Below are 144,179 nucleotides of genomic sequence, written 5' to 3'. Positions count from 1 at the left end.
TGTCCATTCAGTTTGGATGGATAAAGAAAAAGGAGAAAATTCACTTTTGAATATATCAGGACATGGAGGCTAACGTTAGAAAACAACAGGGGTACATGAGACAAAATATTGCTTATGTTGTCTGTAAATAGGTAGTTCCCAAATTACAGTTATGCATTTAATTGTATCTTGCTGCTGGTATTTGTCATTCATTTCTGTTAGAAGGAATTCCAGTACAAACCTGCCTGAGGACATAACAATTTCAGTGGGCCTGATTCTCTGCTCAGGATACCTTGGTGGGAGGAAGAGAGGAGACAGAGGTGGCCATGAGGGAATGACAAACAGTAGCAAGCAAAAACAAAAATAAAAAAAACTATAGCGATAGTGGATGTTTTCCTCAATGTATTTTTAATGTCTGATACAACAAATTATGGTCTGAAGTAAATATTTCTATGTTTTACAATATTTTTCTAGTATTTATATTCACCTGACTACAATACTGAAAAAAAGAATGAAAGAAAACAGGCTAAGATAAGATGTGGAAGAGGGAAAGGCTCATACAGTAAGAAACATATATTAAATGTTGTCAATCTCCAGTGCTTCTGTTTTGCTCAGGTCCCTTCAGTATGATGAATGAGGTAATATGACAACTGCTCTGGAGATGAAGAACAATATTTTTTTAAGTGTGCTGTTGTGATATTGGTAAATATGAAACTTCTTATAAAACCTTATATCTTTGATTTATTAACTAATATTGAAATTACTTAAATGAAGAAATGAGGTTAATTAGGCAATTGATTCTGTTAGATTCTAACTTTATAAGTCTGTTTTTGGAGGACTGTTTCCATCATGTATTTCTGATAACAAGCGTCTTCATCACCCCTTACTCACTCTGAGAAGTCCCACTGAAATCAATTAACAAAGGCTCTGTGGGGAAGGGAAAGCATCCTGAGGGATGGCCTTCTGTTCTGCATGCTTCTTAGCACCCCCTTCTCATGGCAGTGTAAATTCCTAAGGAACCCCACTATCCCTGACTTACTGTGCATCCCAGTGACTGTGTAGTATCCCTTTCATCCACCCCAGCTTGCCATCACCTGAGTAGCAGAGGCCTGCATTCTTAGATTTGACATGGAAGGGATTCTGCAGGTACAGGAGACATGTAACAGAGCTTTTCTATTTCCTTTTGTGTTATTTGCCTTGTGTCCATGCCAGTTTGCTTCACCCACTTTAAGGAAAAGGAGAATTAGACTTATGATTTTTATCTTTGTAACATAGTGAAAAACATAGATTTCTTCATAACTGCTTCATTGAAAGTATTAGGGAACATGGACGCAGAAGCAATCACAGAAGCACTTTCCTTATGTTTAGTGTGGGGCACGGCAATGCATAATCATGCCATTAATATTGGATGTCTCCAATGATGTTAGCACTAATGGTGACAACCTTGTGGGTACTAACCTTGTGCAGTTCCCAAGTTTCACAGTATCTGAGGGTCCTACCACATCCCATCATTCTGGCCTTGAGTTCTACTTCTGATCCACAGACATACTCATGCTCACTCAGGCGCCTATGGAGGCTATGGAATCTCCATCATTGGAGCTTTTCAAGAACAGGTTAGACATACACCTGTCAGGAATGGTCTAGTTATAGCTTTGAGTGTAGAAGAATGGACTAGATGACCCATTGATGTCCCTTCGAGTTCTACACTTCTATGATTTAAAATCATGTTCCGCCTCTTGAAGTCTGATTTATTAAGTCATAACAAATCATAAGCAAGTACTTTGTCTATCTCTGAAACAACCAGTTATTCCCTAGACAGTAGGATTTCACAATTCCTTTCACTCCTCTGTGCTTAGTCCTTTTTGGCCTACACAATGTGATACGGCTGTGAAAGAAGGCAAATGTTATCCATGTGAGGCATTTCCAGTAGCGACAGAGAAGTATTAATCTCATCGTACAAGTAACTGGAAGACCTCATTTTAAATACTGTGTATAATTGTGGTCACTCATGTTTGAAAAAAGATTAATTCAAACTAGAAATGGTGCAGAGAAGAGCTGCTAGGATGCTCAGGGGAACAGAGGTCCTATTTTATGAGAGGAGACTGAAAGAGTTTGACTTAGCAAAAAGAAGCCTGGAAGGGGATATGATTGCTCTCTATTAATCCTAGGGTGGGTGAAATGCTATTTAAGCTAAAGCACTGTGTTGGCACAAGAATAAATGGGTATAAACTGGCCATGAACAAATTTAGACTGGATCTTAGAGAGAGGTTTCTAACCATCAGAGGCTTTGCAACAGCCTCCCAATAGGAGTTGTGGGCGCAAACAACTTAATTACTTTTAAGAGAGAGCTGGACAAATTTATGAGTGTGAATGTAGAGTGGGGTTGCTTGTGATGGTAGGTGGCAGGGCTCAGCAACATCCGAGCTCACTTCTGGTTTATATCTTATGTTCCTAAAAAGTTCATGCCTCAGGGTTTCAAACAGCCTAAAACCTAGGGTTTTCTTCCCCCAATGTATTCTGCATATTTTTAATCTCCTTCCTCTGAAGCATCAAGGATGGCTATAGCTGGAGATAGGACATTGTGGGGTCATGGGCCTGGGTTGTGAAGTGGCATCGAGTATTCTCTTTCTCTTTCTCTTGATGCATGGCTGGCTAGTTCTTGCTCACATGCTCAGGGTCTAACTGGTTGGCATATGTGGCATCCCTGCCACTGCAGTGCTTCAGGTACTGGTGCACCTTGGTTCTTCCTATTTGCTACTGTAAGAGTCCGGTGCTGGGGCTTGTCCTTCTCAGGCGTGGCGGGGAGCCAGGGCGCCTCTCTACAGGCAGCAATCCATCCAGGGCCTAGACCCCTCAGCACGGGCTGAGCACACAAAGAGTCTCTAAACAAGGCAGAGTCCCAGCCCTTCAGCAGGGGCCGGGTAAACACGGAGTCTATAAGCCCGGCCATGAAGCAGGGCAGGGCAGTAAGCAGTCAGGCTCAGGTCTTTCAGCAGGGCTGAGCAAACACAGTATATAAGCCCAGGCCCTTGGGCTTGGGCGGGTCAGTAAGCAGTTCAGGCTCAGGTCTTTCAGCAGCGCTGAGCAAACACAGTATATAAGCCCAGGCCCTTGGGCTTGGGCAGGGCAGTAAGCAGTTCAGGCTCAGGCCTTTCAGCAGGGCTGAGCAAACATAGTACATAAGCCCAAGCCCAGGCCCCTGTCTCTTGCTGGCATTGTCTGGTGGGTCCCAGACCATGGGCTCCTCAGGATACCGGGCGTAGGGAAGCTCAGGCCGCTCCTCTGGATACTGGGCATAGGGAAGCTCAGGCTGCTCCTCTGGATACCAGGCATGGGGCAGGCTTAGCCAGTGCTCTTCAGGGTAGCGAGCACGGGGCAGGCTCGGCCCGGCAGGAGCTCGAGCACCAGCGTCTGTCCTCTCCGGCAGCCCACACCTAACTGAGCGCTGGGGCCGGGCCTTTATACTTCCTGTCCCGCCCCTGGACTTCTGGAGGGGGCGGGGCAGGGACAGGCTGCGGTGGCTCCGCCCACTTTGGCATCAGTTCTGGCCCGTCCTTCTCAGGCATGGCGGGGAGCCAGGGCGCCTCCTACACTACCCATAGCACATAATAGTCTAGTTTCCTGTGGGCTGTAATTCTTTGATCTAATTTTGGTTGTTGGGTTTATTGTGTGGATGCTGGGTGATGTTGGTGGCCTGTGATACACAGGAGGTCAGACTGGATGATATAGTGATCACTTCAGGCCTTAAACTCTATGACACAGCTATCATAACTTTTTACTCAGATCTGAACCTTAGCGTTCATAACCTGAGAAGTTAGCATGAATCCCTCTAAGCTTAATTACCAGCTTAGATTTGATCTTGCTGCCACGAGCCAAAAATTCCAGGGTTTTGGCTCCCTCTGGTCTCCCCAAACCCTTCCCTGGGGAACCCCAAGACTCAGAAGCCCTGAGTCTTACCACAAAGGGAAATAACCCACTTCCCTTCCCCCTCTCTCTCCCCACCAGAATTTCCTCTAGGCATACCTGAGAGTTACTGATGCAACCTCTTTACATCACAATACCGAAGCTGTCTTTTTCTCTTCCCAAAGAGACAACCAATACAGAAACAGAAATGATTTATTCTCTTCCCCTCCCACCATTCCCTGGTGCTGCAGAGCTCTTACCCTCCGTAGATCTACCACACAAGAACTCCCCTCCCTGCGTTCCTTAGCACTCAGAGAGAAACTCAAACAAGTCTAAAAGAAAGAAAAAACACATAACACTGACTCTGGCATGCAAGCTGACAATACACTAGGGCATTTACTTCAAGAAGAAAATATAATAAACGACCTTATTCAAAGCGATACAATTTAACACTTTCGCAACACACACACATGTAATATACAAAAAACCATAACACCTATGTTTTTCTACCTTGTACTTACAATAAATGAAGATTAAAGCTTTATCCAGATCAGAACAGATCCCCCCTCATAGCTGCGAAGCCAGCAAGACCCGACAAACAATTCCCTCCCTGAGCTTTGAAAAATCCAGTTTCCTGATTGGTCCTCTGGTCAGGTGTTTGGTTCCCTTTGTTAACCCTTTACAGGTAAAAGAAACATTAACCCTTAGCTATCTGTTTATGACAACAGCCCAGGGCTTTACCCCCTTAATGCAGGATTGTTCACGTGCCTCATCCAGGATGCACAACCAAAGGTATAAGGGTGCCCTCCTCTCCTTAGATCTCTGGTCATCCTCAGGCTGAATTCTTTGTGAGCTCCACAGGCCTTCTATTCTCCCTAAGCCCAATACAGTCCTTTCCAGGTTACTACACCTGAACAGCCTCTCATCACTACCTGCTCCTTACTTCCTTCACTGTGCCCATGTAAGCCAATGGAAAGCTCCCTCTCATTTAAATGGTGCAGGATCAGGGCCTGTGTGAGCTTTCAGACTCTCTTGGTGCTATCTGTGGGCTGCCAACATGTGACCCTTAGTCTCTTCACTGAGCTGCAGGTCAGATCCGAAACCTTATCCCCTAATGGGCCCAGCTTACCCTGTGACACACAGGATAGGCAGAATGTGTATCTGTAGCTGAGTTCGGAAAAGGTAATGGCAGCGAAGAAAAGGAAGCCTAGATGTGAAGCAGGGATAGGATTAACATGTTATAAGGAATTTGATACTTGTGATGTGGGTTTCATATTTTTCTGTGCAAGATTCTGGCTAGGCTATCACTCTCAATCATCAGCTAAGACCAGTGGCATAAGGAAACTGGAGGAGACGGAGACAATAGGCAATAACAATTTTCAAATGTCTGATATCTGGAGCATCTGAAATTTCATTTGGACACCTCAGGGTACACTTAGGGAGAATAATTTGAGGTGTGACATGGACTTATGTAACCTCTTAATGTAATGTAATGTATCAAATGAGAAGTCAACTATGGCTTTCAAAAGCAAACTAGTTGATAACATTTTGACAGAAACCAAATGTGAAAAGAAAAGATTTCAGTTAGTTTCTTGGCTGGTTATTTGAGAGGAAGATTACTTGCAAAAAGCATTTACCACAGGGTAGATTAGTTTCCAGCAGTGTAGTGCTGTCATCTCTCTAACTTCATTAATGCTTCACTGAACTGCTCTAGAGCCATTAGACTGGCCCATGTCACATGTGTTCTGGCTATGAATGCTTTCTTTGTCTCCACTGTTAGAGTGAAAAATGAAAGACGCTGGAGTGGAACTGATTTTGCAGGCTGCGAATCTGTGTGAATGTGAATAGAAAGACCCTCCCTCAATCTAACATCTATTGATTTTTTTTTCCTGTTTAGAAACAGCTGAAAATATAAGGAATAATCAGGTGTGTGTTTAAACTGCTTTGAGAACCAATAGGAAGCAAAGCTAGTAGAGGCCCTGGGGAATACTCCAACAAGTGTTGCATATTTTTTAAGAGTAAAAATATGAAGATATTTACGATATCTACACACTGATTTCTGAGAATTATTTATAAGAGAGACATTTTGATGGAAGATAAAATAACTTGATGAATAATAAGAAAGAACATTTATAAAATACATGCATATTTTTCCATATATCTCTATACTGTCTACAAAAAACCTACACTGATAGAATGTTATTAAGGTTGCAAAATCAACACTCAGCAGTTAGAAAATACCAGAGTTAAAGTTTCCTGTGCTATGCAGTGTTGTCACAGTATGCAGACAGCTTGAAACAATAGCTCTAAAAGGCACTAATCTCCATTCATTTCGATGGAATGTTAACTCTGGAAGCTAATAATGACATCAACAATGTCCACAAGTTAACTATTTCATTGCTGATTAATTTAGTAGCAATATCCAGCTACTCAGAGAGTGGTGGGCATGGGCTAGTGCTACCATCAACCCTCGGAAAAGGCATTTCAGTTGTGAGGAGTGGTTTGGGAAAAGGCACTGACATCAAAGCCATCAAATTCAACTTTTTTTTATTTTTGAACAGTGAAAAAAACCTGAAACCTGTTTTAACATCATTTACAGCCAGGCTGTGCCCTGCTTTTATGAGTCTATGCAGGGGAGAAAGTAAAGCCCTTCCTCTACTCCATATGTGGCTGTGTGGGAGCTACCAGATCTCAGGTCTGACCCCATGAGAAAGAGCAGGTCTGCTTGCCAAGCAGCAAGGTGATGGGAAGGGGCACACAGAGTGTTGGCTCCCGCTACTTCTCCCTGCATATGAGTGGGGCAGAGCATGCTATCCCTGGCAAAGAGCAGATACTTAATCTCATCAGTAGAAAAGTGCTTTTTTTAGTAGGAATTTGCCATTTCATGCAGTGCATCATTTAAAAAGTGATGCTACAGTGATTTTGTGAGCTTTTAAATAAGGTGCTTTTTTTAATGTTTGCAGTGTCTTGGGCTTAATACATTGCGCATTGTCTGACAGATTTCATTTCCCCCATTATGTTGAAAAAAAAGTAACAATATAGTTACACAACAAGCTGCTTCAGATACTCTATCAGCAACAATCTACATATAAAAGAATGTGCATTTTCATATAGATATACACACAGAGACACATTTATTTAGTAATCTGTAACTTAGTGAAGTTGCACGTCAGCTCTCATTGCCACAGGTTAATAGTCTCTAACAAAGCTCAGCATCAACACCAACCACAAATAAACAAAGGGAAACTCAGAGGAGAGAAAGCTGGTCTTAGCTACTGAGACGTGGTACTCTCAGAGGCTTTGCAGATTCTTACAGTTCACTAACCATGCCCAAATTAGAGATTAGTACGCCATTTTATTGTGAAATTTCCTCTACTTACTGCAATGTATTGCAGCACATTACATCAACCTAAGGCCTAAAGGATGGTTGCACACCTGAAAACATATAGATGCATTTTCCCCTCCCTCTGAACCTTCCAAGACCTGATCCTAAAAGGTACTGATCACCCTCATTTTGAAATCAAATGGAAGAGAGAAACTCAGCAATAATCTTCCCTTTTCCGTGATTTGAAACTGCTGTTTCCTGGTGGGTCATAAGATACTGATGCTGAAATGTGTCCTTGGCTGACTGCACTTCACTTAGGTCCAGTGGGGTTTGGGTGAAAAATTCTGCATTTGGTGTGTGGGTGGAATCTTTTATTTAATTTATTGATTTGTATATAAATGGCAGCTGTTTGCAGCTGCTCCTAGTTTTGAAATGCTAGTAGTAGTCTCTCTGCAATTCCAAAAGCACACAAGTATATATGGGTGGAAGATCTGAGTTTTTAAAGCTTTGATATCACAGGACAAAACTCTTCAGTGATTCTTTTTATGGCAGATTTGATTTTAAGATAGAGATTTACATCTTCTTGTTACATGGTATTGTGTTCCTGTTTGGTAAAAAAGCTGCCACAGTTGTCATAAGTTTTCTCATGCTTTAAAAACAGTTATGCTTAGTAGTATAAAGGGAGGCATTGTAGTCCATTGAAAAGGGCACTGGACCAGAACTTGATAGACTTGCATTCTATCTCTCTCTGCTTTGTTACATGTCACTTGTCTCAGTTTCCCCATCTGCAAAATGAAACATCTGTAAATTCATGCTGACTCAACATTACCATTCTCAGTTCTCTCTTGCCACCTGTCAATGAAAACCTCCTTAAGGGAATTCAGCAGCCAGTGGCTGGCAGTGCAGCCCCTTCTAGCCAGGTTTTGCAAGAAGAGTGGGCTTATTTATTAATTTATTTCTCTTAATGTATTTACATTACAACAAAAATGTTGAAGAAAAGTGCTAAGTGCTTTTTATATGGGCAAAAGCCCTGATCATACAGATCAGAATGAAACCAGCAGCTTCTCAAAATATGACCAACTACAAATAAAAACTAAGCCCTGTCAGGAGCCAATGTGCAGCTGAGCCAGTCTCTGGGCAACCTGATAGAGTGCAGCTGATCCTAAAAGAAGCTGTCTGACTGCACCACCAGATTGGTTGCAGGAGTCACCGGGCTGATACCTAAGCTCAGTAGCAGCAGCCACAACAGTCCAGTGGCCTACAAAGATGAGTTGTGTGAAACTTGCAAAGCTAAAGAAACAGTTTGGCATCTGCTATGGCAATGCAGGGATAATTAGAAAGGAAGAAAGAGTCTTTATGTAGAATGGAGATGCCTCAAGGTGAAAGAATATAGTCTGCCAGGATTGGGGAAAGTACTGGGGAAAACGTGGGTAGCACTAAAAAAAGCACTCCTGCGGTTTTCTTAAGAGTACAGAACAGAGTAAGAAGATGTCGATTTTTGAATATGTTAAAGCTGCGGTAAGGTGGTAGTCATAGCCTCACATGCTGAGGCTGCTGCACCATAAAACATCAGGAAAAGAAAGAACAAGAAAGTTAAGCGATTGCTCAACGAAGTCCTAGCTCGCAGCTGTGCTTTGTTCTGTGTCTAGCCCTGCTCCATTTCCAGCCTGTACCCAACTTCTTTCTGAGTCCTGGTTCAGACCCTTGGCTCTGCCTTCTGACTATGACTCCAGTTAACCCTTGAGCTTAGGCTTTGGCTTCTGACTCCTGGCTCTGACCTGTGGCTTTACTCCTGCCCTCCAGTCTGATCCTGCAGTAACTGGTAGGCCAGGTTTTTGCTCCAACCATTAGGCAAGACTGCCCATGACCTAGTTGCTGGTAGTTTGAACAGCCCAAGAAATTAAACGTGAATGGGTAGGGGGCCAGGCTGCCCTTCAGATGATTCCATAAGAGTGGCTATGCTCCTGCCAGACATTGTGGGAATCCTGCAGAGTCTACAGGCCCTGATTATGGCCGCGTGGACACAAACTACAGTTCTGCAGCCCTATCTTCCAGACTGTATCTGCCCCTCCAGCTTCTAGGGAGCCGGAGATTCCAGTGTCAGGTAAGTTTGACAGGAACCATAACAAGTTCTGCAGTTTCATGAACCAGTGCCAGCTACTGTTCATGCAATATCCCCATCCATTCTCCAGATGTTAACTGGAGAGGTCCTGGCCAAAGGAGGCTAGAGGACTGGGCCAAAAGAAATCTGATGAGGTTCAGCAATGACAAGTGCAGAGTCCTGCACTCAGGATGGAAGAATCCCATGCACTGCTACAGACTAGGGACCGAATGGCTTGGCAGCAGTTCTGCAGAAAAGGACCTAGGGGTTACAGTGGACAAGAAGCGGAATATGAGTCAACAGTGTCCCCTTGTTGCCAAGAAGGCTAACGGTATTTTGGGCTGTATAAATAGGGGCATTGCCAGCAGATCAAGAGACGTGATCATTCCCCTCTATTCAACAATGGTGAGGCCTCATCTGTAGTACTGTGTCCAGTTTTGTGCCTCACACTACAAGAAGGATGAGGAAAAATTGGAAGAGTCCAGCAGAGGGCAACAAAAATGATTAGGAGGTTGGAGCACATGACTTATGACGAGAGGCTGAGGGAACTGGGATTGTTCAGTCTGCAGAAGAGAAGAATGAGGGGGCTGCTTTCAGGTAGCTGCTTTCAATTACCTGAAAGGGGGTTCCAAAGAGGATGGATCTAGACTATTCTCAATGGTAACAGATGACAGAACAAGGAGTAATGGTCTCAAGTTGCAGTGGGGGAGGTTTAAGTTGGATATTAGGAAAAACTTTTTCACTAGAAGCATGGTGAAGCACTGGAATGGGTTATCTAGGGAGGTGGTGGAATCTCCTCCTTTAGAAGGTTATAAGGTCAGGCTTGACAATGCCCTTGCTGGGATGATTTAGTTGGGTATTGGTCCTACTTTGAGCAGGGGATTGGACTGGATGACCTCCTGACGTCCCTTCCAACCCTGATATTCTATGATTCTTGCCTTCCAGGAGACTTCTAGTCCCCACCACCTGCTGGAGAAGTTCAAAGTGTTTGTTCAAGCCATGGTGATTGTATTTGATTATCTGAATTGCACATGGTCCATTGTGAATGAGCTTTGTGAGGTATGTCAGGGAACAGCTCAGCCATCTAGTTTGCTGTGCTGTTCCAGTGCCTGGCAGCAGATACCCAATGGAATGAAGCAGCCCGGCACTACCACTTCTGACATGCCCTAAGTGAAGAAATCAAGGATGAGGTGACATGGGTGAAACCGCTGCCCAATCTGGACACCTTGATCAAGCTTTGTATCCATACTGACTAAGCACTGCCTGGAGAGAGAGTTAAATTCCCAATCCCCTTCCATGCTCTCCTCCCAGGGATTGGGGTAGATCAGCTGGCTTTGACCTCACCTTCTGACATGGAGAAGGGCTGGAATCATGTTTCAGGTTCATGCCTGTATTGTGGGGAATCTGGACACTATGCCATGGATTGCCCCACTAAGAACCGAGGCTTGTTTCAACCAGAAAGACTGCAGGTCTCAGCCCTGATGCAGGGGTTAATCTTCATTCCAGGGTCCTGAACCCTGCTTTATCTACCAGTATTCCACACATGATACAGACATTTTCAATGTTTTGTTGTGCCTTTTGGGTTGTGTAACACTCCAACTATGTTCCAGAATTTTGTCAGTGTTATCTTCTGGAACATATTGGACCAGTTTGTAATTATTTATTTGGATGTTATTCTTGTTTTTTCTGGAAACCAGACTGTGCATGACCAACATGTATGCCACGTTCTCAGCAGACTCTGCCAAAACCATCTTTATGCCCAACTGGAGAAATGTGAGTTTGACATAAGAATGACCATACTGAGTCAGACCAATGGTCCATCTAGCCCGGTATCCGATCTCTCACTGTGGCCAGTGCCAGATGTTTCTGGTAGTTGGAGGGTTAGAGACACCTGGAGCATGGCATTGCATGTCTGATCATCTTGGCTACTAGCCACTGATGGACTTGTTCTTTATGAACTTATCTAATTCTTTTCTGAACCCATTTATACTTTTGGCTTTCAGAACATCCCATGGGAATGAGTTCCACAGGCTGACTGTGCATGTGAAAAAGTACTTCCTTTTGTTTGTTTTATACCTGCTGCTTGTTACTTTTATCAGGTGACCTCTGTTTCTTGTGTTATATGAAGAGGTAAATAACACTTTCCTATTCACTTTTTTCCATTCCATTCATGATTTTATAGGTCTTTATCACATCCCTCCTTAGTCATCTTTTCTAAGATGAACCGTCCCAGTCTTTTTAATCTCCCCTCATATGGAAGCTGTTCCATATCCCTAATAAATTTCATTGCTCTTATCTGCACATTTTCCAATTCTAATGTATCTTTTTTGAGATGGGATGGCCAGCACTGCATGCAGTATTTAAGGTATTGGGGATACCATGGATTTACATAGTGGCATTATGACATTATCTGGGTAGTTTCTACCCCTTTCCTAATGGTTCCTAATATTCTGTTAGTTTTTTTGTCTGCTGCTGTACACTGAGAGCCCTGATAATTGTGTTTCTCTGAAAGAGATTTCACTTCATCTGGTCTCCAGGGGCACAGTTAACATTTGATCAGCTAAAGAAATCTTTTACCTTTTTGGGCACCCAGGTCCTCCCACACTCTTCACATTCGGGGCTTTGAACTTTGCCATCTGAGCCATTCTGTCACACATACTGGCCCTCATAATAACCCATTCCAGCCCTGTGCCTTCTATTTGCGCACGCTAACTCCCACTGAGAAGAATTATGATATCAGGGACAAATAATTCTTTTCAAGAAAAGTAGCATTTGAAGAATGGAGATACTTTCTGCAAAGAGCTTGGTCCCCAGTCCAGGTTCTTACCAACCACAAGAATCTGGAATATCTCTGAACAGCTCATAAAATTAACCAGCAACAGATCCGCTGGTTGCATTTCTTTGCCAGATTCAACTTCCTCATCACCTACTGCGCTGGATCACAGAATGGGAAGGCAGATGCCCTATCCCACAAGGATGAATACTCTGAGTCAGATGCGGCTGTCTTGACTACCATTTTATGCCATCAAACTTTATTCAAGGGACAACAAAGAAAGATCTGATATCTCTTCTCCAGTCCCTGCTTCCCCAAGATGTGCAAATTACTAAGATATGTCAAATCCTAAAATCTCCTCCTGTTCTGCCCAGTTGGGGGCTTCATTTGAAGGATAGTCTACTTCATTATGGAAGGCAACTTTATATCCCAGAAGGCCAGCTCAGACTTGAGGTGTTAAAGTTGTGTCATAATACACTGGCTGCCAGTCACTTCAGACACTCTAAGACCCAAGACCTAATATTATGGAATTTCTGGTGGCCAGTGTTGAGTACTGATGTTAAAAGGTACATTTATTTCCTGCTATCTGTGCTGTCAGAGCAAGTGCCCACATGCCAAACCACTCAGTCTTCTCCAGCCTTTGCCTGTCCCATCTTGCTCCTGGTCCTTGCTGTCCTTGGATTTCATTGTCAAGCTACTTCGCTCGCAGGGTTGCACTGTCGTCCTCATCTCTGTCACTATATTTATTTGAATTCGCTCCTTCCCACCCATGCAGGCAATGGTCCACCTTTTTCTAAATTATGTTTTTTCGCTCCATGTGCTGTCAAAAGGAATAGTCTCAGCTTGAGGTCAGCAAGTCAGTTTCCAAAATGGAACTGCTTACCTCCTTGACCTATCACCCACAGATGAGGCAGAAAGAATGGGAGAACCAGGTCCTCGAACAATACCACTGTTGCTTTGTCAGTTATCGTCAAGATGACTGGGACATCCTTCTGACATAAACAGAGACTTTAGGCTACAATTGCCAGAATCGTTGGAGGTCCACCCGGTCTTCCATATGTCCCTTCTGAAACCTTATGCAGAGAATCCTTTTCCTAGCCACTCCACTTCACCACCACTTCCCACGGATGTCCAGGGCCAAGAGGAGTACAAGGTCTGGGAAATCCTGCACTTCAAGGAAGTTTAAAGCAAACTCTGTTACCTGTGGAATTGAAAGGGTTATGGACTTCAAGAACAATCGTGGGATCATGTACAAAATATCCATGCTCCATGTATCTCATATGTGTCTTAAATCAAAACCACCCCTGGAAACCAGGTCCCATGGCCCCTACGAGGTATCCTTGAAGAGGGGGTATTGTCAGGGGACAGCTGCAGCACAGCTAATCTCAGGGCAACCTAATGAGCACAGTAGGTCCTGATGGAAGCTGTCTGCCTGCACCACCTCATTGCTTTCAGGACTCAGCAGGCTGACACTTCAGTTCAGTAGCAGCAGCTGTATGGCAGCCACTCAAAGCCTTTCTACTCACAGTTACACTTGGTCCTGTCCCTGCCTCTGCAGTCTCTAGCCTCACTACAGCTACAGCTTGTACTTGCTCCAGCCCCCACTTCTTCTGGACTTCTGACTCTTGGCTCAGAACCTTGGCCACATCTTGTGACTGTGATTCCAGTTACCTCTTGGGCTTAGGCTTTGGCTTCTGACTCTTGGCTCTGACTCTTGGCTTTGCTCCTAGCCCTTCATCTCTGGATTCAACTCTGATAGTTCAGATGCTTGCTACAACCATTAGGACAACCCCCCCACAACGATTACTGACATTGTCACTGACAATCCTAAATTGCTCACCATTCTGGCTTCAATAGAACTATGCTGATTTATACCAGCTGGAAGTCTGGCCTATTGATCTTAGCAGCAGCATCACATGGTGACCTCATAGTCTTTGCTATCCTTTTACCACCTGGACACTCTATGAATGCTTTCTCCCTCTAATTATTATCTACAATTGCTCCCTGGATATTTATAGATATTGGTCTGAAAATAAAAAAAACCTTATTACTGTATCTTACTTATTGCTATGTTTTTTCTTGTTTATAGTTGGTGCTTCAAAAGAACTCATTTCCCAGCGTTTAGGAAAATTATGAACACAATTGATTGGGAGGAAAAAATGTAGACAGGAAAATATGTATGAAAATTGGGAGTTTTTTAAAAAAGAATGTATTATATGGTTAACAAGTTGCAATTTGACAGTGAAGAAAGAGAATGAGTTTACTAAAGCCCATCCTGATTCACAGTGAAGTGCAGACAGCAATTAGAAATAAAAAAACAATAAATAAGAACAGAAAAAGAGGGGAATATATAGCAATCAATATAAATCAGAAGGCATGAAGTGTAGAAAATTGATAAGGGAAGTTAAAGACATCAGGGAAAATCTGTGTCTGGTGGGATTAAGACCAATAAGGAGGAATTTTTTTGAAGTATGTTAGGAATGACATAAATCCTAGCAATGATATAGACCCATTACTATATGAAATGGTAAAACAGTTAGCGATTAGGTTTGGAAGGATTAGATTTTTTTTATTGGTAAATATTGGTAAACATCAGTTTCACCATACACACACAAACCAACAAAAAATATTGACATCGATAATAACTGAAATTTTCAGATAGGCAAAGTAAGAAAAATACTGCTTGAGAACTTATTAGAGTTTGATTTAAGGATATTTACTTTGTATATTTTGGTATGTGATGTTGACAATTTGTGTTGTAATGGTTATAAAGCTTTAATTTTTAAAATCTTAACATCTGTTGTCATTAAATAATTATTGTCTAACCCCCCTCCCTCTGATTTGCTGACACCAGCCCAATGTCCCAGAACTGTGAAAATTTAAATAGATAAAAATTGAAAAAATGTTTAAAAATAAACATCAATATCCATCAAAATTATAAAAATAAAATTAAAAAAGGCAAATTCTGCCAACCCCAAAATGATGCAGAAAAGGCAGAAATGTACAATAAATCTGTATTTCTGCCTGCACCACTTTCTGCAGCCCCCATTGGCCTGGAGTGGCGAACTGCGGCCAGTGGGAGCCGCAATCAACTGAACCTGCAGATGCAGCAGGTAAACAAACCATCCCGACCCACCAGGGGCTTTCCCTAAACAAGCAGTGGCCCTAGTTTGAGAACTACTGGATTAGATGATCTAATAGTCCCTTCTAGCCTTAAATTCTATGAATACATGGTTTTATTGAAAAATATAAATATAAATAGGTCACATGGACACTTTAGTTATCCCCACATGTTTACACACTGAGAAGTAAAATGAATGAAATGAAGAACTGAGCATCTCTTTGCTATCGTTCTATATAATAGAAAATGTGGGTCCTGTACCCCTAACCCCACTTGCTTTTTGTGCACTGCTTTCCTCTCTACATGTGCTCTACAAATGGATTCCCTTAATACACCAATACAGTTCACCTTCCTCACACGAAAAATCCCACTGTTTTGAGTGGGATTGATCACCTCAATAAAATCAGGTAGGGTATCAGCCATTGTGTTTTCAAGAATTTTACCAGGGATAGAGGTCAGGTTAATTACTCAGAGCATTCTTCTTTTGCTTGTTAAACACTGGACCTATATTAATTCCTCCCCCGCCCCCGCCGTCCTTGGACGTTTCACCTGTTTTTGATGATCTGTCAAATGTAATCACTAGTGCTTTCTCTATTTCCTGTGCTAGGGCCTGGTCCCAAGCCCATTGGCTTCAGTGGAAAGACTCTGCTTGAAATCAATAGGTATTGGATGAGGCTTCCATAGTCCTTCAGGAATCTCATTTGGTCTTCAAGATTTGTACTGGTGAAGGTCAGGTGAATACTTTTTACAGCCGCCTTATTGCATTCTTTTTTCTGCATGGTCTATTTTATTCCTTTTAATTTGGCTTCCTGTGTATCTCTAGTCCTTGTCCTTCCTATTCAAAATGAAGACATATTTATGTAGGAGTTCTGCCATGTTAGAGCCCTTGGATATTGTTTTCTCTTCTGTGTTCCACAGAGATCCTATTTCATCTTCTGTCTGTCTTTTCCTCTGAATATATTAGGAAAACTCTTATCTCTCCATCACACCTACAATCAGCAGAATTTTGCTGTATTTTTTTATAGCTTCTCTTATTTTTCATACCCTTCCTGATGGATGTTATGCATTCTGCATTTGGTATCACTCACATAGAAATTCTACAAATATAGGGCCTGATCCACTATCAACTGATGTTAGTGGAAAGGCTCAAGTTAGTTTCAAAGGGCACCATTGGATTATTCCCTTAATTTCTTTTGTATACCTCATTTTAACCACATCAAGTATTTTGTTACTATTTACGGTTTTCCTTTTGATTAGGATTGTTCCTTTTTAGGCTTCTGGTTTAACATTAGGTTCCCCATACCGTTATTTTTCTTTTAAAGACGTATGAACAATCCTTGGATTTATTGTTTGCTAGATGAATGTGTGGATTCCAGTTGGCAGTACAGCGCTTCTGTTATACACATTTGAATCATAAGGAGAATACATGCCTATTGTGTCCATTAGTTCAACATTTCTCTTTTGCTGCCTGGACAGAGATGATTTTACATAAGATCACTTTATGCTCAGAACCTGCAAACACTTACTTATGCACAAGCTTTCATGCCTGTGAGCAAATCTATCAATTTAAAATTGGACTACGAGTGTATGTAAAGTGAAACGTGTAAGGGTTTTCAGGATCGGGGTCTTTGGTTCAATTGCTTGGTAAAAATAGGAAGCCAATTTCTCTGCCTACAGGATCCAAACAACACCTATTGATTTCCACAGGAGATACTCAGGTTCTACATAGGAGAATCAGGCTTAGAAACCAGTAATATTTCAATATATCATACACTGTAACAATTTTAAAGGGTTCTTTGTGTAGAACGTCATAACATTTCGTAGGAATGTTTCTCAATGGAACTTAAACTAACAGGTTTCATACAAAACCGTGAAACATAGGTGGGTGACGAGTTAGCTAAAATGGTTGGTTTAGTAAACAAACAAACTATCCCCCCCAGAAAACCCAAAACCCACAAACAGATGGCACAGTTTTGAAAATTCTCTGTATCGGGAACTCTTATACTGAAGGAAATGAAAATTCTGTGGGTAGTGGTCTTGCAGAGCTCTGGTCAACATATTAGGGCAGCATTTGCCAGCACAAGCGTGAAATATAAACACATATGGAACCTGTCACTGAGAAGCATTTCTCTTTACCTACCCATAATCAGACTGTCTCCCTTTCTCCACCATGGGCCAGGTTTTTATACCACCTGACCACAGCTTGTTTCTCCCATAATCCATTGCTCCAATCACAGAGAAAATTATGAGCAACTATCGTCATCCCAGAAGTGGTAGTGTTCTGTAGAACCTTCCCTAGAAATCAGCCATTTCTACTGAAGTCTTGCCCTTTAAAATGTGCAGCTAAATTTTCTATCTTATCATAATTAATCCCGCAGTCTAACAGACAAATCTAGCAACATTTCGAATTATTCTCTTCAATCTGAATAAAACAAAACAAAACGACCCTTAATCCCCCCACAAAGCTTAGCTGAGGAAGCAACTTGGCAAGAAATCAAGAAAGAAACAGGCAGCCAGTGTGAGAGGGAGGGATGGTGGCTAGCCAGCCTCAGACAGAGATAGTCAAAGCAAAGATAAAAAAAGCTATTCATTCAGAAAGCCAGGTGCTCCTCACTCTCTTAGACTCTAAATTAGCTCTTTCTTTAGGCTGACATTTCAGCACAGCTGGCCAACATTACATCTCTTACTACTCCTTGGGGCACTTCTCTTCTCCCCCAAGGCAGATATAAATCCCTAGTGTCCCCCTTCTACCCTTCACTAGAGGCCCCATTTCCAGGAACATCTTAAAAAAAGGAAAAGTAAAGCATGAAGGAATCCCATTCCTATCACAAACCAATCCTATTTTTTCCTGAGAGTCAGAGAAATGGCTGTGACTTCTGCAGCCACCACTAAGCATTAGCATGCTGGTTTCTGGGGAGCGGGGAAGCACCAGGAAGTGAATTTTTGGGAAGAGGAGCTATACTTGACATGCAAGGCATCCTCTTCCTCCTCTCCTCTTTCAGTGGCCTACAGAGGATGGGGTGGGGCTGGAGCAACAGAGAGGGCAAGGAGAGTTACAATTGTTTTCTTCTAATGCAGCACAAGGATAAGGAAAATATTTTTATCACTAAAGCTACTCTGTCTGCTTCACTGTCCCAGCCCCATCCTGTCTAGCTTTCTGAGTCAACTGAAAGAAACAGCACACTTAATATCATGTTTTCAACCCCTTTTTCTGCATCAGCAAAATTGTTAACAAAAAATACTGATCTAAACTGGGGCCCCTGCTTTAATCATGGACTGTGTACCAACACTGTAAGAAGAAAGTTTGAGGCCTCTTAAGGATTTGTTCTCTCTCAGTTTCACAACCTTTAAGGTCTGCAGAGTTGTTTTGGTCTGGTCAGCCCAGAGGCATCCTAGTTGGGCTTACGCCAGTGATTAACATGAGAATTACCCTACAGCTCAGCAGAACTAATATGGGGTCTTTTTGCTGTAGAGGATATCTTTTTTAAGCACTCTTTACTGTTCTCTCCATCAGCTCATCCTCCTATGGGTTGTGAGGGCTGGAACTAAAATGCTTTAAAAAGCTTGACATTCAGATCTAGAAAACTTGGGATCATTGTCAGTGGAAATGTATGGATCCAAACTTACGTACAGGTGTTTGGATCTAGAGGTTTGGTTCAGACTTGTCTAGCAATATTTAAATTGTAAGATCTTTGAAGCTGTGATAGCGTCTTCAGAAAGCCCCTGTCTGTAAAGTTTGAAGCCTAGCACACTGTTGATGCTATACAAATAAGAATCTGTAAATAAAATAATAAACAAGCAATAATAATTACAACCTAGATAATGGGTAACACAAGAATCACTGATTGCAATCTAATAACAATTGAAAATGTTCTAAAATACAACTCCTCAGCTTGCAACAGCAGATGTGAGACCACTGGCATCCAGGAGACTCAGCTGTCTTTGGGATAAATTGTCCTCTCATTTCCAAAAGACTGGTTATGTAACAGAAAAATGAACTAGTGTTAGGTCATGAAGTTCCTCATAGACCTTTTATTGCTGTTGTCCACAAATGGTTCTTTAAGGACTCTAACCTGAGGGAAAGTATCAGCATTAGATACCCAAGAGGCAGCATAGTCTAAGGGTAGAACATTGGCCTGAAATTCAGGAGACCTGTTGGCCTGAAATTCAGTTCTGCCAATGACCTGCTGAGTGGCTTTGTACAAGCCACTGTTCCTATGCTTCCTTTCTATCGTTCTTCTATATATAGACAATATATGCCTCTTGAGGGCAGGGATGATCTCTTACTATGTTTTAGGATACTATTAGTTAGTTAATACCATGGAATAGGTACATTTTTAGAATGTGTAGGCTGAGTATTATAGGAATGTGTAGCAATAAGCAGAATATATGCACATTCAGTATTTCACACCTATGTCACAGAACAGAAATGGGGCTAGAACAGTGGTTCCCAAACTTGTGCCACCGTTTGTGCAGGGAAAGCCCCTAGTGGGCCGGGCTGGTCTGTTTACCTGCCACGTCCACAGGTTCGGCTGATTGCAGCTCCCAGTGACCGCGGTTTGCTGATCCAGGTCAATGAGGGCTGCTGGAAGCGGCATGGGCCAAGGGACATACTGGCTGCTGCTTCCAGCAGCTCCCATTTGCCTGGAGCAGCGAACCATGGCCACTGGAAGCTGCGATTGAGCAAACCTGTGGACGCAACAGGTAAACAGACCAGCCTGGCCTGCCAGGGGCTTTCCCTCCACAAGTGGCCGAACAAGTTTGGGAACCACTGGGCTAGAGGGTAAAATTTTCAGAAGTGCCTAAGTGACTTAGAAGCTCAAGCCCCATTTTCAAAAGTGCCTAAGTCACTTCAGAGAGAGCTGTGCAAATAATAATGTTTTGGGTTTGCTGACCATTCCAGAAAAGAGGGGAAAATTGTTTTGGGTCAGCTTGCAAATAATTTTAAACACCAAAACAGACATGGCAAATTGAAAAGTAAAAGAAAAAAAATCATTTTGGGTAGAAGAAAACTTTTTGTTTGCCCGGAATCAAAATGTTTCATGAGTCTTTTTCATGAGTCTTGATGTTGCTGAATCTGCATATTTCACAGACAAAAAGTTTTGGCTGAACATTTTCACCTAGTTCTAATTTAGGACCCTAAAGCCCTTTGACTTTCAAGAAGAGTTAGCTACTTCAGTCACATAGGAGTTTTTGAAAATTTTACCCAGCACTTACATCTGATTCACAAGAAAGTCAGCAGTAAAAGGACTGCAGAAGTGCTGGTATATTAACAGAAATCTGAAACCTGATGACTGAGTGCCTGGCCACAACCAAGGAAATAATAAGATATTTGGATGCATGGAGAAATTAAACATATGCTAGGGGAAAATGCAATGCCAAATATTCAATAGGATTTTGCCTACTGTGCCTAGTATTGCAGAAAGATAGTGAAAAGATGGAAAGGTAAAAATGAAGAGGAACAAATATAAGTAGCTTCTTAAACAGTGAATGGAGGCTAGAAAAACTAGTCTTGAGTATGTATTACAAATCAGGAAATTGCAGGTCCAGTCATGCAGTCATCCATGTATGAAATTCAAGCATGGACCCTCCCCTTCCCCCCCGAAATGAAAACTACTACAGGGGCTGACTTAGTATAGGACATGAATGAAACACTGTATCTAAAAGGTATAATGGGAAGACTATAGATGCCGCAGAATGTTCTGAGATGTGTGAGATTCTGGAAGTGAATGGGAAATGAATTTGCAGTCTGGTAGGCCAGGATCAAAGCAGCTTTAGGAGGGACTTGTTTTTTCACTGGGCTGAGCAGTGTATAGAATCAATTGGTTTAAACATCAATAGCAGCAACTTATGTATATTTAAGAAATGCTGAGAGGGAAAAATATCTTACAATATACAGTTGGAAAAAACCAGACATGGCTGGACAACATGATCTCCTTAGTGCCAAAAGTTCCTGTTATATAATGTATGTGTTTCACTTGTACAAATGTCAAGGATTCATTAGATGATGAATTATGGAATTTAGGTTTGCCGTGCTACCCTCATGGTCAAGCAAAGCTGCAATTGTGCAAGGCAAGCGACCCTGAAATAAACTTAGGAAGGAAAATAACATCTTGGTTTAGAAAGGATCCAACAAGCTGCTGCCCTTGAACATAGCTTCTTATGCAGTTTCATTTCCTTGATGAGCTCAGAGGAATAAATAATAAAAGTCTCGCAGAAGAAACCTGTATTTGTATTCCTGGCCAAGAACAGGAAGCACACCTGAGTGTGCTCTTCCTAATTTGCCCCATCTCTTTCTACCTTGTGTATTTGCATATATTTCACAAATGAGATACTCGTTAGCTCTTGATTTATCATTGTATTTTGGGACCCCTTTTCCAACCCATTCCTTCCTCTCCTGCAATAGCAATCCAAGACTGACATTAACTTTTACTCTTGTTACTGTCCTGCCCAGTAATCATAGGCATTACAGGTGAACTAGGGAAGACCCAGGTTCACCAAGAGGCACAAATGGCTCCAGGAGGAATATGATGACATCAGTGACATTATCACGTGGTCAGGAGCCACTGCCTCCTTTGAGTGGCTGAAGACGGAGTGTGTGCATGGGGAGTGGGGGCTTCCAGCTGCCATAGCTACTTGTCTGCAGGTGGCTAGGGGAACTTCCTAACTGCTTCTGCCCTCTCTGGGTGGAGATGGGAGCGCTGACTGCCACTGTTGGGCTCCCTCCTACTCAATTGCCACTGGTGCAGCTTGTGCAATGGCCTGGATCACTTTTCATCTTATGAAACAGGGAGCCGTGTGATGAGACTGGTTCACTTCCCCCCACCAGAGCTGAGGGTTGTCACCTCCACAGGTGCTTTAGGTGCTGGGCCCTGTGAGGAGGCTGCCTGCCACACCTAGATTGGGGGGGGGGGGTCCTGTTTGTGTGTGGGGGGACCTCCCTCAAACTGCGTGCTGCCCAATACTGAACACTCTGCTGGAGTGGGAAGGGCTGAGGCCTCCTTCTTCCTAGGTGCACTCAGCCTACCCAAGTATGGGGAATACTGGACTAGGGAACAAGGAGGCCCCAGCCTCCCTGAAAAGCAGCCATAGCTGGGGTTTCTGAACAGGCAGTGGGCCCCATCAGCCTATTTGAAGACCCCTTTTATCACCAACACAAGCATTATGATTATTTATTGTTTTTATTATCATAGCAGCTAGGAGCAGGACCCAGTCAGGGAGCAGGACCCTTTTGTTCTAGGTGCTGGAAAAACACAGAACAAAAAGACCTTGTCCCAAGGAGTTTAGAGTCTAAATAGGGGCAGAATCTTGTGGGATGGAGTGGGGCCACCTCTGGGATTCTCTCAGTGGGTGTGTCTAGGATCCTCAGCTACCTTAATCCAGCTCTGGTTAGGGACAGTTGAGATTGTGAGGATATTTACAGGTATGAGGGGGAAGAAAGAGTGAGAAGGAAACAGAGATGGTGATGGGGGACAGAGGTGGGGGCTACAGGGAGAAGATCAGACCTGTGATCAGAGTCAGGTAAGACTCAGAGAAAAGTAGGACTGGGAAGGTCCTCAAGTAGTCATCTAGTCCAGTCCCCTGCAGGCAGGCCAGGACGACATAATAACTAGACCATTTCTGACAGGTGTTCTAATGTGTTCTTAAAAACCTCCAGTGACAGAGAGTCACAGCTTCCCTAGGCAATTTATTCCAGTGCTTAACCGCCCTGACAGTTAGGAAGTTTTCCTAATGTCCACCCTAAACGACCCTTGCTGGGATTTAGCCCATTGCTTCTTGCAAGAGTTCACATCTGATCTCATATCTGCCTATGAGCTGCTGCCAATGGGAAGGCTTCAGTACAGCCCCAATACACACTCACTGGAGTTTTTGTATTAGCTAAATCTACCTGCAGTATAATCCTGCTTGCAGCATCGCCAGACAGACGGACACAGGGACAGATCAACTGTATCATCCCACTCCGTTTACAGCAGCGCCTGTATGTCTGTGTAGTATCTACCTGTCGGTCTACTCAGACTACAGTCTCTCCCCCGCCCGTTGATTTTCTCTCCACTATTGTCCTCACAGCTCCGTCTCAGGACATCTCCGCACAGAGTAGGCAGAATTCTAACCTGTCTAATCACCTCAGAGAGTTATACAAAGTGTTACAGTCCCAGAACCCCCGCCCGCCGGCTGTGTGTGTGCCGCAGAAAGACACACCGGCTGCTCTGCAAACCAAACCACAGCCACTGCTTGACACACACACACACACGCACACGCGCGCGCGCGCCTAGAGAGCTGCAAACTAACCCCCCTCTCCCGTCCGAAGTGAACAGGCAGCCCCGCTCAGAGAGGGAGACCCCGGGACGCTCCGAGGGACACAGCAGGTGTGGAGAAGCTGCCCATGGCTGACAAGAGCTTCATTGAGAAACCCGAGTCCTTCCCGCAGAAGGAGGAGGCTTTGGAGTGGGGCTACGAGGAAGGTAAGGAGACGGGGGGAAGGCAGCTGGCTCCCCGAGCTGCTGGCTGGGGCTGAAGGAAGGAGAAGTTTCGTTGTGCGGGGGAGAAAGGGACGTTTACTTTCACCTATGGAAAGGCAAAGTACAGTGACATGCAGACCATCATCACACCTCGTAACGCTGGCTCTTTAGCAGCTACACTTTCAGGGTAATATCGAAGCTGAGATCATGGTGTCAAGGGACACTGCCAACTTTCATTTGTCCCCAAATCCATATGTAGTACAAACACCCCTTTATGCAACCTAAGACCAACAGAAATATTTTCCCCATTAGACAAACAAACAAACAAAAACCTAACAGGAGAAATCAGGTATTTTAAAAATAAACAAATATTCCTCTGCTGCCTTTAAAATCCAGACACTGCAGCACTAAGAACCTGATAGTGAAACCGACTATAAAACAAAGTAGAACTAATTTAGCTGATTTCATTGTCCAAGTTCAGAGAAATGCAAAAAAAAAAGGGAAACAGATAATAAATTATGAGTAGTCAATGGATTTTAAAAATACATTCATGTTGAACTATCTAAAGGGTATAAGTAACAGCATTTTTTTGACAGTGTCCCTTTAATTATATTATATAATCCCTTCAATTATATATGCATGCATGTATGTAAAGGTTAAAGCTGCATGTCTTTCATGAAAAACAGTAATTTTATTTCCACATGCTAGCTTTTCATTTTATTTTTAGGAGTCGAATGGGGGTTGATCTTTCCTGATGCTAATGGAGAATACCAGTCTCCTATTAACTTGAATTCAAGAGAAGCCAAATATGACCCCTCACTACTAGAAGTGCGTTTATCACCCAACTATGTTGTTTGCCGTGACTGCGAAGTAATTAATGATGGACATTCCATTCAAATTGTCCTTAAGTCAAAATCAGGTATGCTTAATCATTGTTTACATTTTTTTCCAACACAATAAAATGGATGATAAAGTTTAGATTGTCTTAAGGAATATTCTCTGCACAGTAACTGAACTGAGAAAGAACATTCACCTCTATAAATGAGCTATGATCCAGATCCTACATCATTTTAGTCAATAGTAGTTTTGCCACTGACTTTAATGGAAGCAGGAGTGAGCTTTGTGGGTAGCTTGATTGTTGTGGTCCAAAACTGGACATTCATTTTTGTGACACTGTTAGAAATTTAACAATTAATCCTTATGTCAAGAACGTTTGCTTCTGTTAGAAATCTAATAACTAATCCTTATGTCAAGAAAGTTTGCTTCTGTTAGAAATCTAATAATTAATCATTATGTCAAGAAAGTTTGCTGATGCCAGCCTGGTTCACAACATGCAGCATTATTCAAAATTTCCGCTTATGATGGTGTGACCCTAATTCACTTGGGCCAACAGTGTCTGAAGTTTAGAAATTGTCCAGAATATAACTAAGATGTTGTGGAACCCAAATTGTATTTTATACTTATAACTGACAGAAACTGTGGACCTGATCCAAAGTCTATGGAAATCAACAGAAGTTTTCCATTGACTTCCATGGCTTTTGATAATGCATTATATGGATAATTGTGGACCTTGATGGTTCATTTAGGATAAGATGCTTGAATTATACTTAGGATGTTGATAAGCCTTCAACTGTAAAGGGTATTGCATCAGTATTTGCCCCCCCCAAAAAAAAAACAAAACAAAACTAGAAAGCAATAAAAACACCATTTCCAGCTTAACTGAAAGTTGAAATCCTGGGTGAGGAATTCTGTGATCAGAACTTTGCATCTGGATTAGCTATGCTAAGTGGAGGACTTAAAAGTCAGGAGGGAAGGTGGAGAGAGGCAATCTTAATTAATGACGTTCCAGTCCTGTGGACAGGGGCCAGTTCATACCCTGCATGAAGTAAGAGGAGTCTCAGAACTGTGTTGTCTGGTAACAGCCTTGTAGAGGCTGTTATGAAGCACAAGATTGCTACAGCCCAAGGCTTTCCAGCCATGCCTGACAAGCCACCTACTCAAAGCTACTTTATGTCAGCTGGTTATTCACCTGTTCTGGGGGAATTCCCCGCTGCTCCGTTAGTGCAAAGAGGTCAGAGCAAGGGCCGAGGATCTGGCCTATGATGTTTATTTTCATCAAACCAATAATATAGGTGGTGGATTTGTACAGTGGAAGGAGAAACAGGCATGCAATGTACATCTTTGAGATGAGCTTTAGTCTGTCAAGATAGCACTAGGGATTAATGTTAATAATTCAGAAAGTATGATGTTTACTGTATTTTAACAAGGATGAAAACTTGCATGATGTGACCAGTCAGTTCACCACAGAAAGTGTTCTGAGGGCCACCAGTGATACATGGGCCATAGTTTGGAAACTTCTGTTGTGGGGGATTTTTACAGAGAGTTAAAAGTTATACATGTCTGGACATGGGGTCCTTGAAAAGCAGTGCAGTGACCTCTAGGTCACCAGCGTGAATTCAGAGTGACAATGCCCAACTGTTACTGTCTTTGGTGACATGTGGGAAATAAGCTGGGAGTCTCAGTTAAGTCCCATCTTCTGTTCCTAGGTCTGTTCCTGTCACTTAATCTCTCTGTGTCCCCGTTCTCCATCTGTAAAATCAGGGTATATCTTCCATTACAGGTGTAGGTCTTCTGCCTCCAGGAGGGGGAGAAAAGAGTTAATAAGCTCCCTTAAGCTTAAGACTAACAACAATAGAACTCCTCTGTGTCCAGTTCCCTAAACTGGCCAAACCCAGGATCTTGCTGCGGCTCCCACAGCTTGCCACCTCATGGGGTGCTGTGAAGACAAATCCATTTAGCCAGATTTTCTAAATGGGAGCTCGTGAGCACTGAGCACTTTTGAAAATATGGCCAATTAATGTATAAAAGGTTCCCATATACATGGCGTAGTGGCTATAGAAAAGCCTACAAATATATAAAGTGGAATGAGTAAAATATATATTAAAATCAATGGTTATTCCATTTCAGACTGTACATTTTTCAGCTGCATCATTGCACAGTGCACATATTGTCATCTATAGAGCTATCATTAATGATGGTTCTTTTGATCCTTAATTCAGAACATACATTCAGACTCTTCATTTGACATTGTAAACGTTTTACAGGTTGCATCCAGTTTGGGCACTGTGCATGTATGATATATAAGATGGAGAAAGCATGACTGACTTTACAATGGAGGAGAATAGATATGATTGTGAGCTGCCTTGAATATTTCAGAAATATTTTAGAGGGTATTCTACTAGCAGAAACACTTCTTTGACCATGCAGGTCAAGTATATTCTGCAAGGACTGACAGTTTCAGTTTCAGAATGATTTTCCAATAGGGACTCACATGTTGCAGAGAGGCAAAGTGCACACGAATATGTTCTATGCACTGATAATAAATACTCTTAACATGAGATGAGTGTTATGAATTAAGCCTCAAAGATAGGTTTAGTGATGGTCCTGTAGATCCAAAACACTATTACAGTAGAGAGCACTTCCAGTCACACACATAATGGGAATAATATTTCCTTTCAACAAAAAAAATGTGTTATTAAAGATATAATATTAATATAACACATTATCAGATTTTGCTGTATTCTGGACATGTTGTTTCCTCAATGTTTATCACACTGAAGACAGTGAGAGACTAGAGTTTGATAGGCTTTGGAGCAGACCTGTAAGCACTCTAAGCCCCAAATCTGCCCTTGTATATGAGAACATTACTCCTACTGATTTCAGTGAAGAGTTTTAAGCATGTACCTGAAGGCAATATTTGGTCCTAAGCAGCTTCAGGACTCACTGGACCAAACTCTGGTATGGATGGAAGCAAGGGCCAAAGTTTGGCTTCAGATGTGTGTACCTATGTGTATATACCATTGTGAATAGATACATTAATGTCAAATGTTCAAGTTATAATTTGTACTTCTTTTCATTTTTTATGACTGAGGGATGGATCTTTTGTTGTTTAATTTTAAAACATTATCCCACATTCACAACTGTGGGTTTTAGAAACAGCAGTAAGAATATTCTGGCGGTCTAGAGTACTGTGAAGCATCTTCCTACTGGTTTACTTTAAGTAAATATAGTATAGTGTTGATATTGTATCTTAAGATTATTTATTATGAGCTCATGGAACATAAGGGCAACCTGTATCTCACAAGCCTGGCAGGTGTTGTCTATCAAAATATCATTATCTAACAAAATATTGGCAGCCAAGAATGCCAGAGTTTCATGACCAATTTCTGCACAACAAACATAGGTGATGCCGGCGAGGAATTTGTACAGCTACAAGTCAATTAAGCAGTTTGACACCAGAAGGAAACCACATCACCTGGTTAGAACACAGAGCTTCTGTTTGGTTATCAATCTATAAACCTATTCACTCTTTGGAGTGATAAGCATACAGTGCTTTTATCTTGCAATGTGACTAGCTGTTCCACCTTGTAAAACTCAGAATGCAGGATAATACCATTTTAATAGCATTATATAACTGAGAACGAATTGGGATTCTGCAGATGAGTAATAACACAGGAGAAAAGACAGCAGGTATGGTAACTTTGCTCCCATTCTCTCTTAGATAGATGGTAATAAAGAAGTTTGCAACAATCTCCCAATTGTTTGTGGACAAGATACTCAGCAGCTTGTTTGCTTGGAAAACTAAGTATGTCTTCATTTGTGTTCTTTTTCAGTGTTAGTTGGTGGGCCTTTACCTCGGGGACATGAATTTGAACTACATGATGTTCAGTTTCACTGGGGGAGAGAAAACCAGCGTGGCTCTGAACACACTGTTAATTTTAAAGCTTTTCCCATGGAGGTAAGAATGACATCACGTTACAAAAAACCTGTGCTATGCACAAGATGTTAAACATTGCTTGAAAACCTGGTAGTTCAAAACAGCTTTTATTTTAGCCCAGCATTTTTCATATGAAAAACCGTCTGCTGAAGTGTGCTTTAATGCCAGTAAATTGAGATTTGAGTCTTTAGTAATGTGCCTCTAGCATTCATCATATTGCATGATTAATTGGCCATAAAGTTAACTTGCAGAACTATTAACTTCTGTCTTAATAATATTAGCATTCTAACAAGATCTGCTATTTCAACACTTCCTATGTCACCTGGACTAATAGCTATAGTTGTGGGGAAATAGCTGTTGGAAACCTTTCCATGATAAATAATAATTAAATAACAAACTAGTTTTTAAAAAGCATAAATAAATTGTTCATGAAAAGCCTTAGACATCTGAAAACTGGAGGATATATGAAATTCTTCTATATAATTATAGCATAGAATGAAGCTCAGCTTTGGAAAGAAGGATACAAATGTTCTGCAATCTTAAAATGTGACCTGTTCCACAGATACTCAACTTTATGTCCACGATTGCAATTGTGCTGCAGAAGATCATTCCAGTATTTTCATTTACTGTGCACTTCATCTTTTGTATTATAAGGAACTTCCAGCCTTTTTTCAGAGGTTTTAAAATTATTTTTGCCTTGCTGTTTATCATAATCCCTTAGAAGCTCAAATTGGAATTTCCTATCCATTTATGCTCTCCTCTTCAAATGCTTGGGCATTTGTTACTGACTGGTTACACATGGAGCCCACTCTGCCGGAGCAGAATTTTTTAAAAGAAAAAGGATAAAAATCAGCATTTATTTAAAAAATAAATATAAAAATCCACACGAACTTGTGGACTAGATACAAGTTTAATGTGTAGCTTAAATAACTAAGTTAGGAACATTGATCAGATCTTGGCCTCTGCTGTGACTGTTTTGCATCAGTCCACTGCAGAATTGGCTTCAGGAAAGTTACCCCAACATGGGGGACTCACCAGGTAATGTAGGGCCAGAGTAACAGCTTCTACATCACCTTTTACTGGATGCTGTATAGATGCATCCCCATGCCAAAGCAGTTCTAGTGGCCCCTTGTGGCAGTGGGCAACTGATACAATATAAAGCAAACCTTCCTCCAGTAAGTTAATGTCTATTTAAAAAATAAATCAGTATGTAAAAAAAGGGTCAGCATAGAGGCAAGTCATGAAAAAGGTCCAGGGATTAGCCAACAGATCTGATCAGCCTCTGTGGGAACCTCCTTCAAGGGCAGCATGACAGCTGTGCTAAAACTTCCTGACAAAGTGAGGGATGTCAAACCCAAGATTTCATTACAGTTAGCACAGAAGTGTGTATATAGATCTATAGAAGAGCAAATTGGCTTCCACCTCATCTTTTGCATCAAAGCCATTTTTGGCTAAGTTCTTATTCTAGGATCTTGCTTACTGGTGACAGTAGGATAGGTCTAATGGCTAGAAGATAAGATTTATTGATTTATTTTAAATACATTGTAAAAGCAGCATAAACGTGCAGCCTTACATGCAGGTCCCCAAGTAGATTACTCTTCTCTTGTGGGAAGTTACCACTCTTGGGTTAGGAGTCATGTACAGACAGATATACAGGCCGTAACCCCATGTCCCTTATTCCCACACTATCTTGCTTTGACAGCCTGTAGAGTGACTTCTTTGCATGTCTTTTGGGGAGATTGAAATGGTGAAGGAACCACACTCTCTGTAGAAAACTTCTGCTCCATATTCCCCTTCTACCTGTGAGTTTTCTAGTCTTAGGCATACAGGGCAGCTAAATTTTGGTCCAAATATCATACTGTAAAAAATTGAGGAGGGTGAAAGCAGGTGCTCATGATAAATATATATGTCCCTTCAATAGTGTGATCTATGTCACTGCTTACAGAACATGGGATTCTAATCACTGTCTTCATTCCAGGGATTTCCACACATTACTTTTATCACGAACAGTCACTTTGGTCAGTAAAGCTATTTTCTTGCCTGTTATATGGGCATCTTTTTGTTCAGGAGCTGGTGGTCATAGTATGTAGTTTAGGGCCTCATTTTCAGTGGGTTGGTAGGTAACAGTAATTTAATGTGTATACTAATAGATAGTGATAGGAGTCTGTCCAGTTGCATACCCATCTGTGGAGTATGTGTTCTCATCTTGTAGTGTGTATGTGTAAATGTGTATATACAAAAGCAAGCCTGAGAATCAGGCCCTTGATAGCTGTGCCTGACTTTTCCATTAGAAGAGAATGTCTGCCCCAAATGCTGATTTTTGCCTTAGAAGCGTGAAATTCATTTCTGTCACTGATAATAAAAAAAACATTGGATGATAAGACTTTCAGGAGGACACAAACCAAGCGTATGAACATAAGATAAACAAAACTGCATGGTTTTTACTAAATCTATTAGCAACACACCAAACTGGGACCAGATTGTAATCTTTATTATTCCATTAAAATCCAGAGTAATTCTATTGAAGCCAATGTAGTAACTCTGGATTTCAACTGATATATCTGATATGGCTCTCTGTATTTATTGATCAGAGCAGCAGTTTGATTTTGAATTCTGACTCTAAGATATAGGAACCATCTTACACACCCTTACATTAATAAACTGGGCCAGCTATTACAGAACAGCTACAGAATATCAGTGTAACAACTCTCGTAAAGTCTGACTTTAGACAGGAATGTTACTTCTCAATGTTTGGAAGAAGATTACTGCTTAGTTCCTTCCTCTGGTTCTTTACCCTTGATATAACTATTAGATAGGAATTAAGCAATATCCTGTATCTCGAAGTGTAACAATCTATTATTTTCTAACTAGACATCTTGGAATCTTGCACAGGGTTAGGATGTTCAGGTTCATGGCTAAATAGATTAGCAAATTAGGTTTGTATTGTAACCTCTGGGACAAACACTTGAGATCATTTACCATGTTGTTTTAACAAAACTGCTGTTCATGTGACTCAGAGGCTAAATTTGTTGTTATTTTTATTATTATCAGAAATTTGGTAAAGTCTTGTTTTTTCAGCTTCCCTAATGGAAGAAATCAAAATGTTGACTTTAATATATATGCTATCATTTTAATTGAAACCCTTGTAGTTGCAATAACCAAGATAAGCCAGACAAAGCAGCAAACTGCAGTCTAATGTAAACACTGTTACACCTTTTTTAACATATACTGTACATGTTGTTAACGATCCTCCTCCCTTTGTTCCTGGAAAGAAATACAATGCCCAATCTTGCCTTGCAGCCAAAAACTGGGAGGAGGTATTTCATCCAGCCTTCCTCAGAAATCATATGCAGTATTCTACTGAGCATACTCAGGGATACTTTACTCTCTCAGGCTGCTGCTGAAGGTACATGTTTGATAAAGAGCTCAACAATTCAAGATTAGTACCTAGTTCAATTTCCTTGAAAGATACAAAGGCTAGACTGTGACATGGAGTACACACCTATACAGGGCAGAAAACGGAGTAAGAGCTACTCTTCTACCTTTGCATGAACTACCCAAGCCTTGAGTGTGGAGATGAATGAGCAAGTGGGTGTTGCAACCTACTCTTCACCCCCTCCAGAAGGTGGGTGGGGAATAGGAAGGAAGGAGTGGCGAATGTGTGGAACCTTGATTCTCCCCCTCCTACTTGTTGCCTGGTGCAGGGGTGGAGGTTAGCAATTTACTGCTGATATAGGCCAACAGCAAATTACCACCCTGCTGGAGCAAAGAGAAGCATGGAGGGAATTATGCCTCAGAGATGTGTCTCTGAATGTCCTAGTATGTCCCTAAACTTGTCCTAGGATGGTGTAGCTTACACACTGGTACTTGCTCAGGACTGGGCCAAACAGCACAATTTAACCCTAAAAGAACAATTTATTTTTAGAGTCAATCACAGGAAGCTGCTATAAAATAAAACTGACAGTGGTCAAAAATGGTTCCTCTCAATGCAAACAACTTGACTGGGAGCAAAGTGGAGAAATCTGTAGAATCCAACCCTTTAAAATATTGCCTGATGTTAGCCTGTTTTGTACGCACATTACTAGCCAGCTGCAGTATGTTTTTTCCAAACCTTGTGCAAACTATCAGTGGGAGGGAATAAGCTGCAAATTATTTCCAAGCCTTTCCAAGATGTACAGGAAGAGAAACACCTTCCCTTTTGCTGTCATAAATTTTCAATTGAAAAAACAAAAAACCTCACAGCTGCCTGCGGAGTCCAAATGAGTTTTGAACAGCAAAGCCAAACAAAAATATAAAATAAAATAAAATAGTCTTTTGTGTAATGTAATGTAAAACAAATTTGTTTGTTCTGTTGTATTTTTCATTACGACAATAACTATCACGAAAAATACTGTAATAAATACATAAAACTCACCCAGTCTAAATGAAACAATTAGATTTTCTTTTGCTCATCTGAAATGATGCCATCTTAAGTATTAAAATAGTACTTTGTCTCAATTAATGGCTTTAGAGTAAAATTATGATATTAAATTTCTCTCCCTCAAGCATCTTCACCATCTGTTTAGCAACACATAGTGTTTGGTTCTTTGGATTATTTTAATAAACACAGCTTTCAAATCAGATATATAGACTGTACCAATCTACCCCTTTTCATTTCTGTTAGAAAAAAATCCCATGCCTCTAATGCACAGGTTTATCCTGAACTTTACCTTAATCTTGAAATGTCTGAATTAGGTTTTGTTAAAGCATTTTGGACCAAATTCTGTTCACCTTTGGCATGTCTACACTGCAGTAAAACACCTGTGGATGGCTCATATCAGTCGGCTTGGGCTTGGGCTGCAGGGCTATAAAATTGCAATAGAGATGTTTGGGCTCATGCTGGAGCCTGGGTTCTGGGACCCTGAGGGGGAAGAGTCCCAGAACCCAATTTCCAGCCTGAGCCCAAATGTCTATACTGCAGTTTTCTAGCGCCACATCTGAAGCCCACAAGCCCAAGTCAACTGACATGGGCCATCTGTGGGTGTTTTATTGCAATGTAGACATGCCCTTGTGTGAAATTCACCCTTTATTTTCCATATATGTATAGGGTGACCAGCCATATTTAAGCCCTCCTGCAGATGTCCCAACTTTTTCTTTAAAAAAAGGCAAATTATCCCATATTTTCTGTCCCCCCCAACTCATCAGTACTGGCAGGTCCTGCTACTGGCTGGATCCCTGATCACTAGCCGCCTGCTCACCAGTGATTAGCTGGGGAGGGAGTCCGGTGGCCGACAATGGGGGTGGGTGTGCAAGGCTGGGGATGGGGCTGGCTGCTCCCCATGCTGGTCTGTCAGTACAGCCTCTGCTGCGTGCTGGCTCAGCAGGTGCTGCCCCTCCACCCCGTTTCTAGCCGGCACTGGCTGCAAGCTGCGAGAGCTGGTGAGTGTGTGCAGGTGCCAGGTGGTGGCCTCTGCCCTTTGCCCTTTCACATCCCCCCAGACCCTCTGCTCCTCCATATCCCCCCTTGGCGGGTGCGGCTTGTTCCCAGCACTGTGCAGAGAACCAGCCCTTGGTTGGAGTGCTCAGTGCATCAGCAGCCTGGCCGGCAGGCTCATTCCATCCCCCACTGCCTCTGACTGAGCCGGGGCCCTGGAAAAACCCAAGATCTTCCGGCCTGGGGCACTGGCTGGGAGGAGCTGAGCCCTGCATGTGCCCTCTGCCCTAAAGCTTTAAAGATAAGAAGATAAATAAAAATAATCCAACTATGCAGTATTTCTTTTTGACAGGGGCTCAGACATCTTGATGTTAATTTGAATGTTTGTACTTCATAGTTCTGATTGCCATTGAATTCCCCTGAATATGAGTAATTTTACCACGTGTCCCATATTCAGCATAGGGAAATATGGTCACCCTATATTTGTAGTTCAGAGGCCTCTGTGCTGTTTATTTTATTCAAAGATTTATTGCTTCATTTGTAAATTTGCTTGATAAAACAAAGCAAACACAAAGAAAATACATGTAATTGTAACACCAGGTTGGCAATCTCTACTCCCCTCCATGCGCACACAAATCCTATTTTCTTTACCTCACACAAGTACTCCCTTTGACCTGAGTGAGCCTGGTGAGAGGAGTAAGACAAGCAGGCCCATTTTAACAACACTTGTTTCCAAGATTAGGCACCAATCTTGCACTACTGAAATGAGTGGGAGTTTTGCCATTAACTTTAATGTGACTATGATCTGGGCCAGGGGTAGGCAACTTATGGCATGTGTGCCAAAGGCGGCATCTCTGCATTTTAATTTCATTTTAAAAGAAGCTTCTTAAACATTTTAAAAACCTTATTTACTTTAATACAACAATAGTTTAGTTATATAATATAGACTTATAGAAAGAGACCTTCTAAAAACATTAAAATGTATTACTGGCATGTGAAACCTTAAATTAGAGTGAATAAATGAAGACTTGGCACAGCACTTCTGAAAGATTGCTGACCCCTGATCTGGGCCATAAACTCAAATGGGAATGTTTTAAACACAGGCCTACATCTCATTCACCTCAATAATCTGACTGATTTCCTGCTTGTAAAGGATGGAATTCATTCCTTTGCAGAGGGGCAGCACAAAGCCTAATTGCTTAAGATCCACTGACGATCTCAAAATAAGGGAGTGAATTTCACTCTTTACAAGCAGGAATTGGCTCAGAGTGCTTTAACAAAACTTCATTCTGCTATTTTAAATTTAAATTTTGGGTTTTTCTGCTCATAACTTTTTAAGAAGTATTTTTAATAAAGAAAATTCCCTAATAGAATATTAACTTAATATTCAAATAACTAAATGACTGTTCAGTCTAGTATCATTATTGACTAGTAATGTAGTGTTTAAAGTACTGTAGTGTTTTTTTATGACTAACACTATTCTTTTATTCGCAACCGGATCCAGATTCAAACCATCACTGATGAAAAAGAAATACATAATTTTATCTCTTATATAGAAAGAAGGTATAATCATAATATATACCCCTTACATAATACTTTATGGATCAGACTGATTCCTGGTACAACTCCAGAATCATCACTGGAGTTACACTGGGGGTTGAATCTAGCTGATGCTCTGCAAAAAAGTATTTTCCAGAAGTTTTTCACTTAGTAAGACCCTCCGATTTCCCCCTTATTTATTGATTTGTGTTTTGTTTTTTGGCTGTTGTGCAAAACTAGAAACTCTCTCTCCCTCTCTCAGTAGACCAAAGAGAAACTGACAAAATGAAATACATTCATTATCATCATTTTAAAAGTAATATGAGTAGCATATGATTCTTGAAATAGCTTTGTTACCAGTTGCTAAGTTCTTTCAGTATTAGATTTGTTATTTGTTGCTGACAGATAATTTGATCCAAATGATCACTCACAGTCCCTAAATTGTACTTTGATTCTAGGTAATTCACCAGTATGAACACTGAGTGCTTATGGCTTTGTTCAGTCACACATAGTTTATACTTTGCAAAGAATACATTTAAGAACTTTGTATTGCAGTGTTGATTCATAAGGCGCACCGGGTGCACTAATGGTCGATATGCTAGCAGGTGGGCATGGCTTTGATATAGCTGATGTAGGGAGAAATGCTTCTTCCAGCTCTTTGAAAGAAGGGTATTCGTGTGCTTATGTGAAATGTGTTTGGGGCCTTCTCTGTGAGCAAAAACTGCAATTTAATCCAGGGGTGATGCTGGGAAAACATACACGATACTACTCAGCCACCACCATTTAAGGGCAAAGTCACCAGCAGGTGAGTCCTAAACTGCTCATTGCCCATCTACTCCCTTTTCCAGGGATTTTCCTATTTTTGCCCAATTGTGCAGCAGATGCTTTTGAGTCTCATGCGCACCTCAGAATCTTTTCTACTGGCTGCTTCAATAGTTCCTGTGAAGCACCTCTATTACCAGTACAAAGGATTATGCATTTAAGAAATGGAAGGTCCCCACTACAGATAAATCAGCCAGAAAGCAAGATACCTTTTTGGGTAAGAAATGACACATAGGGAATGTTTGGTAGAAGGAAATGAGCAGCAAGCCATGGGAGAGGTCTGTGGCTGAGGGCTAATCTTTGCCTAGAAGGCCAACATACTAGGACCAAATCTTATTGTATTCACTTAGGGCTATGCTGTTGCATTTAGGCCTGGTCTACACTAGGGGATGGGAGGGAAATAGCGTAGCTGAAGTTGACGTATCTGAGTTCGACTTACCTCCTGTCCTCACGATGCAGGATTGATGGCTGCAGCTCCCCCATCGACTCTGCTTCCACCTCTTGCCCTGATGGAGTTCTGGAGTTGACAGGGAGCATGTTCGGGGATCGATTTATCATGTCTAGACGAGTCTAGCCACAGTGTGTAGTAAAGGCTGACCTGGAACTGCACCATCATAGGGGAAGCACTGAAAGTGAAATGTCTCATAGTTCCCTGGCTGTGTTGAAGGGAATGCAATCTCTGAGACCTCTTTAAAGGATTCAGCATTATCTCCTCCACCCCTTGAATAGATGAGGAAAATGCTGATTTGATTACATTGAAATGTTTTGTGGGAATGTGTTGATTTCATTGACATTTCTGACCAATAATTATCTAAATATTTTGTTTGGGTAAAGTCAAAATCTTTAGTTTTCGTATGGCTAGAGCACTTCATTTCAACATTATTGTTTCAACTTTTATGCTATATGAAGTTCAGTATAACATACTGTAATATAATCAAAATAATAAAGTCAAAATGAAACATTTTCATAAAATCATTTAGCTATTTCTGAAATGAAAATTTCCCCAATTTTGTGGAAAATGACTTTTTTTTATGATTTAGGATGAATGGAAATTTTGAAATGTCCAAATTCCTCATGGATTTAAAATTCTGAGTTTCAACCAGCTCTAATAAGTATCTATATAGACAGACCATTCTTCTGAGTCCCAATCTAGTACCTCAGTCACAGACCATCTCAGAGAAAAGCCATTACACAACACTAATGCAGCATGTAAAACTGCAATTCAACAGCAGGCTATTAAAGATACACAGTGAAGATTATTATTGTTGGAAACTTGGGCAGTGTTGAGCTGAAAATTGTTCTGAGCTTCCTTGAAGCGTGTACTATTCAAGTATAACCGCTCATTGGAGAGAAGTCAAGATTATATTTGGAAAATAACCTACTCTTGCTGTTACGGTCTTCCATTTAGGAAGAACCTCAGGTCATCTTACAGCAAATATCAAACCAAATTATCTGTAAATATGAACTAAATTAGATGGGAGTGATCACTGTGTTATTCTGCCTTCATTAGATAAATGTATGTATAAAAATAAAATCAGTGAGATTAAGAGCCCTCGTCCTGCAGCCCTTGTTTAAATAACTAGTCCTTCCTCAGGTGAATAGTCTGGTTTTAAATCCCTGGAAATTAATGGCAGTTACCTTAGACCCACTGATTTCAGTTGAGAAGCTGATCATGTGAATACATTTTCCAGAGTTACTCTCTTAAATCACACCTCAGGATGTTTTCTTCACAGCTTAGAAAATTGGTGACTCTGATAGCACACAATATAATTGACTCTTCCACAAGATGCAGTAAACTTGTATGCATTAATAATCACTTATATTAATCCAGTCTTCTTGCCAGGTTTTGGTCTCTCAAAGCTTAAAAATAATATAACCGCCCACCCACTCACCTCCACACACCCACACACCCACACCAGCAAAGACATCTACATAGCAAAAACAGACTGGAGAGACTTTTACAGAAATCCTCATCTTTCCCACACATCCCTTCCTAGTCATCCTAATTTAGAGGTAGTGGGAGGCAAGGCTGGAGTGCACTGTGCTCCAGCTATCTCCAGTTGAAGTACAGAACCTTGAGTACTATTATCAGCTGGCACAGATTAGAGCAGCTCCAAGGGTACTGTATCTTACACCTGGGCGGAAACTTGGCACAGCAAAGAATCTCTCCTATAAATCTGACTGCAGGACTTACACAGCATTTCACTTTCCTGGTGAAGGTTTGGTGCCAAAAGCCAACAATCGGGAGCCAAGTAATGACATATTTGCTTTTTTCTTCTTTTGTTATTATATAGAATATTTATTAATGGTGGAAACAATTTTCATTTTGAGATGATTCCTATTTTCATTGTATCTCCTGCATACTCAAGGTGAAAAGTTGAAAACCTGGAAATAGAGGAGTTTGTCCTTGTAAACAGGAATAAAATGAGATTTGCGCAAATTTGGTGCATAGCTCATCTTAGGAACCCTCAGTTTCCCTGCCCCTCCACCCCAGTAGCTAAGTTTAAAAATACATTTAGGTCCTTCTAAGGTAGAAGCTGCTGTACCATTGAAAATACATATAATTATTTGATGAAAAATGCCAAAATTTGAATATTAGTCACAAAATATAATTCAACCAGCTATAGGCTGGTTGAATAAATGAAATATTTATTCACAAATAGCACATACTTTTGGTAAAATCATGATCTGTTCACAAACAAGAACATTCAAATTAAATGAATTGAATAAATTATCATAGTCCAAGCTCTACACTAAAGGAAAATTGTAGAACACACCCAATAATTTACTTATAATGCACCCCCTAATTATACAATTGTGGGGTGAAATTTATTCCTCCCATAGCTAGTGAATATCATGTGACCTGACACATGAGACCCTTGTATTGTTACCTTTGGTGGCCTAACTGCACAACCCTCTCTTAGTTCCTCTACCAATCATACTGAGCTGTTTGGCCCCACAGTGCTCTGTGGCAGTGAACCCTGCCTGTTAATCATATTGATGATCTTTGTGATATTTTGGTTTCCTGTTCAAAACTGGAGTAAAAAGTTTTTGTGTGTGGGGAGCTTAAATGATTTTGTGGGGGATCAAGTCCTTCTCCCTGCAAACCAAGGCATAGAGAGGAGAACCTTGCAGCTTGCCACAGGAGATACTAAGGCCTGTGGACTGCAGTGGCAGCTGTGGCTTGCTGCATTATGTGCAGGTAGCTCAAGGCCACCTCCTGCCACTCCCATCGGTGTTGAGAGGGCTGCTCAGCATTCATCTCTGTGTCCATCAGAGACTCCCTGTGTGGTCTCCCCATTTCCTGACCTCATGCACAATGGAAATGAAGTAGGGCTGTCAATTAATTGCAGTTGACTCATGCGATTAACTCAAAAAAATGAATTGTGATTAATCACAGTTTTAATTGCACTGTTAAACAATAGAATACCAATTGAAATGTATTAAATATTTTGGATGTTTTTTCTACATTTTCATATATATTGTATTCTGTGTTGTAATTGAAATCAAAGTGTGTATTATTTTTCATTATAAATATTTGCACTGTAAAAATGATAAACAAAAGAAATAGTATTTTTCAATTCACCTTATTGAAGTACTGTAGTGCAATCTTTTTGTTGTTAAAGTGCAGCTTACAAATGTAGATTTTTTTGTTATATAACTGCACTAAAAAACAAAACAATGTAAAACTTCAGAGCCTACAAGTTTACTCAGTCTTTCTAAGGGGATAAATAATTTGGGCAGAATTTGCACCGGATGAGACTATTTTAGCTCCATTGTCTTCAGTGAAGCTATCACAAATTTACGCCAGCTGAGGATCTGCTGCGGGTGAGTTTGTGTGTTAGTGAGTTAGGCCTCTGCCATTCCCCAGCCTTGGTACCAGAAATAAGCCAACAACAAAAATGCTGTCTCTGTGTATGTAATATAAATTTAAATCGGAATCGGAATTCAGCTATAAGCTATTGCTGTCACTGCCCTTTACTGAGTCACATGCCACCAGCAGGTTGATTTTCTTTTTTGGTGGTTCGAGTTCTGTAGTTTCCGCATCAGAGTGTTGCTCTTTTAAGACTTCTGAAGTCATGCTCTACCCCTCGTCCCTCTCAGATTTTTGACACTACTTCAGATTCTTAAACCTTGGGTCAAGTGCTGTAGCTATCTTTAGAAATCTCACGTTGGTACTTTCTTTACATTTTGTCAAATCTGCAGTGAAAGTGTTCTTAAAACGAACATGTGTTGGGTCATCATCCGAGATTGCTGTAACATGAAATGTATGGCAGAATGCAGGTAAAACAGAACAGGAGACATGCAATTCTCCCCCAAGTTGCTCAGTCACAAATTTAATTAACACATTATTTTTTAATGAGCATCATCAGCATGGAAACATGGCCTCTGGAATAGTGAATGAAGCATGAAGGAACATACGAATGTTTAGCATATCTAGCATGTGAATACCTTGCAATGCCCGCTACAAAAGTGGCATGAGAACACGTTCTCACTTTCAGGTGACATTGTAAACAAAAAGAGGGCAGCATTATCTCCTGCAAATTGTAACCAGACTTGTTTGTCTGAGCGACAGGCTGAAGTAGGACTGAGTTTTTTGTAGGTTTTACATTGGTTTATTTTGAATGCAGTTATTTTTTGTACACAATTCTGTATTTGTAAGTTGAACGCCCATGATAGAGATTGTACTATAGTACTTGTATTAGGTGAATTGAAAAATACTATTTCTTGTTTTTTACAGTGCAAATATTTGTAATAAAAATGTATTAGTGAGCACTGCACACTTTGTATTCTATGTTGTAATTGAAATCAATATATTTGAAAATGTAGAAAACATCCAAAAATATTTTAATAAATGGTATTGTATTATTGTTCAACAGTGCGATTAATCACACGATTAATTTTTTTAATTGTGTGATTAATCGTGATTAAATTTTTTAATCACTTGACAGCCCTAAAATGAAGCATTTCTGCTAAGACTAATCCCTTCTTGTATTCTAAAATGGGGTGAAGAGGACAACTTGGCTGGCCTTTTCTGTATTCCTCGTCCTTCTCTGTATCTCTTTTTACTCTTCTTTCCAGCCTGCCAAAAATAGTTCTAGTCTTTAGAGTCTTTTCCCCCTATAGAATCCTTTCCTGCTGTTAATTCTGTTTTTATAAGGACTGTCAATATTTCTGTCAAGTATGAGAGGGGTAGCCATGTTAGTCTGGATCTGTAAAAGCACTTTGCTGCAGTCAATATTTCTAGTATGTCTTATTTGAGATGAGATTGCCATTTGTGAATTTACTGTTCAGCACAAGGACATACCTCTGATATATATGTAATGTCTCAATTCTCTATCCTTTCCTTAACAAAAGCCTAATAGCTTAGTTACTCTGACTGCTTAAGCACACTGGATTGTCCACAATGACACTTAGAGCTTTTTTCTGAAATGGTACAACTAATTCGGAACCCATCACCGTGCATATGGCTAGTTCCAGCTGTTCCTTACACTTTCACTTGTATAAATTGAATTTCAACTGTAGGTGTGCCATGCAGTTATCAAGTTTTATTCCATGATTCAGAATTACATCTCACCCTGTGGGTACGAAATTTGCTGAACAGCATCTCATTGTTACCTTGTGCTTTCCTCACATCTGTTCGTTGTACCCACCTGTTGTCTCTTTTGGTCATCTTTCTGTTGTGTATGTTTACAGAACCTGGGGGAAAAACAGCACATCTTCTGCTAGGGTAAATGGTATCTCTCTAACTTGTTATAATTCACTGAATGAGAAAGAAGAACCATTGGATATAATTGATGTGGATGCCCAGCTCAAGATCCTTGTACCCTATTCCTCAGAGCCACACTGGACTCAGAGCCACATTGGTTTCACTGTTATTTATTTGTCATGGTAGCACCTAATGCCCCAGTCCTGGACCATGGCCCATGGTGCTAGGTGCTATGCAAACACAGAACAGAAAGATAGTTCCCATCAAGCCTTCTGCACCCATGGAAGGGACTAGGGATGGAAGGCAAGTTCTGGCTAAAGCTGATGTTCTGTTCAGTTATCACTTAGCTTCACTCTGAATTTTCATGGTTAAATGATACATTTTAGCCTGACTGAACACATGTACCTTGCCATTTAACCACACAGGCTTTGCTCGTTCACTTTTTTGCTTCCTTTTTGTGTTGTGGGATACATAGGCCTTCTGCCTCGCCACTAAGGGTATGGCTACACTTGAAATTTTAAAGCGCTACCTCAGCAGCGCTTTGAAGTGCGAGTGTGGTCGCAGCGCTAGCGTTGGGAGAGAGCTCTCCCAGCGCTGCGCGTACTCCACATCCTCTACGGGTGTAGCTTGCAGCGCTGGGAGCCATGCTCCCAGCGCTGCAGCACTGTTTACACTGAGGCTTTACAGTGCTGTAACTTGCAGCACTAGGGGGGTGTTTTTTTCATACCCCTGAGCACGAAACTTGCAGAGCTGTAAAGCGCCAGTGTAGCCATGGCCTAAGATATTCTCCAACAGCCTCTATACTGCTTCTATGAATTTTAATTTCCTAACTTTCCCCTTCAGGCTGTTAATAACTAACTTCCTATTTTTTAAAAAAATCACCATTTTGAAATTGAGTGCCATAGTAGTATTCCTTGGTATGATCCCCCCATGAAGATGTGGAACTTAATTACCGAATATTATGGTCAGTCGTAGTGGCTCAAACACACTTGCTTCCCAAAACAATTCAGCAGTAAGTCAGGTATCTCCCTTTTAAGTGCTCACACAAACTATTGGTTGTGGTAGTAAGAAATTGTTTTTCCAAGTCATGCCCTCATGTGACATTGTTTACTCAGTACTTGCGTAGCTGAAATTACACATTACCATTCTACTAGATTATATTGCGTTTCTGATCTCACATAAATTTCTGGGCCATATCCTAAGCCAGTGGTTCTCAAACTTTGTTCTGGTGACCCCTTTCACATAGCAAACCTCTGAGTGTGACTCCTGCCCCTCTTAGATATATTTAAAAGTGTTTTTAATTTATAATACCTTTATAAATACCAGAGGCAAAGTGGGATTTGGGGTGGAGGCTGACAGTTTGCGATCCCCTCATATCCCCTCAAGAACCTTGTGACCCCCTGAGGCATTCTGACCCCCAGTTGAGAACACCTGTCCTACGCTTTCACTAGGGTCCCTTTGCACTGTAGAAGCTATAAAAGGAACATCATACCAGTTCCAAATGAGCAGGTAAAGATTCCCTTTACTTCATACACTGTCCTCTACTTTTGTATCATGTTGTGGATGGAACCACAACATGATGCCCTCTGGAAAACCTGAACCTATGGAAAGTCCTTTAGGGCAGTGTTCCTCCATCTTTTTGATACCAGGGACCAGCTTGCTGCATTCCTAAACTGTGCCAGGGGAGATCTCAGGGACCAGTGCCGGTCCATGGATTGGTTGTTGAGAAACGCTGCTCTAGAGCAGTGGTTCCCAAACTTGTTCCGCCGCTTGTGCAGGTAATGCCCCATGTGGGCTGGGCCTGTTTTTTTACCTGCCATATCCGCAGGTTCGGCCGATCGCGGCTCCCAGTGGCCATGGTTCACTGCTCCAGGCCAATAGGAGCTGCTGAAAGCGACAGCCAGCACGTCCCTCGGCCCGCACCACTTCCAGCGTCTCCCGTGGCCACTGGGAGCCATGATGGGCCGAACTTGCAGACACGGCAGGTAAGCAAACAGGCCCGGCCCACCATGGGCTTTCCCTGCACAAGTGGCAGAACAAGTTTGGGAACCACTGCTCTAGAGGACTCTACTGGCTAATATAAGTTAGAGCAGTCCTTAGGATGCTCTAATTTATGTCAAGGGCAGGTTCAACCCCAAGGCCAAGGCAAGGGTGATGATGGCTCACCACAGCTTTTGCTTTCCCCCACAGTTGTGCCCTTTGACTTCATCTTTGTTCTGATTGAAAGCCCCATGTGCATCCTAATTTTAATAAACTCAGATTTTTATTCATGCTGAATCTACCTCATAAGTATTATTCTCTACACCAGGGATCAGCAACCTTTGGCATGCAGCTAACCAGGGTAAGCACCTGGTGGGCTGAGCCAGTTTGTTTACCTGCCTTATCCACAGGTTTGGCCAATCTCAGCTCCCACAGGTTGCGGTTTGCCGGTCCAGGCTAATGGGGGATGCAGGAAGCGGCATGCGCTGAGGGATGTGCTGGCTGCCGCTTCCCTCTGCCTCCATTGGCCTGGAGCAGTGAACCACAGCCTGTGGGAGCTGCAATTAGCCAAACCTGCAGACATGGCAAGTAAACAAACCGGCCTTGCCCACCAGGGTGTTTACCCTGGCGAGCCACGTGCCAAAGGTTGTCGATCCCTGCTCTACACAGAAAACCTATTCTTCCTAAGAAGCTCTCTCTATAGCCCATAGATTCTTTAATACATAATAATACTTCTTTTCCTCTTGTACCAAAACCATCTTTCTAGAATAAATTGCAGCAGAAATCATGGTGTAATGCAGTTCATTCTCATCTAACTAGTACACAAAAGCCAATTAATATGAGATCTTCTCCAAATCTCAGGCTTTCCAACTCATCTATTTGTGTTTTCGAGCTTCCTGCATTGGTATATAGGGATTTGTAATCTTTATGTGAAATGATGCACTCATTTATATGTAACCCATTGCACTAGGATGCCTCTACTCGATTTCTCTGCCTTTCTTCTGGTGCAATGTAAATTAGATATGAAATGTGAAGGACAGCAAGGAAAAATACAACTAGGTGGAAAAGCTCAGGAGTGGAATCTGTGACTCACCCTCCATTTTGGGACCGTAAGCGTGTAGACTCACCCCTGCAGCACCTCCTGCTGGTGGTCTCAGGGAATTAGCTCTCCAGCCATTGGAGCGCCCTCTGCAGGCTGGTGTCCTGCTATCGCTTGGCCCCTGTGTCCCTCCCAGACCCGGTGCCCTGTTATGTGGGGCACTGCCCCCTGGCAGTAACCTCTCAGTCTTAGTATCTCCCCAGGGAACCCACACCCACTATCCCCACCTCACCTCAGTACAGGGCTACTGCCAGTCATTGTCTAGGCCCTACTCATCACTGGCAAGGTTGGGTTTGGACCTGCTGCCTTGGCCTGCCCCGGGCTGCCCTCTGCAACCCCCAGTACTTATTAGCCCAATGCTAGCCCACAGCCTGGGGCTTTCCAGGCTGGAGTTGCCTAGCTCCTCTGCCTTTCCCCAGCCCTGCTTCACTTAGGTACCCTGTCTCTAGCTCCCTGCAGGCAGGCCCTTCTCCCTTTAGAGCCAGAGGGAGACTGTTTACTTGACCTCCTGGCTCAAGCCTTTATAGGGCCAGCTGGGCCCTAACTGGGGCATGGCCCCAGCTGAGCCTGCTTCCCACTCAGCCTGGGCTGTTCTCCCAACCCTCCCGCCCTCTCTCAGGGCTGGTTTTAACCCTACAGGGACCCAGAAGAGGCTCCTCTGCAGCCAAGCCACATGATGGAGGAGCTCAGCAATTTGGAGGAGGGAAATTCAAAGGGGTGCTGGGCAGTAGTCATTGTTGATGGGCATGCTTCCCTCTGAACTAGGTTGCTATTCATGCAGATATCTGTCTGGAAGTTAATGCTGATCCTAGCAGCTGTAACTTCTACTCCAGGCTGTTACTGCACGTTGTCTTTGTCTGAGAGGGCCATTCCACAGTATTCATACAATATTTAAAACCAGAGGGAAATCAGGTTTGGATAGGATATATTTGGATACCCCTTTCGATAAGCTTTGTGATGCTTAGCTCGCCCAAACAGAACCTTGGAATCTCTTGAGCTTGAGATACACACAGAACTCACAGGGACAGTCTTTGTCTTAAGCCTTTAGAAAAATGCTTAGCTGACAACAATACTGGCCTAAAGAAACTGTTCCAGAGATTACAGTACCTAGTTGCACAGCTAATGGGAAATTTCTGTGTAACTTAGTTCTGACGGAGAAACAAACAGGCTCCCAAGGATTAATTTACATTTGACATTGCTTGCATAAAAGAAAGGAGTCTTTGTAATAATTAGCCCCTCAGTGAGAGTAGGAATTCAGGCAATAGAAGAAAATGAACAGCTGATTACAAAAATAGCACATGCTCAATAATCATAGAGAAGTTACAGTAGCAACAATATGTTTTTCTAACTTTGATACAGTTTAAGCTGTGGATCTGAAAAATGATTCTTCATATTATTGTACATATCTGCTCACTATGATCCTCATTCTGGCCCCGGATTGCCAGACCCTCCCATAAAATCCACCAAAGGGCATGCCACATTTCTGCCTTCCCGTGGTGGAGCAGATATATAGAGAGAATCCACAGCATACTGTTGTGTTCCCCTGGTGTTATCTGGACTAGTGATCTGCTAGGCCACTCCAATCCTTGACTCTGGGAGCCAGCCTTACCCTGGTCTGCTGTGAGAACCCCCACTCCTGGGCTGTTCATGTACAGCCTCTGGCGTGTAAGCTGCTTTGTTTGTGCAACCAAATGAAATAAAGGCAAAATGCATTCTTAGCTGATTGTAACACTTTCAGTGCCCTTGCAAACTTAGATGCTTCTCACCGCAGGCTGGCTGGTTGCCATTTAGCCAGTCTCTCCCCTTTGATCAGAGCTTTAGTTGCTTGGAGGTGATGTCTGTAGATGTAGGTGGAAGAGAGAGGAAGAGCATGACAAATGTCTCTCCCTTTTATCATGTTCTTTCTTCCCTCTTGGCTTTGTCCCCCCCATTTCAGAGTCAGATGAGCATTACCTCATTGCAGTCCCTGACTGACCAAGGGAAGTGGGGTGACTCACTCAAGAGTCCAACAGATCCTTTGTTGCTGCCTAGGCCAGTGTCCTTTGTTCCTGTGAGGCTGGGCTGGGTTTGTCCCATACACGCCCTGATGAGGTGTGAACTGCCCCTCTTTTTCTGAAGAGTTTTGACTGGGCTTGTTTTAAGCCATGAGGACATACTTTCAGCCTCATAACTATATAATGAAATTACAACCTATAACATTACCATAACAACAATGCTCAGTGCATCATGAGCCTTCCAAATACACCCGACATGACAAACTTTGCATTGGATACCACACAATCATTTTATAAGGATGAAAATAGGGGTGCAGGGGGTTTCCCCAAGGCACAGAGTGTCACAACTGTGAAGTTTAAATCCTCAGCCATACTATTCACAGAAGTGTGGAGAAGAACTCAGTGTGGGAAGAGCACAACTGGTAGGCTCATTAGCAGAACTAATCCTCAGGACCACATCACCATGTTAAAGGGGTGCCATAGGCCATGGCTGCTAGCTGGGGGAAGTGGCTACAGCCAGGTTGTGCAGATGCTTCATGCTGCATTCAGTTCTCTCAGCCAAAATGCTGTTGTCTTGTGCAGACTTTTTCTGCTAGGGCCCAGTCCTGCTGCCACTGAGGTCAATAGAAGTTTGCCTTTGAGGGAGCATGAGCTGGCCTGTAATTGCTTTTCCAATCCCAGCTGCTTAGTTTACTATTAAAACTGTCCTTTCACTAGTGCAGGATAAATAGTTCTTTATGTTTGTCCAAATACCAAATGAGGGTTTCATAATTCCTCTCATAATAGTTAAAGGAAGTAAAAAATATTATATATAATACTTTTTAACGTAGTAAAACCAGGCAAATTATTCTGTATTGTGTAAATGTATAACATACTTATAGTCCGGGCTGGATTAAAGCTAAATGGGGTTTAGAGCCACCAAATCTTTGTGCGCCTATCTCCCTAGACAGATGGCTTGCTCAGCCTCTCTTTTCCAGACAGACTCTTCCTCCCAAGGGTGAGCCCATTCCCTTGCTCAGAAGTGAAACAGGCCAACTCACCCTAGTAGGTAACTGGCTCCCATTTGCCCACCACAAGCACTGGGCCCAGATCTCAAAGATCCTATGCCAATCTGTACTGTTAATCAGACATGTCATCCTAAACAATGGGCTGCGATTTATTTCATAGGAAGCTTTTCCATACAACACCTCAGGAGGGGTCTGTCACTCAGATGGCAGCTGGATATGGGAATGTGGCAGTACAGAGCAGGGCTAAAAGTAAGTCAAGTCAGGCATAGCTTAGAAGACTAGGTAACATTGCAATCCAGAGTTTGCACTGCTGGATGTCTGCAGCCAGGTCCCTGATATAGCACTTCCTGACTATGTTTCTCGATGTGTGAGAGTAAGATTAGCTGACATCAGAGCTTAATTGCTCACTTTTGTTCTCTGTGAACTCATGACCCCTTTGAGCTGCATAGAACAGCCATTGCCATAGTCAGGAGTAAACTTTTACAAGATTCTCCGACTCTGTTTGTTATCGAGAGAAGCTGGCTGCCAGAACTAATAAACCTATCAGCGATACAGAAAATGCCTCTGATTCCATGTCAGGCTCTAGCATCCCAGGGCCCCATCTTTTCATTGAGCCATAAAAGATCTTGCTGTGGTGGCCTGGAAACAGAAAGGCATGGTTTCTTAAATCAGGGCTAGTCAATCATTGTAAAGTCTCAGGTACATCGTTAACGTAGGGCCTGAAGCTCAGGTCCTTACTGAGTTCATATTCAGTCCTTACCAATGCAAACCTCAAGTTAATGTCAGTGGGGATTTTGTCTGAGTAAAGCCATAAGAACTGAGATCAGTGCATGTTTGGATTAAAGAAGGATGAAGTAAAAACTAAGTAAGGTCCTCAGGATATGGCCCCTAAAGAAATAAATATTTTTCCTAGGCTCAGTTCTGAGTTTCTTAGTGATACTTAAGAAGAAACTTCTCTCTACCTGATGGCAGAACAAGACAATTTCATCAGCACTGTGTTATTTATTTACCATTTTTAAAGCTTCAGTTCACCTTGAAAGGAACTCAATACTAACTTGCCACACATCCAGCTACAATAAAATCCTCTGAATTATTATTTTCTCCTCCAAGGAAAATAAGTTATTTTCTGACAGCTAAGGACCTTTTCCTAGTTTTATAAACAGTTTGTGAAAATACTTCCCATTGTGCACCTGACTGGCAGAGTAGCAGAGTAGCTGACTCTTTCAATAAAAACATCATAACCACTGAAAATCAAAACTTTAGCTTAGTAAATTGTACAGAACCTTTCCGGCTGTACTGACATGCTCAGCTTGTTTCTACTCTGAATGAAGGATGCTTTAAAACCACATAATGGGAAACTGCCAGTACAATCTAGTGGTTTCAATCTATTATTTTACCAGATCTGTGGTTATATGCATATCAGTCTGGTATCACCAATGCGTGCTCTTTATATGACTGCCTCAATGTAAAATGAAGGTTAGCAGAATATTGTACATTGGTCTGATAAGGATCAAAAAGTTAGCATCACTCTCAGAATAGTGAATATAAATTGTTGCATGTTGGGAAGTGAAGCTATGAAATGTATAATTTACAAATGCATCATATATTTGTATTATAAAAATCTGCAAAACTATTGGGATCAGTTCTCTCAAGGTGGACCTCCAACTCCCATTAATATTAACAGGAGTTGTTTGTTCTGTCAACTGTGGAATGTAGGCCTTAGAGTTCAAATTGTATAATCTTTATTGGTAGATGGGTTTTCTTTTCTTTTTTTGCCACCAGTAGTTGTTTTTATTTTTGTATCTCATGGTGTCACCTGACTTCTGTATGCCTAACCATATTACAAATAAAACAACTAACAAACAAAAGAACACGCAAACAAAAAAAATAAAAAATAAATGCTAGTTTCCAAAGAGCAGAGTTCCACTTGTTTTCTGATGTCTTCCTTTCTTGGTTCCCCCTTGGTGGACCTATCTATTTACTTATATGGCCTCCATCAATTTAGCCTCTGAATGATTCCCAAGTATATAAGACAAGAAGGAAGAGGTACAGTTTTGAACTTTCTTTCTTCCTCCCCAGTCTGGAGGAGAATTAGCTTGATTGGTTTTTTAAGGAAGCTATAAATCTATTTATTTGTTTAAATGTGCATGTGTAAAGTCATCAGTGCTAGAGTGAATGCAGTGAGGCGTGTGGTCACTCTAATAGTATGATTTGTGGTAATTTCTCATTCTGTTGCCTGTCTACAAGGCCTTTGTCTCCTTACTTGTCTGTGAAGTGCCATGCAGAATGTCTCCTGGAGCTCTTCCAGCAGACACTGGGAGCATTCTCACTGTAACCCCATGAGAAGCATACACTGTGTGTTTACCTGAGGGGGTGGTGCTGTCTCCCCATATTTTCCTGCCACTCTGAGCTATGTAGTGGTCACTAGCAGAGAGTAGCGCCTGTGCTCAGGAGAATACCGGGCCTTCCACTGTAGCTGGTCCCTATCTGAGGGTACGTCTACACTACCCACCGAATCGCTGGGTAGCGATCGATCTATCAGGGATCGATTTATCGAGTGTAGTGTAGATGCGATAAAATCGATCCCCGGTCACTCTCCCATCGACTGCTGAACTCCAGCAGCGCGAGAGGCGGAAGCAAAGTCGACAGGGGAGCCGCAGCCATTGATCCAGCGCCATGAGGACATGAATTAAGTAATTTTAATTCGATCTAAGATATGTCAACTTCAGCTACGCTATTCTCGTAGCTGAAGTTGCATATCTTAGATCAACCCCCCTGCCCCCAGGGTAGACCAGGCCTCAGGAGCATGAGGGCACATGCAAAAACCAGGCCCAGTCTGTCCCTAACTAATGCTTGTATGCGCCCATCTGTCATCACAGTTAAATTCAGTCTTTTAATTCATCCCATCCTATCTTGCCACTCTCTTATTCCCCTCTGCGTCCATTTTTATCTCCTAGTAGTAACTGTTATCTCAGTGCTTCAGTTCTGCACCCACAAGGTGGCTCAAGCAACCTCTGAAGCCAAGGGACAGAACCAGGTACACATAGCCCTGCACAGATACAAAATTTGTATCCTCATCTGATCCATGAGCCACAAAAATAGTCTGTGGATATAGATATCCACTACAGGGCTCTACAGCTACAAGAAGAAAACAGCAGTTATCCTCTTTTGATGTGGACCATAATCATCCTGAGCTCCACCAGCCTATTACTATTATTAATTATTTCTGTTATAACAGGGCTGTAGTCATGAGCCAGGGCCCATTGTGCTAATTGCTGTGAAACACAGAACAAAAAACAATGGTCCCTGCCCCCACAGAGCTTACAATCTAAACCTAGGGCATCCATGACCAGAGTCCTAAAGTCTTAGAAAGTTTTGGGTTGGAAAGTCCTACAAATGTCCCCCTAGTGCCTGCCCAGGACTTGTGGTAGGACTGATTTAATAATCACTTAACCTGTTCCTAATTGGTTGGTGTCTACACTAATCCTGAATATCTTCAGTGTGGACATTTCCACACTTCCCTTTGGCAGTTTGTTCTCTTGTCTAACTTCTCTTCATGTTTTAGGACTAAATACTGATGTCTACTATACTGATGCGTAACTAGTGAAGGAAAGGGAGGGAAGGTGGTGAGGAAAAGGCATATGGAGCCTCTTCCCTCCTGGAAAAGTTTAGGCAGAATATTTTGATAGTACTAAGGAAAGCTCTAGAGATAGCATGCTAACATGTCAGCTCACAGCACTTCCTCTCCAAGTTTTAGTGGTCTGTGGGGACGTGACTGCTCTCCAGCCAGCCGATACATCCTGTGGTTAACTGTATGTGCTAGCTAGAAACAGGTAGTCATGAGCTTTGCTCCAGTCAGAGCAGCAGCAAGGTGCACTTCACAGCATAAATCCCCACTAGGGTTTCTGGAGCACAGGACACACCTCACAGGATTTCTGCTTCTCCTTGTAGACTGGCCACAGCAAAATTTGATCACTAACATTTTTTTTAATAATGGAGCTACAGTTATCAGTTGTGTTGCACAGAGATTGGAGTCCCATTGTACTGGACAACATACAAACTCATAGCAGTGGATAGTCTCTGCCCTGAAGAGCTTACAATCTAAATAGATAAGCGAGACACAGCCGAGAAGGCACAGAGAAGTGAAGTAATTTGCTCCCCAGTACATAGCAGGTCAGCTTCAGAAATAGAACCCAGGTCTCCTATACCCAAGTCTAGGGCCAGTCTGCCTCTCAACAAGTAAAGGGTGCTGATCTTGTGCTATATGGGGCTCATACATTCTCCCTCCTCATTGAGGAAAATCTCAAGTCATGAATTTTCCTTTTAGAACTTCAGAAAACGACTTGTTGTAATGTTGCTGACAGAATGCAGAAAAATGTCAGATTACAAATGTTACCTCTTTGAATGTAACAACACATTGAATGTCATGGTGGCTTTAGCTCAGATCTGCCTGTTGACTTAGTCAAAGTAATGGGCTTTCTAAACGTTCAAGACCATTGTTACTGTCACAGAAGGAAAGGTTTATGCTGACATTTAAAATAAAATTAATAGCAGTGATATGGGGTATTGTTTTCTGCAGTACCGAGGACATTGCCATCACAATTGCAGTCACTGGAATGTTATTCTTTTTTGGGTGTCTGTACAGACCTCTTTGTAGGAAGTAGATTTTTCCTTGTTAATTTCAGGGCTTGTTATGTTCATGGGGCTGCATGAGCCCCCTCTAGTGGCTAACGTAATATCTGCAAATTCCAGCCTAATCAAATAATGTAGCATTTTGGACAAATAGTCTGACTTAAGGTATAAAATTGCCTTCTAAACTAATTGGATTGTATTAGTTCATCTTGTTCCTAGAGACGGCATTAGGAATAAATTGTCTTTATTTGATTTTTTGTTTTGCTTTTTAAAGAATCATTTAATATTAAATAGTGACAATGGAAATAAAGGTCATTTTGTGAAAATTTCAAATGTATGAAAAGAACAACGTTACAAAAGGACTCATTTAAATAGTAAACTTAAACAAGATGTCAAATAGACTGATTTGCTCCTTCATATTTATTTGCTTCCAAGTAAGGTTTTATGAATGCAGGACGTACAAGGACACAACTTAGTTCTGTGTCTTGTTTTACTTGGTAATTTATTTGCCAATAACTTCTGTAGCTATGGGTCAGTGTTTTTTATACTGGCACTGTTCAATGCAAGTGGACTTTCTAATGAAACTTAGCTTGGAGTTTTCTTTATCATATCAAATATTTGTGTTCAGAACGAATAAAATGATCTATTATGCTAATTTAATTTGCAACAGTATATTTAAAAATCCTTCATTGATAATCGGAATGATAATCAGATATGTATGTTAGGTTTCAATCTGAGCTGAAATAAGGGATGAGCAGCAGTCTGAGGGCTTGATCATGGGAGATGCTGAGCAATCTAAATGAACTCTCTGGGGGTGGAGAGCAGTCATCACTGCTTGGGGGTGACAGGCAGGAATAGCAAGACAGAGAAAAACTCTATTTTAAAAACTATTTTTTGTGAAACAGGGAAAAATGCAGGTGACATTTTAACCCCTCAAACATCTAACAGTGCAAAACATCGATCACTTGATTTTACAACAGGGAATTAAATTTAGTTTTTTTGTAGCTGTTTTATCTGCATGGAATGTGCCATGGCTGCTCCTAGATAAACTTAAAAGCACACATGCTTGAGTGGGGGAAACCTCTGCAATGCTATGGGCCATAGCTAAGGAGACAACATGTTATCATTAATGCTGGAAACAGTCAGCTGTTTGAAATGCATATTGCCACTGACTATATAAAGCTGTCAGTCTTCCCCTTTCTTTCTTTTCATTAACAGATTGCTTCTATGACAGGAGTTCCCAATTCTTGCTGGGCAGCTGTACCAGTTTGCCAGAATAAGACCTCTCTTTTAGCAGCCAGTGACTACTGCTTCCAGTTTACATGTGCAGCTACTAATTCAAGCCCTAATTCAGGGAAGCTGGTTAAAAGTAGCTGGATGTCCACAGGCTTTTATTGGCACTTTGGGGAGGGGAAAGGCAGTTTAATACACGCTTATTATCCACCAATACCTTCATCTCTTGCATCTGCAAGCTGCCTGTCTCCGCTTCTCCCCAGTCATGCTGCCTGTGTTTACCTTTTCCCCATTTCCCCTTTTCCCAACCCATTACTTTCAATCAGTGGGAGTAGGGGGTGGGGAGAGGAGAGGGATTGTTGTTCATTGCTGTATTCTCAGTGGTTCACCATGGGAGTGGTAGTTCATGAGACATGTACTATCAAAAAGGCACAGCCAGCCAATTAAATGAATGTTAGGAAAATCCATGTCCACAGCCATACTCTAATGTGGCGAATATGAATTTTAGGCTTGGAAGAGAGCTAGCTGGCAGTGATGGAGGCCATGCCGATGGGTTGAGTTTGCAGAGTTTATTTCAGTGCCTCAAAATGAGGAAGTACACTATTTGTAATGCACTGTTACCACATTGATCCATGCCTTTGTCATGGATACTTGGCAGCTGAATGCACGGCATCCTTTCTGTGGTTAAAGTAGGAGGGGAAGTTATCAACAGTACCTTCTTTCTTACTGGACTTATAATGGTCATCATGGGATTCCATCTTTTATAATATGTGCTGGCTTTGTTAGCTAAAATCACCTTCCTGTTTCTCAGGTACACAGAAACTTTTAGCTACTGGTGACATTGTCTGCATCATTTTGTTTTAGCTCCATCTAATCCACTGGAACTCTACACTGTACAGCAGTATTGACGAGGCAGTGGGGAAGAAGCATGGGATAGCTATCATTGCTCTGTTTGTGCAGGTAAATATTTTACTGTGATGATCACATGTTATCATTTGGCCCCTATAAAAGAGTCCCCTTCTACTTTCTACTGTTAGTGATTTCAGAAAACAAAAGAAATCGACAGGTGCTTGTATTCTAATACAACAAGGATTTGTCTACACGTATCTTCAGTGTAAATGGTAACTAAAATGATATTTGATTAAAAGCAACATATTTAAAATAATGTAACTAAAGAATGGAAAACATGCCATCTAACTGTCTTGTCCTGCAGCCTTGTCATGTCAAATAAGCTAAAGAGCAGTGGGCTGAGTGGGTACTTGGATGCCATATCTTTAAAAAACACTTAGGTGGCAGCAGGAAATGGTATAGGAAATTCAGAAGGTGCCACGCTGCCTTCTTACTCAGTCAGTGCTAGGTAGCTGCTGCAGGTGCTGTATGAAAACTGAAGTGCTGACCACTTCTTTGTTCGTTAAAAGTCCCATAGCACTCTTAATAAGAAATAGGCTGTTAGCTCTGATGTTCTGTCCAAACTTTCGCTGAGGTAATTACATCCTGTCTGCATCAGTTCACCCTGAAGTTTCAGTTGGAAAAGGAAATTCTTAGTTTCTTGTCCTAAACTGTTGTGGACAGTGGCATGGTGCTACCTGTAAATGGTGGCAGTAAAACACAGGTCTGTGCTGGGGCAAGTGTGGAATCACACCCCTCCAGTGGGAACAGAAGGAGGTAGTGTGCCTCTGGGATACAACACCTCTTAGAGCTCTCAGGGACCACGTCCGCTTAAAGTTTGCTCCCTTCCGTTCTCGGCCAATCCTGTTATTCAGGCCATGGGAGGTACGGGGATGGGAGGGGTGTTGTGTGGATTAGTCTCCACTTACTTTGTGGCCCCAGTGCTGCCAATGGGGGTAACCCTGTAGAGAGTTTATGCTAGACCCAAGGACACCAGCATAGCGTGGCCTCTGCACGGAGTATAAGGTGGGGAGAGACTTTCCCTCTTCAGAGACATTGGAAGGGGAGATGCCAGGTCATGGTGCTCACAGGGCAGCCCATCCTGAAAAGTCAAAAAGAAAGGAGCTTTGTGGCCTGTTGGTGACCCTGGGAGTTAATTGAGTGTTCATGTGATCCCCTGACTCTAAGTAATACTAAGTGGCTTCAAGAGCTGTGAACCCTGTGAACAAAGCCAACCAGTTTTGATTCCCAGCCCCCCCGTGAACCCAAAGCATTGATTTCACCTAACCCTAGTCATGACAAGCAGTGAACGGTTCCATTTAAGGAAGTCTGAGGAAGAGAGTTATGATTCACATTTAGATCAAATGGATTTTCTTTCACAGTTGTACTGTTAATTGGTCATATTCCATAATGAGCTTCTGAGTACCTCTGAGGTTTACCTCTATTTGAATGTAAAGGTACATTGATTAAAGTCTCAGCGCTGAGATAGAATTGTTAAACAGTAATGCTAGAAATTCTCAGTTCTCTCAGCTTCATGTCCTACAGGTTTATGTCATAATTGCTTAGGTAAGTCACCCTCTAATTCCAGCAGAGGTAACTTTGGAGTCACTTACAAAGTTACATACAATTCTTAAATAAATCTTTGAAATGTAACCAATATCTTATTTTTTCTACTTCTGTCTCTCGCCGTAAGCATTCCAGGGTGTTTGCTTATTAGCCAGGAAAGGCTCCACCTAATTAAAAATTGTCTAAAAAAATCATAGTTTGCTTTATGCTACTTATTAATGGTCCAGTGAGAAAACAAATGAAGTCACATTTCTTTTCACTTCTGTTAAAAACAGAAAGAGTGATTTTTTTTTTAAGCCACTGCTGTTTATAATTGCTTCTTGGAGGTTCAAACTCCTACTGAAACTTTTTACCTCTTAAAAACCTATATGCACAAACACATGCCCTAACACCCCCAACACCACTAGTCAGTTGAAGTGTTGGGTGCTTTTTTTACAAAAAAACTATTCCTGCCTTGATGCCAGTTCCCTCTGCACTCCAAGTCCACCCATGCACAGGCATTTACAAAAATTTGGCAGATTAGAAAAAAAGTCAAATTTTAGGTCTTTCAATCTCAGCATTCTTATGAATGTAAAAACACTGTGGGGGGGAGGGCTTGTTCTGCTCTCACACTGCATGGTGTAAGTTAGGAAGAACTCTGCTGAAATCATGAAGCATGGTTACATCAAAATCAAGCCCAGGAAGTTTTGTGTGTTCCTGATTGTTAGGGAGGGATTTTCAAAATCACCTACTTAAGAGCATGAGTCCCGCTGAAAGTCAATGGGTCCTGTGCTCCTAGATCACTTACATGCTTTTGAAAATGCTCCCTGTATTTTATTCTATTGCCCTTGTTATACAGGAAGTCTGACTAGATGATCAGAATGGTCCTTTTAGTCCTAGGAAACTGTGAATCTATGATTCTGTTGTGTATGGACTCTCACACCCCCTTCACCATCTTAGTATCTGAGCACCCAGCAATAAGGCATTAAGCAATGTGAATAACATTGGTCATATTGGTTCATTCTTTCTCTTATCCTCTCCAGAGGGGGAAAATTGTGTGTTTTGGATTCCGTAGGTTTTTTTTTTTTCATTATGCCCAGGCTACTCTATTAGTGCTTATGTACCGAACTCAGAAACATACTGCATTTAAACAATGACATTTTGTAAACTATCTGAGTGTATTTGTGCCCATGTACATGTGCATGCAGCTCTTAATGAAGTCAGTGGCAAGCGTGCATGTATGTGTGAGCATATGTATATATCTCAGGTTAGAATCAGATCCTAGTTCTACAACGCAACTTGGCTACTTTAAATCTACATTAAATAATCAGGATCTCTCATTTTAAAAATTTCTTTCTACATATGTCTTTTGTCCGCTTCTCAAAGATATTCAAAAAAGGATGGGGTGAAATCCTGGCCCCATTCAAGTCAATGGGAATGTTTTGCCATTGACTTGAATGGGGCCAGAATTTCACTCTTGGAGTATAAAAGGGGTGTGGGTGTATATGGGGGGGTGGGGAAGAAAGGGGTGAACTATGATTCTGCACTTCTCATCCAAGCAAACTTTCCTTAGCTTCAATGAGAGGTTATCCTCAATAAAGAGTGGAGCACACAGCCTCAACATGGGAACAAACTCAAAGGTTTCTGTCATGCTTGTGTACTAAGTTCTTTTCTACGTACTTTTCTAACAAAAATGTGTAAGTACAAATTGTGGCCTTGACATTTATATCTCACAATGCTGCATGGCTTTGACCCTTACATGAAGCATGTGCTGCACTATTGAGGAAAAACAAGGTGAGTTCAGGCTTATCAGCCTTGACTTTGACTTTTTTTAAAATTCTGTCAGTTTCTGTCACTGTTTTAAAGTTACTTAAACCTAGTTTCATTCTGGCCAATGACTTTATTGTATGGAAATCAGGGGCGGCTCTAGGCCCTGGCACGCCACGTGCATGCTTGGGGCGGCATGCCACAGAGGGCGCTCTGCCAGTCGCCGGGAGGGCAGCAGGTGGCTCTGGTGGACCTCCCGCAGACATGCCTGTGGAGGGTCCGCTGGTCCCGCAGCTTCGGTGGATCCGCAGGACCAGCGGACTCTCCTCAGGCACACCTGCGGGAGGTCCACCGGAGCCACGGGACCGGTGACTGGCAGAGTGCCCCTGCGGCATGCCCCCATGTTTAGGGCAGCAAAATTAGAGCTGCCCCTGATGGGAATAGTACCTCTTGTTTGTAACAGAATAGTTGGTTAATCCAAGGTTGTGTACAAACAAGCACTGAACTGGCCAGACTTGTTGACCTCTCTCTTAGTTTTCAGAAACAACACAGCAGTGAAGTTCATTTTTGGGTTTGCTTTTTTGTTTGTTATGTTTCAGATAGGAAAGGAACATTTAGGCCTAAAGGCCGTAACTGAAATTCTCCAGGACATCCAGTACAAGGTGAGGAATTGTCTGAGGGAAACAGAAATACTTGACAGAGACGAACTGAATGGGGGAATGACAAAGAAGATAAACTGAAGCAGAGAGTACAGTGTCAGAAATGTTTGTGCTAAGATATGAAGTGGGAGTCATAATACAGTGGTCACCATTAAAAGTCAACATTTAAAAATAAATCCCACACAATTAGTACAGTTATTTCCTATTCTGACTGCAGGGAAAGTTTTAATCTTATATACTGGTAACAGTTCACAAGCATTGATTTTTTTAATGATACCAATACTTTGTCAATGTGAAATCAACCACCAAGAAAGATCTGTACTGAATGTTCAGAGAACCCCAGTGTCACTATTCCCCAACCTGCCAGGTTTCAAGTTATACAAGAGCAGAATATGCAGACCGAACACCCAGGAAAAATCACAACTGCAATATGGCTATAGCACAGTGGAACCCTGTTAAGAGAGTCAATGAATTAGATATGGCATTGGAATGGGATTCAGGGGATCTGGGTTTTCTTCCCAGCTCTGACACTGATTTATTCTGTGACCTCTTAATCAAGACACTTAATCTCCCTGCCACACTGTCCCCATCTGTAAAATTGGGATAATGATTATAAAAGGCTTTGAGATCGATGAATGAAAAGCACTGTATAGGTCTGAAAAGACAGAAGTGTAGGAATTTTAGGAACTATGTATTATTATTAATTAATCTGAATGTTAAATGTTGTTTTACTTGAACAATATCTCATGTACTCCAGGTGTAGCATTCATTTCTATAAACTATTATTGTGTGTGTGTTTGTGTACATGTGTGTCTGAGAGAGCGAGCGAGAGATTGTATAGAACTCTTTATACTCTATTGGTAGCACAGATAAAAATAGGAAGATCATGAATGCTCACTCATGAATTCAGAGGGCCAGCATGATATGTGCTTTGTGCATATATACATTTTATTTGCACTAAGCACATCAACATAATCTTATATTATAAAGTGTCACACCCAAAAGTCACATCTTCAATTTCAACCTAACCATAATCAAAAGAAGTTAATGAGAAGTTTGTGATAATATATTTGCTAATACTTAGAATTGGTGTGTTACATGTCTTTCTAATAAGCTTTCCAAATCACAGAGTGAAGCACAACACTTCCTGCTCAGTGGGCCTGATCTAAACCCACTGAAATCAGTGGAAGTCAATGGGCTTTGGATTGGATTTGTGTTAGGCATTTTGATGTGAAAAATATAAATCCAGAAACTCAGGATTTGGCATGTAAATGTAGGAGGGAATTGATTTTTAAATGCTTTGTTTTAAAAAGCATTTTTAGTTAATTATTTTTACTGTACCTGTTCATAATCTCTAGGTGCTTCCAATTTAAAATAAAAATTAAATCAAATGTAAACAAAGAACAATTAAAAGGATCTTCCTTAAAATTCTTCCCCTTTCCTTGAGCAAGACCGCCACTGCAGAGATCCCGCCATCTGCTACTAAATACAAACCCACATGCAACATATAACAAAATATTCCTCCAGGGGATAACACCCTTCCCCCCACAAACTCACTGGTAATTTTTACATTTATAAAGCATTAATGTTGGTGTAAAAAACCTTTTTGCAACCCTCCCCCCCAAAGCTTTGAAATTCATTTTTGAAAATCAGACATTTTCAATTGTGCAGTTAACTCTGTCCTTTGATGTACATGTTGTCATCCAGGATCTCAAAGACCACCTGCTATTAGAAATCTATGGGCAGGATTTGGCCCTTAGAAATAATGGAGTAAACAGACTGCTTGGGACAAAGCTCACTTAGGGGCCAGTCCTTCAGTTCACTGCATGTAGGCACACAGCTTCACCTATGTGGAACCCCACTGAAGCTAATGCAGTGAGCTGCAGGATCAAAGCCTTGCAGAGGGCTCCATGCCAAAAGGAGAGACTAAGCTATCAAAGATCTACAAAAATGGGCTGGGTAGCCTTGGACAGAAAATATAAAATAAATAAATAAAGAAAAGGGTTGTATAGCTGCAAGGACTAATGTAATGATGATTCAATAGAGACTGTCATCAATGGTTGCCAGGGACAGAAATTCAAGGCTTACTGTGATGACAACATTCAAAGGCTCCTTTTTTCCCCTTCAACATCTTTTTAATGAGAACTGGAGATGAGATGGATTTGTATTGATTTTTCAGGGGAAGTCCAAAACAATACCCTGTTTTAATCCCAACTCTTTATTACCAGGTAGGTGTTGTTTCATATACAGCAAACCTTTACTTACTAGTGTAGATGTACTGTTACATACGTTGCATTCTTAACAGTCAAACGCCTTGTGCCACTTTATAAAATCCTGTTGCAACTCATTCTTTCCTGGAGAACAGCTTTAATATAGCTGAATCAATAGCAAAACTCTCTGTAGATCTGGACATGGGTGCTCCATTGACCAACAGTGGAGATGAACTGTGTCTGGCTGTCAGCAATTTACCCATTGAGTACCCATTATATTTCTTATCATGTGGAATCATTGTTTTCAAGATTATCGCCTCTGCCATGCAGCTGACAACTGTGATACTCACAGGAAGTCACAATATACATCAGTGGCTTCTTTGGTCCCCTGGAGGCACAGACCCAGCCTGGGACGATGTGGAGGTACATTGTTTCCCCAAGCATTCCATTGTGCCTGGGGAGTGTGGATACCAGTACGTCCTTTAAGATTGTGCAGCATCCACTACTTTCTGGCCAGCCAGCTTGATAATCTCCCATTCCTGCTGGCTCTGGGGAGATATTAGACCCAGGTTAGAGGGAAAGTTGTGTGTTTTTTTTGTGCAGTGCCCTCTACTCCTCCAGACTTCAGAGAACAGATATGAGTAATTCCCTATACAGAGCTGTTTTTCTAAACAACGTCTGTCCAACATTTGATAATTAATCCCCACAGCTCCGTTGGGCTTGATGACAATGGAAAGCATGCCCCAAATGCTAGGATATCTACATCACACATGGGTAACAGAGAAGTTAAGTGACTTGCTCAAAGTCACACAGCAAATAAGTATTAGACCAACAAAGACAAATAAGTGTAACCAACCCCATTGCAGGGTGTCATGAAAATTTGACCCCTTTTTTGACCAATTCTACCAATTTCCTTCAGAACATAGCTTCCATTGTAACGACTGCCTCCATGCCAATTTCCATACCATTGTGGCAGTCTCTTTCCACAGTACAGACCCAAAACTACCTTAAAAGAACATTTTTAAGGTTGGAAAGTCAAGTACTCAAAAGACAGGAAATGTCAGAATTAAGGCTGCAAATGCAACCTTAATTCAGCCTCCTGTTGCATATGCATTATGATACAGTCCTTAATTACATGCTCACATACTGTTTTTTCCCACAGGACCCTTGCCTACCAGCTCTGCCTAAAATTAAGGACTGGATTATGGCTTTAAGTCAGTGCCCATGTTGGGTGAGGGTGAAGATGTTTGCAGTGGAACAATGCCTACGGGAGAACTAGGAGAATGCCTACAGTGGCACCTTTACTGTAGGGTGCAGCAAGTGTTCTTCCTCATGATGCCAAGGTGCACGTGTGGATATGGAGGGAGTGTATAACTATAGCCCTCGCCATATCTGCTCCTCCTCATGGGGTTTCTGTTGCAGCTCTTGACCCTCTCACTGTGGGAGCACAAGAAATTTAAACCCCAATCCAGCAAAGAGCTCTGAGCTCCTTGCAGGATCAGATCCTGAAACTGTGTCTGATCTCCTCTGGCCAGGCTACAAGAAAGGAACTAATTATTTCATCTTCCCTTTTATACAGGCAGGGTTAGGCACAGTCTAATCCTAAGGGAGGCAGCACTTACTAATGATTTGAGCAGAGGACCAGGGAATCAAAAAACCTGGAATCAGTTTTCCACTCTGTTATATATTTGCTGTGTGACTGAGGACATACACTCTTTGAACCTTGTTTTTCACATCTGTAATATAGGGATAATAATAGCCATTTTTGTGGATTTTAGCAGTTTTAGATTCTTGGACAGAGTAAGTATAAATTATTATAATAAAATCTGTGTATATGTGAATAGAAACTCCTTAATTAGTACATTAACATTAAATTATCCTTTTAATTTCAGATCCTCTTCTACGTGATTATTGGGTGTATGAGGGTTCCCTTACCATCCCACCTTGCAGTGAAAGTGTTACCTGGATATTATTTCGTTATCCATTGACTGTATCCCAACTGCAGGTAATAACTGTGCTTAAAGTGACCTGAGAATATGGTTCTGAGCTAAAGGTTATAGTGTGCAAATATATAGCAGGATGCTATACGTGGTTTTTCTTGAAGATTCCATTAGATCTGTACATAGCTTTTCAAGTAAAATGTTAAACCTTTTGAGTCAGTGAATGCATGGAAAGGTAAAGATGGAAACAAATCTTGTTATCATTTATGATCTGCATTTAAAATAATTCTTTACTAAAGTGAAAGCAAGAAATCAATGAGCTAAAGAAATTCAATCCTTTGTAATCAAAAGCTTTCAAATATCACTTCTTTTTGATATTAAAGGAACAAAGACACACTAGGAGACAGTGTGTCCTGGAGAATGAAATTGTTAATAGTGCACGTTAACTCTATTATTTTGGACTATATTTAATTTATCTTACTCTTTTCTTAATCTTACATAAAAAAAGTTGGCAAATGAACAGTCAATATAAATTTGGCCCATTTTTTAAAAAAAAATATGCTTCTATAATACATATAAGCCTTTCTGCACAACATAAATAAAAAATACCAAAGAAAACTGTTGGTGCTGAACACATAAATATTCCCCGGCAGCGTTTGAAACCCAGTCATAGGAACACCTGCAATGAGCAAGGTGAACCTAATGATAATACAGAATATGAATGCACTGATTTTTTATTGTCCATGCTGAGAGAAGGCAAAACAGTAGAGACAAAAGAGCATAAATGGTGACAAACTGGATTTTTAATTCTTTTTCCCCACTTTTAATAATCTAAGACGTTACTTGTAACACAAGTAATGTGTTTGTTCACAACTTATTTTAAGTTGACAGTGTTTGTTTTTATATGAGAAGTTAATTCAACAATATAATTCATTGATCATAGAATAAAAGCACTAGCTTCCAGTAAACTTAGTTTTAAATTAAGTGACTGTAACTTAAAAATATCTAATCATGAGTCTGACACATATTTTCTTGCTGAAAGGACAGGTCTCCTGACAGTTTAGCACTGATTGAATGAAAACACATCTGTTGGTATCAGCAGACTCAGAATAACTGTTGTGAAAAATGTATTCTGTATTAATCTATGTTAACTGCTATAACCATTCTAGTATGATAATGTTAAAAGGTCTTATATGAATATAAACAAAACAATACTCAAGTATCAGAGGGGTAGCCGTGTTAGTCTGAATCCACAAAAACAACGAAGAGTCCAGTGGCGCCTTAATGACTAACAGATTTATTTGGGCATAAGCTTTCGTGGGTAAAAAACCATTTCTTCAGATGCATCAAATAATACAGTGGCGATGAGATTGAGGCCTTGAATGACATTCTGCTTTACACTACTTAGATATTTTTAGCCTATATTCTGTATTTTCTGATGGTTAATAAAATATTTTAGTATGTAAACACAAAGCCTTGAACACGATGTACACAATTGAAAATGTTAATAGATTTTGTGGGCTATTGTGAAGAGAAGTTTACTAAATCTCTTTTTTCATCAGAGAAATTCCTGGAGATTTTGGTATTTATTAGGAGTAATATTGCTACCAAGATGAGAGAGGATATTCACATGATAAAATAAAAGGACTAATTTGTTCTTTATTCACCTTGATAGGTGGCCAGTTTTGCGCTAAGTCACTAGCTCAGGCAACCCTGTGTCCTGTTAGGTAGCCATGGAGTAATTCAGTATATGATAGGCAAATTAAGGCAATTAGTGGCACAATTTAAGGCTGGCATAATTTAAGCTACCTGCACACCAATGATTCCACATTAGTTAACATACAGAAAAAAAAAAGGTCTAGAGGTCATGGCTACTACAATGAAGACACACAAATTCACAGCAGTGGTTGAAAAAGCAAACTAGATACTAGGATGTATTGTGAAGGGGGTAGAGCTTAATGTGGACCATATTATGCTGCCATTATATTAATCAGTGATTCAGCCTCATCCTCTAACCTCAATTACCAAGTTCACTTTCAGTCAGGTTTCTTTAAGAAAGAAAGCAGTAATGCATGATGTGCAGAGAAAGGAAAGAAAAGTGGTTAGTGTTAGTAGGCCAGATCTTTCAGCTGCACTCTTGGTTGGATTAGGCCTTAACTTGGCCTAAACAGCTCAGGGAATATCACCTCAGTTGAAGGGTATAAAGTTTATGTAACATAAGTTTAGATCTGCCATTCCTATACATTCCAACACATTTTCATTTTTGCTTAATATGGGCGCAAAGATGGTAGAGAAATTCTTGTATAAACTGGTTTGATCTAGACTTAATTATGATTGGCTGATAAGGATTCCAACCAGTTGGCCTGATTCTCCTCTTACTTATGATAGTTTTATACTCCATTGACTGCAGTGGAGTTACTCCTGATTACACCAGTGTAAGAGGAGAATCAGGTCCAATACATATTTGTCATTTTGGTAGCTGAGATTGGAACTTAATAATTACCTGAGTAACAAAAGAATAAACAAGGAACAGAACTATTAGGATGCTAGGGCTTGATCCTACTCCCCTGGCAGTCACTGGGGCCCGACTGTGCAGTTGTTTTCACAAGCAGTCCTAGTGAAGTCTGGATGGCTTTTGCCAGTAACTGTTCAGCAGTGGAGACAAGGGGTTCACACTCTGGCCCTTGGAGTTTTTTCACTGATGTCAATAGGAAGAAGATCAAGCCTTTACTGGATAACTGCTCCCTCCTAATGTCAACCTTCTCCTTCTTTCTCCCTTCCCTTCTCTCGTCTGTTTATGACCCTAACTTGTCTCATGTTACCTTTATTTCAAGGTGAAGGACAATGTCTTAATTTGTTTTGGGAGACACCAAGCACACTCCATGCACTACAGAAATATAACATTGTAATAAGAATAGTATTCTCCCCTTTATGATGTTCCCAAAGGAAAGGAAAAATAGGGAAAAGCTTGCTCAGATTTTGCTGGACAATTTGTTTTTCTAACTGGACACTTACGAAGAATTTGCTTTGTGGTTCACTGGAGCACAGAACAATTGCATCCTCTGAGCCAGTCAGAATGTGGCTTTCTAACAGTGATACAGTGAGCAGCTGTCATTCCACTATACTCACTGTCAGAGTTAGCTAGTTTGAACTGAGTGGTTAGATCTCTAGCTCCTTTGTCTAGCTCATTCGTACCGAATCATTTTAAAAGAAAATAAATAGGCACTGGCATAGGTGGTTGTGGCTGAACTAGTGTGGAAATATGTTCAGCAAACTAAAGAACTATGGGCGATTCATAGTATTTTGTTCACTCAAAAAAGTGCCTGTTTTCAGAGAATGTGTCACTAAGGTACATGAAATTTTCAAGCAAAACTGGAAACAAAAAAACGTCTACATGATAATTGGTCCATTTTCCAAGCAAATCTGATTTTCACAGAGGAAGCATTCTTGGGTTTGTGTTGTGCTATGAAGAAAATAGCCTTTTAATTGAAACCATAAATTAAGCAAAATTTAGAGTCTGAAATCAGGAAATCTGACCTAAATGTTAATGCAAAATTCTGAAAAATAGAAGCTAATGGTGTTTTTGTCACCAGCTGCGATATAAATTATGAGCCATGTCTACACAGTGTTTATAATACAGCAAAGAGCTTTAATCTGGTTTAGGGTTCTATATAGTTAACATTTTGGGCTTGAACTAGTTCTCAATAGAATTCTAAGGGAGTGTTAGGATGGATTTTAGTGGGACCAGGATTGGGCCTTCTTATTCCATTCAAAAAGTCAGCTCATGCACCCTTGATCTGAACATGGATGGAACCCTCTGTGCCTGGATCTCCCCACTCCCAGGGTGCAGTGAGTGTTTGCTGGGAGAGGGAGCCACCTCTACCGAAACATCCTTTTTCCCCACAGGGCCTTGAAGAGCGTGTTTCAAATGGTGGTGTCTGTGAGAGGGGGGAGGCATGGGAAGGCTGGCAGAGAGTGGCAAACTACACATTGGGTGGGGCAGGGCCAATGGGTTACACAGTTTCCCTTCTCTTCCCCATGGAAGTTATCTGGGAAAGGTAATAGAGCTTGGGCCTGTATTATCTTTCCCACAGAGCCTCTTCCTCAGTGGTCATGAGGACAGCCATGGCTGGCAGAGCCCATGCAGTGTGTCTTGTCTGGAACCACGCTATCAAGAACAGGGCAGGCAGACAGTGGGGCTTCAAAGCTGGTGCAGAGGCACAGCGTGTCTCAGTGCAATGGCTCTGACCCTCTGCAGATCAAAGGTTCGTGATAGGACCCCAGAACTCAGTATGTGGAACTGGGGTGAACCCTGCCCTCCTGACTGAATGGTGTTGGAGCTGCTCCGTGAGGAAATCCTCCAGGAGTGAGTGATCCAGCTCGGTGTACACTGCAGCACATTTGTAGTAGCAGCAGTGGATAATTCCAAAATATTGGCTTTACAGAAAGGCATTTTCCTGCTTGATTAGTTTTTATTTGAAGTCTCCAAGCCTCCGAAGATCAAACAAAAGCTGTGCTCTTGTGAAATGTTTCTCCCCAAACTACAGTGGTTTCAGACGATTCCACTATTGATTCAGTTCAGCTCTGGTGGAAGAGCCCTCCTTCAGAAAAGCCACTCACTGCTTCTACCAGCACTTGACTTCTGCAGGTTTCTTCAGTCCCCAGGCCTGTAATGTGTTTATTTTCAGTTCAAGTTAAATAATCATAAAATAATAGAAAAAAATCTTCAAGAATAGGCGTCTGTATTCCAGCTAAATTAATACAACAGCTCCACCTTTAAAAGCATTCTAAAAGAGCCTCACCACTCTTCCCTCCTTTCATCTTTTCAGTCCAAGCTGTCTTCCTTACATCTCAGCTGTGAGAGGCACAACATGCTGCTCTCTGAGGAAAGAGAATCTCAGCTTCAGGGAAGAGCTAGCTGCTAAATCAAACACATACATCTGAAAAGAAGCGACTCTGTACTTCTTTGGAGTAAATAACAGTGATCGTGGTTATCTTTTGAATTACAATTGGAAACTGTGTCCCCAGCCAATATAGCAGCAACAAAGATTCTAGAAAATACCACTAGCTATCTCGGAACACTTCACTTTCCTAAAAATTTGGGGTTAGATTTACATACTCGTTGGACTCTATTATACATGCAGCCCCTTCCATCCTTGGGGCTGGCAGAGCCCTTTCTGCATGCTGAGGAAATCTGTGCTGTGGGGTGTGGAAATAGAGTCATAGAGGAGGATGAATGGATGGTAGGAATACCCATCATCCCCCCCACCCTGGCCTCACAGACGTAACATGGAAATGATGATATAATCCTAGGCTCCATCACTTTTTCTGTGGAGCTCCAGTCTAGGGATGCAATGGAGTTGGGTTGCTGGAGAGCTGGGTGCCAGGGCAGAGATACAGAGGCTCAGTGTAAAATGGCAAGGTTTTTGAATGGTTTTCTACACACAATGGAGTCTCTGTGAGAGAATCATTATAGAGATTTCCATGCAAAAAGCCCCCTTGGGTGGGTTTTACTTTGAGTGGGGAGAATCTACCCTCTATCTTTTGTTATTATGCCAAAGAAAATAAAAGAAATGTAATTCTTTTATGAAGTTTAATTATTTAACAGATCACTCTTTCATGTTACTTTCCTTCTACTATTATGTTCCTTTCTGTTTAAAATACATGTGATTTGCATTAATTTAAAAACCTGTTTTAAAAACAAACTGTCAAAAAGAGTGTGCTATTGCAGCAAGGTGCACACACTGGTTCAGTAGTGCTGCAAGACTACTTTTTGTCTCATGCTTAACAAATGAAGATATATCACTATGAACTCACCCTCTGGCACCATTTCTGATATCACAGAGGACTTATGCTGCTACTAAAGGAGTTATCCCTGATTTACCGTCATCTAAGTGACAGCAGAAAGAGGCCCCCTGTCTGTTGTGTTATTGCATACATAGGAGGTGATCTAGAATGAAATGCAAGATAGGGAAATATCTGCATGACAGGCCTTAGGTGCTTTGTTGCCCATGTCAGAAAACATTTTCGGTGGCCCCTCCTGCATCAACCCAAAATGCACAAGCAAAACACAACAACTAGAAAAAGCTAACACACCAGGGATTTGGCATCCCTGAATGTGATCCTTTGGCACCCCTAAATGTTGGCAGTCAGGGTGGCTGCACCAATTGCCTGCCCCAAAGGCTACCCTGAATATGCTCTAAATGTTCTAAAAATAGTGGTGACAAAATATGCAGAGATTAGCTTTCAAAACCATATGTGCACACTGTCTTTTTTTGCCCACACAGCTACATGTTCTGCATGTGCAATTATTTTTTGCAGTTACAACGTAGGCACTTATTTAAAAAGAATTGGCTCAAAATACCATATTCATGTTATACCAACAATTTAAAAAATACAGACATTGACTAATTTTCTCCCCCAGTTACGTTCAGTTTTTAATCCATCGATTTAATTTTTCAGAAGAAGTTTCTAAAATTGCATGGAGAGGTATGAATGTCCAAATATTTGGCGAGCACTTTTTCAAGAGCAAGCTGTAGTTTGAGCTAGAACGATTTGGGAAGTTATGCACACAATTGAATAGGTTGACATCTGTTGTAATTGCTACTCATTTTGCCCAGGCAAATGCAGTTTTTGTGTACAAATTAATTTATCCACCTACAATTACTTGATTATGAGAATTTATGTGCTCAGATATTTAGGCATTGAAAACCACACATTCAACTATAGTTAAGGCTAGACCATTGGCCCCACAGTGAACAAAATATCTAAAATATTCTGCATGTCATTTCTTTACTTTTTCAGATAGAAGAGTTTCGAAGACTGAGGACACACGTTAAAGGTGCAGAACTTTTAGAAGGCTGTGATGGGATATTAGGAGATAACTTTAGACCAACTCAGCCACTTAGCGACAGAGTCATCAGGGCTGCATTCCAGTAGCAGAAATAAAAACAACAATGAAAACAAAGCTTTATTCAGGTAAGTGAAAGTTCAGCAGAAAAACAAAATTGGAAAATAAGTCTATTCAAACAATTTTCATGATAGAGATTGTGTTTTAGGAGACAATTTTTTAGACAAATGCCCTGGGTAACCCATGTACTTTGAACCTTGCATTATTTTAATTTTTCATCTGATACCACAATATGTTTTGCCTTTATCTGCACTCCCAAACACCTTGTAATAATTAGGTTCAATATAGGCTCTGTCCAATACTCAGTAAAGTCAACTGGAGTCTTTTCATCGATTTTAGTGAACATTGGATTGGGCCCTGTTAGGGCATTTGGTTTCCTGTGACAAAAAGTGTGCTAAACCTGAGCACAAGTGAGATTTGCCTAGTGATATGGATGCGTTGGCTGATATTTACATTTTGTATTTTTAGGACTTCAGTCACCAATGAGTCGTTTTAGTGTTACAGAGCTCCACTCCATGAGACTGATAAAGATGGAAGAAAATGATCCCATCTCAAAGGAGGATTGTTTCATTTGGATCTCCTCTGTCCTCTGTTAAAATGTTACTTTTTTACTCCAAAAGCTGCATGTTTAGTTAGGCACAGCCAATGCATGCAGAAGAGGATGCTGAATATTTGGCCTTTTCATGGCTAATGTTAATCTGTTGTTCCATTAATCAGAGTATTTATGATTGTTTCTTGCCTCAGTAATGTTTTTAGCTTCCACTGGCTTGAAGAACAAGAAGTAAAAGATGACTTTGGGTCCCATGCATAGATGCAAATACACATTTGAACCTTCACTATCCACATGTCAGTTAATCAAAACTCCCACAGTCTTTTTCTCCTGACCTTACATTTAAAAATCCCTCAATATTCCAGCATAATTCACCAACTCCCATTACACTTAGATAATCAGTGTAATACACAGCAGCCTGGTGATGGGATATACTAACACTGAATAAAAGAGAACTTACCATGCAGACAATAGGATCAGCCCCAACTTGGTAACCAATGTTATTATTTAACAGCCCTCTAACTTTGTCAAGAAAATGGACCAGATGCACAAGCTACTCACTTGCTCTCTGTAATGGCTGATGATGCAAAATACGTAGACATATCTCCACAGCTGCAATGATCAACACACTCCCCCAACACACGTACATTTCAGGATCCATGGGTCTTACACATACCTGTCACAATAATGTGATGTACCTCATCCAGTCGGTGAAATGAGACAATCACAATTTTTCTTGAATGAACTTACACAGAAAAATGATAAAAGACAAAAACACCATATCACCCACGGCCAAACACTTTTCACAAAGTGATCACTTCATCTCTGACCTCTCAGGCCACAAAGGAAACCCGAACAACACTTTCAAAAGGTGAGTCTGGGAGCTTAAATTCATAACTTTGCTAGACACTAAAAATCATGGACTCAGTAAAGATATCAGGTTTATGCCTCATTACAACAATCGGTAACCCACTAACCCTCTTTTGTCCTATGACTGCAGAGGTATTAACTGCCCTCTTCACCTTGAATGGTCTCTAGCAACTTGTGTTAACTCCTTACGCTTAACTATTTGTATTTAGCTGTGACACTCTGAGTACCTTTCCCATATCTGAAGCAGAGCTCTGTGTAAACTCAAAAGCTTGTGTCTCTCAACAACAGAAATTGGTTCAATAAAAGATATTATCTCGCCCACATTGCCTCTCTAATATCCTGGGACCAACACAGCTACAACAACACTGCAAACAAAGAGAAAAACTAATGACATTCTGCTCAGCCACGAAGAAAAGTTTTCACCCTGGGCAAATGGATGAGTAGAACATCTATAATATTTCTCTAGCCCTGGAGTGTCTGAGTGTTGTACCAAAATAAACTTCAACTAAATACTACAAGAGCAATTAGACCACAGTTATCCAATAAACTGCTCAGCTCTGCAGGAAGAATCCAAATACATAAAAGCAACAATTTCCTTAGCTCCAGGCCCCTTTAGAACCACTTGTTAAAAAGAAAACAAGCACATATTGATCCTCACTTGGAAGAATGCCACCATTTGGTTTGGTATCCATAGAGGGGAGAGTACTTCAGAATCCTGCTGGAGTGTGAAATCTTAGCCTGATTAATTCAATGGCAAAAATCCCCCTTGACTTCAGTGGAATCAGGATTTCATCCCTCACCTTTATGAGATTATGTTTTGCGGTCCAGTTCCCAATCTTGATTGGCATAACAAGTGGTCAGACAGAAGATGGTCCCTCAGATAGATGGGTAACTTGAAATGATCAGAAAATGGAGCCATTAAAACCAATGGGTTATAAATGGTCTCTCGTAGTGTAGTAATCCTTTATATAGAGATAATATGAATGACAGAAACTGTTAAATAGGCTAGTGCAGTGGCCTAGCATTCTGGTGAAGGGCTTTAATAAATCCTTAAAAACATTTTCTAGGTAAGTACTTACCATGTGTTTCATACCTGTGTTATGTACTGGCTGCACGGATTTTAACAGTGAAAATGAAATACTGGTCTCTCTGTCAGCATTGCCTCCACACTCCTATATTTAATTTTTGGATACATCCCTATGCCCACTGAAACCTTAATTACATGGGCCTCTGCAGTCACAAAATGTCATAATTTTAATCTTGAAATGGGTGATTCAAATCAACTTGTCTCCTGTAGAAAAATTACTTAGGAAAATCACAGCAATATTTAACTACATTTTTTTCCTCTGTGAGTGAATAATGCCCTAAAGCCATTGCAGGTAATCCAGGTCTCCGAAACAGTGAAATTACTTTACATGCTGACTTTGAATTTTAAGCATGAAAGAGTTTCTTTTATAACTGTTGGAAGTGAAATGTGAAAATGTCCCCCTTTGCCTTTGTGTTTGAAATTTTATTACATTTGTCAACACCTACAAATAATGGTTTTAAATAATCAGATTTGCCTTGGCCTTGCCTCACAAAATAACTTGCAGTTTCAATTTCCAAATGATGGATTTTTATATGTAAAATGCTAGTATTCGCTGTCGGGCTATGCTAGTTAAGGACTCTACAGTACTGAGAAAGATCTGTGGCTCTGGGTATTTTATAAGTCTACAGAAGACAGGGATCTCGGCTCTACACCTGATTGAATTATTTATCAGAAACTCACTTTGCCAAGGGCAGTCTTCTTTTTAGTTTTGGATGCATTAGTGCAGATAGCATCAAGCTAATCAAGGGGGAAGAGTACATCCTCACTGTTGAGTTCATCTCTGAGGAACTCAGAGTATGATTTATGAAGGCTTAAAACTGCCCCTTCACAGTCCAGCCTTGATCACCCGTGTCTAGAGAAAAGAGTTTCCTTTCTTCTTCCCCTCTTCTCACTTCTGTGTTCACTTTGTAGAGTGTTCCTAGCACTGTCCTCATTGGTGGGAGGGATTGAGGGACTGTAGCCTCAGGGATCCATGGGGAAGGCAACTACCCTTCTATGTAGAGCAATCACATTAGGATGGCTAATGCTCTGCATTTTCTTCTCAATGACAGTGTAGTGTCAATAAGAACTTTGTTGACACTGGCTGGATCCTCCTGTGAATTTTATTAAAGCCAATCAGAAAATGGATTTAATGTCTCATGAAAAATTTGGCAATTTGGGGAAAAAAGCATCCAAAATTGGGAGGAAAAGACAAAAATGTCAACATTTGAATTTTTTTTTCTTTTCAGGTTAATCAAAATGTTTCATTGTGATTTTTACCCTATTTATTTTTATACAAAATAAAGTACATTGCTAAACAAAAAGACATTTGAAATAAAAAAATGAAAATGTTCATTCTGAAAACATCAAAACAGGACGTTTTGACCTTTTCAAAACTGTTTTTCTCCAAAACCATTTTTGTCAAAATCTAAGCAATTTGGCAAAAAAAAAATCAGTTTTCTTACACAGCATTTTCCAACAGAAAAATGTTTTCCCAAAAGCTTTGGACCAGCTCTACTTAATAGCAGCTGTGGCATTCAAAGCTCCCACCGGAAAAGAACAGCGAATGATGCCAGTGATAGCACCAGCTCTTGTATTGCCCATCTCTTTGAGCCACCTCTAGCCCCAGTAATCTACATAATGGCCAGGGAGGGAGTGCTCCCTCCCTTCGCAGGAAGGTTACTTTTTGGAGGGTCACTTCCGCTCATATATATTTCTGGTTTTATTATGCCTTGCCTTAGCTACTATATCTATAAAGGCTGGCAGACTCTGTGCACACAAAGTTATCAGTATTCCTATGAGTAGGTGAGCTGACCATTTTCTCCTATTATTCAAGTTAGCATGGTTTGGCAGCAGGCTTGCTGCCACTGAGTATGGAGGCCGCCTCCAGTAACATCAGAATTCCCCCTGACTTCACCAGTCTATCGGGGAAGGAGGAACCAAATGATTCCGGCAAATGTATTGTGTAGTGAGGAAGAGAAGAGGATGCTTGAAAGGTTTCATTGTTTCCTAGTGAATCAGGATGTGGGCTTTGTGTATGCCACATTCATACATTTGCAGAACATCTGCTTCTCAACATTGCCTGAAATCTTTGCAGAACTGAGCAACGCTCTAGGTGATTATCATCAAATGATGTGTTATCCATTGATGGCAATATATGGTAGTGGATTTAATGAGCTACAAAAATTGAAGGAAGAGGTGATATAGAGAACATATTTCTGGGTAGAGTGTTTTCATTCAAAGTTTAAACAAATGAGTCATTTCTTTTGCAGTTGCCTTCTAGTCTCAACAATCCACTAGCATCTCTATGAAGTTAAAATTACCCAGGTAGCGTTTTCCCTCATTGCTAGCAGTCTGACATCTCAACTACTGAGTTAACACCAGTACCTGATAGTGTTAATATCTGAGCTCAGGGTTTATTATGTGATGTTGCTGAAGCTGGGTCCCCTCTTCTGAACTACCATTACCCATGTGTAGACGTGTGGACTCACCCCTGCAGCACCTCCTGCTGGTCTCTCAGGGAATTAGCTCTTTTACCAGCCAGGAGCGCCCTCTGCAGGCCAATGATCCACCTGTCCTCTGGCCCCTGTGTCCCTCCCTGGACCTCAGTGCCCCTTTTAGCTGGAGTGCTGCTCCCTAGTAGTAATCCCTTCAGTCTTGGGGTCTCCCTTCCCTGGGGAACCCCCACCCACTATTCCCACCTCATCTCAGTATATGGCTACTGCCAGTCATTTTCTAGCCCCCACACCCTGGGGCAGACTGCAGTATCAGCCTACTCATCACTAGCAAGGTTAGGTTTGGACCTGCTGCCTTTGCCTACCTCTGGGCTGCCCTCTGCAACCCCCAGTACCCCTTGGCCTTCTGCTAGGCCGCAGCCTGGGGCTTTCCACGCTGGAGTTCCCCAGCTCCTCTGCCTTTCCCCAGCCCTGCTCCAGTCAGGTACCCTGTCTCTAGCTCCCTGCAGCCACGCCCTTCTCCTTCTACAGCCAGAGGGAGATTGTTTGGGCCTCTGGCTCACAGACTTTTATAGGGGCCAGCTGGGCCTGATTGGGGTGTGGCTCAGCTGCAGCCACTTCCCAATCAACCCAGTTTAGCAGCTCCTAGTCACAACTTTCCCTCAGGGCTGTTTTAAGCCCTTCAGGGCAGGAGTGGGGTAACCAACTCATTACACCATGAGAAAAGAAGTTGCTGCAGGGGTTTTCAAATAATTGAGGTGAAGCCATATTGTCAACATGACCATAGTAGAGCCAGATCTCTTACACACTAGTACCTGCCTCTCTTAGAGCTGGTGGTGACAGGTTGCCCTGCTCCCCCATTACACACACATATCCCAGAAGGCTTGTTTCCATTTCCAGTCTCTCTCAGACCACACCAACCACCTGAAACACAGCTAGTGCAGGAAAAGCTCATTGCAGTATATTTATCCTATGACATGCAAGACTTTACAAAAAATCCACAGATTTCAATAAAACTTTTATTCGAAAAATCATTTTGGGGCAAATACCACACAAGCAGTTTTCAGCTCAATAGCAATTCATTTCAGGAAGTTCTGAGCAACTGAAAACAGGAGCAGTGTTGTGAACCTTTATGCCCGATATCGCAAATCTTGCAATATATGGTGTTTTTCCAAGAGTCTCCTCTGCTGAAATGCAATTGTTACCCGGTAATCTCAGCTGTCTTTAGAAAAAAGTATATTACCAGCTTCCATAGGTGCTGAGAAAAGTGACAAACTGTGAACTGTAAATGCTGCAACACTAGAAGGCAAATAAAAAAACCCTCATATTTATTATTTTTTAAAACACACATTTTTATAATGTCATTTGGGGCCTGACTCACGATTTTTGAATGTGTGAGTCTTACACACAAATGATCTAACACAGAAATGGGCTAATATTTATTTAATGTGCAGATAGGTGCTTTTTCAATAGTGTATTTTTGACTGGAGATTGCATTGTGTATAATTTCCTATGGATCTATTATCCTTTATTTTCATAATAATCTTCAATATTTTGTCAACCACTGACTTGATAGACATGCTTTTTGCTCTGCTTTTGCTCTACAGTATCAATGCGGCCTCCTTGAATACGCAGTAAGGGTATGTCTACACTGCAGCTGGGAGCAAGCTTCCCAGCCCAGGTTGTCAGACATAGTCTAGCTCTACTCAAGCTAGTGCACTAACAATACCAGAGTACGTGGGGGGTAGCATGAGCTACAGCTTGGGCTAGTTACCTGAGTATAAACCCAACCAGACCTCTGGGTACATATTTGAGCAGCTAGACTGAGTCGCCACCTGTGCCATCACCAGTTACAGTGTAGACCGGGGTGGGCAATAGTTTTTGCAGGGGGGGCCACTCCATGAGTTTTGGTCAGTTGTCACGGGCCACACATTTCTACTATATTAACAGAGTGGGTGCGGGGTCTGGGAGGAAGTTTGGGTGCATGAGGGAGCTCCGGGCTGGTGCAGAGTGTTGGGGTGGAGGGAGAGGGTGAAGGGTGTGGGCTCTGGGAGGGAGTTTGGCGCAGGAGAGGGCTCTGGACTGGGGCAGGGGATTGGGGTGCAGGGTCAAGGAGGGAATTTGGGTGCAGGAGGGAGCTCCAGGCTGGTACACAGTGTTGGGGTGCAGGGATAGGGTGAGGGGTATAGGCTCTGGGAGGGAGTTTGGTGCAGGAGGGGGCTCTGGGCTGGGATAGAGGATTGGAGTGCAGGAGGGGGTGCAGGGTCTGGGAGGGAGTTTGGGTGCAGAAAGGGGTTCTGACCTGGGGTGGGAGGTTGGGGTGTGGGAGGGGGTGCAAGGTGCAGTCTGTAGCCAGGAGGCGCTTACCACAGGCGATTCCTGGCCGGTGGCACAGCAGGGCTCAGACAGGTTGCCTGCATGCCATGGCCCCACGCTGCTCCCAGAAGCAGCTGGCTGCTGCTGGCACATTTCTGCACACCCCTGGGGTGAGGGGGGCATCAGGTCTCCGTGTGCTGCCCGCACCCACAAGCACTGCCCCCCAGCTCTCATTGGCTAGTTTCCATCCAGTGGGAGCTGTGAGGATGGTATTGGGGCCAGAGGCAGCATGCGGCGCCACCTTCCCCCACCATGGGCGCTCAGAGACATGCCAGCAGCAGTCAGCTGCTTCTGGGAGTGGCGTGGAGCCATGGCAGGGGGACAGCTGCCTAATCACCCTGCTGCACCGCAGAACTTTTAGTGGCCCGGACTCGGTGATCATGAGGGGGCAAAGGAGGCTGGACAGAAATGTTAGTCATGGAGGGCTGGACAGAAATGTTAGACAAGCTGAATCCGACCCACGGGCCATATTTTGCCCATATTTTGCCCCTTTGTTGTGGATCCTGAAGGTGCTGAACTTTCTAGACCTGAACTAAAAAAGAGCCACCGTGGCTTAACAACCATGTAAAAGCAGCAGTAGAGATAAAAAGACTTCCTTTAAAAAGTGGAAGTCAAATCCTAGTGAGGCAAATAGAAAGGAGCATAAACACTGCCGAATTAAGTGCAAGAGTGTAATAAGAAAAGCCAAAGAGGAGTTTGAAGAACGGCTAGCCAAAAACTCCAAAGGTAATAACAAAATGTTTTTTAAGTACATCAGAAGCAGGAAACCTGCTAAACAACCAGTGGGGCTGTCATAAATAGATAGCTAAGGGTTAATGTTGGCTGGTGGCAGCGATATCAGATCTAAGCTGGTCATTAAGCTTAGAGGGTTCATGCTAGCTTCTCAGTTTATGAACGCTAAGGTTCAAATCTGAGTAAAGATGATAAAGTCATTGCAGAGAAACTAAATGGATTCTTTGCTTCAGTCTTCACGGCTGAGGATGTTAGGGAGATTCCCAAACCTGAGCTGGCTTTTGTAGGTGACAAATCTGAGGAACTGTCACAGATTGAAGTGTCACTAGAGGAGGTTTGGAATTAATTGATAAACTCAACATTAACAAGTCACCGGGACCAGATGGCATTCACCCAGAGTTCTGAAAGAACTCAAATGTGAAGTTGCGGAACTATTAACTAAGGTTTGTAACCTGTCCTTTAAATCGGCTTCAGTACCCAATGACTGGAAGTTAGCTAATGTAACGCCAATATTTAAAAGGGCTCTAGAGGTGATCCCGGCAATTACAGACCGGTAAGTCTAACGTCGGTACTGGGCAAATTAGTCGAAACAATAGTTAAGAATAAAATTGTCAGACACATAGAAAAACATAAACTGTTGAGCAATAGTCAACATGGTTTCTGTAAAGGGAAATCGTGTCTTACTAATCTATTAGAGTTCTTTGAAGGGGTCAACAAACATGTGGACAAGGGGGATCCAGTGGACATAGTGTACTTAGATTTCCAGAAAGCCTTTGACAAGGTCCCTCACCAAAGGCTCTTACGTAAATTAAGCTGTCATGGGATAAAAGGAAGGTCCTTTCATGGACTGAGAACTGGTTAAAAGACAGGGAACAAAGGGTAGGAATTAATGGTAAATTCTCAGAATGGAGAGGGGTAACTAGTGGTGTTCCCCAAGGGTCAGTCCTAGGACCAATCCTATTCAATTTATTCATAAATGATCTGGAGAAAGGGGTAAACAGTGAGGTGGCAAAGTTTGCAGATGATACTAAACTACTCAAGATAGTTAAGACCAAAGCAGATTGTGAAGAACTTCAAAAAAAAGATCTCACAAAACTAAGTGATTGGGCAACAAAATGGCAAATGAAAATTTAATGTGGATAAATGTAAAGTAATGCACATTGGAAAAAATAACCCCAACTATACATACAATATGATGGGGCTAATTTAGCTACAACGAGTCAGGAAAAAGATCTTGGAGTCATCGTGGATAGTTCTCTGAAGATGTCCACGCAGTGTGCAGAGGCGGTCAAAAAAGCAAACAGGATGTTAGGAATCATTAAAAAGGGGATAGAGAATAAGACTGAGAATATATTATTGCCCTTATAAATCCATGGTACGCCCACATCTCGAATACTGTGTACAGATGTGGTCTCCTCATCTCAAAAAAGATATACTGGCACTAGAAAAGGTTCAGAAAAGGGCAACTAAATGATTAGGGGTTTGGAGAGGGTCCCATATGAGGAAGATTAAAGAGGCTAGGACTTTCAGCTTGGAAAAGAGGAGACTAAGGGGGGATATGATAGAGGTATATAAAATCATGAGTGATGTGGAGAAAGTGGATAAGGAAAAGTTATTTACTTATTCCCATAATACAAGAACTAGGGGTCACCAAATGAAATTAATAGGCAGCAGGTTTAAACAAATAAAAGGAAGTTCTTCTTCACACAGCGCACAGTCAACTTGTGGAACTCCTTACCTGAGGAGGTTGTGAAGGCTAGGACTATAACAGGGTTTAAAAGAGAACTGGATAAATTCATGGAGGTTAAGTCTTCACTCCCTCTGGGGCACCTGGCATTGGCCACTGTCAGTAGACAGATACTGGGCTAGATGGACCTTTGGTCTGACCCAGTACAGCTGCTCTTATGTTCTTATATTCTTTAAGGTCTTTAAGCAGGTTTCCCACTTCAAACTTTTGCATTCAGTGGAAAGTTAGACACATTTTTAAGTACCTTGCAGAACTGGGGTTCAGTCCTGTGCACACTGTAGTTAATGACAGACCTCCCATAAACCTAGATGGTGCAAGATGAGGCCAGGAGTGCCTGATCTAAAGGCCATGTATCTTTCCATTGACTGCAATGGGATCAGGCCCTAAGTTCATGTGCTAAAAAATTGTTACGGGAAAAATATTTGCAGATGTAAGAATTAATTCAGTTAAAAGTATCTTATTTTTATATTGTAGCCCTAAATCAAATAGATTTTTTTCAGATATAATGACACTTTTTCCTCCAAGTCACAGTCTATGCTGATTTTTATGGATGATTTAAAAGTTTCTGAAAACACGATTTACGATGGAACTGCTGATGTACTCAGCCTTAACTAATACTAAATGTGTCAATAACTGAATGTCCAATGTACATCAGCCTTTATTGCAGTAACAGAAAGTAACTCGGATTATAAATAATTTGATCAATAAAATCACTAGTGTTTCAAACTATGGAATGGAAGTGGTAGGAAAAATAAATAATAGATGTTAAAATATCATTGGGTGAAATTACGCTTGGCCTTCTGATGGCTGCACAGGAGAGCAGGGAATAGAGTAACTTGGTGTGGGGAGGAGTAGGAGTTGCATGTCTGGTATTTCCCTCTCTGAGCAGGGGCATAGATTGTGTGGGGCCTTGGTGCCACTCTTAACATATTAGTCAGTAGAGTTGGCAGGATGTTGGAGTGAGGGGAGAAGACACTGTAATAGTCTACACCCAATAATCAGGTAGTGCAAATGATTCCCTTCATGAGCCAGAGAGCTGTCCTGGGGTGCTGCAACTAGACACCTCCCCGTACACAGTGGAAAGGGTCAGTGTAGCCCACAGGAATGAGCATCATATAAATAGACATGCATCCATACATTTCATATAATGTTTGTAAAGTATGTCACACCGCAAAGCATGAATGGAAACCCAGGCAAAGGATGGTACATGCAGCAATGCATTGCCATTATGAGACTGAATTAAGGAAACTATGGTTCTGTTAGTTCGTTGTTGCTGAGTAAACAACTGAGGCAGATTTCTGCAAACTTGACATTTCACAGATATTGACATTACCAATCAATAAGTATCTTTTTTCCCAGTTACTAGACACCGTTGCGGTTCTTGAGGCTCACAAAGAAGCTGCCCTGGGGAAATTCCAACACATTGGGATTTTATTCTTTCCTGTTATGTTGATGCAGAAGCTGGAACAAGCTTCCATCAGTCATTCATCACTCTGAAGTGATTACCATTCCACTCTTCTCCCTAGTTTTAAAAAATACTATCAACATGTGTTTATTCGAAATGTACAGATTGATATCTTAGAAGTGAAGAAACAGGAACATTTGCACATTTAAACCTTGTTCCATTTTTCAGTTAATGACTCCATCACAGCCATTTCAATTCCTCTTACTGTATCCACTATTTAAAAAACAAGTTAGTTTTACTGTTAAGTTTCAGGTTTAAAACAAGGCAGGACTGTGTATTGCCAAAATCTAATGTTGGGTTTCCTCCTTTTGCAAAGACTGCTGTATGGGGCTAAGCTCTCTGGCCCCATTTCAGCAAAGTACTTGAACATACACTTACATCTGAGCACAGCACTAGTCCCACTGAAGTCAACAGGACAACCTACATGCTTATGTAACTCACACACCTCCTGGGTGTGGTGCTCTGTCCCGTCTAGTGGCACTGAGACCACTTAGAGATTAATGAGTCTGCTCTACAGCCTTAGCTAAGGGCCATATGGCTTTTAGGTCATGCAGTAAAGGTTCATGCACTAAGCTCCAGAGGTTCCAGGTTCATCCCACCCACTGATAACCAGGGTCTGTCAGCATTACACTTACACTGTGTGTGCTTAAATATGTGTTGGATTCAAGGCCAGCTCCAGGCACCAGCTGACCAAGCACATGCTTGGAGCGGCACTTTGTAAGGAGTGGGCAATCTTCGGGTGGCGGGGCAGTGCTGTAGTGGGGTGGGGGGCGTTGTTTTTTTTGGTTCGGTGGAGCAGTGCTTGAGTTTTTTTTGGTTGTTGTTTCGGCAGGGTGGCACTTGGGGGGGTGTTTTGGTGGGGCAGGGCAGCTCTTGAGGGGATGATGTTACAGAGGGGCAGTGTTTGAGGGGGGTTGTTTCAGCAGGGCAGTGCTTGGAGGGGTAGTTACAGTGCGGCGGGGCAGCACTCGGAGGGGTGTTTCGGAGGGGCAGAGCTGGGGGGGTTGTTACAGCGGGGCGGCGTGGCACTCGGGGAGGCTGTTACAGTGGCGCAACACTTGGGGAGTGGTTTTGGCAGGATGGGGCAGAGCTGGGGGGGTTGTTACAGTGCTTTCTTTCTTTCTTTGCTTGAAGTGGCAAAAAAGTTAGAGCTGGCCCTGACTGGATCCAGTACTATTCAATATCTTCATTAATGACTTGGATATTAAAGTAGAGTGAATACATAACATTTGTGGATAACACCAAGCTGGGAGGGGTTGCAAGCACTTTGGAGGACAGGATTAGAACACAAAATGATCTTGATACGTTGGAGGATTGATCTGAAATCAATAAGATGAAATTCAGTACAGGCAAGTACAAAGTTCTACACTTAGGAAGGAAAAAATATCAAATGTATAAATACAGAATGGGGAATAACTGGGTAGACAGAAATACCACAGAAAAGGATCTTGCAGAGACAGTGGATCACGTATTGAATGTGAGTCAACTGTGATGCTGTTGGGAAATGGCAAATATCATTTTGGGATGTATTAACAGGAATATAAGACATGGGTAGTTTTTGTTCTGCTCTGGTTGGCACTGATAAGGCCTCAGCTGGATTACTTTGTCCGGTTTTGGTTGCCACACATTAAGAAAGTTGTGGACAAACTGGAGAGTGTCCAGAGGAGAACAACAAAAATACTAACAGATTTAGAAAAACTAACCTGTATGGAAAGGTTAACAGAACTGGGCCTGGTTAGTCCTCAGCAAAGAAGACTGAGTAGGTACATAACAGTCTTAAAATATGTAAAAGGCTGTTAGAAAGAGGAATGTTATCTGTTGTTCTCCAAGTTCACTGAGGGTATGACAAAAAGTACCAGTAATTGACAGTCTGCAGCAAATATTTAGGTTAGATATTAGGAATATTTTTCTAATGGTAAGAGTGGTTGAGCACTGGAGGTTATCTAAGTAGTTGTGGAATTTCTGTCACTGGAGGTTTCTAAAAGTAGGTTAAACGAACACCCATCAGGTATACAGCCTCAGCACAGGTGGGATGGATTAGATGACCTCTCAAGATCTCTTTCAGACTACATTTCTATGATTTTGTGTTGCTGGATCTGGGTCAGAGAGCTCAGCACTGGGTATGATCAATCCCTACGAGAAGGAGGGAGTTGTTTCTGAGCTGGAATTATATTTTCAGAATGATCACAATGATGAAATTGTCTTTGTTTAACCTGTAATTGAACTGCTTTTATAAATACCTAAATAGAGACAGGTGGAGAGATACACACATAGCACATCAAAATCTTTTGGACTATTAACAACAACAAAATATTCTGCTTTCTTTCTAAAGCTCAAAAAAATCAAGAGATAGCTAAGGGAATTGGTAACCCTTAGGTGACTAGTACATATTTTCACTTAGTTCCATGTAGACAAGAATCCACATCATAAAAACCATCATCACAGATAGCAGTAGCTGGCACATCTATTCCCAATTTCAGCAGAGAAGCCAAGAACTAAATGGACATTGATACTGTGCTACAGAGATCCTTCACATTGAGATAAAGTCAGGGCCGGCGCTTCCATTTAAGCGACCTAGGCGGTTGCCTAGGGCACCAGGATTTGGGAGGGTGGCAATTCGGAGGCAGAGGGGGGTCCTTCCGCGCTTTGGGTCGTAGTCGGCAATTCTGCGGCGGGTCCTTCACTCGCTCCGGGACCCGTTGCCGAAGTGCCCCAAAGACCGGGAGCGCGGAAGGACCCCCCTCACTGCAGAATTGCCACCAACAACCGGGAGCGTGGAAGGACCCCCGCCTAGGGCGCCAAAAACCCTGGCACCGCTCCTGGATACAGTCTCGGCAGAATAAGGTTGAAGCAGAGTAGCAGGAAGCTTAAACTGATACTGACAAAACTGTACCTGTTCTGTAAAATAGGCAGAAAACTACAAGTTATTAAATAGTTACCATAATAATATATTTATGTAGCACTTCAGCTCTCAAGGATCAAGCATTTTAGAAATGATGGACGTACATATACAAAAGTATACACACACTCACACACACACATGCACATTCAGTCCCAAGAAATCCTACAAAGTACAGTCACCTCTCAAATGACATGCAGCAACCTTTTAACACCACATGGCAACACCACACAACAGGTTAGAAGATAAGTGAAGTATACTGTGCTTTAGCCAGCTGAAACCACGGGGAGGGAGGGGGCGAATTTTAGGTAGGCTGAATGTAACTACCTGCTTGGAATTTGAACAAGACCCTGCGCTACTCTTTAATTTCTAATTCAGCACTTTCACGTGAACTAAAATTATTTCATTATAATTTATATCTTGAAAAATAAACCTGAGACAAGCAAAGAGCTATCCATTAAAAAACCCCCAACCAACACAAAAAACCCAAACAGTTGTTTGGCATGTTTAAAATAGACTTATAACTTATCATTCTAACTTTATCTCAGAGTAATAAAATACAATCTATATCAGTGGCGGGCAGCCTGTGGCCCATGGGCTGCATGCAGCCCATCAGGGTAAGCTGCTGGTGGGCTGCAAGACATTTGGCTGACATTGACCGTCTGCAGACACGGCTCCCCACACTTCCCAGTGGCTGCAGTTTGCCATTCCTGGCCAATGGGAGCTGCAGGAAGCGGTGGCCGGCATGTCCCTGTGGCATACCACTTCCTGCACTCTCATTGGCCAGGAATGGGCCTGTACAGCAGCCCTGCCAGGGGACAGAGCTGGGGTCAGTACAGGGTTCTCCTGGGAACCTTTCTCTCAAGAACCGCAGCAGGGAAATGAGCAGAACATGGGGCCGCTGGGCAGCCCCATGCTGGCAGCAACTTCAGTGTAGCTGTTGTACTGCCCCCAGTCCAGGCCCCCCGCCCCCAGCCCTTTCCTCTGGCAGGGCTGCTGTACAGGCCCCAGGCAAGAGGACTTACGAGACACAGCTGCATGGGAGGGCTGGGGGAGGTATAGCAACTGCGCTGGAGGAGTTGCTGGCATGGGGCCACCCGGCAGCCCCATGATCTTCTGCTCCTTTCGCTGGTGAGGTTCCAGAGAGCCCATATCTCCTGGGAACTGCAGCAGCAAAAGAAGCAGAACGTGGAGCTGCCAGGTGGCCCCACACCAGCAGCTCCTTTGGCGCAGCTGTAACATCCCTAGCCCCAGCCTGCAGCCCTTCCACGGAGCTGTGTCTCCAGAATCCTTCCGCCTGGGGTCTGTACAGCAGAAGTCTCCAGCGCAGTGGGAGGAGGACAAAATCCCCCTCCCCCCATGCAACATGGAATGGATGTGGATCATGGGGAGGGGATGGGGAGAGCGCAGGAATCTGGGGCTGGGGGCAGGGCAAGGAGGAGTCATGTAGTGGGTCACATAGAGAGGTCATATGGCACCCCTTTGTGTCCCTCGCATGAGTGCAGCATGCCGCCAAGAAATGATTTTTACTTCCACCACTGCCCATTTCCTATCTGAAGCCCCAGTCTTATGTTTGTGACACAAAAACTACCCTCTGGGTGGAGCATTGTGATTTCAAACAGTTTTGATCAAGATGTCTCTGTAATCTCCTAAGCAATAAATTCTTTAATGCAAGAAATGACCTTTGACATAAGAGATCAGCAGAATTGTCTAGAAAACAATGCTTTTCAGAATATGGAATAAGTTGTCAGTTGCTTTTTATGGCTATTTAAATGTGTTAATATTTACTTCTTTTGTAATTGTTTTAAACTGCGGTATTCTAATAATAGGCCCCCAAAATTTCCCAGGTAAAATGTTTACAGTTTATGGCTCTGCTCTTGCAAGCTGCTGTCTATGAACTTACCTGCATAATACCTCACTGGAATCAAAGAGACTCAATATAGGTACAGGTTTTACCCATGGAAGCAGCCTCCAGGATCAGGGGCATAAACTGAAAAGACATATTTCATCTGGGGAATTCTCTGATTATTACATACACACATTTTTCCAAACATGTTTCATACACATAAAAAAAAGCTGTTGTTTTGGCTGATAAAAATTTTGTGCAATATTTATCTCTAGTGCAAGATTTATCTAATAGAACATTACTACTTTTAATATAACATGGTAGTAAAATTATCCTTAAACAAGAATAAAGGGTAAACTTGAAACACTATTAATTAACAAAATTAACATTTTGTCACATAATACTTTACTTTACAAATATTTGCGTAATAAACACAATACAAAACCCTCACATTTATGCTTAACTAGACTCCTTACCACAAACCTTCCTTTAATACAATAGTTGCCCAAATCCCAGTTCAACTTAATTTCACTGACTTTGATTTCTGGACCAAAAGCATTAAGCTTGAAGTAGTGAAAAATGTATCATGTGTGCATTCAATTAAGGAGTAATTAGATTCTCAATCACCCTTACATCACACAAGGGATTAGCCAAGAAAGAGGAGAGATTCTACTCACTGTAGTGTATAGCACAGTTTTGTTAATTAGTTTAGCACTAATTGAGATTGAGAAAGTGTCAGTGTATCATAACGTAGGTTTGCCTACATAGAGCGGTTTTTGAGAACTGTGGTCCAGAACTTGTAAACTAAGGCTACTGATGTTTTCACTTCACTGATTTATGGATTATGCCCTAACTGCCTAATAAGCGCCTCAATAACTATGCTGACAATGCCAGGTATTTTTTAAAAATGTTGTTAGGTTATGACCCCAAGGAAGCCACAGTGAGGAGTGGGGATCCATTGCAGGGGCACCCCTAGACATTTTTCACACAGAACACACAACGGAACCACTCTCACTTTAATTTAACATAGCACCATTCAGGTTTGGCCCAGCGGTCCCTCTGTCATGATGGACGGGCCAGCAGGCCAAATGTTACTGAGTGGCATTGCAGCCTAGTGCGTCAGGTCACACCACCACTCACTGTGGGGACCCTCTCAAATAGGGGGCTTGAGGCAAACTGCTCCTTTTGCCTCCCTCCCTCCTCCTAGGGCAGTGGTATGTACCATGTGTAAGGCCACTGTGTTGTGCTGGGCACTGCATAAATGCTTGAGTTTACAATCCAAGATACATCCAGTGGTGGGAGCCCGGCGGGAGGAAAACTTGGCAAGGCTGCCATCAGGGCCATCCTTCCATTGGGCCTATCCCTAAGCTCCATGGTCCCCCTGAGACTGCGAGGAGATTGGAGAATAACCTGGAAGCATGAGGACAGTTGCCTTTGCGCCTCCTCCACATTAGCCCCTTAGCTCCCTGCAGCTCTCTCTGGCTCCTTGACAGGACAGCCACAGCATAGCCATACTGCCAGGGAATAGCTGCCCTGGGATCTTTTAGAGAACTGGGGCTCTCCAGAGAGGAGAGGGTTCTGCTTAAAAACCAACACATTCTCATAGGAACATTCACACCTTAGCATTCGGTGCTCCATGTTTATAGATTTAGATGCGGTATTTTTAACAGTAAAGTAAGGTTACTTGTCAAATACAATGAAATAGTTTATTGCTTTCACACTAGCCATTTCTGGACAGGTAAGGTGAAGAGCATCACAAGTTATTTGACTGGAAGGATATGGATGATATGTGTTTGTACAGCACCTAGCACAATGGGAACCTGATCCATGACTGAGGTCCAAGACACTGCCATGATACAAATAATAAATAATAATATTATATCCCTAGGTATGTCTATAGAATAGACCTAAATGAATCTCCTTATTAATGGAAAATTGGACTTCAGCCTGCAACATGCTGAGCAATTCCTGCAAGGTACATAGTAACCTCAAGAAACATACAATGACTGCAGGGTGCTCAGCACTTCACGCAGTTGGGCCCTGAATCGATGCTATACAGTTACATTTATTTCTCTAGTTACTGTTTGTATTATGCACATTAATAGCAGTTTTCCAGTTGGTCTGGCTGAGCAACTCACTGCTGGTACAGCATTAGGGTTGGTTTGAAGTTATGATGACGGTACTATTTTACCAGTATGCTTAAGATTTTGATATGTTCATGTAGACTTTTTTCCTTCTCTATTTAATGTTTCAGCTTCTCCTGGAAACAGAAGAGAAGGAACTGCTATAAAATTCAAATCAACAAATGCTTAATTTTTTTCAGTGGGTTTTGTGGAATACTTGCACAGAAATATCAGGCATGACTGATCTTGCTCACTTCAGTTTTTCTCCATTGCTTTCAGTGAATTTCATTCTGATTTACACTGGTGTAAGTGAGTATCAGTCCATCCTGTCATTAAAGGATACACTCTGCAACTGTCCCTACCTGCTGTCATTAAACTCCTTCAGTTTCCCCAGTCTCCCTCGCAGGACATAAACAGTCCTTCAGACCTACTGTGGAGGAATTTCAGTAACATAATTGTTTCATTCTCCTTTCAGAGAGGGGAAAGACAATGCTCCCACAGTGCTCTGGGATGAGAAATGGAAACTTTTGAGACTGCTGCTTCAGTTTAACCACAAAGCCTGTATTGTCTGCCTTCATCTAATTCAGCCTTGATAGACAGCTGTGACAGTTGGCCTGTCCACATGGTCCAGTGAAATTCTGGGAATGGGCTGTATATTAAAAAAGGAAAACACATTAAAAACCTCCCAGTCACCGCTGTTATCTTTTTACATTTTAATTATCATTATTGACATACTGCAGTTTCTGTGTTGTAGCACTCTGTAGCTGCCTACAATGCAAATAATACTAGTTTTAAGTTTGAATGTGAATATACACACACACATCAAATGTACGTATTTTGGACATTTGATTTTTATTATTTTATTTAGTAGTATCTCTTCATGTGTTGGTACTAGCCAACATTTCTCTTGTAGAGGAGGGATCAAAGATGCATTCTACAAAAATGTTAATAAAATAATTGTTTGCTCATGGGGAAGTTTATACAACTTCAGAAATAATTGTGGAGATGGAAAGAATTTGGTCGAATCTCCCTTCACCATCCCCGCAAAAACTGTGCCCTTAAACCTCAATACATAGTTTATTTGAAACGTAGCAGAATGCAATTTGCATTATTAGGATTCTTTTTAAAGTATGGAAAATTAACTGTTGTTGAAATAAAAGGAATTGTGTTAATTATTTTCTACGCATTGTATAGCTGAGTTTTGCAGAGAAATAGTCTATCCTTATGCAGAAAATTACAGGGCTTCATCCACGTATGTACTGTGTCATTCACAAGGAAGGGAGAGGTTATACATGGTGCTGCATATTGATGAAAGGGGCAAGTGAGATTAAAACTGGTGCAATGCTGTGCTGCCCCTTAGCACTGTGTACTGTAGCCAGGGCAGCACTATCTGGTGTCTGAGCCCAGTCCACACACAACACAGGGAAGAAAGGCGTAGTTTTTGGAAAGGGGAGCAGAGCCAGATTGATGAAACCTTGCAGCCTAGATGATGAAAATGTCTTGTAAAGGAAAGCTGTCAGAGGTGGCTTGGATCTACACAGATAACAGCGTACCCTACATCATCAATGCTGAAGCCAGGGATTGAGAGGGCAGGTTCGAGCACGGTTCTGCATAAGCAGAAAAACTCTTAGTCACAGATGGTGAGCCCCATGCAGGAGCACAATGGAGATGCAAACACAAGGCTCACAAAAGGAGGGTTAATACAGAGGAGCAGACTGGTGAATCATCAATCACGAAGGCATCAATGTGCTATGCTAGGCACAGTTCACAATGCACGTTTGATCCAGGTTTTCAGTACTGCATAATGAGCAGTTGCTGCATAAACAGTTATGGAGTCTCACAATCATTTATGTGCATATTAGGGCAGCTGGGAATAATAGAGCAGACCCAAACGTCAAACCGAGGTGGGGAAGCAGAGTGGATGCTATACACTACCGTATGTGTCCGGGGCATGCTGTACATAACAGAAGCCATCACTATCACACAGAGGAAACGCAGACATACATAAAACTGTCTGTCATACCATACAATGCAACAAATGCACCCAGGACATGCAATAAGCAGCAGATGTGACACATGTTCATAATGAAATTGCCCATTTGCTTTCAGCATACAAGAGGCCAATGCCTTATAACTAGAAACTGAGTGAAATTTTCAAAGGGGAGTTGGATGCCTATGAAAATTCACCCTGAATGTTTAGGGTTAAACTTGCTGCCACTTCCAGCTTTTTACCTGGTTTTAGCACCTTTTCCCCATGGGGTCAACAACCATGTTATCTGGTTGGGACTCAAATTTTCAATACTGGCAATCAGCATGCATATAACTGGAGCATTCCCTACCCCTACCACCCTATTAACAAAGGAGCCACTTGACTGCCTGCTGCTGCTGCTTCCTCCTCTCTTGGACAGCAACTGCCACTATCTGCAGCAGCAGTTAGCAACCACTGATAACAACAAAATAATTGTCTGAGATCCTTCCTCCAACAAGGAGCCTCTATCTGGCAGGGAAGGTGGAGTCTCTGACTCCCCCTCCAGGGATGTAAAGCAGTCTTTACTCTGCAGGGGCTGGACTGGATTGGCTAGACTTTTGCCAGTGAACTGCTACTGTTTCCTAGCTGCCATGGTGTGCTCCAGTAGCTCAGCTGTCATTTAAAAAATAATTAGGGGCCAGAAGTCAATGGACGTAGGCCAATTTTTGGCAGCTGGGTACCTGGCCCTGGGTCTCTAACTTTTGAGAAACCTTCAAAATGTAAACTAATCGAGCTCTGAACTCATTGATTTCCTGGGTCCAGCTTTAGTTCATTCAGAAGAAAACTGGTGGTAGGTCTTTCCCCATTTGCACATAACATGTTAACGGCTGAATATTGGCTGATGGATTTATAATTTTAATATGACAAATATTGAGCTTATGATGAAATCTGAGCTATATATATATTCTCCAAATAAAATGTGTCCCTTATCTTGGGCTGTACTATGTTATCCTGGCTGTGAAAAAGGGACTACGTTGCCAAGCAAATGATGTAACGTCTCCCTTAAAAAAATCCATTATTTCTCTTTCCTGTGCTCCATTCCTGTGTTTACTGTACTTTGTTGCATTGCTTTGTGCACCGATGGTCATAATGGTAAAAGAGCTACAACCGAGGAAGGGAGGGAGCTTAGCAGACCTGGCGCTTCAACGTTATTTTTATTTTTGAAGGTTAGACTTTTGAAGAAAAGAAAAACAAAAAAAGCAATTGCATAAAACTTTTGCATTTGCAGCTAAACCTCATCCTAACAGCAAACATGGTCACATATCATACTTGTCCTATTTATAAAGGGTTGTTATCAAACCAATTTCTGTGTGTTAAGAAATCTTTCCTTTTGGTAAATGAAGATGGATAAATCTCTCTGGCTTTACTATGAATTCTTCAGGTATGAGGTCTGCAGACCTGGTCCTTTGTCTTATGCTACCATCATTCTACACACACAGCTTCTATCAATAACAGAATGCCTCAGTGAGACATTTACAGGTATGGGTGCCTATTAATATATTTGAAAAATTCTAAGAAACAATAGTACATAATAAATGTGTACTGAAGACAATATATGGTCACAGGCTAATAATTTCCTTTTTAAAATGACATATGTTTCTGATCCAGATTGCCATATTACACTTAAAGACTATTAAGGATATATATATAATTTGTATAGTTCTCAATACCATTTCAAAGACTTCTTTGAAACTGAGTTAAGGGCGCTAGGCATAAAATAATTTCACAGACAAAATTTCTGCAGCGTAAGACAAAAGATTCCTGGCATAATCCAAACCAACCTTCTATAGCCTTCAAGAGAAAGTTAGTCTTGTGGCAGAAAACCAAAATAAACCCAACTCTGGGCAGGGAGGAGTGTGGGGAAGAACCTTTTCTTTAATTGGTCTTCCCACTGCCTAGGAGCTGAAATTTCTTTTCCTTGACCCATTCAATAGCCCACAGGAATTCTTACAGCCCTCCAGCTGAAGTAACCCCAACAGGAGAAGTGGAACAGGCTCCAGGTGTCATACAAGTTGTCTCAGAAAGGACTATCTGGTATGTGTCTGTGTGTCTGCACGTCTGCCTGACCTCCAAAGAGTACCTGAGGGCCCATCATTGTTGTAGATGTGTTGAGCTCAGTGTAAAAATGCTTAAACATGAGGACACAACTTAGAAAAATACATTTTATTGAGAGAATTATTAAACTGAACTTAATTGACACTGCCTAAGCAAGTTGGAGAGGGTGAGTTCCAGATCTTTCTTATCTCACAGAAACCCCACTCACCAAAACTCTAGCACAGCCTATCAAGTTGAGCATTACATCATGAGACCAAACTCTCACTGGTTGATTGTACCTGGAGAACATGCCATTGTTGCTAGGTTATTGTGGAGGCAGAGGTCTTTTACAAATTAATTCTTCCATGGTTGTCACCTACACTACAGTGGGAGAGAGGAATGACTTCCTGGCTTGTAAAAATGAGGGACTCCCTCACTGTCAGGTGTGGGGAGGGGGAAAGAGGAGAGAGATCACTGTTTGGTTTGAAAGTGTGGCAAGAGGAAAATCTTTGGCTTTTTCCTCCCTGGCTGAGTTCCACAATGGAACTGTCAGCCAGGCATTGGTCTTTGGGATGGGTCAGTCCTTTACAGTCTTGCCCTGCTGATTGAATGTCAGGCAGCTGAGGAAGAATTCACACCACACTTCATGATGTTGGAATGGTGGACAATGCACAGACAGTGTGTATGTGTCTATATATAATTTGATATATACTGCATACAAAATGCATTAAAAGAACGTTGTTAAAATTGCAAAGTCAAGCAAAGTCAAGAAGTTAGGAAATACTAAAATTAAGGTTGCCTATGCAACCTTAATCCTCCCCGCCCCCCCAATGCATAGGCGTTATAATACAGTGTTTAATTACATGATCAGATACTAATTTTTCCCTCAGGAATCCTCTCTCACTTAGTGCACAAGATGGATTGTGCTGATTCAACCTTTTGTTTTTTCCTTGTTCTTCAGTGTATGGCCCCAGACCTTATTTACCACACACTATTCAAACTCTGCTCTGAAGATAGACTTATTAATTTCCTCATGGGCTCTTCTCTTCATCCTATCTGTCTCTTAATCTTGGCCTCTAGGCACCCTTTCTTCCCTGCCCCTCTTCCGATTTCCTGTTTCTCCTGACTCCAAGTACCAGTCTTTCTCTCCAGGCTCTTTGTGTAATCTCATTACCCCCTGCCTCCATCTCTGTCTCCTTATCTTAGTCCTCCCCTCATACCCCAGCTTCTCATCAGATGTGTTTCCCCTGTGTCCTGTGGTTGTTAATCCAGTATCCATACCCAACCAGTCCCAATCTCCCCTGCCTAGCTCCTCATCAGAGCTCAGTCTCTCTCTTAATTCACTGGCTCCTAGCTCCCCTCTAGTCCCCTCTTAGGTTCCCAGTTCCAATATCTTTGCTTAGCCAGTTCAAATGTCCCAGTTTCGCTGGCTCCCAGTCCCAGTTTCCTTGCCCAGCCAGTCCTGATCTCCCTCAAGCTCCCAGTCTCCCCACCAAGTACCGGTCCCCATTTCCCTCTTCACTACAACAGATTCCTGTTCCAGTTTCTTCCTCAGACTCCTTGTCCCAATTTACTCTCCTTGTCCCAGCCATGTTTTTGTCCCCACTGCATTTAAATCAGGCAGCTTCCTCTTTCATATTGCTGGGCCTAGCAGGGAGTCATTGAGAGCACAGGACAGACAGGCTCCCTGCTCCTGGTTCTGGTGTCCAGTCCTGTCTTGACTCAGAGCAGCCCAGATGTATAATTGCTGAGAAAGTCATGTTCAGGCTCAGGCTGGAGCATTCCCAGTGCACAGAGAGCCGTGGAGATTTTAGCTGCTATATTCTAAGAAGTCTCTGAGCATGCATGAACTGCAGTTTTTCAAAGAGATTATAACTTGGCCAAATTTCACAAAGACACCAAAAGCTGCATTCTTAACACAAAGGCCACCCACCCTCTCAAATTTCAAGTCCGTGCTCCAAAGCAGGGAGGCGCTGATGCTTTTCAGATAAAAGGTCACCAGAATTTTTTAACGTGGACAAAATAATGAATTTTTCCCTAGCCTTATACTAAAAAACAATTGAACTGTTTTGGCTAGAATTTTCCAACATGTTCAGTCTGAGGCAGATACCCAGTATGGAAAATTTCAACCCCAATGGTTTAAGTTTGGCAATATTATGACAGGGCCCTACAGTAGGGCAACTTAAATAAAGGTGGTGTTATTCCACCTATAATATATATCCGCTGTTCAAGCCTCTGAATATCACAGTGGGAAAAAGGAATTTGCTTATTAAGCCTCTATCTTTGCAGCAAGTCTGTGGTTTGGAGCTCTTCTATTATTAATTAATTATTATTATTATTATTAATACAAGACTTACATCTAAGTTCCCATGTCCATTGCCCATCATTACACTCTGCTTTGTTTCCTCCAGGAAGACAGTAAACAAAGCTTTACTTGAGAAACTGAATTTCATCCCACATGCAATATACACCCTTTTTTACCATTCTCTCCAGCATTTATAAAGCAAAGAGTTTTCTAAGGATGGCGCTTTGGAAGCACAAGAGGAATTGCATGTCCTCATTATTTCAGATGCTATCTGTGTCTGTGGCAGAGACAAAAACATCTTAATCTCACACAGAGGTAAATTCCACCATTTCCCATAAGCTTTAATATAAATATACACTACAAATAGAGCTTTCTAAACTGCCTCCTCTGTAAACATCTGACAGGGCTGAATATAAAACAGATGAAAGGTATGGTAAGAGAGTGAAACACATGCAATTGCATATGGTACATGATGTCAACAATATTTTAAATGATATATTTAAAAGCAACTTTGAAAAATGTGTATGTAACTTGATTTTTATTTTTGCTGGATTGAAGAATATCAGTGGAAAGTGAATTCAGTGATTGTGGATCATAATTAGAGAAAGGCTTGATCTCTTTAGCTGAAAAATCTAATATGGGGTTGAGCAAAAAGCAAGCCAGAAGTAGGGGAAAGGTTTAGTTGGTACTTAGAAAATTGCAGTAACTCACACAGATAAGGAAATGTTTACTCAAGAGACAAATCAAAAACAAACACAAAAAATCCTGAAAGCAATATTGGGAAGGAAGACAGTAACAATTACCTAGTGCATGAGGTTTAGAGTGATATTAGAGAAAGTGATTTAGAAAACGTGCTTCAGCATTTTGAACCACTTGATTTCATAGCATTGTATGTTTTAGCCAACCTGCCATCACTGAATTTTAAAAAAAATCAGCTCTAGAAATACAAGAGGCAAGGGTATCCCAAAGGATCCACAGCACAGCAAGCACCAAAGTGAAGGGTTTTATTTCACAAAGAAACTCAAAAGTAGCAGAAGTCTAAGTTGATAGGGTCCTACTCATGATGCCTTCAGACCAAGAGGAGGTTGAGAAAAGTTTGCATGGATCTGAAGTTTACCTGCAATGTATTATTCAGCCAGTAGGTGTCTGTGTGCTATATAGCATGTCAGACAGGGTATGGTCCTTGGTAAACAAGGAAGACAAAGATGAAACTCAAGTTGTGTGGATTCTATATAAAGTTGGTAGCTATGTTCTCTTACAAGTGCCCCTTGCTTAAGAAAGATCTTGATTCCATAGGTCTGGACAGATCCTGCAAGGAAGTCCTATATATGGAAGAATAGAGCCATGAAAATTAAGAGGAAACTATGGATAGGACCCTTTCTCCTGGTCATATCATGTCCTAAAGAAAATTCAGAATGAGATGGCTACAATCAAATAGAAATTACTGCTGCCTAAATTGACATGAATTCCCATTAAGCAGGCTATTTGGCTCAAAAGAAGAGGCGGTAAAAATAACAAAGATTGCTGTGAGGCAGCTGTAGCAAGTGTACATGTGGGTAAGGGTGGATGCAATGTCAATGTTAACAAGCGGGTCCTCAAGAGGAAAGTTAGAGACTCAGCATGGGAAATGGGCAGGGTCACCACCTTCCTGGCAGAACCGGGTCCTGAGATCTGAGAACTCCAGCCATGACACAGACTCACTGAGACATACCCTAGCAAGTAGCCACAGGTACTGTAGCAACTGCAGCTGTGCAATTCTGCTCCCTCTGTGGGTGTTCCACATATTTGCTGCTTCTAGCATCCGTTTCCTTGGTAGCACTTGTACTGCAATGGAGATCTATTTATTGTGGGGGCCTGTAGCTGAACTTCCAGTTACTTTCAGCCCCTGCCATGCTTTCAGGAGTTGTTTTTGTGGCAAATCGCAAGGCATTCTCACTGGATTTTTACGCAGGCTGTTACTTGTGCAATTTAACTGTTATTGTTATTTATTTGTTCAGTGCAAATAATATGTTCAGCGCTGAGCAAGAAACAAAGACAGTCAAAAAGTACAGAAGTACTCAAGTGAGGCTTGAGGATGCCCAGTGCTTCACAGAATAGACCTCATTGAGAAGACAGAACAAACTGGGACATCTAGAGGTCAAAATAATAGTCCTTTGTAATTATTCTTATTTTTAATGTGAGCTAATTTAAAGCAACTAACACACCTTTTTGTCCATGCTTCTTTTTCTGTGTGACAAAGCATCCTAGCCTAAGCAAGATACTTAACCAAAAGGCAGAAATTGTGTATAAGAAAATATCTGAGATTTCTATTTCAAAGAAATTTTCATACTGAATTATCCAAGAGACAACTGATGGTACATTGCCCAGTGCTTCCTTTCTGGATGCACACTATGTTAGAGTAGGGTGACCAGATGTTCTGATTTTATAGGGACAGTTCAGATATTTGGGGCCTTTTCTTATATAGGCTCCTATTACCCCCACCCCCATCCTGATTTTTCACACTTGCTTTCTGGTCACTCTATGTCAGAATTACAAGAATTTAATCTAGAAGAGTATATGGATTGGCAAAAAGCTTTTTCAGTTTTAAAGAGCTCAAATTTTGCTCTAAGGCTGAGACACAAACACAGAAGTCCCTGTCATTTATGCTTCACACACTCAGGATGGAAGTTGCCTCTCTGATAAACACTAGCAGATGTCAAGGAATTCTAGCTGCAAACAACATAATTTTTTAACCTTCCTCCAACAGGAGGCTTAGGTCTGCTCTGAAGATATTGTAAATTCTCAGATCATCTTCAACATCTTGTAATTCTTGGCTTAAACCCACTCACATCTCCAATGACTTTCCACCTTTCGTCTCACCCTGCTTTTCTTTCTCCATTTCAAGATGTACCCTCCTATCACTTTTCCCTAATAGAGCCTATTCCTAGTATTATGGATTCCTTTTTCAAATAGATTCAGTCAACGGATTCATAGTTTATAATATGTCTGATTTTCTATATTTTAGCAGTACAGGGTAATTTGTCATTTCTGTATGGACTTGGCTGATGAGCCATTCTCAGGCTTTGCCCATTTTCTTACAGCTGTTGATCAATTAAACTACAACAGTTGTTTACAAAATCTAATCTCATCCTAGAGCATTCATTCTCATTTTAGGATTGATTTCTATAGCTATGCTTACTGTACCATCAAGATTTACATTTTTGAGCATCAGTTAATGGCTAATGAGCATTATAAATGTTCGTTTCAGACCCATTTCATTTGTTAAACACAGTGAAAGAAGAGAAAACTGCTTTTCTTTCTGTCCAATAGTTCCAGAGGTTTTCTTTAGACATTGGCAACAGTGAGCATCAAACTATGACTGTTTCACTTAAATTAAGCTAGGAGAGGGATTGAAGAGGGAACAGTTTCTCAATTAGTTTAGCCTTTCCTTTTAAGCGGTATCTTTCCCTAGGAGGGAGAAAGCCACACAGCCCTAGTAACAGCCACTTCTTTTTAAACCAGAGCAGTTGCGTGCATTCCTTTTTTGTTTTTGTGGGAATGAGAAACCAGGCCAGGTTCATTGCATTCCGTTACTGGGACATCTTTTCTTATTCACAAAAATCCTGAAATTATTGTCGATGGATGAACTAGTTACAAGAAGAGTCTACAATGTTTCCTAACTCCAGTGTCGCAACAGTAGGCATAAGTGGCATTAAACGTTATAGGGCAGGGAGAGATGGAAAGCTTCCCCTCACCACACACACGCTTTTTGCCCCTGTGTAAGTCAACATTCAAATGTTAAAAAATATAAAGATTCTGGTATTATAACGTTTAGAACCCCTAGTGATATTAAGGGTCTATTGGGAATCAGCCCTAAATCTTCTCCCATCGTACTTAGGTCATAGAAAGGAACTATCCTCCCCCTCTTTCTATCTGAGGTGGAAATTGGGGGAATTGAAGAACTTACAGATATATGAGGAAATAACAGAAGAGCATCCTACGTATACACAGGGATTTGGAAATGCAGAAGACATCTCAGAATGCAAGATTTTTTGATCAAGCTATGGAAGATGGCCACAGATGGAGATGAGACATTGGGTGGGGTAGGCCAGAGAGTTGAGGTGGCATGCAGAATTCTCTGTCTCAAGTACTTGGCTGGGTCTTGCTCGCATGCTCAGGAGTCAGCAACCTTTCAGAAGTGGTGTGCCAAGTCTTCACTCTGAATTAAGGTTTCATGTGCCAGTAATACATTTTAATGTTTTTAGAAGGTCTCTTTCTATAAGTTGATAACATATAACTAAACTATTGTTGTATTTAAAGTAAATAAGGTTTTTAAAATGTTTAAAAAGCTTCATTTAAAATTAATTTAAAATACAGAGCCCCCCCAGACTGGTGGCCAGGACCTGGGTAGTGTGAGTGCCACAGAAAATCAGCTCGCACGCCACCTTCAACACACATGCCATAGATTGCCTACCCCTGGTCTAACCGACTGCCATATGTGGGATCAGGAAGGAATTTTCCCCCACGTCAGATTGGCAGTGACCTTGGGTTTGTTTTGCTCTCCTCTGCAGGGTGGGCGGGTCACTTGCCAGGATTATCTAGAGACATCTCACTTAATCGATTCCTTGCCACTGTGGGAGCCTCTAGCATTGGTGCACCTCAGTCCCTCCTAATCTCTAATTTTAATTGTTGGGCTTAGCGTCTGGGTACTGTGTGGTGTTGGTAGTCTGTGCTATACAGGAGGTCAGACTAAATGATCTGGTGGTCCCTTCCAGCCTTAAACCTCTTTGATTCTGTTTGATATAAATTTCTCATCTGTTCTTCATGTGTTTTTGCCCATTATATGCTTAATCAATTTCTCTCATTAAAGAGACATGATTTTAAAGTTTTTGGCATTTTGTTAAAGAAGAATTCCAATTTTACCTCCAACTGATGTAAAAGTAAATCTCTGACTTTATCAATTTTTATGGAGAGAAAGACCCAAAAATGCAGAGGTGAATTTTTTAAATAACCTAAATTTACACATAGTATTTACTAGAACAGGAAAACAACTGAAATCCCAGCTAGTCATATGTGATGCTACAAATAGAATGATTTCACCCCCTGTATTCTAGGTAAATAAACATCTGGACCAAGATTTTTAAAAGTGAGGGCCTAAAATTAGGCTTCAAAACCCATATTTAGGCACCTAAGTATGTGGCCTGATTTGAAAAGTGCAGAACAACCAGTAGCTCCCTCTGCCATCACAAGCTGTGATGGAGCATCCACCCCACCCAAGGCAGAGCAGGTTAACTTAGGTTAATTAACCTGATAGGCTGTATCTGAGGGACAGCCAGGGCTTGAAAAGCTGATTGATGATGGAACCAAGCTGAGAAAGAATGGGGAGGGCTGGTATAAAGCCAGGAAGGTGGCAGCAGAAAAGGGTGACAAGAAGAGTAATCTGCAGTCACTTCCTGGGAGGAGGGAGTTTGGGCTGGTAAACCCAGAGAGGGGGTGAGCCAGAAGATGTGGAAAGGAGTCCAGGGAAAAAGCAATGGGATCTGAAAGCAGACCCAAGTTACTAGACATAGACGCTGATATAGTAGTTGGGGATCAGAAAGTAGTGGGATGGCCAGCCAGCTCCACTTTTCCTGGCCTTGAGTGCCAGAAATAGGTAGAGGGGTATCCAAAAACAAAGACTCATAGACACCAGAAAATTCCATTACTTGGTGATAATCCTCCCATGTCTCGATATGCCAGGTCCAGAGGCATAACATATCAGCACAAAGTGATCACATCAGGCTCAGAGGACCTGGGCCTAGAAGTAAGAAAGAGGTTAATGAGCCCATCAAACCCAAATCACCCATGCAGAATATTTTTTCTGCAGTGTTATGAAAGTTTTGTATCCCCTTAGTTGTTCCTAAATTCTTTTTTCATAAATTCTAAGGCCAGAAGGGAGCATTATGATCATATAGCCTGATCTCTGGCATAACACAAGCCACAGAATTTGACCAAGTGATTCCTGCATCAGGCCCATAATAGATGTTTGAACTAGAAGTTCCAGTCTTGATTTAAAGACTTCAAGTGATGGAGAACCCAAGACATACCAAGGTAAATTGTTTCAATGATTACTTATCCTGACTGTTGAAAATTTGCACTTTATTTCTAGTTTAATTTGTGTAGCTTGAGCATCCAGCCATTGGCTCTTGTTATGACTTTGTCCGTTAGATTGCAGAGTCCTCTTCTGTCATCAATCATCTCACCATGTAGTCACTTACAGTCTGTGATCAAGTCACCTCTTAAACTTCTTTTGGATAAACCAAATAGACTGAGCTCCTTTAGTGTCTACTATAAGGCTTTTTTTTCCAGACCTCAGATCACTCTTGTAGCTTTTTGCTGAACCCCTTCCAGTTTGTTCACATCCTTTTTTAAATGTTGACACCAGAACTTGACACAGCATCATAATAAATCTCACTAATGCCATATATAGTGGTAATAATGTTTCCATAGTTTGATTTGATAGTCCCTGCTTCTACATCCAAGAACTGTAATTGCTCTCTGAGTCATGTCATCATACTGAGATCTTAGGTTCAGTTGGTTATCCAACCAGACCTGGCTGTATAGGTCAGTCACAGGATGACTATGAGTCACCAGTGTGATGCAGCTGTGAAAAAGGCAAATGTATCAGGAGAGGTATTTCCAGTGGAGATAGAGAAGTATCAATGCCATTGTACAAGGCACAGGTAAGATCTCATTTGGAATACTGTGTACAGTACTGGTCACTCCTGTTTAAGAAAGTTTAATTCAAACTAGAACAGGTGCAGAGAAGAGCTACTAGGATGATCAAAGGAATGGAGAGCCTATCTTATGAGTGGAGACTGGAAGAGCTTGGCTTGTTTAGATTAGCAAAAAAAAGGCTGAGAGGGGATAGAATTGCTCTCTTTATAGACATTAATGGGGTAAATACCAGGGAGGGTGAAGAGCTGTTTAAGCTGAAGAACAACATTGGCAGGAGAACAAATAGATATAAATATGACCACATTCAAGCTGAAAATTAGAATAATTAGATAGTTTTTGACTATCAGAGGGTGAGATTCTGCAACAACCTGCCAATCGGAGTTGTGGGGGGCAAACAACGTAATTGGTTTTAGAGAGAACTGGGAAAATTTGAGCCCAATTGTATGACAATTTGCTTATGATGGCAGGGCTCAGCTTTTTTGCTTTATTATATATTGAAACTTCTGGTTTATGTCTTATGTTTCTAAAAGCCCATCTTCAGGGTTTCAACTGGCCACTGACGTGGGTCAGGAAGGGATTTCCCCACTCTCAGGGTATTTTGGGTTGCTTTTTTTACCTCGTTCCTCTGAAGCATCAGGGATGGCCACAGCTGGAGATTGGACGTTGGGTGAGATGACCAGGGCTATGAGGTGGCACCAAACATTTTCTGTCTCTGATGCTTAGCTGGATGGTTATTGCTTACAAGTTCAAGTTTAACTGATGGCCATATGTGGGTCTGGGAAGGAATTTTCCCTCGTGTCAGATTGGCAGTGACCTTGGGTTTTTTTCTTCCCTTCCTCTGCAGTGTGTAGCTGCAGGTCACTTGCCAGGACTATCTGTAAGGTGACTATATGTCCTGTTTTGGCCGGAAAGTCCCAGTCATCCTGATTTTTTTTTACAAAGGTGGGCATTTGTCCCATTTGCTTTTGCCAACTGACCAAGTTGGCAAGAGCAAACAAGCCAAATGCCCAATTTTGTCAGAAAAAGTGGGATGCAGAGGAATGTGTGGGGCAGTGAGCAGTGATGCCAGCCTCACACAGGTGGGGAGGGGGAAGACAGGGCTCAGGCAAGCAGTGACGCCAGCCTCACATGGTGGGTAGACAGCTCTCGGGTGAGCAAAGATTCCAGTCCTGCGGGGGGAGGAGGGGTGAGACAGGTTTGGGCCAGCCCCACGTGAGGAGGGGCGCTTGGGCAAGTGGCTTGGGCCGGCCCCTCGCGGTGTCCCATTTTCCATTTGGGAAATATGGTCACCCTAACTATCTTGGTATATCTCACTTAATCATTTCCCTGCCATTGTGAGGGGCTCCGGCACTGGTGCACCTCCATGCACCCTGCCTGTAGCACACAATTATTTAGTCTCCCAGGGGCAGTTATACTTTGGTTTAATTTCAATTGCTGGGTTTAGCATGTGGGTACTGGGTGGTGAAGGTGGCCTGTGATACACCGCAGACTGATTGATCTGGTGGTTCTGGCTTCAACTATGTCCCTTTCCAGTTCACTGCTTCCCAAAATACAGTCTCCCATTTTATAACTGTGACCTCTGTTTTTTGGTCTTTACATTACATTGGACATTACAGTTGGCTGCATTAAAATGCATGACTTTCAAGTGAGACCCACTTACCAGGAGATTCATATCGCTTTGTAGAAGTAACCTGTTATTATTTACCTCTCTACCAATGTTAAAATCCAGAAAAGACCATTATGATAATCTAGTCTGACCTTCTCTATAACACCAGCCATAGAATTTTACCCAATAATTCCTACATCAAGCCCAGAAGTTCTGGTGGAGCTTTTGTCCTGTACATAATCCCATGCTCTCAACTCCTTAAATGTAATGTGACCACAAAGACTTATATACACGATCTTGGTTAGCATTCTGGAAATGGTATTCATATTGCTACTCTTCTTATCGAACTTGTTTAATTTTTCCTAGAGCTTTTAGAATTTTTTGCCTTCTCCTGGATCCCTTTTCTCTCATGTGTTTGTTCTTTCAATAATATAGTGCCTATAATTTAACACAATAGATCAGATTCTGATCTCAGTTACACCCGTGTAAATCCAGAGTAGCTTTATTGAATAATGAATTCACAGATTTTAAGGCCAGAAGGACCATCATAATAATTTAACCGGATCTCCTGAATAACATAGATTTTCAGCCAGTAATACCCATATCAAATCCAATAACTTGCAGTATTATTGCTTTTGTACCCAAATTCTGTGATAAAAATATTTTAAAAGTATAAAATAATACAATGATACCAAGAGTGATCAATGCAGCTCTGATGCTGTATCATTAATGTTGTACCACCAGTGCTGGAAATTGCAATACATAACCTAAGAAATTACTGTGGGTGTCAGGGGGCCGGGGGGAAGAGAGAGAAACAAAAAACAACCTGCCCCCCAACCCTTATCTGGGAGAAAACCATAACCAAATTTTAGACCAAGCTTAATGAATGCTGAACTCTGAACTTTATTAGGCTATAGGTGTCATGATCTTCTATGAATAAATGCATGTGAGACTGGACGGGCAGCAGCAGGATTGGATGAGAGAGATGCTGCTGGAAGCCCTCGTGTAAAGTTAATGGTTTCTCTTCTCTGTGTGACCAGAGTTCAGTCTATATCTGGGAAACAATGTAAGCGTTTGCTTTCTGAGAGCAAATCCAAATTGCAGCAGAAGATGCAGCAGAGGTTTAGTCTGCTTTGGATAAATCAATTCACTGAACACAAGATGGTTCTTTTTCCATTGCTGCACAGCAAATTTACTGGGACTTCTAGTAGTATAGTTGGCAGTTACTAATAAATGGATGGACCCCAAAAAGTTCTGGTCATTTCCTTAATTATTAAAATACTTTTTAAAATCTGTTCCTCAGTGTTTGTGTCTCCTTTAATGTAACCTGACCCTTCCACAATGGTAAACCAAGTGTGCAGACAGCCCATTATTAATCAAATACTTCTTATAGCCCAGCCTAAAAATAGGGATTGGTGACACCTACCAGATATCCCAAAATTTCTATTCCTAATGATATTATAGAGAAAACAAATCATAGACAGCAGGAGTGAGCTTATAGTCTTTCCCCCCTTTGCACAAGGGTGTCAGGGTCCCTGGTGCAGCAAAGCTAGTGCAGTTTGGCTGTCCAGAGATGTATGTGGTGTGGGAGATTAGGATTGGTGAAGCCGGTAGTTGGATTGTGCACTGCCCCCAGTACAGTACAGAGCCTGGCTTTCTTGGGACTCCCTGGATTCTGTCTCATGTGGGAGAGGGATTTCTTCCTCTCTTCTTCCCTATTTTATTTCCCAGGCCCAGCTAGGTTATTGCTCTGGCTGATGCTGCGAATATAGTTTTGACTAAAATGTAGTACTTCTCTAAGGAAGTGTGTGTGTGTGTGTGTGTGTGTGTGTATGTAAAAAGGGCACCTTCTGACTCTACAGTGTGTGTATTCAGAGTGAGATCTGCTCACTTGCATGACAAAAGTTAGTTTTCACTACTACTTATTCCCTTACAGCTATGGACAGGTGAGCTGGAGTCTTGTTTGGCTCACATATCAATAAAGCTGGTAAATGAATTTTAGAAGGGGTATTTCTCCTTTTGCCCTCCCCCTTTTTCCAGTTATGGAAGGATCAGTATGTGTGGTCCGATAGAATTCAGAAGTATTATAGCAAATGAGGCAATGCTGCCACCCTGTCCTCCTTCAAATCCAATCTTAAAACCCATCTCTACTTTGATGAATTGTAGATCAGTAGTTTCTGTTTGAAGTCTGTTTTTGAAGTTTTTTTATTGAAGTATGGCTACTTTTAAATCTTTATTGAATGTCCAGGGAGATTGAAGTGTTCTCCTACTGGCTTTTGTATGTTACCATTCCTGATGTCTGATTTGTGTCCATTTATCCTTTTACGTAGAGACTGTCCGGTCTGGCCAATGGAATATGTGCCAGCAATGCCCCTCTGCCATGTACATTGGCCAAGCTAGCCGATATCCAAGAATTTCTGTTCCTAATGACAGTTCCTGGGAAACTAATGACAAGGACCAGTCAGATGCCCCACTGGCTATTCATTAAAATCTAGTGTTCACTCATCTGATTTATTGAAAATAGCCACCACCAGAACTGTGCTGCTTCCACATTATACACTTGCTAATATTTACAAACTTGTGTTTCTGTTGCTGTCATCACTTCCTGCCCCCTCCCTGCCTCAGTTATTTCCCACAGCTTCAGTTGTCATGTCTCATCTTTGTTTACACAGTAAGCTCTGTGGGGGCAGAGACTGTAGTTTATTTTATGTATATACAACACCATGAACAATGAGGCCCTGAGCCTGATTCTGGGCTCTGGGTGGAATAATAATTCAACTAAATAACAACACCATATAATGTTAGTACAATCCATAGGTCACCATGGAGTATAAAAGCAAAAAATATCTTCTTAGAACTGCATGGCTGATCTCAAGACTCTAACAGCCTGCTTTCCTTACCTGTTCATCTCTCTGCTGTATATTCCATCTATGAGGATAAAAAGTCTATTGAGTCAGAATCTACTGTGTAGATCTGAGAAGATAAATTTGTCCTATTTATTTCAGAAGGCATTGTCAATATCTCCTAAGAAGACTTTTGGTTAAATAATCATTAATCATGCTTTTCCATTAGAGTATAAGGCAATACAACTTTTATATGTATATATTTTATAATTTCTAAACATAAAATATGTTATATTACCTTACACTCTAATGGAAAGGAGTGATTATTATTAACCAAAAGTTGTCTTAGGAGACATTGACAATATATGTGTGTATATCTAGATGTAAACACATACAAACATGAGTGTATATGTATATATACACACACACTGCAAATATATACCGTATATACTTGTTCATTATCCTGTTAATTTATAAGCCGACCCCCCAAGATGGTTAGGTAAAAACAGCAAAAACTGTATGACCCTTTCATAAGCCTACCCTATATTTCAGGGGTTGGCAAACTTTGGCTCATGGACTGTTAGGGTAAGCCTCTAGTGGACCTGGACATTTTGTTTACCTGGAGTGTTCACAGCACAGAGCCCCTCAGCATCCAATGTCCACAGTTCGCCATTCCCAGCCAATGGAGCTGCAGGAAGTGGCGCGGACACTGGTAGCTGAGTGGCTCCATGCCTGCAGACGCTCCAGGTAAACAAAATGACAATGTATTAGATATTCAATTCAATGATTCCATAGAGTTTAAAATCATCAGATTTTGGTGTAAACCCATTTATAAGCCACCCCACTCTTTGATGCGTCACTTTTTTACCAAAAATATTCAGCTTATGAACAAGTATATACGGTAGTTAAATAGCTTTGTGAAAATATATATATATATATTCAATAAGTTTATATATAAATATTTCCCTAAATGAAAAAAAGTCATATTTTGAGGGCAGGGAACCCTTTCCTGATCAAGAAGCATGCTATTTCCAAATGCTGTTTAGACAGACTTTTATTAGCAGATTTAAAATTAATATCACTTCACACTTATTTCATGGTTTTCTCTTTCCACAAACTATTAATTCATAAATGACACCTTACTTATCTAACTTCAAGTACTGCTGCCAGTGTTTACTATATTATAAAAAACTGTGCTGTGTTGGCATCTGTCATACTAAGCAATGAAATATACAGTAAAAAGTGAGGAGACATCACAACTTCTAAACAATCAAATTAGACCAGTTGGCCTAATGGAAAAGTGCTGCAATAATAATTTTGTCCATTTATATTGAAATATACAGAGAAGCAAGCTTGAGACGACATTCTCTTTTAAAAATTTAGCTAACTTCCTGGCACCTGATTTTGCTACCCTTATTCGCACTGGGTAGTATTTTTTTTTCCTATGGGCAGTGCCACTGAGTTTACTGAGACTATTTGTTTAAGTCTTATCTAGTCTAAGGGTGGTGGAATCAGGACCTACATAGCTTTGTCTCTTCCATTTTAGAGTTACAGTTGCACTCCTAAATTTTAGATTATGGAATAACAGCAACATACAAATTCAGACCTGTGGAGTGACAGTGCCATCAGCTGTTCTGAATCTATATAGCCAATATGCATTCCAGTGGTTAACTTGAGCCACTTTAGTATGTTGAGGGACTGTGGCTTTTCTTGGTGCTTGTTCGCTTTCACTGTGAAATAGGCGTTGTTCAGAATTAGAACTGTATAAATAGTAGAAGGTAGCTCATATGCAACAAGACCATGAGCTAAAGAATTGGTTCTTTACAGATCAAACTGATGTTTCCAAATGCTGCCACCAGAGGATGTACCAAGCACATTTTTTGTTGGATCAACATATAAACAGATTAAAATAAGCAGACTTTCCACCAGAGGTAGTATAACTTCTCTAAAGACATCAGAGATTTCACTGTAAACAACAGGTCATAAAAAAGACAGAGCATAGTGAGAACCAAAGAGGGTTATTATGTATTAGATTTTCTGATGCCTTGTTCTCAATAGTTCTTGAGTCATTAGCATGAGACTAAATGGCAATAATGATTCATTACTTAAATAATTCATAACTTGAAAACACAGTTAATAGTGGGAATGTCTATTCAAGACCAAAGTCCAATCTCTATTGCAGCTTCTTGAAAAGACAGCAGCCATTTTAGTGGTTGAATATTTTTTTTTCATTGCACTAATTCATGTGGTAGATCTGGGACAGCCAGCTATTTAGGGATGGCAAAGGATGAGGAGTGCTTAAAGTAGCAGTCTAGTACAATGTTTACTAGACTGAAAAAGTGACTCCGAGTCATTTGAAAAATGGTTACTGTAAAAAGGAGTAGTAAGAGCCTCAGCTGTAGATAACAGGATAGTGTTTAAAATTTGTGACTTAGAGCAAGGTCTGTTATCTTCTCAAAGAGAAATGTCAAAGACTACTTAATAGTTACATCCTATGGCAACAAGAAAGTATATACTTTGTAGCTGAAAAATCACATTTCATCCCTCCAATTTTGCCTGTTAATACATAAACTGTATACTTCTACACTACTACAAGTATACATTAATATATGTACTTTGAGAATGTATCATACAGATAGATTTCAGGTATGCTTACCATGCATTAATTCTGCTTTTATACCTCATTAAGGGTCTGACCCTGATCCCATACAATTCAATGACTCCAATAGTGCAAGATTAAGCCCCAATTTATCTATTTTTCCAGACCAGAAAAATTGATTGTGCTAACACATTGTAACCAAGATAATTTTTAACAGGACTCTGCATCTAGTGTAGTCTGGACAAATGATGTTTAAAAACTTTAGCTGGATGTATTGTACTTTGACCATGACTAGCTAACATTTTAAAACATGATTTGCACTTCTTACACTAAACAAAATCTTGTGTCTCATTTAAAACTATCTTAGTTAAAACACCTTAGCAAACATTTTAAACACAACCTACTTCCCTAGTCCAGATTTGTCCTTATGGTAGTATATCAAATAAACGGAAATATTGAAAGTCTGTGGAAAAAAAGTTATTCTGGATGTATTACAAGTTGCAATTTCATTTATTTTTTATGGCTTTGTCAATATAAAAAATTAGTAGAATAATTTTATCCCAATTATAGTGTTACGAGCAGCTTCAGTTGATGTAGTAAAAATAATGGATTAACATATTAATTTGACACAGAGATTATATTAGGAATAAGGTCATATAGTCAATACAGTGAATTCTGTTAAATAACAGCATATTATTTCCCACTAGGATTCATTTTTTAAACCCATCAGATTTTTTAAACAATATAACTAGTCACTTATTCCAGCTTTGAACACAGGATGTCAGCCAAAAGCACATATATATTTCTGCTGGAATGTGTAACACATCAGGTGTCACAATCTCTCCCTCTGAAGGTGGAAGGTAACTCACCATCCAGTGTCTCCTTGAAGCAGGACCAGATAACAGAAGTAATCTGCAGTGCAGCAAATCCTCTGGCAGTTTAGTACCCTACTTTTGTTGCGTGTGAATAAATCATAAGGCTGTTTCTATAGTCCATTATAGGAAATCTCTATTTAGGGTCCACACACAATTAAATGAGCAAAAGTCAACTAGTATCAAAAGCATGGATATAGCACAGCTCAAAGTATTAGTCGTCTGGCTTGTTGTGGTCCAGAACTTAGGCCCAGACCCTCAGAGATATGTAGGCTCCTAACTTCTATTACATTGTAATCAATATCTGTAAATACTGATGGTGATCTGGGCTGATTAGTCACAAAACAATCCCTAGCCTCCTAAAACCTCATTCATGGGTCCAGTTAGACTCAGTTGTCAGGGGAGTATCAGGGGTTGACTCTACCCTATCTGTGTGGTCCTGTCCAAAGAAGTCCACATCAGCAGGTTCTGCTCCAATGGTCTGGTTGGTCCTTGCTGCAAAGTCAGGTCTACACCACCCCATCTCTCAGGTCTGAGTGAAATCAGATCTGCATTGCCACCTCAGGTCCAGTCAGGTCCTTGCTATAAAGACAACTCTGTACCACTCCCACTGGCCTGGTCTGGTCTGCTCCAGCCCAGTCTAATCCCACAGAATCCTTCCAGACAGGGTTCAGAATTTCCAGAGGCAGGCAGAACCTAGAGCAAAACACAACCCTTGGGAAGAGTCTCTGAAATGGACGAAGTGGATATCTAGGGCAAAGCACTCTCCTCTTTCTTGTGGAGCTTGGATCACATTCCCAAAATATAGTCCACTGCCTATACTCTTAGGGTAAGTCTCTTATACCAGAGTATATTGGGCACAAGTCATTTGGCCTTTCATGAGTACGATTGCAATAACAATATATTATCATTTACACAATCAGAACATCATGATTGTTATAAATAAATCTGTCCAGAACAGGCTTTTCCCCATAGAAGGAACAGAGAGTTCCATCCTGATAAGCCTTCTAGCACATGTGTATTCCCAGAACTGATTTTTTCCAACCACTGTGATGCCAGAAACCCCAAAAGAGTTTTGGTTTGGCTGTATGAGGGAGCTTTCAGTTATTATTCAAGTGGTATTCTACCCTCTGTAATGGCCCTATCTGGAGCCAATTTCTGGAGTGTAACTTAATCTACAAGATTACTGAAATCACTAGCACTAGTCCTTCAGAAGCTTCTCAGATGGGTTGCTGACAGGGAGCTTCCTGGTTACATGAGTTTTAACATGTCTTTCAGTTAACTTAGAGCCCTAAATTCAAAATCTTCTGTAGCGTGGAGGGCCATCATGTGGATTTGTGATACTTGCTTGAGGACTTTGGAGCCATAAACCCATGAATGGACTACAATAAGAGATACGTACAGTATTTTCTTCTGACAAATGCAGTTTTGTTCCAATACTTTAATGGCTTTATTTAATTGAAAGCAATAGCCATTTTGCTCAACCCAGAAATTTGGAAGTGCAAAAGATAAGCATTTATCAGCATGAATATATTGTGAAAGGTATTTGAAAATAAAAACGCTAGGTCATCACGGTAATGTTAAATCTACTTCCTTGTATGTGAGAGTTTAAAGTCTAATCATATTTCTTCTTTGAATCTGGGCCAATCCTGCTTCAGATGAAGAACAATGGGAGTTTAAAGGTGAGAAAGGTTGGGTCCTACATATTAGCTTCATGGAGGAGCCCAAAACATCCATATTCTGGAAACTTAAGTATTTCTGGCTGCACTGAGCTGACTGAATACAACTTGCCACATCTCCAGATAAGCACTGAAAGGAAAGAAGACAAGTATTACTTTCTTCACACTGGTGTCAGAGTCTAAAATTTTAAAACATCCTGAAAAATAATTATAACTAAAATGCTGGCTTTTTGGGAAACACCTGCCCCCCCAAAACCTTTGCCTTTCTCCAAGGCCTAGGCCTTACTCCATGGGGACAGAATCCCTAAGCCCAGCACAGACCAATTGTTTCTACAAGGATTATGTGCAGCACAGGGGTACAGCAAAGTAAGGCCTGGTCTACACTAGGGGGCGGGGTCGATGTAAGATACGCAACTTCAGCTACATGAATAGCATAGCAAAAGTCGAAGTATCTTATTTCGACTTACCTCCCATCCTCACATCGCGGGATTGACGGCCGCGGCTCCCCCTGTCGACTCCGCTACCACCACTCGCTCTGGTGGAGTTCCGGAGTCAACGGGAGCGTGTTCGGGGATTGATATATCGCGTCTAGATGAGATGCAATATATCGATCCCCGATAAACCTTTCGCTACCTGCCAATGCGGCGGGTAGTGTAGACATACCCTAATTTACAGTTTCAGGTAGTTTGAAAAATGTTCACCAAAAAGCCTTTTTGACCAAAAAAGGCCTTTTCAAATTATATGAACGTTTCTGTGATATATTTTTATATTTACCTTTTTTTATAACTAAATGATTCAAAATGAAAAATTTATTTTCCAACTGACTAGAAATTTTAAAAAATCATTTCTATTAAAAGTGAATGGAATAAAAATGAAAACTTTTTGTTGGTAGTTTTTATTCCCTCCCCTTTCATTACTGCTGTTTTCCATGTAAGAAGAGAGGGAAGGAAGAAAAAAGAAAGAAAAATGGCAGGAAAACCCAGAAAAATGATTTTTCCCTTTCAATTCCATACTGTGTGACTTGACAGGAGTTACTGGTAGTTTCCACAAAATATTTTGAACAAAATGAAAATCACTCATTTCAGTCAAATAAAAATTTGCTGATTTTTTGACAAACAATTCAGGACAAAAAATTCAGATTGATACAAGATGAATATTTTTTGTTTAGAGTCACACAATATGGAATCTAATTTGAATGTAAAACTGTCCTTAGAAATGTCATGTGAAGTCAGTTCAACTTGTGTTGAAAGTGTATGTGTCTGATTTCCTAAAACTGAGGAAGGTTGTAGGTTCCTGCAGGGCCATAAATCTGACTTTACATTCAGATTAAATGAAATCTAAAACAATAAAAATATCACAACAAGTTAATAGAAAGGATTTTCAGAAATGTATTGATATATTTAATACAATCATAATTTTTAAAAGTTTTTCTCTCCATTCTAATTCAACTAAAAATGAACATTAGAGTTCATTTTCTAAACATTTTAGCATGCTTCAGGGTATGGGCTGAGACACTCTCAGTTCTCAAGTGTTCGGGATATTTGACTTCCAGACTAACAGTGCACCAAAGGCAAGAGGGTTCCTAGCAGTGATATTTAAGATGGGAATTGTGGGGCTCAGTCAGGCAACTACCATGCACCTGTTATTACTATGGCTGTGGCATCCATTAGAAGGGGAAGTTTACTTATGTGCCCACTGCCCACATCTATAAGGAGACACATGGCATAGTTCCTTGGCCACACTGACAGCTACTCCACAGCATACAAGGAGGAGGCAGCATCAAGCTGCTGTTACAGTAAATGGGAGTATCTGTCAGTGCCTGGCCACCCAACCTCAACCTGAACGTTGAGGGAGCCTGGAGATTTATTAATTTCAGCCCTACACCTGCTAAGAAAGACCATCTGCAGTTGAAGAACTGCCTACCACCAGAAAAAAGGGGACCCATTTCCCAACTGACCTACTGCCTGCTCCCCACCCCAACAAATCTCTACACTGCGAGAGACTGCAGAGTGTCTGCAATATCCCTGATGCTGTGAGGAACAGCTGCCAGATCATGGAGTCAGAGGTGAGGATGGGAGGGGTATAGAATTGATGGATTTTCTGAAGGGAGAATATTTTACCCAGGGAAAGTCATACCTATCATTGACTGTCAAGGTTTTTCCCTCACTTTGTACTTTAGGGTTCAAGAAGTGGGGACCTGCATGATCACTTTTAAGCTTATTTACTAACTTAAATCTGGTACGCTGCCACCAGGTAGAAGTCTGTGTCTGGCACACCTTCTGTTCCCCCAAAACCTTCCCTGGGGAACCCAAGACCCAAACCCCTTGGGTCTTAAAACAAGGCGAAATTAACCATCCCCCTCTTTTTCCTTCAAGACTATCCCCTCACTGGGTTGCCTTGAGAGGCTACACAGATCCAAACTCCTTGGATCTTAAAACAAAGAGGAATTAACCATCCCTCCTTCCTTTTCCCCCCACCAATCCCTGGTAAATTTAGACTCAATCCCTTGGATTCTAAAACAAGGAAAAATCAATCAGGTTCTTAAAAAGAAAGCTTTTAATTAAAGAAAAAAAAGGTAAAAATTATCTCTGTAAAATCAGGATGGAAAATGCTTTACAGGGTACTTAGATTCATATAGACTAGAGGGACTCCCCCCACCCCAGCCTGAGATTCAAAGTTACAGCAAACAGAGGTAAAAATCCTTCCAGCAAAAAGACACATTTATAAGTGAAGAAAACAAACATAAGACTAATCCGACATTCCTGGCTATTACTTACCATTTTGAAACATGAGAGACTGATTCAGAAAGATTTGGAGAAGTCTGGGTATACGTCTTGTCCCTCTCAGTCCCAAGAGTGAACAACGAACCAAACAAAAAGCACAAACAAAGACTTCCCTCCACCAAGATTTGAAAGTATCTGTCCCCCCATTGGTCCTCTGGTCAGGTGTCAGCCAGGTTCACTGAGCTTCTTAACCCTTTACAGGTAAAAGAGACATTAACCCTTAACCATCTGTTTATGACACTGACTCTGGCAGAAATTAAAGGGACCCTTTTGTTAAAATGTTGGCAGTATATCATGGAACTCTAGAGCTACATAGCAGTTCCATCCTTTGCTATGACTCCACTTTTGCAGTAAATAGGGCCTGATTTTCAGAGTTGCTAAGTATCTACAGCTCCCACCAACTTCGCCTAGACCTTTGGGTGCGCAGCCTGCCAGAAAAGTCAGAATGCTGTACATATGTGATTTTTCTGCAGTATGCTGTATGCTTTTCAAGTACAATGTGAAGCATGTTAAAAGCGTATTACCTTTTCCTATGAATTATATTTGTATCATAATAACTCTTTCACACTTTGGATGAAGGCTGAGGAATTTATTTAATTTATTTGGGAAAGATGAAGTCTGGGGTACAACACAGTGGTTAAATAATTGCCAGGTCACCATAAAGACATTATTCTATTTAATGTGCACAATCTTAAATTCAGTCAACTGGTGCTACAAGCCAAGCAGAACTAATCAAAATATTGAAGGTGGGGGTTTGCTGCCAGTGTTTCTTGAACATTTACCATTCGTGCTATTTACAAGACCAGAATAAGAGTTACGTTATTGTGAGGGAATTGTTTTGTTTTTTTAAATAATATGTAGCTAAAATTGAGCAAAAATATCTACTAAAGGGAAGCCAGACAGCTGTAGGTTGGTCATGACTTGGATTTTTGTATTCATCTATTCCACCAGGGATAATAATCTCTCTTTTGAGGATACACACCATTTTACAGCTCTTTTAAAGCATACATCCCGCTCTTTATAGAGAAGACTCAGCATTGCTCCCTTAGCTTTTTATCTGGAAAACTGGATATCCTAACTGGAGGCCATAGAACTGTAGAAATGTATGGCTGGAAGGCAGGAGCGGCGCCAGGGTTTTTGGCCCCCTAGGTGCAGGGCCAGCTCTAGCCATTTCGCCGCCCCAAGTACAGTGGCACGCCGTGGGGGGCGCTCTGCTGCTTGCCGGTCCCGCGGCTCCGGTGGGCCTGCCACAGGCATTCCTGAGGAAGCTCTACCGGAGCCGCGGGACCAGCGGACCCTCCGCAGGCACGCCTGTTGGAGGTCCACCGAAGCCGCCTGCAGCCCTTCCGTGCTCCCAGTCGAAGCCGGCCCTGCCTAGGCGGGGGTCCTTCCCGTGCTCCCAGTCGGCGGCAATTCTGCAGCAGGAGGGTCCTTCCGGGCTCCCGGTCTTTGGGGCACTTCAGCGGCTGGTCCAGGAGCAAGTGAAGGACCTGCCGCAGAATTGCTGCCGAAGACCTGGAGCGCGGAAGGACTCCCCTGCCGCCGAATTGCCACTGAGGGTGACAAAATGCCACCCTCCCAAATCCTGGTGCCCTAGACAACTGCCTAGGTCACCTAAATGGAAGCGCCAACCCTGCTGGAAGGGACCTCAAGAGGTCATCTAGTCCGGTCACCTGTGTTGAGGCAGGACCAAACATACCTACACCATGGCTAAAATGTATTTGTGTAACTTGTTCTTAAACTCTCTGAAAAGATAGATATTCCACAACCTCTCTGGGAAGTCTTAACTATTCGTATAGTTAGAAAGATTTTCCTTAAATCTAACCTAAATCTCCCTTGCTGCAAATTAAGCCGATTGCTTCTTGTCCTACTTTTAATGCACATGCAGAACAATTGATCACCATCCTCTTTATAACAGTCCTTAATATATTTGAAAACTGTTATCAGATCCCCCCTCAGTCTCCTTTTCTCAAGACTAAACATGTCCAGTTTTTTTAAACTTTCCTCAGAAATCAGGTTTTCTTAACCTTTTATGATTTTTGTAGATCTCCTTTGGACTGTCTCCAATTTGTCCACATCTTTCCTAAAGTGTGGTGCCCAGAATTGGACACAGTACTCCAGATGAGGCCTCATCAATATCAAGTAGAGCTGGACAATTACCTCTCATGTCTTACATACAACACTCCTGTTAATACACCCCAGAATGATATTAGCCCTTTTCACAACTGCATCACATTTTTGATTCATATTTTAATTTGTGATTCACTATAACCCTGGGTCCTTTTCAGCAGTACTGCAGCCTAGTCAGTTATTCCCCATTTTGTAGTTGGGCATTTGATTTAGCCTTCCTAAGTGTAGTACTTTGGACTTGTCTGTACTGAATTTTATCTTGTTGATTTCAGGCCAATTTTCCAATTTGTTAAGGTCATTTTGAATTCTAATCCTGTTCTCCAAAGTGCATGCAACCCCTCTCAACTTCGTGTAACCTGAAAATTTTATAAGCATACGCTCCACTCTGTTATTCAATCATTAATGAAAATACTAAATAGACCTGGACCCAAGACTGACCCTTGTGGGACCCCACTAGGTACATCCTCCCAGTTTGACAGCGAATCATTGATAATTACACTTTGAGTATGGTTTTTCAACCAGCTGTGTACTCATTTTATATTAATTTAATCTAGATAGCATTTCCCTAGTTTGCTCATGAGAATGTCACGTGAGACAGTGTCAAAAGTCTTACCAAACTCAAGATATATCACATCTCTTGTAAAAGCTCACTTTGACTTTCTCAAACAGTGCATCTTCATCTTTCATTCCCTTAGACATTAATAACTCTGTCTCCTCCTGGGAAAGGTCTGGCAGCCTGGTAGCTAGCATGATTTTCTGACACGTGATGTGTTCTCCTAACATCTCTCTATTAAAGCAATGCAACCCCCCCCAAAAAAGTCTTGGAACAAGAAAGAGGGGGAATTTTTCTAGGTTAATGGGGCCCAGACTGAGGGACAAAGAACTGAGTCGTGATCATGGAATTTTAGTGAATATTTTTGTTCTATATCAGACTGGAGCAAGCAGTGAGGGCATGCCTGAGAGACATTGCACAGTTTGCTATTAGTCTTAAATAGACATTTCAGCACCTGAGAAGTGACCTCTTCATGGTTTACTTGGTGAGAGGCTGAAGAACTCAATCAGTATGTTCAGCAATATCAATGCATTAACCTCGAAAAATGCTTTGTCCACAGAGAACAAAAGAGAGACCAACCAGAAAATAGCCAGACAAGTTACACATTAACAATTGTGAACAATCAAACAGTAGCAATATAGGAAAAACAATCAAAATGGATAGGATGCCATCGGAGGCAGTTATTGTGTGAGATCACAATCATCACTTGGAAGGATGGAGAGAAACTTGGGTTTCAACATAGATTCATAGATTCTAAGGTCAGAAGGGACCATCACGATCATATAGTCTGACCTCCTGCATATTTCAGGTCACAGAACCTCACTCTCCCACTGATGTAATAGACTCCTAACCTCTGGTTGAGTTACTTCTCTAAGCTTTCTGTGAGGCCAGAGGTGACTTCCTGCCTTAAGCTGGAAAGAAAGCCACATGCCCAATTTGTGACTGTTAACTTTATAAGGATGGTGGTAGGCTTTATATTAGAACAGCGAGCTCATTTGATGGTAAAATATACCTGATACAAAAAACTGCTTTTTCTTAGGATGTGAAACTCTGTTGGAACAAACAACCCAACTACCCAAGAAAGGTCCAGTCACAAACTGTTATTTGCTTTTGAGTAAAGACATCGCTAGAGCAAGTGACGCTTAAAAAAATAACCTAATATTCAAACATCTTTGGAGGCAGATGGAATTTGCATCAGTGAAGCCAGTATTCACAAAATAAAACTATTATCTTGATTTAGTCTGGGATGAGCTGATATAATGTTAGTTGCTCAATTAGACTTCACTGTTGAAGTTATACAACCAAAAGTAGGCTATATGAAATAGGAGTTCTGGTTACATTGACATAAACACTTCTGGACTTGTGACTTTACACAGGTGAGGAAGACAAGTAGCGTTTGCTATGTGGATGAGACAGAGTTATCTTAATACTGTATGTCAGAAATCTGATACTCTAATTTGTAACAAAAGTTCAAGGCCAGACTCATAATACTTGCTTGCAGGAATTCTTCTACACAACTTATTTTTATACTTCTCTTTTATATTATTAATTTCTCTGTATATCTTTAGACTTGCCAATAAATATTTTTTTACTTAAAATGGCCTGTACTGAGTCTCTGAAGTGGTAACTTGAGCAGTCATTAATTGGTGCCTTGGTAAGAGAAACTGAACATTGGTATCAGAGGAAGCAGTCATAAGTAAATATTGACAGGAGTATAATGTCTAATCTCTCCAAGGTCTTGGTTAGATGGGGGAAGAAAAAAAAATGAAAGAACGATCCCAAACTCTATTGTCATGATAAATCTAGTCTTCTCATACATTTCTGGTTTAACATTTCATGTTGACAGATTAACAGAGAGGAGTAGCATATGGATTGCTCTGATATGAGTTATTGCATGTGATACTTAAGCCTAAAGTGTATCACTCTTTTAGAATTATGTACAATGGAAAATTGTTAATAGATATTTCCTGCTTAGATCAATGCTAGTTTTAGGGACAGGAAAATGAGTTCAAGTATCAGTTAGAACCAAACATTCTTGGAAGCTCATAAATATTTGGCTAATTTTATTTATTTTAATTTTTTACATCTCTGATATTCCTGGCTTCAGCTTGAACCAAAATCAGAACCAAAACAGACTCCCCTCCATTGCCCAAGAAAAGCTATTCCCATGATGTTTATGGCTGAAACTGCAGGGGAATGTATATTCAATTAGCCATATATGCAGACTGACAATATTGCAGTGACCATTCGATTACCATAATATAGTCAATCCCAGAGTGCATGTACACATTTGTGATAAATTTTAAAAATGACCCTACTGAAAGTTTTCATAACTTTAGATAATATTTACTCATATTGATGAGTCCCTAAGTAGCTTTCACTAGAATTTTAGATGTACTGAGTGAAGTCCTTCCCTTGCTGAAGTCAATGTGACTTTGGATATAGACTTCAGTGGGTCCACGATTTGACCCATTATGGGTCGGTGTCTTCAGAAAACAATAAAAAGGGAAATTAAAGGCCTATGACATGACCAAGGTTTGCTCCCTACATCACACAGTGGCTCTCTCCCACTTGAAAATATTTGTTTTTTAAATGAAATATAATTCCAGCACATTACTGGGAGTCCCAGAGCTTTTAGATTCAGAATGTTTTCTGACAGTAGTGAACCCCTCAGACATAACCCTCTCTCATATTCAGAATTTTTCCTGACCCATGTCCATGAATCATTGCCAAATCTAAGAAACTAATGTTGGAAAAATGAGAAAATGGGCAATTCTGATACAAAATTTAAAAAAGTGCAGAACAGCACCAACCGAAGAACAGTATATCTTCCCTCCTCAGAAAGATCTTATTGTCAGGTTCTTGGATTTTTATCCTGAATAATACAGTCTTTGAGTTTATTTTGAACTCCCTTTATTTTAAACTACAAGTGACATCTTGTCCACTAGCACCATTTGTTTAATTTAGTACAGTTTTATTTTACTTCACTATGCTTACTTTAACCTGAAAAACAATAAAATCTATTGAGTAATAGGTCAAAAGTGAGGTTGCAAGAATTTTCTGAGCATGGAGTATCTTTAAAATGAAGTAGGCATGATTCAGTTGAAGATAACGGATTTCACAGCTTAAAAAAATCCCTTTATGATATCTTGTTAAAATATAGAGAAGAAAGTTGAAGTAAATAAATTTAAATAGCAGGGCAGATCTGAGATTCATATTTTGCTAGACTGCATAATTTTAATCTGTCTCAGTCCAAGTTGGACTATTTTAAAAACACTTGATCTATAAAAATATGTGCTTGTAATGCTAATCTCACTACTCAGGGAGTTTGGATGCCTCAGTAAAAGAGTGAAATGTGTGATAACACTAATTGCATAAATACCCAGATAGCTAAAACAGAACAAGAGGTACATACACTGCAATTGATTGAATAAAATTTAGCAGCAATTATATGTGCCATATTTGAAAACAATTTTCTATGGCTTGCCACAAAGTCTGTTCAGAGACCTCATTGTTCATATACAGATAGACATAATGCCCATATTTGATATCAACAGATGCAGCACTATCATACCATAAAGAAAGTAATGGTGTCTGACATTTCAAGGGTGAAAGCCTCTCTTTGATTTTAGTGCTAATAGAAACAGACTTTTTTTGTCTTCTTGTAAATCCAAAGCCAAGATGTAAATGGGTATGTAGTAAGCAGACTTTTTTTATTCCGATGGAAAAGAAGAAAAAAATGTCTTGCTGAAGGTCTATGTCAGTGTACTGAAAGAAGATTTTTTTTCTCTGTTAGGTTTCATTTCTAAATATCTACTAGACGTGAATGGACTGCACATGCAAATACCAATAGTTATAGTTTATAGAGGCAGGGGTTTGATATTCACATAAATTACAGCATGGTGAAGTTATCATAACTTCTTAATCAGATTTGAACCTTAGTGATCATAGATCTGATAGCCTGCCACCAACCAGGAATTCCAGTACCTGGTACACTTGGGTCCCCCAAAACTTCCCTGTGGGACCCCAAGACTCAGAAGCCCTGAGTCTCCTAACAAAGGGAAATAAACTATTCCCCCACCTCCTCTCTCTCCCACCCAGACTTTCCTCTCTGGGCTAACCTGAGAGTACTGATGCAATCTCTTTACATCACAATACCAAGAAGCATGTCTCCTCTATTCCACAAAGAGACAAACCCCAAATACAAGGAAACAGAAATGATTCTATCTCTCTTCCCCCTCCCACCAATTCCCTGGTGCTGCAGAGCTTACCCTCCGTAGATCTAACACAAAGAGAATTCCCCTTCCCTTCGTTCCTTAGCCTACCCAGAGAGAAAAACTCAAACAAGTCTTAAAAAGAAAGCTTTATATAAAAAAGAAAGAAAAAAACACATGAAAATATGATCTCTGCATTAAGTTGACAATACACAGGGCTATTACTTAAAAGAAAAATATGAATAAACAGCCTTATTCAAAAAGAGATACAATTTAAACATTCCAGCAACTACACACATGTAAATACAAAAAAAACAATAACAGCCTATTGTTTTTTCTACCTTTGTACTTACAACTTTGAAACTGAAGATTAGAAGCTTACAGATAGAAAAGATCCCCTCTCATAGCTGAGAGCCAGACAAAGACACAGACCCAAAAAATTCCCTCCCCTGAGCTTTGAAAAATCCGGTTTCCTGATTGGTCCTCTGGTCAGGTGTTTGGTTCTCTTTGTTAACCCTTTACAGGTGAAAGAAACATTAACCCTTAGCTATCTATTTATGACAGAAGTATTTACAAACGGAGGAAGAACTTCAATCAGATTCACTATAGTGATTCCCAGATGTAGTATTCTGATGCCGAGTACTAAATAAAAATCTCAGGTACTCTGGAACTTAGTTTTATAGCATCTCTGAAGGGTTGGTTATCAACTTAAGAGAGTAGTGTCAGTAAATAGTGTTTGACTTCAGTGGAGCAATGCCAATTTACACCGCCTGAGGATCTTTATAAGCTAATAAAGGTGCTGCAGAAAGGTGCTAAATACTTTGAGAATACTTTCAGGTTGTGTCAAGACAGGAGGTTTTTTTAATGAGGATGACCATATAATGATATGCTCTTTGGATTATTTTACTCTTTAAAGTGCAATTGACTCTTTGAAAAGCTCCACAGCTGAAAAAAACTAGCTTAACTCATGTTTTGTTATCTTTATCCTTTTTTTGTTTTTTTGTGGCAGAATTTTAGCTAGGAGATCACTGAAATTCTGAAGTAGAGCAGAGCCAAATTAAAAATGTACATCCCATGGGAAATTTTGACATTTCAATATTTTTTTTTGACCCAATAAAATTAGACAAAAAGTTGGCATTTTGAAATTTTCCCCAGAATGGAAATTCTGAAAAATTTGGACTCAGAAATATTTTGATCAAAATTAAACTTTTGATATCCTGAAATTGAAATGTTTCACCTTGTTTTGTTGAATTGACCTGAAACACTTCCTTTCAAGTCAGATCAACATTAAACCGTGTTTCTTTTGCCTTACAGGAGTTGTGGTTGGACCCCTATTTTTTCCACAATGCAATGCGCACTAAGCTGCATGATATATCAGGGGAGCCACATGATATATCAGGGGAGCCACATGATATATCAGGGGAGCCTGATATATCAGGGGAGCCACAGAGTAAAACCATTCAATGCAGAAGGCCATTAATTTCCCTTACAAAGCTTCCCAGATGTAATCTCTGTAGTCAGTGTCAAGTTGCTGCTACAAAAATAAAGGCTCAAAGTCACGATGAAAGGTTATGGTCATTAATAGTGTTCACAAAATAAAAATGGGATTCATAACTTGACACACATCTCCCCAATTGTGTCAACACCTTCATATAACCTGAATTATGTAATGGCCGTGGCATACAAACAGAGAAGTTGGATAAAAACCTGAAATATTCTTTATGAAAAGTTGCAATGTAAAACTACTTTGTTCCTTTAAAATCCAGACTCTTACCCCACAAGAACCAAAAACAGAGAGAGACAAAACAGGATGCTCTCAAGGAACAGAGTCACAACTCAAGACCCTTGCTGTAGGCTGGCTCTCTGCTAACTGACTTCTGCGAGACCCAGGTCACATGCTTCCCTATAGTGCCCCATAGCCTGAAAGCAAAACCAGGAAATCCAGGAATATTTAAAGTGCTGGTTCAAAATTTGAAAATAGTTTTCAATATGCCACAGATTGATGGAAGCTGTTTAATTTCAATCTAAAGTCTTATTTTGTGTGAAAAGATAGTGCTCCTCACCAATTTACAGGATATGAAAGGACAATGACTGGGGACAGCCGGCAGACAGCTAACCAGGTGGGGTAACTATATATCTCATTACTTTCCTTTTCTTTCAATAAAATTTTGTTTACAATGTTGACTTGATTATGATTATGTGTAAGTACTTTCATGGGGAGAAAACACCAAGCACTAAAGAGTTCTTTAATCTGGAGGAGAAAAGCATAAAAAGAACTAATGGCTGGGCATTAAAGCCAGAAAAGTTCAAATTAGAAATGTCACACATTTTTAATAGTGAGGGCATTTAATCATTGGAACAAACTACCAAGTGAAGTGATAGATTCTCCATCTCTTGATGTCCTCAGATCTAGACTGAATGCCTTTCTAGAAGACATGCTTTAGTCAAACATAAGTTATTTGGCTTAATACAAGGGTAAATACAAGGGTAAATGGCCTGTGTTATCTAGGAGGTCAGATTAGATGATCAAATGGTCCTTACAGCCCTTAAAAATCTATGCTTCTAAATCTCAAAGTTTGTAGAACCCTTTTACCACTAACAGAATGGAACAAGAAATAATCCATCAGTTTATTCTTGTGCCCTTTGATATCAAAGTTAGACACAGTGGCCATTTAAACAATCTTATCCTTGAGACCATTGCAAAAATACACATGATTTTTATTTGCTGTTGCCAGGGCATTTTTTAATATCCTACACAACCCAACAATAACGATAGCTTTGTGCCAACAGCATGCAGTCACTTAAACTTTTCCATAATGGGCATGCACATGAATCCATAATAGACATGGGTATGGATCTGTTTGAAGTTAGATTCCATTTTTGTTCTTCAGGCATGATCAAAAAATCAATAGCTAACTAACTAACTAAAGATCAGGCAATAGATGCATTATTTTCTTGTTTCAGTTCTTATTTGAATTCTTTATTTGCTTCTCGCTAATGCTTTTCATTCTAGAGAGCTCTATAAATATATAAGTGTAAGTGCTGCTTATTGTGAGCCCTTAACAAAGAGCAGAAGCAGTGGGTTTCAAGGCTTTTTGGCTATAATGTGCTGCTTTCTTGATAATGGGCTCTCGGAATTGTAATGAAAAGCAAACATATCATTAAGAAGGAGCTCCATAAAAACTGTCTGCCATATATCTTAAGGTTCATTAGTTTAGATTAATGACTGACTTAATATACATGACAATGGGTGAAGCAAATCTTTGTTTACCTATTGACAATTCAATGTAACTGTGACATGCATAAACAGGCTTCCCTCTGATTAGCTCCATGTTTTAAAGTAACTTTGTGTTATAAAACTTGTTAACTACAGTATCATTTTATTGAACTCTGCTCTGTGAATGATGTGATCTACATTGAAAGGCATCAATATTGCTGCAATTCCTGGCAGGCACTGGAGCATTATGCACACAGATTGGGGTAGATATCTCATTGTACAAATCCAGGGACCCAGAAAATGTCCAGTTATTGAGACTCTGCACCGAGAGGACAATGTTCTATTCATGGGCTCTGCAGTGTAAGGTCAGAGAATGAAACCTGAACTAAGTATAAGGTTCAAATTAGTTTCATGATTTTGCTGAGGACCTCCCTGAATGTTAAATTCTGAAAGCATAGATCCTTTTCCAGAGTTCCCTGCCAAAGATATATTTAATTATTCATAACACTGGGCATAGCATTCTTATGAATTGATACTTAGGGAGTGATTTCCAATCTGAAACTTCTGTAAAGCCAAGGAGAAAGAAGAAAAAAAGAAATGTGGATATAGCTAATACCCTATTTTTCTAAGTGACACAAGAGAAGTTCTATGAGCCCTTTATAACAGCACCACCCTTTCAGAAGCTGCTTGGGGGGCTGGAGGTGGAAAGATGTACATTTGTTATGGATGTTGGGTTGCATGAAATTATTTACATTAGCATGAATTTAAAAGTTGAAAGCTGTCAAGGTTATTTACTCCCTTAATATCATTGACACCCTATGATTCCTCTTAATAGCTCCCCTTTATATGTCATTAGCTCTCGAAACACATATTTAGAAGGGACCACTTTAAAAGAAGGTATTAAAGGCAGAACTGGGAGTGCCACCTTTTATTAAGATTGTCCAACATTTCCCATTGTAAAATCATGATGTCAGTTACATATAACTTGGTCAAATTTTAATCATTTGGGCTGAAATTTTACATGCCACCTGTCTGTCTCGGGATGAAAGTTTTGGAAAATTTCAGCCAAATTGATGTAGTGATTTTTGAGAATGAGGCTAAAAGGAAAATACATTGTTTTACTCATATTTAAAAGGATGGCAACATATGTTTGAACACCCCATGCCTGAACCATGGCCTTGAAATTTGGCAGGGAGAGGCCTTTTTGTCAAGGATGTGTCTTTTTGAATCCCTGTGAAAATCTGCCCAAATTATAGATCTATTAAATATCAAAGTTTGCACATGCTCAGTAGAAACTTCTTCCATTTTAGCAGCTAAATTTTCTGATGAGTCCTTCATTATCGAGCATCCTCAGGCCTCTCACAGCTCCGAGAGCACATGCACCAGCTCCAGAGCGTGACTCAGCATACTGCATGACATACCCTCGCAGACCTTATATGTGACTGGACCACTCATGTGCCATCCCCACAGAGTGACTGAACATACTCCAGCACAGGGTTTCAGGGATGAAGCCAGACTTTCCCTGTAATAGCTAATCCAGGCCAGGCTGGGGCTGGGAACTGGAACTGAAAGCAAAGAGCTCTCAATGATCCTACTACTAGATCCAGGCACTGTGGAGGAGAAAGCCATCTGATTTGAATGTAGAGGAGACAAAATCTGGACTAAGGAGGAGGGAAAGGAATGGATTGGAGCAAGGAGTGTGGTGAAACTGGGATTGGATGGTGAGAGGAGAGAACCTGTAGTTTGGATTGGCTAGGCAAAGAGACTAGGAGCTTGTGGAAGGTGGAAAAAGGTGACTGGGATTGGGAGGGAGTGAGGCAGGGGGGAGAGGCAAGGCTTAGACTGACTGGCCAGGAGCCTGGGACAAGGAAACAGGAAGGAGGGGAATCTGGGACTGGAAGGTTGTGAGGAAAATGTGGGTGAGGGTCATAGAGCCGATTGGCTGGATGGAGTAAACTAAGAAAGGGGCAAGAATGAAGACTGGGATTGGATGGACAAGGTCTTTAGGACAGGGACTATCTTTTTGTATCTGTACAGCACCTAGCACAATGGGGTTCTGGTCCATGATGGGGACTTCTAGGCACTTGGGAATACAAACAAACAACAAAGGAGATTGGGACTAAAAATGGGGAAAACAAGGTTGAGGGAGGGGAGACAGATCTTACAAGGTACGGGGGGGACTAGAACTTGATGGGCAACGAGACGGTTACAAGAAGCCAGGGAAAGAGTAGGAGAGAAAGGGGGGAAAAGAAGCTGGGAGTAGGGGTGGGTATTTGGCACTGGCTTAGTAAAAACATTGGCATGGGCAAAGGAGGTGCTGGGATTGAGAGGAGTAGTAGACTAAGATTTGTACAACAAACCTGGAGGCAGAGACTAGGACTGGATGGGAATGGAGACTGGGATGAGAAGTCTGAGGAGCGGAGATGGGACAAGAAAGGGAAGAGGCAATATTGGGATAAGATCAGGTTGAAGTGATGGGGCAGAATCATAAGTGCCAATTCTGTAGGTGCTCTGCGGCTGGAGCACCCATGGGGTAAAAACGGTGGGTGCTGAGCACCCACTGGCAGATCCCCAGATCAGCACCTTCCCCTCCCTCCCAGCGCCTCGTTCCCACCATGATCAACTGTTCAGCAGTGTGCAGGAGGTGCTGGGGGCAGGAGGAGTGAGGGTGGGGCGCTCGGGGTAGGGGTCAGAATGGGGTGGGAAAAGGCAAGGAGCGGGTAGAAAGAGGCAGAGCAGGCATGGAATCTTGGGGGAAGGGGTGGAACCTGGGGTCAAACACCCCTCGGCACATTAGAAAGTTGGCACGTCTGGGCAGAATGGCCAAAGATGGTGGGGAAGGGCAGAAGAGTCTGTGCCCACTACAGCACATGCCCCTCCAGAGCCTGGAATGGAACCCAAGGTTCCTGAATCTCACCATTCCTCTGCTGTCAGCAAATATCTGTGAAACCTATCCCCCTCTAATGCAGCTCTGCACAGAGGAGAATACTACTATTCCTATTAGTCACTCTGCTAGCTCAGTTGGCAAAGGTCTGTGCAGTGGAGCTAAAGGTTCCAACCTTGATGATCCGTGTGGGTATCAATATGATGCCCTCTGACAATATTTCTGTTTTTTCCAGTTTGCTTTTTTAAAAATCTAGGAAATTACAGCCAAAAAATGACATTTCAAAAACTTGTAAGTTAGGAAATGCCAGAATGCCAGGAAATAACTGTGCACCCTTCATTTCACACCCTTGTGCATATGCATTATGATACAGTCTTTAATTACATGCTCCCAAACCATTTCCACAATACCCCTGCCTCATTCTGTGCACAGGATGAATGATTCTCAGTTAATGAGCAGCTATTCAATATTTTGTTTTCTCCTCACTGTTCATTGGGTGGCCCCAGGCCTTATTTACTGCACACTGTTCAAACACTGCTCTGAAGACAGAATTATTAATGTCCCCATGGGTTTTTCTATGGCGTTCCTCACTATTGGATCCAAATGCTTCACAAACATTCATGAATTTATTTTCACAATGCTCCCATGAGGTGAGGGGATGAGCTCTGTGGCAGAGGCAGAGAGAGAATTCCAACCTCCTGCATTCAACTGCCTTAACCATGAGACCACCTATCCTCTTCCTGCAACCCCCTGCCTCATTCGCGACACACATACCAACTTCTGAAACAAATGAGGCCAGGGTCCTACAAACAGCAGCCTCATTTGCTCTGCAACCCTGATTCATTCCCAGAACAGGTCCATTCTGTGCACTGAGTTAGGCAAGGGGCCTGTAAAAAATAGTATGTGATCACATAATTAAAGTCTGTATAATAACACATATTCTCAAGAGGACTGAATTAAGGGTTCACGGGCAATTTTAATTCTAGCATTTCCTGATTTTTGACTGGTTGACTTTGCAACCTTAATAATGCTCTTTTAATATAGTTCCTTTGTGTATAATACGACATGAACCATATTATCATCACTGGTTGTTAGAAATAATATTGGACAGCCTTTCTGTACCATTAGGCATCAATAAAATTTTCATATAAATTGAAAATGAACCTATTCTATCTCTGAAAACATTCTCATTTTACGGAAAGGCCAGTCTTAGGGCAGTGCTAGAGTTTTGCATCATAACATCATCAAATTCTGGAGAAAGTGGGAGTTGGCTGGACTATTGTAGATCATTGAAAATAAAAAAACAGTCTGGTTTCCCCCAGCACATTAGACTCATATTTAGTTGAATATGATCATCATGGTATGACATAGTGCAGAAGAGTTGTAAACACAAAGTTCTGCATCCAGGTGACCTTGCCTACAAAGTAATATAATTTCCATTCTAATAAAGAAGAGAGGATAAAGTTATAATATTTGTAGGAAGTGATAGTTATGAGGTTTCATTTCCAGTTCTTTGGGTGGCAATAGCATGTACTTTTGAATAATGTTATTTGTAGTCGATTTTTAATACACGATCTCCTTGGTATTAAAACAATCACTGTAGTCCAGAGTAGCAGCAACAGAGTCTGCTCCTAATTTACCATTGTCTCTAAAGAATATGTTTCTTATGCTCCAAGACATCATAGGTAACTTATAGATCATAACCTAACAAAAACAGCCACTGATAATCCATAAATACCTCATGCCAGGGGCATCAAGTTGAGAGTAAGATTTACACCTCTAAACACATTGAGGAAAGAGGGTTTTTCAGCTCACAGGCACCATTGCCATGAGAAGAGTGGTCATCAACTGAATTCACCACTTTCACTTCACATCCATCTCAAGTAGCTTGACACTTCTAAAGTGCCTCAGGGATCACGGCAGAAATCCTTATTCTTCTCTCTCTCAGCCTAGAGTCTTGAAGGAAAGTGACTTATCTCTGTGGGGTAAGAAACTGAGGGCTAGCATGTAGGTGGGTTGCTTTCTGTGAAACATGGAATCACCTCTGTGACATAGGGTATGCTGGAAATAGAGTAAAGGCAATAGGTAACTTGCATTAGAAAAGGGATTTTGATCTAATGTATAAGTGTAAGCGATTACATTTTTGTTTATTTTCTGTGTAGCTTGTATGTGTGATTGTCTTGAATTTCATCACCGAATTTGGGATTTGTTTTTTTTTCATCCCAAGCAGATCTCTGTTGTGCATACTGTGTGGAGTGTGTCTCCCAAAGTGAGCTGAGAACTGGGAAGCAGGTTTCACATGTTCAGGGGTGATGAACTAGAGTGTAAGTGTCCGGTAGTTATGAATTTGGCACAGATGTCTTTGGAGAGACTCAGGACCAGAAGGGCTGTTGAGATCATCCTGCAAAGAGTACCTAGGCTGGTGGAAGCCAGGGTGAGACCTTCGTGCTGGTAGGCTGGCCACTTGTGTTTGGGCTCTAAGCCACAGCATTAATGCACCCAAAGTTATAAAGCAGGCAGTAAGAGAATCTCTTATTGGTCTGGGTGATCCCCAAAATGTCCTCAAGAAGAGCTCTGTGTAAGCTTGAAAGCTTGTCTCTTTTGCTCATAGAAGTTGGTCCAATAAAATATATTACCTCACCCACCTTGTCTCTCTATTATCCCTGTGGGCTATTGTTAATGAACTCAGTGAAGGGGGCAGCTCACATGTGTTTTTACTTGGTTACTACTGGCAGGATTTTTTCTAAATTAGTAAAAGCACCTTATCTACTCTTCCTCCAGCCTGCAGTAGTGTTATTGGGTGGGAGAGATAGCTCAGTGGTTTGAACATTGTCCTGTTAAACTCAGGGTTGTGAGCTCAATCGTTGAGGGGGCCATTTGGGGCAAAAATCTGTCAGGAATGGTACTTGGTCCTGCTGTAAAGGCAGGGGACTGGACTCAATGACCTTTCGAGGTCCCTTCCAGCTCTGTGAGATAGGTATACCTCCATATTAATATGTGCTTGCTACAGACTTCATGAATTTTCAGTATACAGAAGATAAAGTGTTTGTAATATAAAATATCACCCTCATGCCACTATGCATGCATAGATGTTAATGAAACAAAATACTCTGTATGAAGAGTATGAACACCTGGACAGATATTCTCAGGGAGGAGTTCAGAGATTAGGAACTGCTGGGGACAGTGTCTTGTGTTCAGGGGCTTATTCCTTCACTCTCTCACTTCTCTGGTCCTTCTCACATGAACAGAGAGCAACACTACCCAAAGGTGCAAACAATTCAATGTCTATTGGGGTGAACTTCCAGCAAGCATGATTCCAGTTTACTTCCTTAGTGTCCTCCTTCCCAGCTCTGACATCACAGAGCCGTTCCTGTTCCCATTTCTCCCTTTAGCAAAACATGATCCTAATTCCCCCAGTCCCTATTCCCAACTGCCCCCCAACTTTCTGACTGACTGCAGACTATATAGTAAAACTTGAATTCTGCTTAGCTATACCTTAACCAATCATTTTACTGAGATTTAACTAACCAATTCTAACATACTGTAACATGGTTATTTAACCAATTATATCCCACCATCTTAGCTGATTTACACCCAACAAAATGAATTATACAGCAGACAGAAACAATTACAGAACCAGAGACAGACCATGCAAATAGACATAAAAAACAATACAGAAGTGAGGATTTCACAACTACATCTATACACACATAAGGGGTTTCCAGCTGTGTCTATTGATAAGTGAGTTCTTACCAGACAGAAAACTTTCAAACTAAATTTCCTTTTATGTGTTTTAGGCTCTTTCCTTTCTCTGAAGGTGATAGATCGGGTCACCTTCCTAACAGCCCCAGATTGCCTTATTTCAATATGACTAAACAGGGCCTCAGACTGTCACAGTAAAAAAAGGCCATTACACAAACAGACAGTGATTTTTGATTCTTTGTTTTATATTTCTAGAACTAGCTAAGTGATAAGAATACACCTAAATTCTTAAAGTGTAGGCCTTTGCAGACAGGCCTGAATCTCTATATCCTAACAATTTGGATGGCATGTTTTGACTCTATAGAATGGTCAGGGAGGTTCTGTCCCCAGCCTCATGGATCTCCTATGTCTCTGTGCCAGCTTTCTGGCTAGACAGGTCTAATAAGCCATTCCCCAAGCCACACTGCTGTCTCAATACCCTCCCCCACTTTAGGACTTTAGAATTTAGAACTTGTCATAGCATATAATTGCATCTTGCTCAGTACCCTGTTTCCAGCAGTGGCCTGTACCAGTGACATCCCAGAAGCTAGAGATAATGAATGAACCTGTCAATGGGGGAAAATTCTTTCTAAATCGATCAGCTGGGGAGGTTAGTCTATATCCAGAAGCATTGCTAACTTAAAACAAATCCTATTTAACTTAACTCTGGATGCATTTCTTATGAAAACAAATATCCGATCCTTTTCTGTATCCTGCTCAATGACTGGCCTCAAAAAATTTCTCTGGCATGGAGGAGACCAAGGAGGGGTTGATGTGACACTAGGCTGTTGATACCTGACCATGCAAAGATAGCCATGTGGGATCATTCCCCTGGCCAGAGAAGAAAAAAATTCATACAGCTATCTGATCTTGTAGCCTTTACTCACTTATGTAACTCCTTAGTCTTCAGTGTGATTATTCCTGTGAAGAAAAGCCTACAGGATCAGGTGTATAATATTTAGGGAATGTGATGTACATATTTTTCCATAGAGAAAAAACAGTACTCTGCACATACAATTCAGTTTAGAAATGAAAAAGTATTAGAGTGACTCAGAATGCACTCTGTTATTAACAAACAGGAACTGGAGAGAGACATGGGAATAGCAATTCTGAAGCAATGTGCTTACTTTAACACCGGCCACTAATTACATCGAAGAAGGATCCTGAGATAATATTAGCGCTAAATGATATTAATGAGGTTAATGCACTGCAATTTTATTGATACTGTAGACAATATAAATTCAAAGGTACTCAAGTCCAAAGGAAACCTTCATATCAGTCTCTTCCTACATCATGCAATTGTAACACTTTTATAGATCCCCAAAATTAAATGTAAAACTGATATGGTTTCAAGATTAAAAGACCAATTTCATAAAAAGCCCATAGGCATGTTTAGTTTGACTGTATGGTCTTTTTCCTTATGCATTGCTATACTTTCTTATTTTCCTAATAAGACACTGCATAGTTTCACTGCATTACTGAAATTCCATGTCTTTAGGACTCATGCATGTATTAAGTGCAAGAGTCTCAGAATTAAAGCAAGTGATTTTTAAACACTCCTTTGCTTCAAGCTCAGTTTCTTTATATTTCAAATGCAAAATTTCCCTTCCAAAATAATGTCCAGTTGTCTAAGATTATAATTCAAATTATCAGATTATAATTCAAATTATCATCTACAAATTGGAGGTTACAACAAAAATGCATTATTCTTGTGATGTGGTGAGTAGAAACAGATCTCAAAATAAGAACAAATGGCAATATTATCTCGTGGGAAAGAGCCTTCTGTATTGATCTATTATTTCTCAGCTTGAAATGTTCCACTATTGTACTTCCACTTGATTATGAGCCTTGTTATCACTTCCCCCCAGTTGATTCAATTTGAGTGCTTCTGACATTTGCAAAGTTACTCATATATTCCACTGAGCAGCAGGGGAAACCTTGTTAATGAAGAAATAACAAGCTGAGGATTTGAATAAATATTTAGTTTATTGAAAAGAGGTACAGTTAATTTTTTTAAGGCTGAAAACTGAGGAAACAGAGGAAATGCTTTCTTGTGTCCTCTAAAAATGGGTTCTTGTGGTCTTTCTCCCTGTGCCACAGGGCACTTTCTTTTCCTGATTTTATTATATACCTGACCAGCTGAACCTACCAATGAAGTTGTTCTATTGTGTTTTTCTATTTTTAATCCAGAAAGAGTGAACACATTCCTCATCAGATGCCTTACAGATGGCTGTAAATTGCTAAGATTTATGAAGGTGCCACTGGGCTATTACAAAGCCTTTCATTTATAAATGTGTCTTTTTTTGAAAGAACCCATAAATGATAGCAGCATCTTCATCATTTGCCAAATCTGTATTACAAAAGTATATACTTTTTTTTTGTGATAGCCTTATGGGTATAATTTGGTTTTTACACTTTATTTTTTAATTCACTATATGTTTTCAGATCTAATCTCTGATTAAGGGGCAGCCAGCATGATGAATTAGAGAGTTAACGGCATGGGCAACAGATAGAGGAATATAGTGGCTGTTTCAATATTCATTTATAACAAAAAAAGAACAACACAAGAGTCCAGTGAGCAGAACTTGCGAACTGTGAATTAATCACACTGCTTCATTTATTTCCTCTGGTGAACTTTGGAATCCTATGTGGGCTGTTCATTAGATGCTCTTCAGTGAAATACCCACAGAGATTGCTCCACTGAGGATTTTCTGTCACTGTAGCCACCTTGATAGGGACAATGCTGCTCATGATTTCAGGTGGTTTAACAATGTGGAAAGGGAGCTTTCTTAATATATCTTCAGTGGTAATGATGAGTGACCCAATGAAGAATTCTCTTTGAATGATCTTTGGTAGAACTAGCTGGCAAATTGGCCACTCCAGGGATGGTCTTTTGTATAACCTCCTGATACAGGGCCAACTTAGATACAAGGCAGTAGGCACCTCAGAAAAACTGTAGATAGTTTATAAAGAGAAGGAGGAGAAAGGAAAAGAGTAGGGGTATCTGGGGCCTTCTAAATGTCAGAAGGTAATATCCAATGGCACAGCAGCACAACCTTATTAAATTATCTTTTGGGATTGGAGGCCCCATTGGCCCATTTGTTTAGCTGGCTCTGAAGTTATGCTGAAATTGGAGCAGTTCGTGTATGATGGTAGGAAGGGTTGCTTTTAGAAAAAAAAACTGTTTCTTGCCATGCAAATCTGATTTTGACAGTTCTGGGTACAATATCCCACCACATAAATGCTGGGTTGTGACTATCATAACGACTGTTTTTAGCCCAGTCTCAGGAACTGTGTCTCTGTCAGCTTGCTGTTTAATCAAAAGCCCAAAGTCATATTTTAGATATGTGTTTTCCTTTATTTTGCTTTGAGTTCAATCAAAGGGTCAGGAGGAAGACCAGAATGCATCAGTTACCACAGCAGGCTTTCTCTAATTTCCATACAAAATTGTTTAATGGGCTGCCCTGAAGGTTTTCAGTTCTCAATATTTGATTTTTATTTGATGTAAAGGAGCAACATGGTAATGTGCAGCAGTTGATATATGCAGTTCTTATATACATTCACGGTCACGGAAAAATCCAATTCTAACTACAGGAGCTTTACCCTGCTTTGGAAAAGTACGTTTCGCCAGATAGACCATTAGAAAAAACAAATGCAGGCAATCTCACACCAACTTTAGCAGCCAAGAATAATGAAAATATTGCAAAAAGTTTTATTTGAATATACAGTCACTGGAAATCAATGTACAGTTGTTACAAAAAGAAAGTAGGAATGATTGACATAGTATTAACACAAAAGCTTAAAATGGATTCTGATGTATAAAATAATTGATTTCCATGGGTCCAATTGTGAAGCACCTATGAATGAAAACCTTGTCCAGGACACAAAAAGATGCTAATTATTGTGGCTATGTTTGAATGCTTAAAGTGAAGGCATGTAATTTCACCGCCAGCCCACCACACACCTCCATATGCACTAAGAGGAACCTTCAACCAGTCCATATTTACAAACAAATACAAATTTTTATGACATCAGGTGGACTCAGCTGAGTGGGTGCAGTGACTCTGTTGTCAGCTCATGGATGTCGCAGCCCTAAAGCCTATGGTCAAATACGGCGTCTGTTTGGCCAATTGTCGGCCAAAATGTCACATTGGTACCGTGGGCAACACCGTAGTGCGGTGTGCAACATTATAGTGTAGTGTGCATTTTCAGCTCTTTTTCCCTGGTCATCTAAGGGTCAGACTAGTGCGATGTGCAACATTATAGTGCTGTGTGCATTTTCCCGCTCTTTCTGCCTGGTCACCTAGGGGTCAGCCTAGTGCCTGGTGCAAAAATACCAGTGTGCCATGTGCATAAGGGTAGTGTGCCTGTTCTTGAACCTTCTGTCAGTCAAAAGATCAAGTTGGTGCTGTGTGCAGAAGCATAGGGCTGTGTGCAAAAGTAGTGTGCCGGGTGCAGCTCCCATTGACGTAGAGGGCTCCAGCTCGGAACCTGGTTGGTGAAGGAGCTAGGGACCAATCAGATGCTGACATGAGTAAGAGAGCTTTCGAATAAAACCAGGTCTTGTGCCAAGATCTGGAGGAGTATCCGCATGTTAGCTGGAAGACTTGGATCCTCCTTCCAGCTAGAAGGGTCTCCTGCGGATTTAGCNCTTTTTCCCTCCCTTATTTGATACAAAACTGTATATATTGTTGTTACCTGGTACCAAGCGGTGTATATAGTATATGACAGTTAAGTTGTTGTATTAATTGCTAATGTGGTTAATTGTTGTACTTTACAATATTTGGTTAATGTATATAGTTTACTCAGTTTGGTGTATCTGCTCTAATTTCTGATGAGCAGTTAATCACAGATCATTTGGTTTCCTGTTGTTGGTTGTAAATAGATTGTTTCAAGTTGTGTAAATATTCTTGTTCTAATAGTACTGTTAGTAAAAGTGCTCCTTCCCAGCCCAAGTTGCAGCTCCTTCCCCATCAATAAATGGTCATGTGGTTTTGAACTTTCAATCTGTTTTTCATTTTGATTTCCCTCACTCGATCAAAAACTTACTAGAACCAGCATTGGTCTCGGACAATGGGAGGGGCAAGTTTCGAAGACTGACTGATATTCTGGCAGGTAAAGTATGAAAATTATGTTTAATAATAATAGTACCATGCTCTTAGCAGTAGAGCTCAAAGCTTTACAAAGGAGGTCAGTATCATTAACCCCATTTTACAGATGGGGAAACTGAGGCAGAGGGCAGCAAAGGGACTTGCCCCAGGTTACCCAGCATGCCATTGGCAGTGACAGGAATAGAAACTATGCCTCCTAAATCTCAGTCTACTGCGCATTCCTCTAGGCCACACAATCAAATAGGTTTAATCAAAGGTAAGAAGGAAATTCCCAACAAGGAGTTCAAATCATTGCAGTTCCAGTCCAGCTAGCACACAAAAATCACCCTCCTCTTCAGTGTCTCCACTCCAACCTCTTGCTTTGTGTATCAAGTTTGAAAATCTTTGGCCTCACTTTCAGACCTTTGGAGCACGCTGCTCTGACCTGTGTCTCTGCTCTCCTTTCTCCTTGCTTCTTCCTCGCTCCCATTCACACCTCACTTCTATATAGTCTTCTCACCCTGATGCATTTTGTCATGCTTCCCACTAATCCTAGAGCTCCATCCTGATCCCCTGTGCACAACAATCTCAGCTTTTCCTTGTTCAAATTCATCTTCAAAAACATCTATCTTCCGTGCAGCCTATTAGTCTTAATAAGCAATACTATCATTCATCCATTAAAAAAATAAACTGCTGCACTGCTGAACCATGAATCCTAGTCACTTGGTGTCCCATGCGTTGTTTGTCTACCTGCTTAGCAACATTGTGCAGACAAAAATCCAAATCAGCCTATTATCTAAAATTATTTGTAAAATTCAGTATAAGTTGGAGATAAATAGACTGGGACAAATTGTATTGTTTAATAGACACTTGATAAGGAGTCAGGCAAGGCCCCCTGTAGTCACAGGTTGACCTGACAATGAGCTGAACGATTCTAAAAATGGGAGGAAATGTTGACAGTGGAAACCACCAAAATGTGTTTTGATTGGTTAATGTTAATGGAATGAGGCGGCCACCTCTTCTTGGACATATAGGGTCACTAAATGGGACTGAGTAGGACACATTGACTGGAAAGAGCCAGCTTTCCATTTTCCACACTCACTGTCTTCTGGGATCCCAGACTACACCATGAGACCATTGGGCCTTTTTATCCTGATCCTGAAAGATGTTCTGACCCAACCTGGCCAGAGTGAGAATGTCTGGGCCTAATCGGATAAAGAATGTCAGTGAAGCCAAACAGCAAAAATTAAGATGTTTGTACACTAATGCGAGGAGCCTAGGTAACAAAATGGAGAAACTAGAGCTATTGGTGCAGGAAGTGAAACTGGATATTATAAGGATAACAGAAACAGTGGAACAGTAGTCATGACTGGAGTACAGGTATTGAAGGGTATGTGCTATTTAGGAAAGACAGAAATAAAGGCAAAAGTGGTGGAGTAGCATTGTATATCAATGATGAGGTAAACTGTAAAGAACTAAGAAGTGATGGAATAGATAAGACAGAGTCTGTCTAGGCAATAATCACATTGGGAAAGAAAGCTACTAGAGCCTCCTCTGAGATAGTGCTTGAGGTGTTCTACAGACAGCCAGGATCTTATTTGGATATGAATAGAGACCTCTTTAATGTTTTTAATGAAGTAAACACTAATGGGAATTGTGTGGTCATGGGAGACTTTAACTTCCCAGATATAGACTGGAGAACAACTGCTAGTAATAATAATAGGGCTCAGATTTTTCTGGATACGATAGCTGATGGATTCTTTCACCAAATAGTTGAAGAACCAACAAGAGGGGATGCCATTTTAGATTTGGTTTTGGTGAGTAGTGAGGACCTCATAGAAGAAATGGTTGTAGGGGACAACCTGGTTAGAGTGATCATGAGCTAATTCAGTCAAACTAGATGGAAGGATAACAAAATAGATCTGGACTAGGGTTTTGATTCAAAAGAGCTAACTTTAAAGAATTAATGAAATTATGTAGGGAAGTGGATTGGACGAAGAACTGTGGACTAAAGGCAGAGGAGGCCTGAATTACTTCAAGTCAAAGTTGCAGACTATCAGAAGCCTGCAATCCAAGAAAGGGGAAAAAATCAGAGGCAGGAGTTGTAGACCAAGCTGGAATTGAGCAAGCATCTCAGAGAGGTGATTAAGAAAAAGCAGAAGCCTACAAGGAGTGGACGATGGGAGGATTAGCAAGAAAGCTACCTTACTGAGGTCAGAACATGTAGGATAAAGTGAGAAAGGCCAAAAAGCCAAGTAGAGTTGGACCTTGCAAAGGGAATTAAATCAATAGTAAAAGATTCTATAGCCAATAAATAAGAAGAAAAGAAAGAAAGAAGAAGTGGGACCGCTAAACACTGTGGATGAGTGGAGGTTAAGGATAATCTAGCATGGCCAATATCTAAACAAAATTTGCCTCAAGTCTTAAGAGGACTAGGATAGAAAGTGATGACAAATGGGAATGAGGATATGGAGATATACCACATCCGAGATGAAGCCAAACTCGAACAGCTTAATGCAAATCGGGGCCCAGATAATCTTCATCAAGAATATTAAAGGAACTGGTACGTGAAATTGCTAGCCATTAGCAGGATTTTTTAATGAATCAGTAAATCAGTGGTTACATATTACTGGAGAATTGCTAACATAGTCTCTTATTTAAGAAAGGGAAAAAATGTGATCCGAGTAACTATAGGTCTGTACTTTGACATCTTGTAGCAAGGTCTGGAAAAAATTTGAGGAGAAGTAGTTAAGGACATTGGCAATGGACAAATACAACATTGTTTTCCAAAAGATAGATTGTACCAAACCAAGATCTCCTCTTGGAGAAGGTACCAGATTTTTAGACAAGGGAAACACAGTGGATCTAATTTGGAACCAAATCTTATTTAATCTTTTATCACTGATCTTGGCACAAAAATGGCAAATGCTAAAAAGTTTGCGGATGACACAAAGCTGGGAGTATTGCTACACAGAGAAGACCGGGATATCATGCAGGAAGTCTGGATGACCTGTAACTGGAATAATAGTAATGGGATGAAATTTAATTGTGAAAAGTGCAGGGTCATGCATTAGGGATTAATAACAAGAATTGGTTTTAATTGGGGACACATCAGTTGGAAGTAACTGAGGAGAGAAGGACCTTGGATTTGGCTCATCACAGGAGACTATGAGCACCAATGTGATATGGCCGTTAAAAAGCTAATGCGGTTTAGGACGCATCAGGCGAAGGTATTCCAGTAGAGATAAGAAGGTGTTATACCGTTATACAAGCACTGGTGAGACCTCATCTGGAATACTGTGTGCAGTTCTGGTCCCCATGTTTAAGAAGGATGAATTCAAACTGGAACAGGTACAGAGAAGGCTACTAGGATGATCTGAGGAATGAAAACTTGTCTTATGAAAGGAGACTGAAAGAGCTTGGCTTGTTTAGCCTAACCAAAGAAGCTGAGGGAGATATGATTTCCTTTATAAATATATCAAGGGATAAATATCAGGGAGGGAGAGAGAATTAAGCTAGTACCAACGTGGACACAAGAACAAATGGCTATAAACTGGACACTAGGAAGTTTAGACTTGAAATAGACGAAAGTTCTAACCATCGGGGAGAGAAGTTCTGGAACAGCTTTCAGGGGAGCAGTGGAGGCAAAAGACAACCTGACTTCAGGACTAAGCTGAATAAGTTATGGAGGGGATGTATGAGGCGATAGCCTAATTTGGCAATTCATCTTTGATTACTTGCAGATAAATAGCCAATGGCTGTGATGGGATGTTAATGATGGGTGGATCTGAGTTACTACAGAGAATTCTTCCTGGGTGCTGGCTGGTGAGTCTGCCCACATGCTCAGGGTTAACTGAACCATATTTGGGGTCAGGAAGGAATTTCCTTCAGAGGCCCTGAGTTTTCACTTCCTCGCAGCAATGGGCATGGGTCACTTGCTGGAGGATTCTCTGCACCTTGAGGTCTTTAACACGATTTGAGACTTCATACTCAGACATAGGTTAGGGGGTTTAGGAGTGGGTGGGTGAGATTCTGGGCCTGGATGTGTGCAGGAGGTCAGACTAGATTATCATAATGCCCTTCTGTCCTTAAGTCTATGAATCTATACTGATGACATTGCCAGCACGCACCAGCTTCAGCTAAATCCTGCATCTGAGACTCAGATTCTTGCTGTCACCCCTTCCCTCATGTGTCATTTTCCTTCCCCACCTTATTTCTCTTCTTTCCTCTCTCCCGCTCTTTTTGACTTCTAATAAGAGCCTGGCTTAGCCAGCCAAGACAACTCCATTTCTTGCGGCCTTGAATCTGTGACCAGAGGCAGCTAAAAGCAATGCCTTAGAAACAGTCTGACACTACAAGTTTGCCAGGTCTTATGGTGGCTGATTAGACTGTGTGTTGGGACCATATTTGTCCAGCAGTGAGGTTACAAGTGAGGGCTGGTCTACACTAGGGGGTGGGATCGATCTAAGATACTCAACTTCAGCTACATGAATAACATAGCTGAAGTCAAAGTATCTTAGATCGAGTTATCTACCGTCCTCACTGCACGGGATCAACGTCCGCGGCTCCCCCTGTCGTCTCTGCTACCACCATTCGCGTTGGTGGAGTTCTGGAGTCGACAGGAGCGCGTTCGGGGATCAATATATCATGTCTAGATGAGATGCGATATATCGATCCCCGAGAAATCGATTGCTACCTGCCAATACGGCTGGTAGTGAAGATGTACCCTGAGAGTCAGCTTCAAAGACAGAACCTGCATTTGTTATATTCCTTGTCTTTTTCTCTTCCGTTTTGTGTGTGTTTGCCTTGCTTTGTCTTAATGGAAGCAGGATCAGACTCCACTAACTATGACAGCTCCAGACTGTCTAAATGAACTCCCTCCCCTACCGAAAAAAACCCAGTTAATTCTGTCTTTAATACTATCTAAAAGACTGTCAAATAGTCCTTATTAGAAAACCTCTACACTGAAAGGGAAAAGAGGATAAGAGACGTTATTACAATGAAAGCCTTCCTTAATACTTTATATCTCAAATGTTTTTACTGTGTTCCTCCTTTTCCTGCATCTTTCACAAAAGATTAAAAAGATGTTTAGTGGTGGCTGCTATAATGGGAGTAAGCCAGCAATAATTTGATTTGAAACTATGGACCACGCTTAGCTGGTTAATGGAGTAACAGTGAATAAGGGTTTCATTAACTTCTTATTCCTTGCTGGGCCTGAGACATCCCCTTTTCCATACAATGTCTAATGAGCTTGTTGGGGTAGGGACCTTATCTCATCCTTGTTCTGTACAGAGTTGAGCACCGTGTCACCATTCAACAAGTCAATAACAAATGGTTCAACCCATGTGCATTTATGGCAAGCAATTCCACCTTGACCTTAATGAGGGGAGATGATGTGTTGCACTGAATTAGAGATGGGTGAATACAGCATCAGAGTTTTCATGAATATTCTGGAGAATAAGCCCTAGGAATCACTTCATTAGTTTTCATGCAGAATTTTTTTCTGTCATTTGCACTTTTTAGCCAAAGAGGTTGTGGCCCCCCTGCCCCATACAGACAGATCAATAGAACAACATGACTAATGCTAACATCGTCCCAAGTGAGACGCCTCATAGCATTGTCAAAGGGTCACAGCTTGTCATCTCATAAGCTATGTCTAGCATTTTTGGGGAAAATCTTCCCCCTTTCACTACCAGTGGAAGCAGCAGTACACTGGTTTTGACTGCTGCGTAGTCTAATCCTGCTCAGAATAGCTTTAGATAATAAGTCTGTTAGAATCATCAGTGGCCTGATTGCACTAGCTACCCCGATAGAGTTGCAGTAGCAAGAGATTTCCCCAAAACACTGGTGTAGACAGGACTACAGAATCTTCAATAGAAGTCATTCTGCCAGTGCAGTGTGCACACTGCTATTTTCCTGGTCTGATACAGAACCATGTTGGCAGAAAACTGAGACGACTATGCTGCTCATAGAGCTAATCCATCATGTGACGTGGGGAATTACACCCCCTCTTGCTTCATTTGGTGGAAGGGAAGATAAAGCTTTAATGAGTGTTCCGGAAGCAGAGCTGTATGAATAGAAGATTTTGAAGTTTGCTGGCAGTTTCAGAAAAAAATTGTTAAAAAAATTATTGTGGGTCGAACCAAAACTAAAAGTGGTAGAAATTTTCATCAAATCAAAAAGCTGAAAAAAAAATTCATTTTGAGTTGAATGAAATATTTCATCCAATCCAAAATTAAATGTTTCATTTCAAATTTGAGTGTTTATTGATAGTTTACAAAAAATTCAAAACAAATTTGAAGGAAATTTCTAAATGTAAAGTCCATTTTGACCTGAAAAATTAAAATATTTTGTTGAGAAAATGTCAAAATGAAAAATTGACATTTGTGGATCTTTTTCCCCCCAACATGAACCGGCAAAACCGACACAAATCCATGACTATTTCAATGTCACCAAGTCTGTGAGTACATGATGCAAAGACCAAAGTATGTGCTGATCTTCCAGATAATGTCCAGAACACCCCCCAACTTCTGTATTCCCCGGTAGAAAGACCTTTGCCACCAGCTTTAGGAAAGGGTCTAAGCATGAGGTATGAGGCAAATAGGGTGATTAGATGTCCTGATAAAAGTGGGACTGTCCCGATATTTAACCCTTTGTCCAGTGTCCCTATCAATGTACGATCGGGATGCCATTTGTCCCTATATTCAGGTAAGGAGGCGAGTGGATGGGGGACTGAGGAGGGACGCAGCAAGCCAGCAGGGGGCTGGGGTATGAGGAAGGGTGTGGTGGGGAGGCTGAGCGGGGAGGGGGCGGGACCTGGGGCAGAGTAGGAGCAGAGCCTGGGAGGAGTGGGGGTGGACTGTGGGTGGGGCTGACAGCACTCCAATGTGTCCCAATATTTTAGTGATGTGATCTGTTCACCCTAGAGGCAAATGGTTGCCCTGCCATGCTGTGCCCATGCACTGAGCTACAAACCTGGTAGAAAGGAAGACATCAGCCACTTTAATGATACTTCACACGATGTCACTGGTAATACGAGGCTTCATAAACCTCCAGTCACGGTGCACTGTGTTGACACATGGAAAGTAATAGGTAATTTGACTGCTAGTTCCCACATCTTGGTCCCATCCTCACAGCTCAAAATCCATTTCCTTTTTCCATTACAGGCTACTACTACCATTAAAAATAAACATTTTGATAAGACTAGCAAAACAATGGGGACTTTAAGTCTGCAGAGATGTTAGCAGCACACTTGTGACCTTTGGGCCTATTTTTGCTCAGTGCCTTCTGCAACCCCATTGAAGTGAGTGGGGTTAAAGCCAAGATCAGGGTGGCCATTTGTGCCTGAAAGAGGGAGAGAGAATGTTTGGTGTTGCTAAATTGGTCCTAGAGGTTCCTCAGGTATCGGCCCAGGAACTATGTGTGACATAACTGGAATGTATGGACATAAGAACTAAATATGTATTAATTTATTGTGGGAGTTTAAGCATACAGTCTTTTAGAAATGAAAAGGGTCCATTATTAACAAGTTGGAAGCAGAGAGGTCCTAGCCTGAGCAGCTGGCTAAAATAATTGAGTCAGTGGTTTCTCAAATTAAGCTAGTTTAGGAGTAGAGGGGCCTATGGGAAGCTATGTTCTGAGAGACTGGCACATATTGTAAATAAAGTACACTAGGATAGTTTATTAATTCTTGACCTGATTTTCAAAGATGCCAAGCACCCTCATTACCCATAAATATGTCTCTGTGTCTAGTTCCACTCTAATAATATTATTACACATTTTCCTCTCAAGAAGAAATATGCCTCTCCCTTCAGTACAGAGCACCCTGGCTGCTCAGAAGTCATGACACTAGCAATCCACAAGACAGACCATATTATAAGAATATGTCCACATTTTATTAGTTTTCACCACTTCTCAGTAATAACAAAACAACTATTTCTTCAGTAAAAAGAACAGATCACTCTCCTTCTGCGATATAGTCAAATCCAAATGTGCTCTGTGTTTGGGATGCAGTGTCATCTCTCCAGTGTCACTGTGATCAGTAGTACCAGTCCTAAGTCAGGTGAACCCATTTTTGCTTCTTAAATCTTCATGTATCTAGGGGAAAAATGCAGGCTCATGATATTATACTGCCACCTGGTGACCAACGATAACATTTTCCTGAGAATTTAGTCCATTAACAACAAAAGACATCTAAAATTCCACTGGTCAGCACTGATGAAAACACCAGTCCATCAGTAAAGTATAAAGAAGCAAGAAATATAGACAAGAACTCTGTTATGGTGCAAACCTTAATAGACAGGGGTGCTGAGACTGTATTTTTGTTGATCTGTACAGTAGGGCTGGCTCACCTGTTTCTTCTTGGAAAGCTTCATGCTGGCCTACCTCATCTCACCATGCACGTCATACAGTTATAAGCTTCTCAGAAAACTAGCTTTAAATGTATTTATTAAAAGAAGTGGTGCTCTCATTTGACAGCTAACAGAACCTGAACATGCAGGACATTAGGTATTTTTAAATGTATGTTTTAAAGAGTGGCTTCAGTATAGTTTCCATTGCAGCTAATCCAACTTTGACCCAAATTAAATTTCAATATCTAAAAATTCATTGAGCCAGAGAAGGACAACCTTTATCATCCCCTGAACCAGGCATAGAGCTGATTGAGAGCATTTCAATTAAGTCTCCATCCTTGTTTTTTGCTCCTTGCAGCAGGAACTTATGTAATTATGAAGAGAGTTTGTGCTGCTGAATCACTCAGCTGGGTGCAGAAGCCTGAGCTGTGACCTCCAAGTTGCAGGGATGTTTACTTCTGAATACAGCCCACTCAGGGGCTAACATTTTTGGTACATGTCATGCCTCATATGGCTAGAGTAGCAAATAAAAGAAGTATAGAGATAGGAGACTTCTCCTCACCTCAAAATGAAGGGAAGACAAATCTATTTTGTGTCCTTTGGAGAAAATAATATTTGTTGTGCTGTTCACTCTCAT

At 41.2% G+C, this 144,179-nt stretch overlaps 1 protein-coding gene across 1 annotated transcript; it reads left to right on the top strand.

The window, feature by feature from the left end:
- The first annotated feature begins 23,498 nt into the window (after positions 1-23,498).
- Positions 23,499-71,505, top strand: CA8 (carbonic anhydrase 8). Its single transcript, XM_032785417.2, has 9 exons — positions 23,499-23,664; positions 24,389-24,580; positions 28,335-28,459; positions 54,732-54,827; positions 58,667-58,729; positions 60,906-60,954; positions 62,829-62,941; positions 69,681-69,854; positions 70,255-71,505. The coding sequence occupies exons 1-8, from the start codon at positions 23,586-23,588 to the stop codon at positions 69,813-69,815; spliced, it is 852 nt and encodes a 283-aa protein (XP_032641308.1). The 5' UTR covers positions 23,499-23,585; the 3' UTR covers positions 69,816-69,854; positions 70,255-71,505.
- The last annotated feature ends 72,674 nt before the right edge of the window (positions 71,506-144,179 follow it).

Source organism: Chelonoidis abingdonii, chromosome 2 (genome assembly GCF_003597395.2).
Source record: "Chelonoidis abingdonii isolate Lonesome George chromosome 2, CheloAbing_2.0, whole genome shotgun sequence".
NCBI classification, from domain to species: domain Eukaryota; kingdom Metazoa; phylum Chordata; order Testudines; family Testudinidae; genus Chelonoidis; species Chelonoidis abingdonii.
The sequence above is the reverse complement of the archived record's forward strand: the minus strand, read 5'-3'. Positions and strand labels throughout refer to the sequence as shown.

What these genes read in the sequence shown, in the direction of transcription:
- CA8 (XM_032785417.2), top strand. Translation starts at nt 23,586, where the DNA reads ATGGCTGACAAGAGCTTCATTGAGAAACCCGAGTCCTTCCCGCAGAAG. An exon ending in TCATTGCTCTGTTTGTGCAG is followed by an intron (nt 54,828 to 58,666) that starts GTAAATATTTTA and finishes GTTATGTTTCAG; the next exon opens with ATAGGAAAGGAACATTTAGG. An exon ending in TCCCAACTCTTTATTACCAG is followed by an intron (nt 60,955 to 62,828) that starts GTAGGTGTTGTT and finishes TTTTAATTTCAG; the next exon opens with ATCCTCTTCTACGTGATTAT.